Below are 144,179 nucleotides of genomic sequence, written 5' to 3' on the forward strand. Positions count from 1 at the left end.
GTTGTATTTTTGTGTATTGCAAACATATTTATTTTTACTCTATTCAAACAAACTCCTTAAAGGTAAGGACTGTTTTCTCAAATTTGTATCCATAGATCCTGAATACTTAAATGATCAATGGTCCAGAAGTCAAGTTTGAAACATGATCTCACTGCTTAACAAGTGAAACTAGGAAAATGTCTCAAAACTTTGCCTTTTCCCCCAAATGGAATGGCTGGAATTCAGTAGTATTTTGTGTATTGCAAACATATTTATTTTTACTCTATTCAAACAAACTCCTTAAAGGTAGGGACTGTTTTCTCAAATTTGTATTCATAGATCCTGAATACTTAAGTGATCCAGAAGTCAAGTTTGAAACATGATCTCACCACTCAACAAGTGAAATTAGGAAAATAATGTCTCAAAACTTTGCCTTTTTCCCCCAAATACAATGGCTAGAATTCATCGACATAGAAAAGGCTCAAGTCCCTCCCTCCCCAATCCCCCCAACCTTCCAATGGGATTATATTCAGATATGAGGATTATCCTTGGCAACATGTTGTCTTCTATACAAACTTACTACAAATACTCAAGTCTCTGGGGTTTTATGTTGACTTAGAAAACCACATTATATTACTACTTGTGAAGTGTTTCCAAATTACATTTTAATCTGGTTCAGACTGCACTCTGGAGTGTGATGGCCACTTGGAGTTGAGGGTTTTGACACCTGGGGCCCACACAAGCTGCAAAGAGGGTGATGATCCATTGCTAGAGGGAATTCCCTCACCTGGGAGCTCCACATACCAACGAAATCATGTAATTTTTTAAAAGGATGCACAAAGCACAATGATAGCTGACAAAGTTCTGACGTTCTCACAACCTCAAATCAGAATTGACATATTAACTCCCTCTAGATTAACTCATTAATCCTGGATTTCCCGGATTGGACTGGAACCAGTGTTTAACCTGTGGCTGGAGCCGAACAAAGCAGGCTACAAACAGGAGAATCAGTTTGCAAGGGTGGACACCTGCACCTAGTGGGGGTGACACTTTATTATATCTTAGGCTTATGCAATGAACTGCAGCCCTGACTAGGAGAGGTTTCCGATTCATTTTTTGAACAATCAAAAATTGAAACCCATCATCTCCACAGTGAATGCCAGGTACAGATCGCTGTTATGCTAAGTGCAGGACAAGGACTTCCCTGTATTAAGAGTAGAGAAAGAAGATGAAAGCAAAATTAGATTTGTTCTATGACCACTGAATAAAAACTTTATGAGGAATCAACAACTTCTAAGGAAGAGGAAACAAAATAACTATAGCCATGGTCAGTGCCCAGCAACTGTTCCCTTCCATCCCCAAAAAAACAAAAATTACTTTGACCCAAGAAGAGAAAAAGAAAAGGGGGGTGGGGGACATAGGAAGTCAGAAGGAAATATAGAGGTGGGAAACTAACTTAGACGGTTGCACATTTGGACATTGCACAATTTGGGAAAGCACAATGAACAAATTAATATAATAAATAAGGCAACTACCAAATGGTCATAGCATACCTTTATTTAACATATGCACTGCACTAAGGCAGTCAATACAATGCCAGCAGTCTTTTCTTGAGCACAGTCAAATCACTATCAATCAAGTTTTTTTTTGTTTTTTTTAAATACTTAATCACATTTCTAGGTGGAAGCAGCATTTGGTGCAAAGAATACAAATAAACACAAATCAGTTTTTCGTACTTGTTGATAGATATGGAATTGAGCTCATAACTATGTCCACATTTGCCTTTCATTGTTTAAAAAAAAATCTATATTGCCCTATATATAGTATGTTCCATTCAAAAGTTCCCTGTACAGAGGGAATTGAGCTTTAAATTTTACACTACAGCATTAAAAATAAATCTCAAATGACAGTGCTTCACTCTTTAAACATTTCTTCAGAATCTCTTCAGCAATAGCAAATAAAGTCACCAAGATTTTCAGTATTTGCATGCTATCCTTTTAAAGTAACTACAAAATATTTTCAAAACAACAAAGGTCATTCTTTCTCCACGCAAATAATGACAATAAGAAAATTATAGGTTGTGTGCATTATTAGTTTCACACAACACATGAATTTCCCTCCCCCCCCTTGTCCCAACCCTCCCTCTTATTTCCCTACCCACCCACCCCATATACCTTTGCAATGAATGTACCTTTCCAGGACCTGAATATACAAACCCACCACACACATTTCCGACTTGGGTGTTTTTGCAGCAGGACCTGTGTTTCCAACCTGATGGTTGGACATCCTGCTTCAGTCCACAAGCTGATCTGATCATCAGGTTTAAAGTTCAAGTTACAGCTGGATGCTGGTCATACCACATCCCCAGCACCACACAGGCAAGCACAATTATTTCAAGTTTCTTTTTGTGGGTGGTGGGTTTTTCAGTGAAGAAAAATGCTCCCTCTCATTGTTAGACTCAAATGGTATTTGAACATTAACAGCACCATTATACATTATGTGTGTATAATCTGTATGTGTGTGTATTCTATAATGTTCACATATAAACATATATGAACATTATACCCAGCCTTTGTTCTGCAAGCATTCTCAAAGACAAGCTTGTCCATTTTACAAAGGCTGTCAAAGACAAATCTAATTACATGTTTAACACAACAAAAACTATTTCATATCTAAAAAGACAGGTCCAGTTATGTTATGTTTTATCCTATATTACTTAATAAGGGGACCATTAACATCTCTTCTCTTTCCTCCCACTCAAATAAACCAAGCAGTTTAAAGAGAATTTGTTTCTTCTAAAATGCAGAATAAAATTTGGAATGCCACTATAAAAATTTCTCCCTTAAGCTTTATTTTTAAAAAATTATCTTTTTTTTCCCCTCCCTACAAGTGAATAGTATAGAATACATCGTTATAGTCTGCTTACAGCAAAGTTGCAATAAATGAATTGATCCAATCAAGTATCAACCAAATGAACTTTTCACAAAGAGATAGGTCAGAAGTGGCCAAAGGAATATATCTCAAATTAAATCTCAAATCTTAACTTCGAAATCTCAACAAATATAACCATCAGATATGAACTGTAATCTGTATGAATTGTTGAACTTGGAAAACTGATAGTTATGCTTCTTAGGATTCATCAGATCCCCCAACCCCCTTCCACCAAACCTTATCCTTTAATAATGTGAAAACTGTTGAGTTTTGGCTGATTAGTTCTCATGTATAAATCTAAGTTACTACAACTCTCTGAAATAAAAAAGTACTCCTATAAATTCATGGAACAGTGCCTCATTTCAATGTCTCACACCAAAGTGTGGCATGGGATATGGAAATATGCTTTTTGACTTTCAATTTGAGGGTATCAAAATTAGATTTACTGAGTTCAAGTTCACAAGAAAACAAATGTACATGTATAATGGGGATGGGAGGAAGACAAGGGAAAGATGTCTACAAGTTGGTAAATGAAATTATATATGCATTATGTGCACATAAACATATAAAAACAAGTACAATTACATCAGGGTAAGAATGTTTTATGGAAGTATTATTAAGAGTAAATTTTTTAATAAACACACACAAAATTACTTTTTATAATGGAAGCACTGTTATTCACTTTAAAGTTTCCTTTAACCCAATTTCCAAAACACAACCAACTTTTGGAAAAGGAAAAATATATATATTTTCAGATATCCCTTAACAATGAAGATTTAAAATGAAACTTAAAAAAAACAAACAAAAAAAAATACCCCATGCCCATTCATTTTCATTCTCTCAAACTCACTCCCTCTCTCATGTCTCTCCCTCTCCTCTCCTTTTTCACTCATACACTCGCACACTCTCTCACACGCACACATGCACAGACACACACACACAGTCTCTCTTACTAATGAAGCTCTATCATAAAAGCCTACATTAACAGAAAAATACAAGGATCACATTCTAAAAGGTTCAGTGCATTTAGCAGCAGAGCTGCCAATTCATCTTTTAAGTTGACTTTCAAAAAATAACACCCTAGAGCTCATCAAAATATACATTTTCCATTTGCTTTTTAAATTAAAATAATAATTAAAAAAACTTTTTAAGGAATTCACAATCAATAGAATGACTAATTTCAGGATCATCTAGAGCATATAATTTAAAAGATTCAAGATGGCAATATGCAGGCAAGAATAATCTTCAAAATTCAGTTTTCTTCCAAACAGTGTAAAACACCCACCTGAGAGAAGGGGAAATAAGGTCAAGGAATATAAACATTCAAAGAAAAATTCTTAAGTACCAGTTAATACCTCATACAATCAGTCCAGATGAAAATCTGATTTTTTTTTTTTTTTGGTACTAAGAATGACTAGGGTCCTTTGTACTATCTATGAAATGGCATGAATGAGGGTCTATGTTATATAATTAAGTTGGAGACCACCTCAGGAACCCTTCATATCAAATGATCTTTATCTACTGGACAATAATAAGAAAAGTAAACAAATAGAAAAGAAAAATCAAACAAAATAATGCACTGATGATTTCCAAAAATACATCTTGTTCTATAATACAATTTTAGAAGCCTCTGGAGAAAGAGAACCAGAAAAGGTTTTGAGAAATACAATTATGATTTAGTCATTTTTGAAATTTTCCATGATGGCCATAATTTAAACTGCACACCTGTAAAGGTAGGAGGGAGGTGAGAAATATGGTCAAGAAAATTTAGATGTCATGAGAAAAACTTCCAAACTATCTCACATACCTCAAAGTAGAATGAGCCTGCTTTTAGAAGGTAGGTAGCTCCCCATTACTGGAAACATTCAGAGGAGCTAAATGATATTTTGAGGAAATTGAAAACAGGACTCCTATTCAGTTTGGGTTGAGCTACATGGAGCTACAGGAAAAACTACCATTTGTATGGGGAGAATGATGGTCTTCTTTGTATTGATGGTGGTCTATTTTGTACTGATCTGTTATTAGTTTTTTCACATTTTGTGGCTTACTGCTATTGCAATTGTAGGTAATACAGGGTCATGTACAATTCCAATGGTTTTATGATGGAGAGAACCATCTGCTCCCAGAGAGAGGACTGGGGGAACTGAGTATGAATCACAACAAAGTATTCATTCATTTTTGCTGTTGTTTGCTTACTTTTTTTTTTTCCTTTCTCATTTTTTACCTTTATTGAATGTTGAAAACTATCTACACATGTATTTTGAAAATAAAAAGCTTAAAACAAAAAATAGGCCCATCTAGTCAAAAAATGATCTAGGTATAAAGAAAACAAATTTGGTCTCTAATCTTTCCAGGAGATCATTTGTACTTCCTTAATGCATAATAGGAATGGAGAAATTCCTTTTTTTTTCCCCCTGAGGCAATTGGGGGACAAATTTATTTTAACCACCATTCAATAATTTTTCTAGACCAAAAAAAAAAAATTTTCCCATCCTGTTCTCTAAAGAAAGGAATTCCAAAAGAAGTATCCAATGATACTACTTTAATTATAAGGTAAACTCAAAGTAGGAAAAGTACTACATAAACCCATAGAACTAAGTCACAACTCATAAACTTTTCTTACCATACTCACTATGTCTAAAGCAAACTGGCTCTACTTTTACTATTGCTATCATTAAAAATTCCCACTGAGAAACAATAAGTAAATAACTAAGAACTAAACTGTCTTCACATACAAAAACTGGCATGGCAATCTTGTTTACTCATATTCTAAGAATGAATGAGATGATTCTCAAATACATGAATTTTCCAAATGCCTAAATCTCACTCATTTCAAGTATTTTTCTAAAAGAATTAATGGAAATCTTTCTAAATTATTGATTTTCTCATCTTCTTAAATAATGTTAAACCTACAGAACTTTCAAACCTAATTTGTCTGGGAACTGAGGGTATCTGTGCACAGACACAACTGGCTATTCCTTTAACCCTGGCATTTGATAAAGAAAGAAAGACTGAATCAGGAAGAATTAAGTCAATGATGAATTCAAGACTAGAAATCTAGTTCTGGATTTGGGCCATTTCTACACTGGTGAGTAAATATTATTGGATAAGTTATCCCAGAGAGGAAAGTGAAGGGAACAGCAGAATAGTTAGATGCCACCAGCATAATGGCATGGGAAAATAGAATGACTGTAGGAAGATTACAGGCAAAAAGGAGGAAATGTATATTAGAACTGGAAGTAGTTTCACTCCTTAAAAAAAAAAAAGAAAAAAGAAATTGGGGATATTGTTAGAAACAGATGGGCATTTATTTGGTTTCCACAGTTATGAAAATTAAATTGGAGAAATGAAACTTAGAAAAATGAAACCCACCAGGCCACTGAGGAATAATCAAGGGTGACGGTTATCTTCCTCCAAAAGAATGTTAACTCCTTGGGGCAGGGCCCGACTTTTGTAATCAGGAAGGGGGTCCTGAGATTTGAAAAACATTTTTTCTTCTTTGCCCTTAGCCGCCCTCAGTTATCTTCCCCTTCTAGAATGTAAGCACCTTTGGAACAGGGACTGACTATGATAATGAGAGAGATTCATGTCATGTCATATCATTTCTGTAGCATCCAATTAATGGGCAATCTGAGGAGAGACGTGCTTCAGGATAGGAAATTTTGCAATTTCAAGTGCCCACCTAGGCACTCATTCCTGCAAGAATATAAATCTTTCCTGCATTTAAAATAATATAATAATAATAATGATAAATTTAACTAATTCCAAATCAAGAAATGGATAGTAGATATAGAGATTATCTTTCCTCCTTCTCAAATTCATAGGGCTGGGAGCTGGTAAAGTTGTCAAATAATCCAGCCCAAACCCTTTCACTTTACAGACTCAAATATTCCCGATACAAACTCAATTTTTTTTTTAAACCAGTGCTTAATACATCATAGATACTTAATTGCTGTGGCCAGCTTGCCTCTAGAAACCTCCCCCTTTTCTATCCCCATATACTACTCTACTTCCTTCCCCCTCTCCCTCCCACATACAATTTCTTGCTTCCAATTGTATGAGCTAGGTAAATAGGCTAAATCTTAATTTTTAAAGAGGCACCCCCAACCAAAAATTAAACTCGAAATACAAAAATTAAAAGGAGAAATCAATAAAATTGAAAGTAAAAAAACTATTGAATTAATAAATAAAACCAAGAGTTGGTTTTATGAAAAAGCCAATAAAATAGATAAACCTTTGGTAAATTTGATCAAAAAAAAGAAAGAGGAAAATCAAATTGATAGTCTTACAAATGAAAAGGGGGATCTTTCCACCAATGAAGAGGAAATTAGAGAAATAATAAGGAGTTACTTTGCCCAACTTTATACCAATAAATTTGATAACTTAAGTGAAATGGATGACTTCCTCCAAAAATATAGGCTCCCTAGATTAACAGAGGAGGAGATAAATTGCTTAAATAGTCCCATTTCAGAAAAAGAAATAGAACAAGCTATTAATCAACTCCCCAGGAAAAAATCCCCAGGGCCAGATGGATTCACATGTGAATTCTACCAAACATTTAAAGAACAATTAGCCCCAATGTTATATAAATTATTTGAAAAAATAGGGGATGAAGGAGTCCTACCAAATTCCTTTTATGACACAGACATGGTACTGATACCTAAACCTGGTAGATCGAAAACTGAGAAAGAAAATTATAGACCAATCTCCTTAATGAATATTGATGCTAAAATCTTAAATAAGATATTAGCAAAAAGACTTCAGAAAAATTTTTAAAGAGGCAATTCTAAGTAAGGCTCTGAGTGACCATCTTCCATAAAATAAATGAGCTTTTTAATACACAGGCTTAGTGAGTAAGGTTTTTTTGGTTTGCTTTTGAGTTCACAGTTTTTGTGAATTGTTAACATTATCAAAAAATCTCAAGAGTATTATATTTAACACTTAGTCCTGTCAGTCACAATAGAGAAAATAGACCAAAAGAAAAAGAAATTATTTATCTACAGATTTTAAGCAAAAGAGCCAAGATTTGAACCCAGGCCCTAAGTTATAAATCTAGTTCTCTTTCCACTAAATACTGCCCTAAATACATACTAAAAGTGCCTTCTAGTTAAATGGACCATTATTCTAAGTGAAATTTTGACAATGTTTTGAATAGCCCTAATTAGATTTGTCATTTGACAATTTTATTCTCTCTCATTTCTTTATATATATATATATATATATATATACACACACATATATATTTCCCCCCCCCCCTCCCTTTAAGGCTAAAATTCAGGAACAAGAACCTGAACCAAATGCTAATGTCTTCCCAAGGCATGGAAAAATGTTCTGAATATCCTAAAATACTGGTTGTTCAAGCATTGTCTGCAGACATTGTGGGGGACCCCAAGACCCATTCAAGAGAGCTTTAAAAATGTATTGATAATAAGATGTTAGTTGGTTCTTGCAACTACATCTATGAGGCCAGATTTTGTTCACATACTTAAAAAAAATCTTAAAACAATCTGAATATTGAAACAGCTGAGAATCCAGCTGTCATCTATAAAGCCACACTGTAAAGAAATTTGCAAAATATGTAAAACAGTGCCACTTTTTTTGGTTAAAACATTATGTATTTTTTCATTATTTTTTTAAATTATCAATTTTAATTTCTAATACAGTACATATAACAGATAAAAAGCTCTTTAAATTGCACATGTTTAACATATAATGGATTACTGTTGTCTAAGGTTGGGGGGCGTTGAAAGGAAGGGAAGGAGAAAAAAATTTGGAACACAAGGTTTTGCAAGGGTGAATGTTAAAAACTATGCATATATTTTGAAAAAAAAATTAAAAACAAAACAAAAAAGCTTTTTGGAATCCTCAATAATTAGGGGGGAGGGTGCAGCTAGGTGGGCAGTAGATAGAGCGCCAGCCATGAAGTCAGGAGGACCTGAGTTCAAATTTGATCTCAACATACTAGCTGTGTGACCCTGCGCAAGTCATTTAACCCCAAATGCTTTTCCTCCCCCCAAAAAAAAATTAGGTAAAAATAATGGGGTACAAAGGTAAAATTTGAGAAACACTAATTTAGAGAAGAGCTAGAAATTAATCATAAAGGAAATGTGAGCAAATGTATAGATGGGACTAAAACCCCAAATTTTTATGAATTAAGTTAGGAATCAATAAAGAACTAGAGGACAGAAGAATGAATTATAAATGTCTTGACAACTTTACTGGTGCATCCCTGTCGTAATAGGATTTCTGCCAGTTTCATTTAATCCAAGTTTCAGGTACCTTTCAGTTTAGCAGAGCAGCACAAATGTCCCTGGGCACCCAAGAAAGAAGTATTAGCAGTAAAATGCATTGTCCTTTTTTTAAAGGAGTAGTTTATACAAAAAATATTCACTAAAATTTTGCTGGTTGCTGTCTATATGGTTCCTTCTGTTTATTTACAATCCTTAACTTTCCACATCTTCATCTTCATCCTCACTCTACTCCCATCCCTACCATGAGAAAATATCCAAATCAGAGAAGACATAAAAGCTATATAAAAAGCATAAATAACTTAGGGAAATTCCAACAAAGTCTTAATATGGTCACAACTGGAGTTGTAAACTGAAAAGGTTTATATTGTTTTGACTCAGCAATACCCCTAACTAGGTTTGTATTCTAAAGAAATTAAAAAAAAAAAAAAAAAAAAAAAGGAAAAAGGACCTTTTCATACAAAAATCTTTATAGCAGCTCTTTTTAGGTAGAAATTGAGAAGATATCCATCAATTAGGGAATAGCTGAATAAGATACAACATATGATTATGATGGATTACCATTGTACTATAAGATAGTGAGCAGGATGCTTTCAGAAAAATCTGAAAAGCTGACATGAACTGATGAAAAGTAAAGCAAGAAAAATCAGGAGGATCCTGTAAAAAAAACTGTTTTTACATAAGAAAATAGTATATAAATTCCAAAAATTAATCTTACACACTACCTAAAATTTCTCATTTTTATTTCTTTAATATGACTGAAATTGATCAAAATAAAACTTTGGGGAGATACAGAGATTTAGTCAACAAGACACCTCTTGGTTCCTCCTTGGCTACCTTTAAGATTCAGCTCAAAGTTTCTTCAATAAGTTTAGCTTATTAGTAAGTAGTTTCCTAAATAACACCTACCTCTCCTAGGATTGTTGTAAAGACATAATGACATTTGCAAATCACTTAGCATATAGTAAGTAGATGCTATATAAAAGGTAGTTATAAAAACATGTATTATATGAATTATATTGACAATAAATTATAATTTTCTATTATCAGTTTCTATCTCACTGCAAATGTTTTCAAAATTCCCTAATTTGCCAAACTAGTATCTTTCACAGTTCTTCCTGTTATCCCACGTCCCTATTTTAATTTAGAACAAAAAATTGTAATAAAATCATGTACATGATAATTGATAAGTTAAAATATTATAATTATTAATAATAATAGTTGATGGAATCTAGGTTCTAAAAGATTAGGTCAGTAAGGGTAGATGAGAAGCAGCATAGTGTATTGCACAGAGAATGGCTTTTAGTCAGAAAGTTAGGAAGAGCTAGCAAAGGACAAGGTCCACCTCTGACCCACCTGGTGTCAGACTGACTGGTTCTGTGACCTTAGCGTGAAGACAATTTCTCAGGGCTCTTGGCTGTCTATTCTCTAAGACTAACAATTACAAAGGGGTGCCAGTCTGCATAAGTAGAGAGAGTTTTCTCCCTTGGAGTTCCTGATGCCAATGAAGTCATACGTCCAGTCACCATCCCAAGACTGAAATAGGTGTTCAGAGTGCCAAGTGAAAACGCCATGTGGGGTATGTAATGACTCCATTTAAGCAGCTGTGATGAAATGGATAAAAGACTGCTCTCAGCTCTCAGAATCTGGATGAGCCGGATTCAAGTGCCTGACCATGTCCTACAATAATGTTACCTAAGAGCTTACACTGAGACAATGCCACAGACAGACTCCAAGTTCTTCAATACCTGCTCTGTAAAGGGAGTCTACTCACTGGAAGTTCCCTATATCAGAAAACAATTCTGGTATAAAACAATCATTTAGTCTATGATCTGAATGTAAGCTGCTTAGTTAGATGAAAGGTTCTTGGGTATAACACAGATTTTATATCTCTTTTAAAAAGGATACAATTCCATGTATGAGGGAACACATACAATTTCCTTTGAGAATTCCACAGGACAATAAAGCCGGCTAAGTTGTTCTTCATAGAGATTCAAGGCTTCAGTCAAATTGATACAGTTCCCCTGAAAAACAAAAAGAAATATAGAAGTTCCTACTCACAGACCCCCAACAAAGTAAAGTTCAGGCTAAAGCTCCATAAATCTTTTTATTACCTTTTCTTTTTATACAGTCTAAAGTCTCTCCTCACTGGACGGGGAATGGAAAAAAACCTATCAGCATTACTTTTAAAATCTGAAATATATGTACCTAATGGCAAATATAAACCTAATGGTGTTTTAAAAGTAAAAAAAAAAAAAAAAGGTCCTATATACATATACATGGACCTCTTACCTCTACAAAGGAGAAGATGGGCAAAGGAGGGGAATTTCTTCTCTAGACCATGCACTTGTCCTCTATACATTTTGCAACGATTTTATGGATGCTGTTCTTTGTGTTTTCATTGTTATAGTCATTCTGTATGCTGTTCTTATCTGTTTACTTTGAACTAAATTATCTTTTCTTACTACTTTAACCTTATTTTATAAATATAAGACAGTAAATACTATTTCAATATTTTATTACAAATGGCATTAGATTCCATTCAAGAATCAGCTTCAAATTCTTCCACTTCACTCACCAACCCACTTCAAATGGTTACAACATAAATAATAAAGCAGCCTAGCCACAGATGCTTAAACTTCTCATTAGTAAAGGATTTATTACATCAATAACAATAACATTCATTTCATATACTTTGTTGTATATGCATTATGATTTTTCTATCAAACATAAAAGTGCTATAAAAGTATAATTTCTCTTATCTTCAAAAATATTTCAACTTCTATGGTTCTAGTTCATTGTTTTAGTCATCCTCCTACTTAAATGTTAAAAATAATTTTCTGCGTTATGGATTGGACCAGATGGCCTCCGAGGCCTTATTTAAAGCTTTAAAAAAAAATTTTTTTCACCAAACTATTAAGCTTAATGATACAAAAAAAGACTGAGAATTTGATCATTGAATTTGATGAGAATAACTGATTTTACTACTCTGTGTGAATCTATATATGCTTCATCTCTCTAGTTATTTTTAATTTATCTATATATAGAGATAAATTATAGATATCTTGCCAATATTTGTTGTTACTGGATGTGTTGACAGTGAATAAATCATTAATAATTTTTTAGCACCAGAAAAGGTATCTGGCTATTTTATTAGCATTATTATATCTACATTTCAGTACAGACCTATGGGTTGAATTTAACTTATCTGAAATTCCAGCCATAGAATGCTGCTTGAGGACACCCAGAGGCTAATTATCTTTAGACATGGTCACAGAACCACAGCATCAAGCTAAAACTTAAACCCAGAATTTCCAACTCTTTAGACCCACTCCATTAGTAATATGGAATACTCTTCAGAAAATTTTTCTATTGAAGTTTTGTTTTAGAACAAGCTACCTCCCCCAAAATTAAAGTTTCATAGGAGCCAATCATGATTTTATATGGTTCTCAGGAAGATTAATGCACTGAATAAACAAAGTGATATTTTAAATATGTTCAAATCTTTGAAATGGAAGTTCAATACAATTCTCATCTGTTCATTCCACATTTAAAGAAAACCCATCAAGAATACAAATAATTAAGAGAATCAAGGTTCCAACCATTCACTGGATAGAATCTGACTGACCACAAAGGAAATAAAACAGGATTTCCACCAAAAAGTCATTTAACTCTGATTGCTTCAGATAGATTAAAGAGACAATCTTAATTTAGAGAAAAAACAGTCTCTGGCTGTAATTCCTTATTTTAACCTTTCTATGTCCCAATGAAATTTCCATCTTTCAACTAAAGGATGTGGGAAAAAAAACTGAAAATGATCACTAAGGGTTTACACTTCAATAGGTCAGTTGTTGTTGCAAGCAGCTTGTCATGTGGGGAAATAAAACACTGGAAAAGCAGAAAGAACTCCAAATCTAATGTTTTCTCTACTATACACTGTATCTTTCATTTCTATAAGATTTTTAGTGAAAAGAGCTCTTTAAATGACACAATTACTTTCTTTATTTTCCATCATTATCTTCTAAGTCCTTCAGGAATTTCAAGGGAGGGGAAAAAAAACTTATTCTATTAAAAATGTTTATTTTTTTTTTTAAAAAGTCTTCAACACAACTCAAAATAGTTGAACTTACCCCTCTCACATTTTTTTTGGAGGGGTGGGGGAGTTAGAACTGTGATTTCATTCACAAGAACACTAACATGAAAAGCTTTTCCATGGTTTACTATTCAGTAAATAGAATTAAAATGTTCTTGGGACACCAAAAGTTCCCTTGCCAATGGCCAAATAGCCAAATGTATCAAGATGCTCACTTTTCTGCCAGTCCTCTAAATATGTGATTAGCCTTGGAAAAAATAAAAAATTAAAAAAAAAAAAAAATATATATATAAAGGTAGATATTGTTAGATTAAGTTCATTTAAAAATAAGCTTCTCACAGTCTTCCTAATATTTCAGGTCTTTAAAATATATCTGCAAATAGCTACAGTGGACAGACAAGAAAAGATTTCATCCTAAAGAAAAACTAAATGGTTTAATTTAGCCCAATCACACAAAATGACGTTATTTTTTAAGGTCTGTTTGTTTAGTAACCTATTATCATCTGGAAGGCTTCAGTGGGTATTTGGCTCAACTGCCCTTTGCTAAGCATATAATTTTATTTCAACATCAAGTTCACGGTGAGAGTACACAAACACCACATGTGTAATTTAAAATTCACAAATAGAAGATACTGCTGGGTAATTTTTAGAACATTTCACCACTGTGGAAGTCACATAATAGCAATACGACTAAGGTACAGTAATCTAGTCTCTAAAGACCTGTTCCTTGTCATCTTAAAATTCACAGTTTTTTGTAAAGGCCACATGGGAGTATCTCTTTGGAGAGACAATGTGGCAAGATACAGGAAGGAAATGGAAAAAGTTTTAGTGCTATTTTTTTTTTCACTTTGTCAAACATCCTAAAAAAACTTAAACCACTGTCACAAATCAAGGCCTACAAAAAAAGAAATAAGATGCACTTCTTTTCCAATCCATTAATTTTTCTCAGTACTATATCAAAATTAGAAATATTATACTTTTCCTAGATACTAGGAAAGGAATTGTGGTAGAGTATAAAAGGCAATGAATTAGGATTCAAGTTTTTTTAAAAAATATTATCAAACCTTTGCCACCTAATACCTGGCCAGCCAGTTCTACATCCTATTATCTATGAATGCTATTTCAATCAAAATAATCAATAAGGTCACGTTAGGCACAAGGGATGCAAAGAAAGGCAAAAGCTGACAGTCTAATGGGGGTGCAAAAGGGGGAAAGGAGGAAACAACATGTGAATGATTGTTATATGCAAACAAGATAAACAGAAAAAATGGGAAACAGAGGGAAGAGATTACCACATGATATTAGAAACAGGAAAGTCTTATATACAATAATTTATTCATTTCAATATTCTGTAAGAGCAAATAACTGATAATAACAAAGGTACCTATCAACTGGGAAATGGCTGGACAAATGTTATTATGATAGAATACATAGAAACATGGGAGGAGGGATAGCTAGGTGGTGCAATGGACAGAGCACCAGCCCTGAAGTCAGGAGTTCAAAAAGTCTCAGACAGTTAATACTTTCTAGCTGTGTGACCCTGGGCAAGTCACTTAATCCCAATTGCTTCAGCCAAAAAGAAAAAAAAGGATTTGTATAAAATGATGCATACTAAAATCAAGAAGAAAAAAACACACCTAAAAATGAATACTTAATGTTAAAAACATAATGTGAAATTGCAATAAACTTCTTTTTATGGTCCTCTCTGTTAAAAAAAAAATTAATAGTTATGAATATGGAATAAGACATATACTCTCAGTTGTGGCTCCTCTTGCTTGTAATACCAAGCAAGCTTTGTTTTTTTTAATTATAAAGAGGTTTCAGTGGGGAGGGCATAGGGGGAAATAACGATGATATAAAAACAAAAGGTAACAATTTTTTAAAAGATGCGAAAAAAAAATTTTAAAGATCTGATTTTAATCACGAGTAGTATTTTCAGGAAGGAGAAAAATACAGAACTACTTCAGTTTCCCATGACATTTTCCAAACTTGGCCAAAAAACAGGTTCAAGGGAGGAAAAGATGAGCATATACCCCCTTGGGATAAAAAAAAAAAAAAAAAAAAAAAAAAAGCCTATAAAAAAATTTTTTTTAGAATTAAAAGAATTTAAGTGAGTAAGTTCTAGGACTTCTTGGTCTCATGTTAAAAACATAACTTTACATGATTTCTCAAAGCAAAATTCACAACAAGATTGAAGGTAAAATTCAACTCATAGTAAAATTAAACTTCCTACCAGATAGCAGTCTACTTTACTTAAAACCACTTTAGGAACCAGGCCAGGGAACTTTTGAGGGTTCTGACAGCTTATCCATGTACTGAATGCTAAAACAAATAGATTCTAAGGGGAAGGGATGCTCCAAAACTTGGAGGGAGAGCAGGGAGAATGAAAGTAAGAATACTTAAGAATTATATAGAACAAAAAGGGATTTTAGATCTAGCCCAATCCTCCTCATTTTACAAAGGAGAATGTTAAGTGACCCATCCAAGGCCAAGAATTAAGTTGCATAACTAGAATTTCATTCTTGTCATGATTCCAAATCCAGTAATTCCTTTTACAGGTATTATGTTGCCTTCAAGACTCAGCTCAATTCTTATCAGCTCCACCCAAGCTGTCTCCTAATCAATGAGCTTAGTTCACTCAAATATACTATAAAAAGTTCAGCTTAAATTAATACTCTAAAACTTCCCAACTACAAAATAAAGGAAATAAGAAAAAGAAACTTACTTAGAAGAAAGGGAACATAATATAAAGAAGGAAGGGAAGGAGAAGTCAAAGGAGAGAGAAGGTAGACTTGGAAGACCAGATATCCAAGTCCTTACTTTAACATTTACTAATGTAATTTTTAGGCAAATCACCTTGAACTTGGAACTTGGAACACACACACACACACACACACACACACACACACACACACACACACACACACACACACACCTCCCTCATTTAGCACACCTCAATTTTCCCAATGCATTAATTTTTTTGGCTTCCACATTTTGTTCTAAGTTGGTTTGTACTGACCTTACAGCTCACAAATATTTCCAGATACTGTTTTTTCCATATTTTTTTTTACTGCTATCCTACCTATTCTCCCTATAGTGACAAGGCAGCTATTTTTTCCTTCATACTGCTAAACTTCTTCAAAAAAGTCTATTGGTGATGTTTTCATTTCCACCTGGTTTCTAATCCAGTTGGAACCCTTATGACTGATGGAAATATATTTAATCCTCAAAGAGGATTTATTTATTTTATTCAGCCCTATATTCTACTCTAACTTCCTTATGCTTAATGATAACCACATCTCCCAGTCACCTGAAACTGATAAGTTATATTTGAGGTGCCATCCACTTTTACTCACCAAAATCCTAGTTTGTGCCTCCTTTTGCCTTTCGCTCAACTTCAACCATATCAATTACCTAATTTTGTCTCTGATGTCAACAATACAAACATAATCCACTTTGTTATTCATTCATTTCAGTTATGTCCAACTCTTTATGGCCCAATTTGGAATTTTCTTGGCAAAAATGATGGAGGTTTTCTCCTAAACTACATACCAGTATCTTTCCTTAATTTCCTTAATATGGTTTCTACTAACAAAATCATACTAAATTATTGATGGGACCCAAAACTCTGATGATAAGAAGTTTCTTTTCTGGGTCTTCAGTTGCTATGGGAGCTGAAGATGTGGGGGTCCAAAAACACAATGGTCAAATTTTATCTTCTATAGTGTTGTCTCCTAGGATGAAGTCTAAAAAGCTGGGCTGGAAGCAGATCCATTCCTAGAGCTCATGTTTACCTCCTCAATGGCAGCAGTTGGTTGGTAATGATGGTGATGATAAAGATGACCTTAATCACAAGAAATAAGATTTTTTACTCCCCTCAAGAACAGCTGCGTAGGAAATGTTGTTGTTCCCAGGACTCTGGAGGTTCATATCCTAGCTGTTGAGAGTTCAAGATCTTAAACTGCTTTTTTCATTGTGGTCTGAGAGCAAGTGGTTGAGCCTGAATCACTTGTCACAAACTGTTAACCTAGACTAGTGCTTTCTGCTTTGTGCAAGGCAATTGTTGAGGATGCTGGTCCCTTCTCCACAGTAACTGTTTCCCAAATAGCTACAGAAACTGGGCTGGAAGCAGGATTCAGTAGTCTGGGGAGACTGGTATTACCAGGGTTCTTGGGCTTCCTTGCTTATCTATATGATGAGAGCAGGTGCTAAATCTTCCACAAGAAAATACTCTGCTTTGTTTAAATCTCTACAGTATTTGGAATTTTGTTCATCCAGGGTTGGTCTCTTCCCAAACATAACCTCATCCATTCTCCTAGCAGTTCAAAAGTTAAGCTTACTGCCCCATTATTTTCAATAGTGGTATCCTCTAGATATGGACATAGGAAATTCTCAATTCTTGACCAATGAAGGTCAAGAGCTACTAAAAACTAATAAAATCTAGCCATTTATGGAATTTTCATAAGAAATTACTTTTTTTTTCTTTTTCCAATTTGAGACTGACTGAAGGAACATCCTTCAATATGTGACAAACACAGCAGGCATATATACCTTCTGATTTGGGGAGAGGAAGGGAGTAGGGCAGGGGAAGGGAGAATGGGAGGAACAGTCATTTTTCCAATGAAAACCTTCAAGATACCCTAGATTCCTGGGCATTTTTTAAAAAAGACAAATGACATTAGTTAGGAATTCATTAGCTAAAGGCTCCTTTATCATGACTATAATTATATAAAAACTGAGAATGAATTTATTCAAAATCAAAGAATAAACTATCAAATTTTGCAAAACAAGAAGGGGAACAGGAAGGCAATTCCTTCACTTTCTTAAGTACTAAGGTTGCTGGAATACACAAGCAAGATTATTTTCAAAATATTTATTTTCTCCTTTCATTTTTTAGGTTTGTAAATATAGGATTTAAATCATCCTTTGCATCAGCTTTTTTAGCTCTACATTTCCAGAAAATTTTTTTTAGATTTGTCAGTTGTGCATGGGGAGGGTACAACTAAGTAGTTCTAATGATGAAAAGGATTTGTCTAGAGAAAAATCATGATCATTGTTCTCCATCTGGTGGTATAATATCATATTGCAACCAAGGCTCACTTTCCTGTTCAATGTCACTTTGGGAAGCTCTCAGGATCACTACCTTAGCCTATACCACCATTAATTTAGGATTTGATATCACATAATTTAGGCTTTGCTGACACCTACTGGCTATGTGACTTTTAGGCCCAGGACTTAATCAATGCTCTAGGCAACTCACACATATGTATGGTAGAGAAGATGCCTACCTCCATCGATAAAAAACCCTATACCAATGAAACAACAATGCCAGTTCCTGTTCTACTTCTTTGTGTATATTGTGGCCCCAGTGAGAAAAATACAATACCGTATCTCCTCAGGCTAGGAAGATGCAGTGGGGTTAGGTACTTAATACACACTTATTGAATTAAATTAATTTGGAATTTTTTCTTGTTTATGAAGGTTATGCAATCTTGCAAATAATTTCTGAAAAACCCCAGTGCCACAAAATATCAATTTGCCCAGATTATTTTCTGTGAATATATCCCCTCACTTACCAATCCCCTCTGATTCTAATTTTTCTAAATCCTATAATAAAAAGAACAACGAGCCTTCAAGGTTAAACCAGGTTTCAATGGCATAAGGAAAAATTGAATTCAATAATAGTCACAAGTGTTTTAGCACATAGCTGCATGGCTTAATGAGTTTTTATTTAATAACTGACTGAAGTGTTTGTAAATCGATGATAAAATGCAGATCAAAAAATAAAATGAAAAGTGCTAACATTTATTTATAAAGCTCTGTTTTGCAAAGTGCTAACTCACTTATTAAAACAACTTGGGCAGCTAGGTACCCCCCATCCCCAAAATAACAAAAACAAAAAAAAACCCACCAAGTTTATTGAGATACATATTATTATTATCCTCCTTTGACAGACAAGGAAAATAAGGCCCATGTTGAATAACTGGCCCAGGAGTTTCTTGCTAGGAAATGCCTAAGGCCATATTTTCAACTTATTAGTTGCAAGTCCTAGTCTCTATCCCATTTCACACTGGTTCAATGGACAGAATGCAAAGCTTGGAATAAGGAAAAATCTGGGTTCAAATTCAACCTGAGACAATAGCTGTGTGATCCCGGACAAATCACCTATTTGCCTCAGTTTTCTCATCTATAAAATGCTTTAACATCTACTTTTCATAGTTATTTTGAGGTGCAAATGAGGTAATAATTGTAAATAAGTATTTATTACAGTGTTTGGCACACAGTAAATAACATGTTAGTTATCATCACACTGGAATAAAAGGCTAGAAAAAATAAGTGAACTAAGAATTTAATTCTAATTTCTTAGAAAAACTGGGACTAGAAATTCCTAAGGTACTAAAAATGATACAGCATAAAGAACAAGAGAGCTAACTCTCACAAAACTGGACTAGATATGTATTATGCACATATATGCTACTGTTCTATCAGATAAAAGAGAAAACTTTTTCTTTATCAAATTTCCATGACTATTTCATGATTACATAATTCAATTCAGTGCCCTGAATCACAGTAGTACAAAGGTATCTGAAGCTGGATTTGAATTCAGGTCCTCCTGACTCCAGGGCCAGTGCTCTTTCTACTATACCAGCCAGCTTCTCCAATTAATTTTTAAATATATTAGATTCTAACCTGATGGGGGGAGAAGAGAATAAAATAAAAGCATACCTGTGTAAAGTATTTTCCATCGTGTTTCAAAACTTTCATTGAAAGATCAAGAATCAGTCTGAGAAATTCCCATGTAGAATCTAATGAAGAAAAGAGTTATATATAGCTTAATTTTTTTAGATTCTTATTAAATATGTTTCTTACTACCTAAAATCAACAAAAATCTTGAGTCTTACAAAATTCCAGTTAGAAAATACTTTCAAGTAAATGGTTTCAAGGTTTCTCAATCTATAGAAAGTCACAAAAAAAAAAAAAAAAAGAAAGAAAAAAAAAATCACCAACTCTAATTGGAACCACAAATGTAATAAGAAGCAGGGTCAGGAGCCAAATCTCATAGAAAGCCCCCAATCTTGCTCTTTTCACTACAGCATTCACTATAACTTTCTAGGACTAAATATATCACTACATACACAACTACTAACATGATTTTTCCTAAAGAAGAGATATGGACTACTCACAAGTCAGTGGCTGACTAATCTCAAGTTTAATATTCTCTTGATATTTTGATTTTTATTTTGATATGATTTTTAAATATTCTAATGATATTCTTTTGATACCAAAAACCTTTTACAATCTGACCGCACTTTCCCAATTTCTACCTTATTAAATATGTATTACTCTCCTTCATATACATCTTAGTTATAATGGATCTTCTTGCTGATCCTTACACCAAATATTTCATCTAAAGCCAGCACCTTTATACTGGCTGTGCCTCAGGCCTGTAACTCTCCCTCTCTTTCTCCTGGGACACCTGGTAGTGCTGATTTCCTTCAGGGCTTAGCTCAGGTGATCCTTTCTACAGATTTTCATAAATCCCTAGCATCCTTCCCTCCAGATCCAGACCTTGCTATCTGTTCCACAAATAAGAATTTCTTTAAGTCCTTATTATCTATCTTCCCACAAAAATATAAGTTTGTTGAGGGCATATTTTATTTTTGCCTTTGTATGGAAAGTGTCTAATGTAAACTATTTATAATATACAGCAAAAAATATTTACTACATAACATGTACTTTCTATGTATATATGTGTGTGTGTATATGTATAAAGAGAGTACATTGTGTGTGTCTACATGGGTAACTACAAATATACAAAATGTATTTGTTATATATATATATATATATATATATAAAGAAATATGCTTTTAGAACATGTGTAAAATGCTGTAAATGGATTTACAGATAAGATATAATAATAGTTACATATAGCACAATATATAATATACATTTCCTACATACATAAAAATTTATATCTATGGAACCTTGTGTCATGTTCTGGGTGAATATGTGTATTTATAAATATAGATATGTACACAGAGACATCGTATAATATAAAACATAATATATAATGTAGTTTTTCTATATATACATACACATATATATCATCTTTTATGTGCCAGGTGCTAAGTGCGTATATCCATTTAATTCTTATATGATACATGTCATTATAAATATCCACCAAGTCCAAGAAAATAAATGGCTAAAATACTAAACTTGTAGGATTTTAACTCATGATTAATCTGAGTCCTAGGTAACTTCAAATTTCAAAAGCCAGAAAATTAATGAATTTTTTTTGACGATGAAAACTAAATGTTAGAGTTGGAGGTTACAAACCACAAAGAAAACATTTCTAACAATTCTTCTATGGATCTTTGATCTCAACGACGTGCCCATATAGAGAACAACTAATTCCCATCTATTCCTGAGATAAATTAACCCTCTCTTTCCCAAAGTCTTCTATAAAACCCTGCACATAAGACCTTTCTTTCTTACTATTAAGGACTTTAACACTCTCCATCTGCCAGACTTTCTTTCCTTCTTATTCTTCTAATTAGCCATGTCTTCATATGCAGGTCATGGCTGGCAATATATTACAGCAAGATTCTGCAAACTAGCCCCACCACTTGCTTTTGTGTGGCTTACACTAGCTAAAAATGATTTGCAATAAAGCTTTTCATACAAAATTAGGCAACAAGCTGTGATTTGCTGATCCCTATACTATAGCAAATTTACACCAAGAATATAAACTCCTTCCATTAGTCTTTGGGCTGCTTCCATTGAAATGGGGATGCTTCCCAATTTGTAGCCACAAAGAACTATGGAGGAAATGCTAATATATAAAAGATGGATCTTTGGATCTTTGGTATGGGCAAAGTGGTGCAATTTCCTAAAGGTTATCTCACACTCTCTGTACAATTCTCTATCTAGAATGCTTGGCTTGAGATATTTGTAGTGATAAAGTCATTTAAGAGGCTGGTTTTGCCAACTACTCATCATGCTATGCTGAATTTACTATATGAGTAAGTATTACACTATTCTACGGCCTGATGAAATCAATGCAATATCAAGGTCATTGGATTTGGATAAACAAGTCTGAATTTAAGTTCTAGCTTTGCTACTTGATAATTATATGTCCTTGGGCTGGGGACACGGTCACTGGGGCTCACTATCCTCAGGTATAATATGAGGTAGTTGGTCTAGATTATCTCTAAGGTTCCTCCGAACTCCAAATTATTTTAGCAACAAACATTTGAAGAAACCATACTTTTAAAAGAAATTTATCTTTTGGATTTTCCCTGTGTTAGTTGTATTTTGTACTAGACAACTTAAATGAGCTTTATTTCCTGTTAATATTTATGAAAATTACTGAACAAAGCTATTTAAATACCTTAGGCTGACTTAAACACATACACATTAGAAAAATACTGAAAAGAAACACACCCAAAAATGATTATTTCACCTAGAATCTTTAGGCCAGAATAAAATTCTAGCAAAGATTCCAATAAGTTGTTTATACAAAAACAAAGCATTTTTGCCAAAAGAACAGCTTAATATGCCTAAATGGAGAATTTTAACAAGTACAATTCAAATACCAAGTTGAACAGAATCAGCCAATAACTCTTAGACGATTTCACTATTCTATCCAAAAACGTTAGATATAATTAACAAAGTTTTATAACAAAGCTCATTTTTATGTAAGAATTAGCAAAATTAGAATTTATTTGCCCTAAGAGACCAACTACAACCTTCTCAGCTACTTTAATTTTTCAGTGGTTGTATATTATGCCTATTTTTATTGTTTTATTATTAAAGTTTTTTTTATTTTCAAAACATATGCATGAATAATTTTTCAACACCAATCCTTCCAAAACCTTGTGTTCCAAATTTCTCCTCCCGTTCCTTTTCTCCCCTCCCCTACATGGTAAGTAATCCAATATATGTTAAAAAAGGTAAAAAAAAAAAAATTAATAAATGTTGAAAATCCAATGTATGTATATCTATTTACACAATTATGATATTGCACAAGAAAAATCTGATCATAAAAGGAAGAAAAATGAGAAAGAAAATAAAATTCAAGCAAACAACAATGTTGTGATCTACCCTCTGTTCCCATAGTCCTCTCTACATCATTGATTGATCTCTACATCAGATCATTGAAACTGGTATGATATTATGCTTATTTTAATAAAAATAGCACATTTCTCCAAACAGTATTGACGAACTACAAAATGTCACAGAATATAGTCATAAAATATAGAAAGACTTTTAGCAACAACAACAACAAAAAAAAAATAAAAAAAAAAATCAGTGGAATTCACCTTCTTCTGGAGATGTGGAGATTGGAACAGCTGTCAGATCATTAATCACATAATCAAACATTCTCCCTTCTTTGGCATACCTCTTCAATACTGGAATACAGTCTTCTATAAGAACCTGTAAAAGATTAAAAAAAAAAAACCTTTGGGTAAGCAAACACTTCTGTATTGCCACAATGCTGAATCAAAAACAAATATGACATTGACTGGATGGATTAGGAGGACTTGATTTCCAGTGCCAGCAAGAGGATGTGGACCCAACAACAGACAATATTTGCCTAAGAGCCAGCTGAACTAAGTTCAGAGAGGCTCACCATCTGCTTGGCTGCAGAGTAAATTAACTATGATAGACAGTTTCCCCAGATGTTTAAAAAGAGTGGGGGAAGGGGAGAGAGAGAAATCAGAGAGCTATATTGTTATAGGAAGTATCCAACAAAATTCTATGGATTTGAAGCACTCATGTGACCATAAATATTTCAGTTTGAAGTGTTTTCTTATCTGTAAAGTAGGAATATACTTAGATCAAGGATTTGTTTTGAATAAGGCATTAAGATCCTTTAGTTTACCAAGTGCTGTGTTATTGAACAGTCATGGTAAGCATCCAGATAATGTTTTATAATCTAAGAGATTGTGGGTCATACTAAATGGGAAAAAGAAAAAGGGAAAAAGAAAATGCCCTATCCCAAATTATTTTACCTGTTCTGCTTCCAGTATTTTTCACCACTCTTTTCTAGAAATGCTTCTATTAATACTGGCTATAAGGAAATTACCCTATAAGTGCTCTAGACTAATATGAGGGACACTAACTCCTTACTTTTGACACATACTAGCCATGTGATCCTGGGCAAGTCATTTAACTCTCTGCCTCGGTTTCCTCATCTGTAAAATGAGCTAGAGAAAGAAATGGCAAGCCAGTCTAATATCTTTTTTTGCCAGGAAAACCCAAATAGAGTCATGGAAGGGGCAGACATGACTAAATTTGGTGGAAAACAAATTTACATTAGAATTCCTATATATATATATATATATATTTACTGACCACATATTAATATTCTCTAAGTTTTATTTGTCTTGTTAGCTATTTTAATCTTTTAGCCCAAGCAGTTTATCAAGTTCTGATACCTCTCACCTAAAGCTTAAGACTTTAGATTGACTTCTGGTATCATGAAGGCAGAATGAAACTCCTCCCAAAATCCCCCTCCAAACTAGAGAACTACCTCAGAATTGACCTAGTTGCAGGAAAAGTCTGTATTATTGGAATGAGAAGGGGCAAGGTCTAAAAGCAGGAGCGGCCAGCCTCACAACAGGAGGCCTGCAGCAAGGCCTAGGGCATTCAGGTCTACCAGCAAAGCCCTACACTTCCTGTAAGGCAGCAGTCCCCTAGGCTAAGCAAGTAAGCAGTCTATGAAGGATAGCAATTTTACTTGAAAACCATGGTAGATGTAAAAAAAAAAAAAAAGGCAGGACAATATCTTTCAAACTATCCTGATATATTAGAACCAGAGGTTAAAACAGAAATTGAAAGAATCCAGTCACTAAGTGAAAAAGATGCCCAAATGAAAACTCCCAGGAACATCACAGTCAAATCCCAGAGCTCATGAAAAGAAACAATTTAAATATTGTTATCACATATAAGTTTGGCAGATTCCATGTTAAAAGAACCAGAGGGCTTGGAGCATACCAGAAGACAAAGGAATTGGGATTATAACCAAGAATCACCTACAGAGCAAAAATGAATGTAATCTTTCTGAGGGAGGGGGACAAATAGATATTTAAGCTGAATAAAAAAAATCTGACCTCCAAATACCAAGAATCAAGGGAAAAAACAGGAAAAGGGAAAAAAGAAACAAGGGAAAACATTCAATAAAGTTAAACTTTGTATTTCTATATGGCAAGATAATATTTAACACAATTAGAAATATCCCAAAGAGATTTTTAAAAGGGAAAGGGACCTGTATGTGCAAGAATGTTTGTGGCAGCTCTTTTTATAGTAGCTAGAAACTGGAAACTACGTGGATGCCCATCAATTGGAGAATGGCTGAATAAATTGTGGTATATGAATGTTATGGAATATTATTGTTCTGTAAGAAATGACCAGCAGGATGATTTCAGAAAGGCCTGGAGAGATTTACATGAACTGATGCTGAGTGAAATGAGCAGGACCAGGAGATCGTTGTATACTTCAACAACAATACTATATGATGATCAGTTCTGATGGACGTGGCCATGTTCAACAATGAGATACTAAATCAGCTCCAATAAAGCAGTAATGAACTGAACCAGCTACACCCGGTGAAAGAACTCTGGGAGATGACTATGAACCTCTACATAAAATTCCCAATCCCTCTATTTTTGTCCACCTGAATTTTGGATTTCCTTCACAGGCTAATTATACACTATTTCAAAGTCCGATTCTTTTTGTACAACAAAACAACTGTATGGACATGTATACATATATTGTATTTAATTTATACTTTAACATATTTAACATGTATTGGTCTAGCTGCCATCTGGGGGAAGGGATGGGGGGTAAGGAGGGAAAAAATTGAAATAAGAGGTTTTGCAATTGTCAATGTTGAAAAATTACCCATGCATATCTTGTAAATAAAAGGCTACAATAAAAAAAAAAGTCTATCTTGTCCTATAAAAAAGTTAAAGAGGAAAGGAAAACTAATAAAAGGGAGGGTATATTGGGATAGGCTGTGTCAGAAGGAAAACATAAAACAACATATTGTTCACTGAATATGAAAAATAATGAGTGACTATTCTCAGCAATACAATGATTCAAGATAATCCAAAGGACTAAAAATTAAGGATACTATCTACCTCCAAAGGAAGAATTGATATTGTTTGAATACAGATTGAAAAATTAAGAATTTCTCTTTCTAGTTTTGTTTTTGAGATTTTCTGTACAAAATGAATGTAAAAATATCTTATAATTTTACATTAAAAATGTTAAAAAAAAAAAAAAAAACTGGAAGAAAAATTTCCCAATTATAAAGATTATAAAAATGCTTAACTATATTGGTAGAAGGGATTTTCTCTCCTGAATTTCTTAAACCAATGAAATAAAATTCATTCCTTATTCCTTTTACTTTTTCCTAAGTATTAAGCAATTTCTTATTACACACTGCCTTTAATATACAATTTAATTATCTTCACAGTCTATTATTTATCTTTACTATTCTGTAATTTACTTTTAATTTTAATTATTTAATTAATAGAAATGTATTTTAACTCCTTATCAAAAGTCTTATGCAAAAACAACAGATTGAATCCTTACTTTTGTCAGAATAGCTAGCTATGATTAAATGGAACACAAATTTCAACAGGTAGGGCCAAATAAATCAAATTTCACATTCGTTATGTTCAAAAAAATGTCTCAACTTGCATTTTGAATCCTGTGTTTCTCTGTCAGAAGTTGGAAAGCATGCTTCATTCCGGCTCTAATGGAAGCATGGTTGGTGGTTGTTCAGAGGTCATCTCCCAAAGCCGTCTTTAAAACATTGTTACTCCACAAATTGTTCTGGTTCTGCTCATTTCATTCTGCCTCAATTCTAACAAATGTTCTCTCTGAAATCATTCCCTCCATCATTCTTATGGTACTACAGTATTTATTTTTTGATCCACTTTTGACAATGATGGGTTTGAAGTACAACATCAAAGTGGTTTTAATTTTCATTCCTTTTATTCTTAGTGATTTGGAACTTTTTAAGGTGCCTATATTTGGCTTGTAATTCTTCCTCTGATGAATTATCAATTGGAAAATACTTCCTGAAAATTGAAATCTCTATCTATATATATAGTCTTCATTCCCTTCCAAACTACATAACTGGAGATCATCTAAGAGAAAAAGCACTAAAGGAAGACTGGGAAAATTCAGAAGACAGGACTTTTTAATTCAGATTTAAAAACCCTAATACTATAAAGGTTATTATGTAAGCAATCCTTTTTAGCCAGTTTTTCTATGTTTATATTTCAAAATTGTGATTTACTTAAGCTCTTTATCTTTTCATAAAATCCATCTATTAAAGTTACATTTTTTGTGCCCTTTATTACTTTTCCATTGAAATATCATATTCCAAGCTCTGTCCACTTTAAAATAATGGCTAGATCTTGAGTGAGTTTGACAGTCTTTCTGGATTTTTGACTGGGGGAAAAAGGGGTGTGTATGAATTATTGCTATAATTTAACTGAGACTTTTCTTTTGGGGGTTTCTTTTAGGAAGTGATTGGCAGATTCTATTTTCATCCTGCCCTTGATCCTCTGGTTCAAATATCTGGAAAGGTTAGTTTTATGATTTCTGGGCTCTTTTATAATTTTTCAGAGCGTCCAATGATTTTTTTTCTGAGGCAATTAGAGCTAAGTGACTAGCCCAGAGTAACACAGGTAGGATGTGTCAGATTTGTTAGGTGTTAAGAGCCCAGATTTGAACTCAGGTTCTCCTGACTTCAAAGCTGATGCTCTATCTACTGTGCTACCCAATCCAATGGTTCTTAAATCATTTCTCCTTGACCTACTTTCTGTCAGCTGTTTTTGATAAAATGCCTCACATTTTCCATGATTATTTTTACTTTTATTGTTTTTTAATGTTTCCTGTTATTATTTTGCAGCAACATCATGAGATCCATTCTATTTTTCAACAAGTCTGGTGCCTGAATAAAGTTTTATACCTCATGTTAAATTGTTCATTCTAAGTTTTTTTTTTTATTTTTTGCCAATTCATTTTTTTTCTAGTGCATTTATTTCACTTGTGAAAATCATTTAAAACACATATTTCTTCTAGGAATTCTAGCTGAACTTGTGTCCAAGCTATTTATCTTTGGGGCTTTGCCTGTCAATGTTTTTTTCAAACTGTTGTTACACTAACAGTATAGCAACTCTTTACAGTGGGATTCCTCCACTTAAGTCCTCCTTTGGACTTTGCACTGGACTAGGCTCTGCATACTACTGAAGTAATGTATCTGACCTAATGCTTTTAGTCTTGTTTTCTCTTGGGTCCAACCAAGAATCTCAGGTTGGAGTTGTGCAATTTTTGGTATGTCTAAAATAGTTTGATGCAGGGCAAAGTCTGATCATGGACTTCCCAGCTCCTGACCTGTTCTGAGCAATACAAGTCTCACCCTTCATTCTGTGCCTAACAGAGCTTTGTACTGTAATTAAATAATCTCACTGTTTACTATGACAGGGTCTTGCCAAATGTATATAAAACACGAGGCTAACATTTTAAGCACTCTGTATTTAAGGTTTGTAGTTTATTGAATACTCATTCCATTCAACAGTTATTGATTAGTAATATTTAATAGGCATTAAGGAAAGATACAAAGAAAAGTTAGAAATACCTCCAGCCCCTAAACAATTTATTGTGTAATAGAGGCAAGGGTGGGTGGGTTTATAATCTCTACTTTGTAGAACAGAAAGAGCACAAAGTAATATATGAAATCTAACAACATTCTATGTTGGTCAAACTATCCTGGACTTGTATATTTTTATGTATGTGCTGTCTTCTCTAACACAATTTTGTTTGGAATGTTACTTTTTCCATTTTTGCTTCCTCACTACGTAAGTACTACAGTAAGTATGTTTACTGATGGCACAGCAATTTTTATAGTACTTTCTCCATGTGGACAAAAGTCATACAAATGACTTAATTTTATACCTCCTCCAGTGCCTACCACAGTGCAGTGTATACAGTTGACACTTATTGCTTACTAGTCACTATTGCCTGCATTGATTGTTAATAACTTTTTTTTTTTTTAAAGACTCTTCAGTGTCCAGAAAGTAGTAGTATCTTATTTCTCATTTATCAAGTACCAATTTGAAGAAACACTAATATTTGTATAGCTTTCCTGGGCATGTCTATAATTTATTTTTACCAATAATATTATACACTACTTAATGGGCAGTTATAAAACATTTGCGGCCTTAGCAGTCAAATCAACATCACAAATATAAACAACCCTAATACAGCTTCAGAAAGCTACATGGAAAGAATGGAAGATGTGTCCTCCTGAGTGCAAATAGGGTTTGACTCTTACTAGCTGTATGACCCTGACCAAGGCACTTAATCCTGTTTGTCTCAGTTTCTTCTTCTGAAAAGTGAGATGAAGAAGGAAATGGCCACCCATCACTCTAGTATTTTAGCCAAAAAAACCTTCAAATGGGGTCACAAAACATGAACATGACTAAAAGATAACTAATCAATAACAAACATTACTTTTAACAATTAAAGTGAACAGCAAAAGGATTACCTGATAGCATTCTCCTTTAAGATTGTCTAAGACATCTCCACATGTTTTACGCATATATTTCTTACACCCGTCAATCACCATTTGGTCAATGTTTGGAACTTGTTAAGGAGCATGAAAAGTCTTCTGGTTTTTTTTTTTTCTTCTTTTTGATTGATTTTTAAATAGTGAAACATTTGAAAGAAATTTTAAGATAAAGTTCTTATAAAGCACAAGTTTTAGTATCATGATCCAGATATATTTCAAAAACCTTATTTTTCCTTCCAGAAAAAGATTATTTGGGAGGGAAGAAAAAGAAGAGGAAAATTAGCTGCCAAGAGAGACAAAGCTTTTTATTTTGCACCAAGGACATTCAAAAGAACAAAGATTTCTTCCTGTAAATTCCCTATGGGCTCTGGCAGGCCATTACAATGATTACAGGAGACAAAGAGGCATCCTGCCAAAGACTGTTCATGTTTGCTGCCCTTGGGTAGATTATTCTTGACAATTTGAGAGACAGGGAGATAGCCTACTTGTTGGTTACTGCAACAACAAAAAACAAAGGAAAAGAAAAAAAAGGCTAATAGAATTAAACTACAATGTTAAGATGTCTTTATTAAAGTTTTATGTTTCATGGAAACACATCATATATTTGGCATTCTGGTAAAGCCAAATGACTGTTCAAATTAATGTTTTTAAATGCATAATATAGTGATTTGCAAAGAAACAAATTATACTGAAATAATTTTAAAAAATTTTTTTTTCCCAAGTTGTTAGAACATAGGTTAAAAACTCCTGCCTTAGTCAAAAGGAAAATGCATAGAGACATAAGGTTAAGAAAAAATAAAGGCACTATAACTTGACTCATTTAAAAAGGATATCTCTACCATAGTGACCATCTTTGGTTTCAACTTGACTATTTCATATAATATACCCCCATCTCCACCGCCCAGAATCAGCACTTCTTTGTCAGTATAATCTTCTTTCCCACTGCCCATTATGGCCTGTGTATATGCCAAGTCACTCTCTGCCAAATCTAGGAATCAGAAAATACAAACAGAAAGATGGTTAGGCACTTTGATCTTATCAAAATTCAGTTACAGCTTACCTACACTGAATGTTTTATACAAGCCTTGGAATCTATAAAAGCAAAACTATTTCATTTGCTTTCCTATCACTGTAATCCCCAAGACTTTATTTTCCCTTAATAATTATTTCTAAAAATATCAATTCATTCTGTAGATTGTCCAGAGAGGAAAGTTCATCTCTGCAGTTTAGCAATGATGATTCAAGTACAATCAGGCCAATGACATGTGGAGGTATAACGATATTAGTATTCATAAGCACTTAGTTTGTACTAAGGAGTGAAAAATAATGTAAATAAGAAAGTAAGACAATCAAAGGCGAAAATAAGACACACGAGAGAATTCTGCTGCCAAGTGAAATAAAGAGGCCTGTGGTTCTTAGTCAATCAGATATAATACACTTCTTTCAAGTCATTTCAATTAATAAAAAAAATTCTGCTACTGAACTATTTTGACAGTACAGGGACTTTGCTATCAGAAGAGTTCCAGATGCAAAACCATTAATTCAGCTCCCTCTTATTTATTCATCATTTCATTTAGTTAAAAGTAAATATTATTTTTAAAAAAATATGTCCGTGTTTGAAAACATGAAAGCATGACAGAAATGCTAGCTGTTACTCTACTATCATGCTACAAAAGAACAATAAATGAGGACTGACCAGAAAAACAGGAAATCTTTTATGAACTAAGAAAATAAATAACATCAAGATAAATGAGACAAGACAAAATAGATTAAAAACAGATTACTGACAATGGAACAAACTGACTTTTTGGCAAAAGGTGGTAGTTATACATTCTGTATATTGTAGCCAACATTACTGATTGATTTTGCCTACTTATTTTTTTTTTGTTATTCTCTTATAATAAGAGTGTCAATATATATAAAAAGGGCAAATTGTTGAGAGATTAATGTAATAAATCAAATGTAGAAAGTAAATGTAGGGGGCAGCAGTAGAGCACCAGCCCTGAAGTCATGAGAACTTGAGTTCAAATTTGGTCTCAGACACTTCCTAGCTGTGTGGTCCTGGGCAGGACTGATAAAAAGAAGATTAAAAGGCTTCCGTTCTAAAATACTAAAATATTTTAGTTAAATACATGAAAAGTCTTGTCACAATAGTATCATTCTGAACATGAAGGGACCATTTCTGCGAGTTTTGATTGAGGGGGAAATTACTTACTGACATCCCCACTGAGGATAAGGATATTTCCAAACTGCTTTGAATGCAGAATTTTAATGTTCTGATAAGGTGAATCTTCATCATACACAACTTCATCTATGTCATATTCCACCAGGCGTCCGTCAGCCGTAGGCCAATACTTATCGATCTTGCCGCCTCGTACAAGAGCTGGTAATCTGAAGAAACAAATATAATCCTTCAGTTTCTGTTTATAAGTCATGTTTGTTCCATCATCCCTTTCTACAACCAGGAAATGGTCAAGAGACTCCAAATAGCAAATGGCCACAACTAAATCTAATGATTATGAGATAATGACTAGGAGTAAACACACATACACACACACACACATAAAAATTAATTCCCAGAGGGACAGACAGAACTTATTCTCGAAAATACATGACAAAAGCAATGTTTACAAAAAAATTTTTTTTGGTACAGAAACTGCACTTTATGTGGAGCATCTTTCTATAAAAGCTATCTGCTCCAATACTTCACTACAGTCCTAGAATCATAGATTTAGGCGGATGACACCAAATCCTCAAAAAATTTTATCAATGGAACACATGCTCTAGTATATCCCATTCAAGCTAAAAAGATCTTCAATATGGCCCTTAAGTCATATAATGATAGATATAGGGCTGGAAGGAATCCCAGGAAGCCATCTAGTCTACTTCTCTCAGTTTATAGTAAAAAATAAATTAAATTCAAAAGAGAATGAAGTAAGCTACCCGGAATTACATGTCATCTGAGGAGCTTATTTAAAAATTCAAGGAAGTTCACACTAGAAATTTGGCCATGACTGCCCATAAATACTACATATGTTAAGATGTTTATGGGTAAAAATTGGAGCAGTACACATGCTCAAGTAATTTAGACATTAATATGTTTAACATGATCAAAAATCAAAATTTTGGGATTCAGATATTAAAATGATGAGTAACAGCTAAAACCTAAAATTCTAAATGCCACAAATACTATTAGAATTAGAAAAACTGATTGACTCTAAACTTAAGAACTTAAAAGCACCAAGCCTAGAGGAAGGAAGACTATAACCTCAGATATTTTACTCACTGTGTGACACTGGGCAAGTATTGTTGCTGTTGTTGAATCATGTGACTTATTACACCATTTAGGATTTTCTCATCAGATACTGGAATGCTTTACCATTTCTATCTCATTTTTAAAAATGAGGAAACTGAGGCAGGCAGCATCGTGACTTGCCCAAGGTCACAGCTAGTAAATGTCTGAAATTTGAACTCAGAAAGTTTGAGTTAGCCTTCCTGACTCCAGGCCCGTGATGTACTGCATCACCTACCTGCCTGTCTAAGGATGCTACAGAATTTCTACCTCCCTCAGTTTCAACTATATAACAAGAATAACTTCTACCTTTGAAGGCTGTGTGTGGACCAATGAAGCTAATAACTGTAAAGTGTTTGTCACAGTGCCTGGCAAACATTAGGACCTTAATAATTGCTGATTGTCCAGGGTCACAAAGTGAGTAAATATGTAAGGCAAAATTTGAACTCTTCCTGAATATTGTATAAGTCTTGACTTTCCATTGCTCCACCTAGGTGGTAGCATTTAACTTTCTGATAATTCAAAAGATGGAAGACATAGTTCAGTAGTTAGTCAGATGTCAAGGACTTTGTGAAATCTATTATTTCCTATTAGCACCTATTGAGGGACATCAGGATTTGTTTTTGCATTTAAGAGTATAAGCTTTCCAAAGCGATCTTCACAGACTATCAATTAATCCTAAAAATACAAGGGAGAAAAATGAAAATCTTTTAGAATATATGGAAAATTTTAGAAGGGGAAAAAGCCACAAAGAAGGGCTAAAAGTAAAGATAGGTTTTATTAGGTTCTGATTTCTTGTTTTGATAAAAGGATCTAGAGGCTAGAAAAGTGGTCAAGAAATAAACTCAGGCTGTTAATTGAACATTTAGTTATTTGGAAAGGAAGGTCACTGGAAAAGATAGAAAATTAAGCCAAGTAAAGATATGGTATCCTGGTCATAAAGTAGTAAAAATTTTGTTACTGCTCCTTACTTGTTATTTTTAAAATAACAAAACTTAATTTAAAATCAATAACTTTCTAGCTTTCTCATTGAATAGAAGTTTGAGAATGTTTAAAAATCTCCCTTCAAAAGCAAATGTATTTCTAACCCATTTTCTCCAAGCACTCCTCTAAAACACCCCAATTTTTTCTATTTCTTTTCAAGCTTTATTTTAAAAGACATGTTAATTCTTATGAACAACTCACATTTCTAACTTGTATAATTATGATTTGGATTTCTAATTCTGCCTCTTAGCTTTAGGAAAGAATAAGATAGTTTTTGACAAATGAACAAGGCTCTGAAGTATTCTTTCTTTTTTTAAAATGGCCTGACTTACCAAATAAATCATTTTGTGTAGACACAATAGCCAATGACTATAGTAATCTAGTATTTGATAAACCCAAAGACCCCAGCTTCTGAGATAAGAACTCAATAAAACAAGAACTTTTGACAAAAATTGCTGTGAAAAATAGTATGACAGAAACTAAGGCACTGACCAACACCGAACCTGTTTATCTAGATAAGGTCAAAATGGATTCATGATGTAGACATAAAAAGTGATGCTATAAGCAAATGAGAAGTACAAAGATTAGTCTACCTCTCAGATCTGTAGAGAAGGAAGAAATTTATAGCCAAAAAAGAACTGAAGTATATTATGAAATGCTTAGGATACTATTAAGTTAAATGATTATTATATACAAATTAAAATGGATAGTTTTTGTACTAACAAAACTAATGTAAACAAGATTATAAAGGGAACAGAAAACTGGGTAAAAAATCCAAGGGTTTTGATAAAAGCCTCATTTCTAAAATACACAGAGAATCTAAACAAAATCTCAATTCAAATCTAAAAGAATACAAGCCATTCTCCAATTGATAATATCTCCAAAAGATATGAACAATTTTCAGACAAACTAAAGCCATTTCTAGTCATATGAAAAAATGCTCTAAATCACTATTGGCTAAAGACCTGAAATGCAATAAGACCCCTCTGAGGTACCAATATGCATCTCTCAGATTGACTAAGATGACAGGAAAAAAATGATAAATATTAGAGGAGTGTGGGAAAACCAGGAGACTAATATATGGTTGATGGACTTGTGAGCTGATCCAACCATACTGGATAATAACATGGAACTATGCTCAACTGTGCATACCCTTTGATTCAACAGTGTTTCTACTGGACTTGTATCCCTAAGAGATCTTAAAGGAGGGAAAGGGACCCACATGTGCAAAAATGTTTGTGGCAGCCCTTTTCTTAATGACATGGAACTAGAATAGATACCCATTAGTTGGAGAATGGCTGAATAAGTTGCAGTATATGAATGTTATGGCATATTATTGTTCTTTGAGAAATGATCAACAGGATGATTTCAGAGAGACCTGGAGAGACTTACATCAACTGATGCTGAGTGAAATGAGCAGAACGAGGAGAACATTGTACATAGCAACAAGATTATGTGATGATCAACTGATGGACTTGGCTCTGTTTTCAATATCAAGGCGATTTCAGGCCAATTCCAATCAGAACTTGTGATTTGCATCAAAAAATAGGACTATGGGAACTGAATGGGGATCACAACATAGTATTTTCACCTTTTTTGTTGTTTGCTTGCTTTTTATTTTCTTTCTCATTTTTTTTTCCTTATTGATCTGATTTTCTTATGCAGCACAATAAATATGGAAATATGTAAAGAAGAATTGTGCATGTTTAATATATTGAATTACTTGCTGTCTAAGGGAGGGAGTGAGGAAAGGGAGAAAAATTCGGAACACAAGGTTTACAAGAGTGAAAGCTGAAAATTATCTTTGTATATATTTTGAAAATAAAAAGCTATTTTTTAAAAGTTAATTACTTTGGGAAGAGAAAAATTTTTTTTTAATATATACAAAGTCAGAGAAAATCTCTTTATAAATAATTAAAACAGAAACCCTTGAGTCTCTAATTGAAAAATCCATCAATGCCTTGATAGCAGCACTTGCAGATTAGAAACTCAATCATAAAGCTATAACAAGAGTCAATAGTAGAAATCTAGATCCTCTGATTACATAGTCAATGCTTCATAACTCCTGGCCTTAAGAAATTAAAAATCAAGTCAACAAACATTAAGCACCTACAATGTTCCAAGAATTCTGAGTTACATATGTTGCTTTAATAAATAAAATTATCTATATGATATATAAAACACAGACCTCAGAGAGATTGAATGCTACTTTAAGGTAAAACCTTTTTTTTTTTACTGAGACTTCTATTTAATCCAATTACAATATAAACTGGTTTTTCCTTCTTTTTTGTATTCCTACAGGCAGTGCCTGCTATATAGTAAACACTTAAACATAAATTCCTGGTAACATCCAAAAAGAAGGTCAAAACTAAAAACTAAGCTCTAGAACTTGCCTGATGATAAAACCAGGACCTCATAGCATCATCTAACATTTCCTGTCTACTTGAGCTTGAGTTTCTTTCTACACCTTGGGTAGATCATGTCTGGATATAATACAAAAAAGGATAAAACAATACTCAAACAGACTTAAGACTCACCGTTTTAACCTTCCAATACTGCCCTCACAGAGTTCTTTCATTCTTTCTTCTAATTTGTTTAATAGCTACAAAAAAGAAAAAAGGAACTTATTATACAGGCAGCTTGATATGTTGTCAACTGGTAAAAAGCTATCAAAATAGCTTTTATTTCCACAGCATGACAATAGACTTATCTGAGCTTATATGAAATCTGAATTAGGACAGATTTCCCCCTCCAACCAAAAAAAAAAAAAAAGTCCAAATACCTAGGCTTGTTGACAGAAATCTAAGTTAAAAATTCAGAAAGGGATTATGACTATTCAAAGACTAGAATCCTGAGTCAATTCAGCACCATGCCCAACCCAACCCAGTTCTCTCCAGAAACAGATTAAACTTCAGATAACTCCAGTCAGTGTTTGAGGAGAGAGAGGAAGATTAAAGGGAAAGAATATTCAGATTTTTAACTTTCCTTCTGTGTTCTCAAAAATCAAAGACCAAAAACAAAATATTAAAAAATAAATTTTACAGAGGGGAGGGAGGGTGGAAGAACAATCTGTCTATGTCCTAAATCACCACTGCCAGAAAACAATTTTCAGTAAACTACAGATGAATAGAAAATAAATTTTAACATGGGAGCTAGAAAATGGGGAAAGGGAAAAAAAAAAAAAAAAAGGGCAAAAAATTGAGGGCATTTAGGGTTAGGGTTAGGGTTATATTTGGATAAAAAGCAAGAAATACCTACATTGTCAATTTCTTCTCTTCCTTTCAAATCATTGTTGTAACTTTGTACGTCCATCAACACTAATCCATGTGGGTAAATTCTCAGACTGGCGAAACTAAGAGAAAAATTTCAGATTTTAATGTTTGGTATTTAAGAATGGCATAAAGTAGAAAGTTTGCAATTTCTGTGAAATGGACTTTTTTGCTTTTTAAAAAATTTTTCCTATCCAAATGCTATCAATTTAAGTGTTCTCTAAGCTAATCTTTTCCTTAAAATAAGAAATCTAATTTAAATTTCTCTTAAAGGATGGCTAAGATAGAGGTGGGGCTCTTCTATGAGTACTTTTAAGTCTTACCAAAAATTATAATCTTGTCATATTTAAGACTTAAGACAAGATTATCATTTTTGGTATGTACAGGAAGACCAATGGTGGGGAAAAACACTGAAAATTGTAATGGACAGACAAGACACATTACATTTAAATTTTCAAGGGTTTAACTATCTAAGTAGAACCAAAAGAACATTGTACACAGCAACAAGATTATGTGATGATCAACTGTTACATACTTGGCTCTTTTCAACAATGAGGTGATTGATTCAGGCCAATTTCAATACACTTGTGATGAAGAGAGCCATCTGCATCCAGAGACAAGACTATGGGGATTGAATGTGGATCATAAAGTATATTCACCTTTTTTTTGTTGTTTTGATTGTTTTTTTTCTCATTTTTTTTCTTTTTGATATGATTTTTCTTGTGTAGCATGATAAATGTGGAAATATATTTAGAAGAATTGCACTTGCTATCTAGGAGAGAGGAGAGGTGAGCAAAGAAGAAAAATACCGAACAAGGTTTTTCAAGAATGGTATATTTTGCATGTATTTTGAGAAATAAAAAGTTATTATTAAAAAAAGAAAAAGTTTTAAAAAAAAAAGCTTTAACTATCCATTTCAGGTAAGAAAGTTATAGAAGGAAAAGTTAGGAATGTGTAGTAGTAATTTAGGAGTACTTAAAAGATTTGGAGGGCACATTTAAGGCCTCTGCCTCACAAAGGGTTGGTAACAGGAAAGCAAAAACAGCCCCTGGGATGAAACTCAATAACTCTTGACAATATAAACAAACAAAAAAAAATATATATATATATATAAGCAAATATTATATGTAATAACAACTAATGAGCTTGAGTTTAAGAAATGTATTTCCCTACACATTGTCTGCCCAGGACAGGAAGATCATAGGCAAAAGGTTGGGATCAGTTAAGTATTAGTTAGTTTTGCTGATTTGCTGATTTTTTTTCTTCTCCCAAAAGGGATGACTCATTGGCTGGTGGTAGAATATCTAGAATATCTGATACTTGAGATAAAGGGAGAAGAAGATTCTTTTTTACTAATGCAAAATCTTTCTAATCTTTCCTTCAATAAAACTGATTTCAACAGTACATTTTCTTCATATTTCTTCTTCCACTATTCCCAGCAATCATTCACTTCCTTTTGTGCATCTTCAATTTCTTCTTCATGACTTGTAGAAGTACCAAATTAATAGTTTTCTTTGAAAAATCAGGGAAGGCTTCAAGGATCACATAATATTTGAATTGAATTTGAATGTAGAAACACCTCAAAAAAGGTTAGACATTTTAGTCACAGTCTCAGCAAGGGGAAGCAGAGAGAGCACAGGGTAATGTTCCAAGGAAAAAAAGTCTGAGTTTGGCTAGAGTATGTACAAAAGGGAGTGGCATGATATGGTTGGAATGGGAGACTGGTGCCAGCCTGTGAAAAGCCTTGACTGCCAAGCAAGGGAGAATGAATTTTTCTCAAGAAGCAAAAAAAAAATAATTCTCAGATCATAGATTCGGGGAAAAAAAAGTCCTTCAAGAAACTGAAACCCAGAGCCATTAAATGTCTTGCTCAAACTCACACAAAACAAGTCTAGGAAGACAAATCCCACTCACTATACCTTGCTACCTCTCATAAGTTAGAGAGATTTTTGGTTTTTTTGTTTTTGTAATTATTTTTCTTTAAAAATTTAAAAAATTTATTTTAATTTATTTCATTTTAATTTAAATTTTATTTTTTATTACAGCTTTTTATTTACCAGATATATGCATGGGTAATTTTTCAGCATTGACAACTGCAAAACCTTTTGTTCCAACTTTTCCCCTCCTTCTCCCCACCCTCTCCCCTAGATGGCAGGTTGACCAATACATGTTAAGTATGTTAACGTATAAGTTAAATACAATATATGTATACATGTCCAAACAGTTGTTTTGCTGTACAAAAAGAATCAGACTTTGAAATAGTGTACAATTAACCTGTGAGGGAAATCAAAATGCAGGCAGACAAAAATAGAGGGATTGGGAATTCTGTGTAGTGGTTCATAGTCGTCTCCCAGAGTTCTTTCGCTGGATGTAGCTGGTTCAGTTCATTACTGCTCTATTGGTGGCCACATCCATCAGAAGTGATCATCATACAGCATTGTTGTTGAAGTGTATAGCGATCTCCTGGTTCTGCTCGTTTCACTCAGCATCAGTTGATGTAAGTCTCCCCAAGCCTCTCTGTATTCCTCCTGCTGGTCATTTCTTACAGAGCAATAATATTCCATAACCTTCATATACCATAATTTACCCAACCATTCTCCAATTGATGGAGATCCACGTAGTTTCCAATTTCTAGCCACTACAATAGAGCTGCCACAAACATTTGGCACATACGGGTCCCTTTCCCTTCTTTAGTACTTCCTTGGGATATAAGCTCAGTAGTGACACTGCTGGATCAAAGGGTATGCACATTTTGATAACTTTTTGGGCATAGTTCCAGATTGCTCTCCAGAATGGCTGGATTCTTTCACAACTCCACCAACAATGCATCAGTGTCCCAGTTTTCCCATATCCCCTCCAACATTCATCATTATTTGTTCCTATCATCTTAGCCAATCTGACAGGTGTGTAGTGGTATCGCAGAGTTGTCTTAATTTGCATTTCTGTTAGAGATTTTTTAAAATGCATCAAACAAGGTAGTCTGGCAAAAGCATGAAGAATATATGTTAAGAGGAAGAAAAAAAAGGAAACAGATCTATCAGATCAATTGAGGTGGGTAGAAATCAAAGCCCACATCAGAGAGGAAAACAAAATTTAAGAACATCTTTCCTTTCTTGTGAACCTTGGAGTCTAACTGGCCCAGTCTCAAACACTGCAGGGTTTCTTCTCTGATTGAAAAAAAAAAAAATACATTATATTATTTTATGTCTTTTGGGAAAAAAATGTGCTGTTTTAAGGTATATTGGACTGCTTGCTGTCTTGGGGAAGAAGGGGAGAAGAAAAATTTGGAACAAAGATTTTGCAAATGTAAATGTTGAAAACTATAAAAAAATACATTATATTATTTTATGTCTTTTGGGGAAAAAATGTGCTGTTTTAAGGTATATTGGACTGCTTGCTGTCTTGGGGAAGAAGGGGAGAAGAAAAATTTGGAACAAAGATTTTGCAAATGTAAATGTTGAAAACTATATTTGCAGGTATTTGGGAAAATTTAAAAAAAGAAAAGAAAAGAAAAATTTTTGGACATGGCCATTATGTTAATTTGGCTTGATCATACTTCTGTGTTTCAGTGGGGTTTTTTCCTGTCAATTTTTAGAGGAAGAGATAAGGTGGCCAACAATGGTGACTGCTGCCCCAAAAGGAGAGACCATTGAAACTCTTAAATACCTAGAGAACACTTTAAAAAAGCACAAGCAAGTTATGTGTAGAATTTATTCTTTTCTCTAAAAACTTTTCTTCTAAAAAAAAGGAATTTATGATTACATACCACGGGCATACCCTTTAATCCTCAAGGGCAGGCAATAGTAGAGAGAAGAAACAGAGACATTAAGACACTCCTCCAAAAACAAAAGAAAGGGGGAGCCACGGGTAACCCTAGAGAACTTCTAAATTTAGTTCTCTATACCATTAATTTTTAATTTTTGACAAAGATGCCCTGGCTCCAGCAGACAGGTTTTATAACCCACTGGAAGGGCAGTGTGGGCAGTTCCACTCTCTTCAGATAATCGCCAGGTGATGTGGAGAGACCCAGAAAGTGGTGAATGGAAGTGACCAGATAGGTTAACTGCTTGGGGGAGAGGGTTTGCTTGTATCTCCACAGCTGGAGAAGGAATCAGATGGGTGCCAACGAGCTGTATTCACCTTGTCCATCAGAGAGAGACAGAGCAGACCCTTGAAATGAAGGAGAAGACCCAAGAAACATCCGGTGGTTCCGTTGCTGACTATGTCCACCACTGAAAGAACCTGGCAGTTATGGCGTTTGACCCATGGACATCAAAAATTCCTCAGGAATCATTGGATTCTCTGAGACATCATAAGACTGTTGCAGGACTTCAAAAACTTGTGGGGATAATTGGATTCCCTGACACGTGTACCCATGGAAGGTGTATGTGTGACTGATATTTACATGCCCTCCTTCTAAGACTTAATCTTTTACAAAACTGTGTTGATTTATATTGTTTGTTATATCACTACTTGCATGTACAATTCATGTTTGTTACACCACATCGAGTCTGCACTGACTATGGGGAGACTCATCACTAATAGCCTCTGCGTTATTGCTATGTGCTTGTGTAATACCTCCCATGTTGATGGGTTTGTGCATACTTGTCTCTAATAAGGCCTTTCAACCCAGAAACCCGCTAGCAAATCCCCACTTCTCTTTGGTGCTTTTCATCTCCCTTCCTGAGATGTTGGGGAGGGCGTGATTATCTCCTTTTAAGTGCTTTCATCTCCCCTCCTGAGAAGTCAGGGGGGGCGTGTTCACCTCCTTTTTGGGGTTCTCACCTCCCTGAAAAGTCAGGGATGATGTGACCACCTGTGGTCTAAAACAAAAGAAAGTGGGAGATGTAAAGGGCTAGAACTGAGCAAATGCACTTGGATAATGGAGCACATGAGACTAATTGCCAATTGAACTGTTCTCTATTAACTTGTTTGAAGGTTGACCCTCCCCAGCTGTTCTGTGCTGACTTGATTGGTGGGACAAAGAGGGGGAAGTGACGTGTGTAGAAGAGGAGGAGGAAGAGGAATTGAGACACAGAAGCGGACTCAGTCTCTCTGGGCGTTTGAGGGAAGGTTTGTGTGAGGTTGCTAGGCATAAGCCCCTGACCTTAACCGTAAAAGATCAAGAATAAAGACTTTTAGTGATCCTGACGCCAGATGATTTCTGGGAAGACAGAGTTCCAGCATTTTGGCGCCCAACGTGGGCGCCAATCTTGTGTTCTGCTGTGTTTAAGCCCAAAATATTTTTTAAAAAGATCTTACTTACCTGCCATTTTTGTTAATATAGGTTGCTAAATATCCATGTTCTTCCCAAGAATGAATTGTTTCTGTCATTGCTTGCTCTTCAAAAACAGATTGTAGACCTTTAAGAATGGCATCTCCATCAGCTGTAAGAAAAAAAAGGGGCAGGGGAAACAAGGTTAAAGAGAAAACAAAAAAAGGTCATGATCAACTAAGAAATTTTAATATTTCACTCATAACCTGCATTGAAAGGGGGACACTAATACCTGATAGATGAAGCTATGTATGAATTGAACCAACCAATCTAAAAACTCATTTATGCTGTGACACACATCCTTTTTGCCCCCAAAAACCTACCTATGGGCACATGAAATCAAAGACCGAAAGGACATTAATTTATATTTTATAACACTGATATGTATATTCAACAGTTTTACCCAAGATGTAAAGAATATAATGAATTACTTTCAAAATTTTGTAACTTTGAAATTTAATTTTGTTATGGAATTAAATTCACAGTAAAAACAGTATTTGAAGCAGTTCTTTTGTTGGAGCAGAGCTGGAAACAAAGTGGATGCAGTGATTAGGGAATAACTAAAATAGTAGCTCACAAATAATGGAAAATTACTAGGCTATAAGAATGAATAAAGAAGCAAGGGAGCAAATGTTTAGTGATTCAAAGGAAAGCACACAGAACCAGAAAAACCATACACATAAACAATACTATTACAATGAAAATGAAAAAACAACAAAGAAAACCTAATTACAATGACCAAGTCAGGCTCTATCTCCAGTCTTTTTCAGGAATGGGGAACCATGCACATACTATCTTACTTTATTGCCACCCTAAGGGCACACAAACCAGCCTAGCTGAAGCACCAGAAACACTCTGAAATAGAGATAAGAGATAGCATGCTAATTTAAAAACCACCTTGCCCAACCACCACTTTTCCTTAGGACCCAATTTTAAATGCATGAACTATGCAGAATCAAAAAGAAACCCAATTATATTGAAATAGTTATCAAAATAATTTATAAAACAAGTTAACAAACTCCAGATTGAGAACCCTGTTGTATAGATGCACAGAAAGAATAAAAAAGAAATTCGTGAAAATCCACACTTCTAAATTCAATGAGTATCAAAAGAACTAGCTCAAGAGATGAAGAAATTATATGGTATAAGACAGAAGAAAACCCTCAAGAATACAGGGGATTGGACAAGTTCAGAGAGCATACATAATGCTATTGGACAGCTAAGCAGAAAATAAGAGAAAATGACTTAAAAAGAAATAGATGATCTTTTTATGTGATTTTTGAGCTGCAGGAAAAAAAGCAAAACAAAACAAAACAAGACAAAACAAAACAAAACAAAACAAAACAAAACAAACAAAAAAAAAAAAAAAAACCAAAACCTGAAAATATATAGAGCTAAAGAAAGGATGGACAGTGATGAAATGGGGGAAGCATCTATTAACCACCTGTTTATGAACGTTTGCCAGTGAAAATAGAAAGAGAAACAGGAAAATGGTTCTTAAAATCTACAAATCTCACTTTTACCCGCTGGTGACCAAGAGCAAGTTTCAAATCTTTTTCAATCTTTGCAGTACAAAAAAAGATCAGAAAGAGGCTTATTTCAGTCAAGGGCTACAAAAATTGTCTTCCAAGAGAAAAATTAGTAAAATTTCTCTTCAAAAAGGCCTGACTTGGAATAATTTTAAAGGGAATGGACTGAATTGTACACATGTGGGGTTGCCATATAAAAGAGAAAAAAAATTTTAGACAAAAATATACACATATGCACACTTACATATAAACATATTGTTTTATATATATATATATATATATATATATATATATATATATATATATACACATACATATATATATGTATGTATGTATGTATATAAATACATGTATATGTATTTTTAAAAAATATTTATCTATATGTTCTGGATAGGATAAATGTCTTTTTCCTGAAAGGGATGCTGAGTGTCTTTCCAGATGAGATAGAAAGAACCAATTAGAATGTAATCTCCTTATAAGAAATGATTATTTATTGTATTTTTACAGCATGGAACACAGTTTAATAAATGCTTATTATGTGTCACATTGAGTGTTTCAGCTAGGAGCTTTTCTCATCTGAAAAGTAAGGATGTGTTTATTTGACCCTCAGCATCCTTTTAAATCTAATTCTATTCTAGTTTGGAATTCCTTCCTGGGCTTAAGGAACCAATCTACCCAAACTGCTTTTACTCTCAAAACTCCCAATCTTTCTAAATCATTCAAGAAGCATTTACTATAACAAAGAAAACAGCTGTTGTCAATTCCTGTCCTTAAAGCTTAGGCTCAACCCAATCAGTTTTTAGGGAAGGAAACAGGTCCAGAAGTTAAAAGTGACTTTTCTAGGTTCAGAGAAAGTAAAAAGTATTCAAAGTAGAATCTGAACTCAGGTTTTTAACTCTTAAGTCTGGCACAACCTCCAAACAATCCTGTTCCCTCATTACTGAATGCTCTTTACCCTGCTATCTTGTGTTTCTAATAGTCAAGTGTCATCAGTTGGGGAATGGCTGAATAAGTTCTAGTATATGAATGTTATGGAATATGGAAACAATCAGCAGGATGATTTTTAAAAGGCCTAGAGAAGCTTACACAAACTGATACTAAATGAAATGAGCAGAACCAGGAGATCATTATACAACAAGATGATTATGTGATGATCAACTGTGATGGACTTGGGTTGTCAACAATGAAGTGATTCAGGTTAATTCCAATGGACTTGAGATGGAGAGAGCCATCTGAATCCAGAAGGAGTACTACGGAGACTGAATGTGGATCACAGCACAGCATTTTCACTTTTTTGTGGTTGTTTGCTTGCTTGTTGTTTTCTTCTCATTTTTTTCCTTTTTGATCTGATTTTTCTTATGTAGCATGATAATTGTGGAAATATGTATAGACGAATTGCATATGTTTATCCTATATTGGATTACTTGCCATCTAAAAGGGGGTGGGGAGAAGGGAAGGAGATAAATTTGGAACACAAGGTTTTGCAAGAGTGAATGTTGAAAACTATCTTTGCATGTTTTGAAAATAAATTTATATATATATATATATATATATATATATATATATAAATATATAACATACCCAAATGACTGTAATCTATATCAAAACTAGTTCCTTGGGAAACCACAAGTCTAAAAACGCTTAGCTTAAGATTTTGTTCTAATTCTACTTTGCACTGCTCTGTCCAAATTCTTTTAAACATTCTCCTGAATGGCAAATCTTAAATCTCTAAAGATAGAATCCACTTTTTTAAAAAAGCACAAAGTCATATAAAACAAAATTTGGTGAGTAAGTTGTGAGATCAAGTTAGATATATAATATAGCTTTTTGAAAAATTAAAAAATGCTGTAAAAAAAATTAGTCTGGATCTGTCTTTAAAATAAAATTCTATCCTCCCAATAAGTATGGAACATGCTTGAAAACAATTCTGTAATGTATAGCCTGTCTTATTATATTTAATACAGTCAATATCATTTACAATTTTATGATGCTGGAATAGAAGGAAACAATATACCAAGGTATGCTGCAGGTCGTAGTTGCTCTGTATCCTGTGACTAAAGACTGGAGAATACAAAGGAAAATGATGGTCCCTATCTTCAAAGAGCTTACATTTTATTTTAGAAATATGCATATTATTGTGTTATTATGCTATTCATGCTAATATGTGTTTGGTTATCCTTTGTTCTCAAAGAAGACCATGACAGCAGGGATCATGACACACGCAAGCAAGTTGGATTGCAGTCTACAAATCAAAAAAAAAAAAAAAAAAAAAAAAAAAAAAATTCTATAAAAAGAGCATTTCTATATAATGACAAATCTAAGAGACAATAAATGGAAGGGAAATACTATTCAAAATAGCAACTAAAAGCATAATATATTGAAGGATCATTCCATCAAAGAACAAACTTGTATATCTCCAATTACCAAGTGATCCTTAAAAAAATATAGACCATCTAAAATGGCTGAAGGTAGACACCTAAGTTAAGCAAAAGCTATAGAGGGCTGGCCCTGGAGACAGGAGGACTTAAGTTCAACCTTGCTGCCCCACCCTAACAGAAGGTACTCAAAACAGGAATTCTGATGAGATCTAAGGAGAAATCCAAGCCCCCAGGAAGCAAGTCTTAACTTAACCAAAGTTAAGATTAAGACACTTATAAGCTGTATGATCTAGGAAAGCAAGATATTCTCCTAAAGTTTGCCTTAGTTCCTCATCTGTAATATGAGCTGCAGAGGGAAATGCTAAACCATTTCAGGATCTCTGCCAAAATGGCTATGTGACTATAATACTAAAGATCATACCATTGAGAAGTTAGCTGATCAGATAAAATTTACCTTTTCCCAAACATAGGTAGACATAGTTTTTATCAATAAAAGAATAAGCTGCATATAATCACATATTTTAATTACATGAAACTGAAGAATTTCTGCACAAATTAATGAACCTATGTAAGACCAAACAAAAAGTAATCAAATGGAATTAAAATCTTTTGATCAAACTTCTCAGCATTGATAAATGTGGAAATAAATGCACATGTTTAATGTACATTGGAATAACTTACTATCTAAGGAAGGAAAATGAGGGAAAGGAAAGAAAAATTTGGAGCACCAAGTTTTACAAGGGTAAATGTTGCAAACTATTTTTGCATGTATTCTGAAAATACAAGGCTATTATTAAAAAAAAAAAAAAAACTCAGATAAGGGGTTGATAAGAGATAAGGGTGATGGAGAGAGCCATTCATTCACATCCAAAGAAAAGAAGGATTACGGGGACTGAACGTGGATCATAACACAGTATTTTCACCTTTGTTGTTCCTGTTATTTACTTGTTTTTCTTTCTCGTTTTTTTCCCCTTTTAATGTGATTTTCCTTAAGCAGCATAATGTGGAAATATACTTAGAAAAATTACACATGTTTAATCTATACTGAATAACATGCTCTCTAGGGGAGTGGGAGGAGGGAGAAAAATGTGGAACACATGGTTTTGAGGGTGAATGTTGATCTTAGGGATGTGGCTCTTTTCAAGGATGAGGTGATTCAGGCCAGTTCCAATAGATTTGTGAATCATCTGTACCCAGAGAAAGGCCTCTGGGAACTGAATGTGGATCACAACATAGTATTTTCACCTTCTCTGTTGTCATTTGCTTGGTTTCCTTCTCATTTTTTTTTTCCTTTTTGAACTGATTTTTCTTATGCAGCACGATAAATGTGGAAATGTTTAACATAGATTATTTACTGTGTAGGGGAGGGGAGAGGGGGAAGGGAGAAAAATATGGATCACAAGGTTTTACAAGGGTAAATGTTGAAAACTCTTTGCATATTATTATGAAAATAGTTACTATTTAAAAAAATAAAAAAAAGAATGAATATTGAAAACGATTGCATGTATTCTGAAAAATAAAGCTATTATTATAAAAATTAATTAAACATAAAAATAAAAAATAGCCTGGAGGAGGCTACCTCCTACCTAAGGCCTTCCTGATATCCCTAGGTGTTAAGCATCTTATCCTGCTGCAAGTTTATATGAATGAATCTTCCCAGTAGAATATAAAAAGTTCTTTTCAGATTTCTTTCCCATATTTGTACCCACTACTTCAATTAGGAAATATCTTGGGGCAGCAGCTAGATGTTGCAGTGAACAGAGCACCAGCCCTGGACGCAGGAGGATCTGAGTTGAAATGTAGGCCACACACATTTAACACTAGCTGTGTGACTCTAGGCAAATCACTTAACTCCAATTGCCTCACACTCAAAAAAAAAAAAAAAAAAAAAAAAAAAAAAAAAAAAAAAAGGCAGGAAATGCCTTAACAAATGTTTGTGATAATGAATGTATAGATTTATTCTTTGAAGAATTATGGAATACTTCTTTTCTCCTTAGTTGCCCTTCAGCTATCCTCAGATCTCAGAATGTTCACATTTTCAGGTGCACAGCACTACAACTACACAAATCATCAGTGCTCAAAACTAAGAGGGGAGAGGGCTCAGTTGAATCATTTAAATTCTAGTTAATTATTCAGTATTTTAGAAACATATCTGGCATTTAAGTGGTATGGCAGGTAGAAAAGCTAACTTCTAACCACTTAAAAAAAAAAAAAAAAAACCCACCTGAAAGTGTTCTGCTAACTCTAAAGATCAAAGACTGCATAGAATGATGACTACACTTGGCAAAAGATGAAGAGATTTTTACTAAGCACAAGGACAAAGTATAAACATTAGCACAGTGGTGGAAAGATGCCCAACACTCTTTCAATCCAGTTCTGTGCTGCTTTTAAAAAGTTTTTTTTTTATCATTTTATTCATATTGAAGTATTAGTTTAATAGTGATAAGTGATTTTTGAACTTAAAAATATGTTCATGACCATAGTAATGGCAGAATTATTTTTAAGGCAAAAGCAAAAATTAAATTTAAATTGTCTTCTCTTCCTGATCACTAGGAACATACCCCCACATTCAGGCTAATACAGCTGATAATAATAATACAGCTGAGGCTCATCTTAATAGGAATTAAAATTTTCTTAAAAATCTTTGTGTTTTGAGTCTAGTATAAATATGCTCAGGTAAGTATTCCTTGTATTGGGACCTTGAAGTCCTGAACAACTCCAGTGTAGATTTTCTTATGTCATAATCATTAGATGGAGAAGTAAAGGGAGGAAATGAAAACATGCAGGAAGATGGTAACATTAATAGACATAAAGAAAGGACCTTAAACTTTGAAAAATATGGGATCAAAGTAATGAAAAACAGGATCCTAGAGGACTCATCATAAAACATGCTACCCAATACTTGAGATGGGAGTGTAGATGGAGACATTTTTCTTTTTGAACTTGATTTGATTTGAACATATCTGCAACAGAAGTTATTTGTTGTTGTTGTTGTTATGGGGAGAGAACATTTTATGGAAAAACAAAATGTATTAGAGTTTGGGGGTTTTTTAGGTGTTTCAATATAGCAAGATCTTAGCTCTTCTCAGCATTACAGAGATTTATTTAAGACAATGCCAACAGGCTTGGGATCCACATCCAGAGAAAGAACTATGAAACTGAATGTGGATTGAAACATATTTTCACCTTTTTTATTTTGTGTTGGGGCTTTTTTGGTGATTTTTTTCCCTTTTGTTCTGATTTTTCTTTCACAACATGATCAATATGGAAATGTTTAAAATAACTGTACATGAATATATAAAATCAGATTATTTGCTTCCTTGGGGAAGGGAGAAGGGAGGGAAAGAGAAAAAAACAAGTTACAAGACCTCATATCTAAAATAGATAATTGATTCGAATTTAAAAAACTACAAGCCACTCCCAAATGATAAATGGTCAAAGGATATGAACAATTTTCAGACAAAGAAATTAAAGCCATTTCTAGTCATGGTAAATCACTATTGATTAAAAGAAATGCAAATTAAGGCAACTCTTTGTCTTAGAAGGTACTTCACACCTCTAGATTGGCTAAGATGACAGGAAAATGATAATGATAAATGTTGGAGGGGATGAGGGAAAACTAGGACATTAATACATTATGGATGGAGTTGTGAACTGATCCAGCCATTCTGGAGAGCAATTTGGAACTATGCCCAAAGGGCTATCAAACTACCTTTGATTAAAGGAAGGAAAGTGACCTACACAAAAATGTTTGTAGCAATCCTTTTTGTAGTGGCAAGGAATTGTAAACTGAGTGGATACCCAATGGTTAGGGAATGGTAGATATTATAGGACAATATTATTGTCCTATAAAGAATGATCCTCAAGCTGATTTCAGAAAGGCCTGATTTCAGAGACTTATTATGAACTGATACTAAATGAAGTGAGTAGAACCAAGAGAACACTGAACACAGCAACAATAAGACTGTGATGATCAACTGTGATGGACTTGGCTCTTTTAACAATGAGGTGAATTGAGGCCATTTCCAGTAGATTTCTGGACAGAACTATCCACACATCGAGAGAAAGGACTATGTGGATCACAATATAACATTTTCACCTTTTTTTGTTTTTTTTCTTTCTTTTTTCCCCTTGAACTAATTTTTCTTGTGCAGCATGAATAATATGGAAAGAATTGTACATGTTTAACCTCTATTGGATTTCTTGCTATCTAGGGGAGGGGGGAAGGGAGAAAAATTTGGAACAAAAGGTTTTGCAAAGGTGAATGTTGAAAACTGTCTTTGCATGTATTTAGAAATTTTAAATGACATCATTTAAGCACCAAAAAACAAACAAAACAAAAATACCATTATTAACCTCATTTTATAGATGAAGAAACAGAAGTTCAGCTACTTGCCCAAAGTCCCATTGCTTTGAAGTTTCTGAGGCAAGTTTCGAAGTCAGATCCCCCGACTCCATCATACAGTCTCTAACCACTGAACTACTTGGCTACCATATGTTAAATGTCTAGAGAGAAATCTGTTTCCTGGTTCTAATAATGGAGAACTCACACTTGTTAAGGTGGTAGCATTTATACATTGGAAGATCACTGTTCTCAATTTCCTGATATGGAACTGAATGAAATCAGCCTTTTTGTCTGGCACATTGTTAAGCATTATGTTAGCTATTATGACGAGGAAGTGCTACATTCGGGTTCTGTCTCTTGAGGAAAAACAGAATGAGTAAGATCCTTTTACATGGCAGTTGGGTGGCTCAGTGAAACATTCTGCCTCAGAACTTCCTAAGTGTATGAGATGGAGCAAGTCCTTTATCCCAGTTTGCCTCAGTTTTGTCTATTGTAAATTAGGGATAATAACAATAATTACTTTTCAGAATTGCTCTAACAATAAGACATTTTTAAAGAATTTAGCACAGTGCCTGGCCCATAGTAGGAACAATTTAAATGCTTATTCACTCACTTTCTCTTTTCCTTTCTACTTAAGGGCCCTTTCAAATACTTGAAGGCAAAACTACTGTGACTTCATTTTGGTCATGTTGGTTTTGAGATGACATTCTATCAAACTGTCCACTAGACAGTCACTGATGGAAACTGGAGTTCAGGAGAGAAGCTAGGAGGTGTGAATGTTAAAATAGACTCAGGACACAGCCTTAGGGAATATTTACAAGTGAAGATCCAGCAAAAAATAGCACAAAATAACCATGAGGCAAAGTAAAAAGAACCAACAGTATCACAAAAACCCAGAAAAAGGAAAAGGGAAAAAAGTTAAAAAGGATGAAGACAAAGAAAAGAACATCTGATTTAGCAATTAAGAGGCTTCATTATAGTTCTGAGTCAGAAGTCAGATAGTAACAAGACTGAGGAAGATGGAGGGGTGAGAAGAGGGGGAATGTAGACACTCTTTAAGAAACTTAGAAGAGATGGGGAGAAAAATATGTTGGAAAACATTCCATGGGATAGTACTAAGAAGCTTGTTTTCTTTAATTTTGTTTTAAACATGGGGGGATGGGATGGGATATATTTCTAAGTAATAAGTTAAGAACCAGTGAATAAAGAATGAAAACAGAAACTAGCTGAAGATTTAAAAAAAAAAGGCTCAAAGATACAGAAGTGGTTACATTGGACAAGAAGGATCCTCAGGATTTTTATACATTACCAACACAATCCAACAGCAAGAGATACAAAGAGAAATTCCATTCAAAATAACAGTCGATAGTATCAAATATTTGGGAATATATCTACCAAAGGAGAGTCAGGAATTATATGAGCAAAATTACAAAACACTTGCCACAAAAATAAAGTCAGATTTAAATAATTGGAAAGACATTCAATGTTCTTGGATAGGCCGAGCGAATATAATAAAGATGACAATACTCCCCAAACTAATCTATTTATTTAGTGCTATACCAATCAGACTCCCAAGAAACTATTTTAATGACCTAGAAAAAATAACAACAAAATTCATATGGAAGAATAAAAGGTCGAGAATTGCAAGGGAACTAATGAAAAAAAAGTCAGAGGAAGGTGGTCTAAGTGTACCTGATTTAAAGCTATATTATAAAGCAACAGTCACCAAAACCATTTGGTATTGGCTAAGAAATAGACTAGTTGATCAGTGGCATAGGTTAGGTTCACAGGACAAGATAGTGAATAAAAATAGCAATCTAATCTTTGACAAACCCAAAGATCCCCAATTTTGGGATAAGAATTCATTATTTGACAAAAACTGCTGGGAAAACTGGAAATTAGTATGGCAGAAACTAGGCATGGACCCACATTTAACACCACATACTAAGATTAGATCAAAATGGGTCCAAGATTTAGGCATAAAGAACGAAATCATAAATAAATTGGAGGAACATGGGATGGTTTACCTCTCAGACTTGTGGAGGAGGAAGGAGTTTGTGTCCAAGGGAGAACTAGAGACCATTATTGATCACAAAATAGAACATTTTGATTACACCAAATTAAAAAGTTTCTGCACAAACAAAACTAATGCAAACAAGATTAGAAGGGAAGTAACAAATTGGGAAAAAAATTTTACAGTTAAAGGTTCTGATAAAGGCCTCATCTCCAAAATATACAGAGAATTGACTTTAATTTATAAGAAATCAAGCCATTCTCCAATTGATAAATGGTCAAAGGATATGAACAGACAATTTTCAGATGATGAAATTAAAACTATTTCCACTCATATGAAAGAGTGTTCCAAATCACTATTGATCAGAGAAATGCAAATTAAGACAACTCTGAGGTATCATTACACACCTGTCAGATTGGCTAAAATGACAGGAACAAATAACGATGAATGTTGGAGGGGCTGTGGGAAAACTGGGACACTGATGCATTGTTGGTGGAGTTGTGAAAGAATCCAACCATTCTGGAGAGCAATCTGGAATTATGCCCAAAAAGTTATCAAAATGTGCATACCCTTTGACCCAGCCATACTACTACTGGGCTTATACCCCAAGGAACTACTAGAGAAGGGAAAGGGTCCTGTATGTGCCAAAATGTTTGTGGCAGCCCTTTTCATAGTGGCTAGAAGCTGGAAGATGAATGGATGTCCATCAATTGGAGAATGGTTGGGTAAACTATGGTATATGAATGTTATGGAATATTACTGTTCTATAAGAAATGACCAACAGGAGAAATACAGAGAGGCTTGGAGAGACTTACATCAACTGATGCTGAGTGAAACGAGCAGAACCAGAAGATCATTATACACTTCAACAATGATACTGTACGAGGATGTATGCTGATGGAAGTGGATTTCTTCAACATAGAGAAGAGCTAATCCAATTCCAATTGATTAATGATGGACAGAACCAGCTACATCCAGAAAAGGACTGGGAAATGAATGTAAACTGTTATTTTTACCTTCTGAATCCAATTCTTCCTGTGCAACAAAAAAATTCGGTTCTACACACATATATTGTATCTAAATTATACTGTAATATATTTAACATATATAAGACTGCTTGCCATCAGGGGGAGGGGGTTGGGGGAGGAAGGGAAAAAATCTGAATAGAAGTAAGTGCAAGGGATAATGTTGTAAAAAATTACCCATGCATATGTACTGTCAAAAAATGTTATAATTATAAAATAAAATAAAAAATTAAAAAAAAAAAAAAAAAAAAAAAAAAAAAAAAAAAAAAACATTGGACAAGAAGGACAAGAAGCAGCCTTTTCAGAGACCGGGATGGGAGATGTGCTGGGGGGGTGGGGGGGAGGGTTTACATATGCATGTGCATGGAGGTGGTGTTATGAGAGGCTGAAAGAGGTTTGGAACTGCTGCTGTTCAGAGTATCAATGGACAATTCTAGCTTAATTGAGAGCACATAAAGGAAACAATCATAGCTTCACGACTTCCCCCAGGTCCATTCAACCACAGGAGTAGAAGTAGAAATAGGACTAGGACTAAGAATAGGAGTATAAGTAGGACTAGGACTAGGAGTAGAAATAGGACCAAGACTAGGAGCAGAAGTAAGACTAGGAACGAGACTAAGAGGAATAAGACTAAGAGTAGGAAGAAGAGGAAGAGGAGAAAGAGAGGAATAAGACAGCCTGGCATAGCAAATAGGGCACTAGGATTATAGACTTGTGGGATCTAGGCAAGTCAAGCTAGCAAATATTTATCAAGTGTTTACTATGTGCTGGAGGACAGTGTTAAATGCTTTTTCTCTTTGATTCTCACAACAAAATTGGGAGGTAGTGCTATTACTCCCATTTTACAAATGAAGAAAACTGAAGCAGACAGGTTAAGCAACTTGCTTACCCTGGTTAATCCTGGTCTGAGCCACTCTCAAGTTCAGCTCTTGGCCTTATTCAGGATTATTGCTGCTAGTCAAAACACTGGGGGGTTTAGGGTTGGGTTTGTTTGTTTTTTTTCTTTTTTAAGGGGGGAAGAGAGGCAGATAGTATAGTAACTAAGAGCTTGAGTCATTTTTACCTTTTACCTTATTCCAAGCTAAGATAAGGGAAAGAAAACAGCAGAAGTCCCAAACAATGAGGAAGTCATACTGTTCCTTAAAAGTCTAAGAAAATTCAAAACTACAAAGAAACAATGAAAAAGGGAACAAATGAAAGTGACTAAAATCAAGGAAAAAACTTGAATTAAAAAATACAGCTTTAAAAGAAGGAAATGTATGTTGAAGTTAAAAAAAAAACTAGTGTTTTTAATATACATATATATACATATATACACACACACATACATATATATACTTAAAAATAAACTGTACCAGACAATGACTCATTTCAAATCAGAACTGAAACCAATGAGACAATTAAGTTGACTGAAAGAAAAAATTTAGAGTAAAGCATTATTATGTAAGAGATATATGGATGTGGTTCAAATAAATATTGCTTTTGAAATTCAAGGGCTTTAGTGTTTCATAAACTGTGAAAATACAGTCTATTAACTGTAAATTATAAGAATTATAAAATAAGTCAGAAGTATATTAATAATTTTTTTTTGGCTGAGGCCATTGGGGTTAAAGTGACTTGCCCAGGGCCACACAGCTAGGAAATATTAAGTGTCTGAGACCAGATTTGAACTCAGGTCCTTCTGACTTCAGGGCTGGTGCTCTATCCACTGCACCATCTAGCTGCCCCCAATTCATTTTTTTAATTGAAAACTATTAGCAACCATTGAAAGAATGTTACAGATCACTAAAAATCGAATACTAACCATAATAAAATGACTAAGAGGGCCCCCAAAAATTGGAATAGCCAATTCTAGAGGTGTTGTCTGGTACTAAATGTATTGTCAGTGGAGCTGTAAATTTTACACTAGCCAATCTGGAAAACAATATAGAATTAGGCAAATAAACGATTAGTCTCTAAACCTTTGACCCAGATATCCTATTACTAGGCATATATTCCAGGAAAGTTGATGATCACAAGACCCATAAATAATAAAATATTTATAATAGCATTTTTTGTAGTAACAAAGTAGATTAGTCAACAAATTGTTTGACAAAGATGATGTGTACCAACAGGGATCCTTATGTACATATGGTGGCCAGAGCGTCTATTTAAATTTGCCAGCAAGGGTGAATGGAATGGTTAGAGAAAGCAAGTAAGAACTAATGGATAGCAGAGAACCAGAAAAACAACAACATTTAGAAAAACAATTTTGAAAGACTTAAAAAAAATCTGGTCAAACAATCATTATTCCAGAGAACTAATAAAGTTATGCTCTCCTGACAAGAGATACTCAAGATACAGAAGGGGACTTATTTTTGAACATGGCCAAATATAATACTTATTTCTATTTCATATCTTATGGGCCTTGGATTTGCAAATTTATTACTATGTAAAAGTGTTATTTCCACCCAGACTGCTTCTAGTGTTTTATATGCATGTTATGTACACATACACATAAATCCAAGGAATTTGATGGTGAGCACAAGAATTTAAAATACTAGAAGCAGTCTGGGTGAAAATAACATTTACATAATACAAATTCATGGCTGACAGTATTGAAGCTGGAATACATTTACTACTAGAGGACTGAGACTGACCTACAGTTAATTTTAAATGGCAATGGGTGGAGTCCTAAATCCCAGTATCTACATCAGGTAATTTATATTGCCACTTGTTTTCATCAGGTGATGACTAGGATTAAGGGAGATAATGGCTACAAAAAGTGATTTGTCAATAGTCAAAGTCTAGTAATCTAATGTTTGATAAACCCCAAGATTTCAGCTATTCTGGGATAAGAACTCACTATCTGACAAAATTGCTGGGAAAACTGACCAATATCTAATACCCTATTACCAAGATAAGGTCAAAATGGATCTATGACAAACATAAAGAGTGATACTAGAAGCAAAGAGAACAAGGGATATTTTCCCTCTCAGGTCTGTGGAGAAGGGAATTTGCATTATGGAATGCAAAATGGTTAATTTTGATCATATTAAATTAAAAAAGCTTTTGTACAAACAAAACCAATACGGCAAAGATTAGAAGGGAAGCAGAAAACTGGGGGAATTTTTTTTTTTTTGCATCCAGTGTTTCTGGATTTCTAAAATATATAGAGAGAATTAACTCAAATGTACAATGCAAAGTCATGCTCAAATTTTTATAAGGTCAAAGAATATGAATAAGCAATTATTAAATGAAGAAATTAAAGCCATTTCTAGTCATATTAAAAAAATGCTCTAAATCACTATTGATTAGAGAAATGCAAATTAAAGACAACTCTGAGGTAGCACCTCATACCTCTCAGATTGGTTAAAATGTTAGGAAAAGATGATAAATGTTGGAGGAGATGTGGGAAAACGGGGACAGTGACACACTGTTGGAGGAGTTGGGAACTGAACCAACCATTCTGGAGAACAACTTGGAATTATGTCCAAAGCACTAACAAATTCTGCAAACCTTTGAATCAGCAATTGTGTCTCTACTGGGTCTGTATTCCAAAGAGATCATAAAAAAGGGAAAAGGACCCACATGTGCAAAAATATATGTAGCAAATTTTGTAGTGGCAAGGAACTGAAAATTGGTCGGAAATTGGAACTGATGGATGCCCTCAGGTAGGAAATAGCTGAATAAGCTATATACATATATGTATATGAATATAATAGAACGTTATTGTTCCATGGGAATGATAAACAGACTGATTTCAGGAAAGCCTGGAAATCGTATGAAAACTTAGTATTTTCATCTCTTATTGTTTTCTTGAGTTTTGGGGTTTTTTCCCCTTTTGATCTGAATTTTCTTGCAACTTAGTATTTTCATCTCTTATTGTTTTCTTGGGTTTTGGGGTTTTTTCCCCTTTTGATCTGATTTTTCTTGCATTGCATGCAGAATATGGAAAGAATTGTACATGTTTAACCCCTATTGGATTGCTTGCTGTCTAGAGGGGGAAAATTTTAGAATACAAGACTTTGCAAAGTGAATGTTAAAAAACTATGCATGTATTTGGAAAAATAAAAAGCTATTTAAAAAAATACAAGTTACTACCAGCTACTTTTCCATACCACCACACTCCTCCTCCTCTTCCTCCTCTTCCTCCTCCTCCTCCTCCTCCTAGTAGATGAATGAATTTCCTGACAAAGACATCTTTTCATCCTGTGGGGTTTTGGCCTTATTCTAGTCAAAGTTCCTACCCAATAAACTGCAAAAGCTTCTTTTTGGATATGCTCCACCAGTGGCTTCCTGCTAAACTTTATCACATTGTCATAGTACAAATTTTTCAATCCCAGTTCTCACATATAGTCCAATCATTGGTTATATACCCAATTTTGGATTATATATATATATATATATATATATATATATACACACACACACACACACACCCAATTTTTCCCAACATGTGTTTATTCAATTTATTTGTAATTAAGTCAAGAAATTGTAAACTCTCATAAAAATCATTAGGAGACAATATTCCAAATGCAACAAAACCCAATTTCTTCCACCTTCATGGGACCTGAAAACTAACAATAACTTGTTATTTTACGTAATTTCTTTTGAAGTTAAGTATTTAATCTATCACCCTATATCAAAAAATTTTTTCAATAACAGCTGATAAATTATTTTAATGTTTACAAAGCACTTCACAAAGCACTTCACACAAATCACCTTCTTCAATTTTCAGAAGGGCATATTCTACAGGTTATCCCACCGGTTCTCAAATTGTGATCTGAAGACCCTTTGACCCTTTCAGGTGGTCTGAGACCAAAACTATCTTCCTAATACTTAACAGAATTATTTTCCTATTAAAAAAGCTTTCAACAACATATGTGTGGTCAGATCTTCATATACATCAACCAGATTGAATGTAGAAGCAAACAAAAACCCTATGGTCTTTTATGCTAGACATTAAAGAGATTTGCAAAAATATGTAAAATAATGGCACTTTTCAACTAATTTTTTTTAATTTAATAGTTTTTATTTACCAGATATATGCATGGGTAATTTTACAACATTGACAATTGCCAAACCTTTTGTTCTAATTTTTCCCCTCCTTCCCCTCCCCCCAGATGGCAGGTTGATCAATGTTAAATATGTTAGAGTATAAATTAAATACAATATATGTATACATGTCCAAACAGTTGTTTTGGTATACAAAAAGAATCGGACTTTGAAATAGTGTACAATTAGCCTGTGAAAGAAATCCAAAATGCAGGCAGACAAAAATAGAGGGATTGGGAATTCTATGTAGTGTTTCATAGTCATCTCCCAGAGTTCTTTCACTGGGTGTAGCTGGTTCAGTTCATTACTGCTCTATTGGAATTGATTTGGTTTATCTCATTGTTGACAATGGCCACATCCATCAGAATAGATCATCATATAGTACTATTGTTCAACTAAATTTTTTTAGAAAAGTTTTCATGAAAACTGTTTATTAACATGTTTTGTTACTAAATGAACAATTTTTTTAAACTTGCAGTTTGTGCATATTTTTTTTAGAATTTCATATTCCATCACTTTTATTTTTTCCTAATTTTTTTTGTTTAACTATTATAACATTTTATTTACAAAACATATACACAGGTAATTTTCCAACATTGACCCTTGCAAAACCTTCTGTTCCAACTTTTCCCCTCCTTTCCCCCACTCCCCTCCCCTAGATGGCAAGTAGTCCAATACCTGCTAAATATGTTAAAGTATATGTTAAATACAATATATGTATACATAATTATACAGTTATCTTGCTGTTGTGCATATCCTTTGACTCAGCAGTGCCATTACTGGGACTGTATCCCAAGGAAATCATAAATAAGGGAAAAGACTCACATGTGCAAAAAATGTTTACAGCAGCTCTTTTTGTGGTAGAATTGGAAAATGATTAGATGCTCATCAATTGGAAAATGGCTGAACCAGTTGTGGTTTATGAAGATAATGGAATATTACTATTCTCTAAAAAATGGGGAACAAGATGATTTGAGAAAGGCCTGAAAAGGAACTGATACTTTGTGAAACAAGCAGAATCAGGAATACTTTGTACACAATAATGGTAAGAATGTGCAATGATCAACCAAAAAAGACATGGTTCTTCTCAGAAGTTCTGGGATCCAAAGCAATCCCAATAGACAGAAAACACCATATGCATCCAGAAAAAGAACTATGATTTTTCCCTTTTGCTCTGATTTTTCTCTCCCAATATGTTTCATGAAGAATTGTAAAAATAATTTTTAAAAATAACATCCATTGTGGCTCTTCTCAACAATGAGATGATTGAGGCCAATTCTAATGATCTTGTGATTAAGAGAGTTATCTACACCCACACCCAGAGTATCTTTGGGAACTCAGTGTGGATCACAATATAGCACTTTCACTTCTTTTGTTGTTATTTATTGGAATCTTAATTTTCTTTCTCATTTTTTCCCCTTTTTGATCTTTCTTGTGCAGCAAGATAAATATGTATGCCTATATTGGATTTACATCCATGTTTAGCATATATTGGATTATTTGTCATCTAGAGGAAGGGTTGGGGGAAAGAGGGAGAGAAATTGAAACAGAAGGTTTTGCAAGAGTCAATGATGAAAAATTATCCTTGCATATGTTTTGAAAATAAAAAGTTTTAATAAATAGTAAAAAATAAAAGAATACTAATTTTAAAAATCCAAAAAAGAAAATGTCAGTTTTAATTTCTACTATCTCCAACTTGCAAATGGGATTTCTATTGCATACATGTGAAATAACAACCTATCACTAAATCAAGTAATTTATTAGGAAACTTTAAATCAGGCTTCTGACATATTAATTGTGCAACCCTAGGTAAACCTTCTAAGCTCCCTGGGAAAATAATACTGTAATTTCACAGTAGACTTGTTCATATGCATGAGGTTCCAGATTTAAAACAAAGAAAATAAATCAAAGTTGGGATCAGCAGTTTTCATTTTTTATGTAATGTCAGTAGATATCACCCTCTTTCTTTTTAAAAAAGGTTCTTTGGGAGCCCTCGATTTTTGAGAATCCTAAAGACTCAGGCCAAAAAGTTCCCAAATCACCACATTATGACATTTGACAACTCAGTCATGGACAGTATTGCCAAAGTTCACAGACACAATAATGCTATCTTTAAAAAAGAAGTCATACCTTTAGCAAGCTCTAAGTTCATATACATATAAAGTTGTTCTCTGCCCTATTATAGAGAAAAGATCAGCAACAACAATCTGGTGAGAGCTTCTAAACTTTTTTTTTTTTTTTTTTTTTTTTTTTTTTAATAAACTTGGCCTACACTAATATGGCCCTTTAAATAGTTTTTTCAATCTTCGAATAACATAACAACTCATTAATTTTACCTGTTCATTTGCCAATATAATTCTTTTATCTTAAACGAGACTAAAAATAGCATGGTATGATCTACCTTAATTTACAATACCTCATTATAATTGAGTATCTTTGTACACTGGCAAGATTCCATGTATCTTCCAAGGCATTCAGCCCAGAAAGTTTATTGAAATCATTGTTAAATATGTACATGCTATTTTTTTGTGGCTAAAAATACTTTGTTATTCTCTACAAACAACAGTGTGGGGGGCATTTTAATAACTTAAGAGTCTCTAATCTATCCTAAGGTCATGGTAATTTACAAAGAAACTCATAAAAACTTTAAATCAGGCTTTTGATATATATTAATTGTGCAATCCTAGTTAAGTCTTCTAACCTCTAAACACTAAGTAGTAAATAATACTATGTTGGGGAGAGGAGGGAAGGAGAAAAAAAAATCTGCAACTCAAAATCTTACAAAAAGTGAATGTTGAAAACTATTTTTCCATGCATTTTTGGGGAAAAACGCACAATCAAGTGAAAAACAATTTTAATTAATAAATACTGTAATTTCAGGTTCAAAAATTAAAAATTAAAAAAAATAGAAAAATAAAAAGTAGAATTGGGATCAAGCAACTGTATAAAATAAAATGGATATTTCTAAATAATGTATCTTAAAATAAGATCAGATTTAGAGTCGTAAGGGAACACAAATCGTCTGGTCCAATACATGCATTTACATAGAAGGAAATAGACCCAGAAAATATGATTTGCCTATGGTCACCAAGGTAAAGAACAACTAGAGTTGTGGTCTAACTCCAAGTGAATCAGGTGACACTTGGTTGGTCACTTGCTCCAAATCTATAAGTTTCAGTGATACCAGTGATTAACAAAGGCAAATCATTGTTCATTTACACACTGTCAAAGTGGCTTTTAAACAATTATCTAGCTGTATGATTTGATACCTTGCCAGTTAATCCTTTCATTACTTTACCCCCAAGATTGTTATCCCCAAGAAAACATTCTAGTTCAATTTAAAACTTTCTGGAGTCAATGATAATAGCAGCTGTCATGGAGATAGGACTTACTTCCATGCCAGATACAGTGTTTAAGTGTTTTACCATTATTATCAACCCTGAGAAGTAGATACTATTATCCCCATTTTACAGATAAGGAACGGAGTTGGCGATTTCTCCTTACCTAGCTAGGTCTGAGGAAGGGCATGTGACACTGGCTACAGTATTTTAGGACTGCTAATCATAAGAGATTCATAACTGCCCTTTGTCATGTCCTTATTATCAACATATAATCTGTTTATCTCCTAGAATAAGCTAATCAAATGGTCCTTAATTGGCCTACTTATTATTCGCAGGCTCACACCAGGAAGGTTTCCTATTCCCTCATGTCCCTTACACCCCTCTTCTAAATAGAGAAAGAAAAAGAAAACAACTTTTAAGGCTCAGATGTATTGTAAGGCTTGAGTATAGGACAAAAAAACCTCATTAATGAATTCTCCAAAATGGGCTCTAAAAAAGCAAAAAATTCTATAACTTTCCCCCACCACCCAAAAAAGACACCAAAATCCTTTTCCCCAGTATCACAACTTCTAGTCTGTTTCATGAAATCCACAAGAAAAATAAGGGGCGGCTAGATGGCACAATTAGATAAAAGCACTGACCCTGGAGTCAGGAGGACTGGAGTTCAAACCTCAGACACTACCCTTAGTAGTTGTGTAACCCAGGGTAAATTACTTTATCCCAATTGCCTTGCAAAAAAAAAAAAAAAAAAAAAAAAAAAGGAAGAAATTTATGATATTTGGGGGGGCAACTAAGTGGCACAATGGATAGAGCATTAGCCCTGGAGTCAGGAGGACATGAGTTCAAATCCAACCTCAGATACTTCACAATTCCTTATTGTGTGACCCTAGGCAAGTCACTTAACCCCAATTGCCTATCCCCCCCAAAATAAGAAAAATAAAAGGAGGGTCATTGAAGCATTTTTTTAAAAATGCACATAAGAATGGAATCAAGCAGCTTTGAAAACCATATGTTGAATTTATTACATACTTTTAAAAGTTCCGCATGACAATGTACTATACAACCTCTTCTATTCTACTCTAAAAATTGAAATGCTCATTTTATTGGGTCTCAAAAGTTCAAAATAAAAAACAGGATATGGATGGGAGGAGTCCATAATATGGCTAAGGATCTAAGTTCAAATCACATCTACATATATATATATATATATATACACACACACACACAAATCATATAATCTGTGCCTCAGTTTCCTTATTTGCAAATTAAGCTATATTTGACAGTATAGTCAAACTCTGAGGTATCCTTAGTATTGTTTTTTTCTTTGTCTATTTCTGTTTTGCTACAAAGTGTTAAGGAAGTAAGGAGAGATTTTTCAAAAAATAAAGGCAATGTAAAAAAAATAAATAAATAAATTAACTCAAATACAAATAATTCTTATGTTGAGATTCTCCCTAACAAAAACCTACAACTTTAAAAAAATTACTGATACTGTTTTAACATATATTGGATCACTTGCTATATAGAGGAGGGGGTGAGGAGGAGGAGGGAAAAAATTAGAACACAAGGTTTTGTAAGGGTGAATGTTGAAAATTATCCATGTATATATATTTTGAAAATAAAAAGTTTTAATTAAAAAAAATTACTGACACTTTTAACATCCAATTTCCTAAAACATTTGTTCTTTAATTGCAAACCCAAGTTTTTTACAAACTGCTTTGTTGTTATATAAAACATTTTCAAGGCAACAGTTCTATAATTAAGCGTAAATTTTAAAAATATAATCAGAATTGAGTAACCTTGTTCACATTCAAAAGTAAAAACTTTTTAGAAATTTTAGAAAATAAAACCTGAGACTTTCATACAATCTTCATGTTAAAAATCATAAAATGAATTTTTCACAGGGAATTAAAGGAGGAATTTACTGTTAAGTCCAATTAAGCTCTTGCTGTGGAATAATAAACATAATAAACTTAATAAACATAATAAAACATTTAATGCCAAACTTGGGAGGTTGCTTATAAGCTATACTAGTCATTCATTGCCTTTAACTATTTGACTCTCCAAATATCCAATTCATAAATCATCTAAATACATGCATACAAGTAATACTTTAATGTAAGGGAAGTTAGGTATCTCCCTGATTTATGCAACTATCAAGCAGTACCATAAAGATCTGATACAAGTGATCTGCTTGGAAAGTATTGCAGCATTTTTTAACCTAAATCAATGAAATTGTTTTTAAAAATATTCTGATCACTACCTTTCCTTTATAATTCTATGTATTTTATTATGTGCATTTTTGTGCACTTAAACAATTCCAAAAAGAGTATGTTATCTTCTTCAGAGAGCCAAAAGGGCCCATGACATCAAAATGGTTAAGAACCTCTGAACTAATAAAATCCTTAACTAATAAGTTATCTTTTCAGGACAGCTAGATGGCACAGTGGATAGAGCACCAGCCCTGAAGTCAGGAGGCCCTGAGTTCAACTCTGGTCTCAGACACTTAACACTTCCTAGCTGTGTGACCCTGAGCAAGTCACTTAACCCCAAATGCCACAGCAAAAGGGGAAAAAAAAGGTATCTTCAAGATTTTGGAAGCAGAAGTAGTAAAATAAGAGGGAGTTCACCTTCCTGGCATAATCCATCCTTCCCCAGTCAAGAAAGCTGAATCAAGGAGCACTTGGCAGATAGAGACTAAAGGAATTAAACTAAATAAATTTTAAAAAGGGGGAAAAAAGACACAACTAAAACTAACACTCTTATCCCTTTACAAATGATGAAAATTGCCCAAATTCTTAACTAAATTAAAGGTGAAGCCCCCATTAAAAACTAGGTCTCTCAATTCCCATTTCAACGTTCTGCACTTTGTGCAATCCACCATGTTGTTGGCCTTGTTTTATGCCATATTCCACACAACTATCCAAATAGGAAAAGATGAGGGATTCTAGTTCATGTCTATCAACTGAGCTAAATTGTTAAAATGAACTACATCCTTCAGATAAATGGAAATTTTAACACTAAAATGAAATGGAAAGAGCCCAGGACTAATTTAAGGCAATCTTGTTAGCAATGTGACCTTTGGTTAAACCCTAATCTCCCTTTATTCCCATTCTTTGGGCAGATAAGCAGTATCACATTTAAATTTTTCCCAAAGAAATTTCCTCTCAAGTTGAAGACCTGGGTAAAATTCTGTGGTCACTGCTATTTCCTATATCCTTTGAAGCCCCAATAAAATAACTATTTTTAGTATCTGCAAATGAGGAATGTTTAGGCAATTTAGCTAATTGGTCATAACAAGAACCAAAGCAAGGTCTTCAGATTTGAAGTACTCTTTCTAGTAAATCCACAGGCCACGTTTAACCTCCTGACCACAAATGGGAGAAGAGCTAATGACCAGTACAAGGAGAATCTTATGACTTGAAGATTTTATGCTACAGAGCAAATGAGATGTTTCAGAACACATAATGGATGGCCTGCCTAGAAATTAGGAAGACATGTATCCAAGTGCAGCAAGGATAACTAAAATCCACTTGCAGGAGTTGCTGATTCCTGGTTTCCTTTGGTTTAAGGAACCCTTTTGTTGTAATATTCCATCATATCCATCTCTTCATGACTCCCATTTGGCATTTTCTTGGCAAACACATTGGAGTAGGTTACCATTTCCTTCTCTGGCTCATTTTACACGTAAAGAAATTGAGACAGCAGATACAGTTAAGTGAACTGACATGGGTCACACAGCTAGTAAACCACTTAGTTTCCTAAGAGGTCACTGAACAGAAATATGTAGTAGTTTTGTGGTAACTAGCCATATGACACAGCCTCTCTATTTGTCTCCTCATCCGTCAAGTGAAGCCTTGGGATAAGATACTAAAGTCTCATAGCTAGTCTTCTATAATGTTATGGATATGGCAAGAGCCAATTAGCTGTCTGTAGACAATAAGTGAAGGCTAAAGCTGCAATGGACATTCATCTAGAGGCATTTTTAATTCACCAAAAAGGTTGACTGAACTATTATTCCCCCTTCTCTCCAAAAAAATACTACCTTGTTTGTTTATAAAAATGAATGCTATTCCATACATATTCCAAAACAAAGGAAGAAACAATTCAACAATTTTAACAATAAGGGAACTGAGGTAATTTAACAATTTATTAAGTTGAAATCGCTCAATGCTGATTTTATATAATTTACATAATGAGGAAACTAAGAACCAGTTTAAGTAATTTAACCAAGATCATTAAGTTCATGGCAAGGTAAAACACAGAATCTATGTTTCCTTATTCCAAGTCTTCGGGGTTCCATTTTGCATTTGTTCCAAACTATAGCAGGGTTTGTGGCTTGCTTTTTTAAGGAACATCAGTATGGGTAGGGTTTATGAATCTGGGGCACCTTGATTAAAGCCATTAAGATTCTAGAAGAGCCAAAAGACATTGATTAAATGCCTACTATGTGACAGATACTCTGTTAAATGTTAGTGCTACTCAAAAAAAGAATTAAAAAATAATAATTCCTGTTTTCCAGGAGAGCTCAACCTGAGGGAAAAAAAAAAAAAAAAAAAAAAAAAACAAATACAGTTATGGACAAACTCTATATGTGTAGAAAAAACTCAGAGAGAAGCCGTTAGCATTAAGACAACTTAAAAAGTTATATTCCCAGAGAAGCCAAAATGTTCCATGGGGTCATCATTATCATTGGGAGAAAACACTGCTTGTTCTATAAGGATGTCTTTACAACAATTATTATTGATATCTCAATTTCAATTATTCAAAACATAACTATTACTTTTATATAAACTATAAAACTAATTCACATATAACATATATAAAATTAATACACATAGATAATACGCACAGCACTGGGAAGGATACTAAAATGAAACAAAGGCCCAGATTCTCAAAATCCCACAGGATTTTACAGACTAATGGGAAGGAAAGTGAAGAGACAGAAGAATAGAACAGGTAAACAGATAAATATGGAGACAGCAGAAAATTAATGGAGCCAAAACTGAGAGCCACACAAACTGAGGGAACAAATAGGTCTCAGATTTGCTCATGGTGAGGACATCATGGTTAAAGCACTGGACCTGAAGTCAGGAAGACTCAAGTTCAAATACAGTCTTACCAATTACATAACTCTGGCTGGGCAAATATAAAACTTAACCAATCTACCTCAATTTCCTCATCTGCAAAATATGGATAATGGTACTTCCCTGGATTGTTGTGAAGATTAAATATTATAAACTGCTATATAAACAGATATTAGCTATTTTCTATTAGCTCAAATCTAATTGGGAAAATTTCAGGCAATGATTAGAAGCCACATGGAAACAAAAATTTTGTTTTCCTGAAGAAATCAAAATTTATCCTAACTACCCATGTTGTAGTAAAATTCCTCATCTAAGAAAATGCATTAATAAATTCTGGTATTCAACAACAAAAAAAGCCTTAGCCCTAAATGAGGCCTAAAAGTAATTAATCTTCTATCTTACAGGAAGAAGCTAATATTGTAATTTTCCTATAGTCCCACAGCTAATAGGTCATGAAAGTACTAATTGAGGTTCTTAGATATTCATGTAGCAATTTGCCACTTACAAATCTATTATCTCCACTTTTGTGTAAAGTCACTTAGGAGAGATGAAGTAACTGAGCCTCAGTTTCTCCACATGGAACATAACTGGCAAGAATGGATTAGAATGAATGTGTCCCATCCACTCTTTTTACATTTCTGAACTTGAAGATAGCTGGTTTCCAATGAGATAAACAAGATTCAAAAATACATTCTAAAATTCCATCTTCTTCAGAATTTCAGTGATTTTCCCTTTACTTTGTCTAGTTTAGTTCAGCTTATTATTCAAGAAGAATTTATTGAGCGCCTACTATATGCCAGGGACTGATATATAGTATGTGTAAACAAGAAACATACAGGATAAGTAGGAAATAATCATTGAGGCAAGGGATTGTTGGCATTAGGGAAGACTGGAAAGACTTTTGTAAAATAAATTGGCATTCCCAGAACACAAAAACTGGTCAGACCTGGGACGTCAAGGGAAGGCCATCCTCAAACTTCACTGCCCATAATCATTGATGTCTTTAAACAGAGTTGACAAGGACATTCTTTTTTTTCAGATACACACCACAGGAAAAAAATATAGTTAAGTACCAAGTTATTATATTTCAGTCAAGCACACCCTCCAGGAGGCTAAACTTTGTTTTGTTATAGGGGATTTACCCTATAAAGGCTTGTAATTCCACTCTCCATACTCACTCTGCCCTGAATCTGTTTTTTTCATCTTTCAAATTTTGTTCCTCTGGGCATGCCTTTATGGTATTTGGATAATACTTTCTAAATACTGCCAAGTTGAGATCTTATGACTCCTCACCTGGCTATTCCAAGTCCAAGGGCCTATATTTTCATTCAGTTTTTGGCAGTTGGACCAATAATAAATTAAATAACTCTCCTTTCACTTTGTTTCTTGTGGTTTTGGATAGTTTTAAGAAATAAAAAATATGTTCTTGCATTTTAAACCTAGATACTAGGAAAAAGAACATCTGGACTTTAGAAGTTAATTTTGTTTATGTTCTTCCACCTGCTGTAGGCATTTCTGGGAAACCTAACAATCACAATTAAACTTAGTATTTGAATTGTTGTAGGGAGTTGCTAATCTAAGGCCAAAACAAATTATAAAAATGATTCAAGTACTAGCCCTGTCTTGTATCTGTTCTGTGGAGAGCCTAAAATTTTTAAAAAGCAATATATATGGAAATGAGTTAGTTTTTAAAACAATGTATCCAAAAGTTTTTAAAATCTGAACATTTTATGAGCAAGCATTACTCAAGTATGAATCAAAAGTTCAACCATGTATGTCACTCTCCTACTCAATGGCTCCCTATTGCCTCCTGGATCAAGTACAAAATGCCCTGTATGGCATCATTGTCTAGTCCCCCAGTTTAGTCCTGTTTTCTTTGACCTAACTCCTGGAAATTGGCCTTTTGACTGTTCCACAAACAAATCAGTCTCTTTCTTATCTGTAAGCATAGTTTTGTCCCCTACCAAGCCAGAAATGCTCTCTGCCTCCCTCCTCTCTTCTACCTACTGCCTTCCCTGGTTCTTTGGGTCCCGACTAAAATTCCTTTTCTATAGGAAGATTATCCTGTGCCCTCTTATTACTGTGTCCAGTTTTCCATGATAATTGTGTATAGATTGCTTTGTATGTTTGTATATTTGTTTGAACAAGGTCTCCATCATTAGAATTTAAGCTCTTTGACAGTAGAGTTTGTCTTTGTCCTCTCTTTGCATCCCCAGTATTTAGCACAGAGACTGATAGATTAGATTAAATGTAAATGATTAGAATTGTTTAAAATTAATTGATCAATTGATTAATAGCTAGATGTCAAGATGGAAAGACAGGGAGAGTCAGGGATAACAATTCATGCCCAGCTTTACTTTCTAGCTTTATGACACTGAAAGTTAGGAAACTCTACTATTTTCAGTTTCTACTTCATAAAATGGGGATAAGAATAAAACCCACCTCCCGAAATGGTTGTGAAGATAAAATGAGGTTTTTATAATCTTGCTATCAAAAACAAATTTCTCTGAAAATCTCTTTAAGAAAGAATTTCCAACATAAACACAAGTACTTCCTTGAACTGAACCTTAAAGTTGGAGATTTAATCATTCTTCAAGTCCAATATACAACTCCTTTAATCTCTTATTAATAAATAATCTCTTCTTTATCTTAATAGTCTCACTTCCTTTTAGCTTCAGACCAAATAAATCCCAATACTATTTATAGCTTTAATTACTTAAGACTTCTTCCTGAACATCATAAATCTCCAAACTAGAAGGACCTGAACAATCTAACCCTAGGCTAATTTACAGTCAGTCCAATGAATTTGACCATTGATTATTCCTTCAAACTTAAAATTCTAAATCCTAAAAGGGGGGAGGGAGGGTGGAGAAGGGAAGAGGGAAAAAGTGGGCCTTAAACTGAGACTATAAAAATAGTGAAAAAGAGCTGGTTATAAATAAACTAAGGGAAAAGTCCTTCCATTTATCAACAATTTAGGGAAATCTGCTGACATGAAATGGAAGCAATTGAGCAAACTACCTGCAAGTAAGTCAGATGGGTCCCTCTCATTCCATCTCTTCTATGGGACTAAGGGTCTGTTCAAATCATATTATAATAATTAACATTTTTATCTGCCGCAGAAAATTTTAATACCAACTCTTTACTGAAAAGGACAACTTTCAAAAACATTTCATTAACTTTTTCTTTTTAGCCCTATGACTAAAGATCGCTGGAGGAAATGGGGGAGTGTTCTTAACTTAAAAAAAAAAAATTCAAGTTCTGTACATTTCCTACACCTCTTGGCAATAACTTTTGTCAAAGATGCACTGACTCTGATAATTACACTGATTGCAAATCCAATAAAAAACTAAGAGATGGGAAAGAAAACCGCGAACCTGTCTCCTAGAAGGGTAACTCACCTTCCAAGAGCATAATAAGGTCATGCATGCAGCAAAGACAATGTTAACAACCATTACACAAGCACCTTCCTGTACGGGGCAGCTCTGCACTTCCTCACTGCACTGGGTGTCTCCCCATACCCCAACCCTTCCACTCAGCGGAATCCCCGGGACGAGGTCTTCGGTAAAAGCTCACGGGGGAGAGGAGCCGGGGGTGGGGGAGAAAGCGGGAGGGGAGCGCCTCCAAAGGGAGGATGCAAGGCTGAGGTCACGGATGGAGGAAGGGTGATGCAGGAAAGGACTTCGGGAATGGGATGATGCACACGCGCGCGCACACATAGAGATACACACACACACACTCCCTCGTATATAAATGGGATGAGATAGGAGAGGGGTAGCGGTGAGAAAGACCTGTCAGGCCGGCAGAGAGAAAAAGCAATCAATGCAGCGGGAGAGGAAGGGAGGAGGGAACCCTAGCTTGCAAGCAAGCAAGCAAGCAAGCATGGGAGGGAGGGAGGGCGCAGCAAGAGCGAGGGCCCGGCTTTGCAAAACGAGAGCGAAAGAGCAAGCGCGGGGCAGAGAGGCGGTGGGGGAAGGCGGCCGCGGCGGCAGCGGCAACGTGAGCGTGGCCTCTGCAACGAGCACCCGGCTGCCGGCCTGCGCGGCCCCCTGGAGCTGGCCCTCCCCTGGGCTCCTACCAAACCCCCTCCCCTTGGGGGAAAAGAGTACCCGGGAAGAACAACTATCTAGTGGGGAGCAGGAAAAAGACGCCCAGATCTTGGGGCGAGAAAGAGGAAGGCGTCTTTGCCCTCTCCCAGGCAATCCTGTATTGTTCAATCTTTGCAACGCCTACCCCGGCAGACCCCCCCCCTAGTTCCTGGGAGGGTGGGAGACCAGGGCGGAGGGGTTAAGATGGGAGGCGCGGACGCGTGGAGATCGAGCGGCCCGGGGGGAAGCGCGTGTTACCTTTCGCACTGAGCTGGAAGTCGAGGGTGTTGTGTCGCGCGGCTGCCATAATGAGGTAGAGCCCAGTGCCATGCCTGGTGGAGGCGGCCGCTGCTGCTGCTGCTAGCTGCTCCTGCTGCTGCTGCTGCTGCGTGTGTAACCGCGTGTGCGCGTGTGTATGTGTGTGTTAGGCTGCGCCGGCGAGTGCGCTTCGCTATTTGAGGCCGGGGAGGGAGGGAGGGACGAGCCTTGAGGGGGGTGGGAGCGCGCGAGAGAGCCAGCCCCGCAGCTGCAGAGCGCAGGGCTGCACAGTCACATTGGAGGGAGGAGGGGCGAGGCGCGACCGTGCGCCCGCTCCGAGGGAGGGAAGCAGGGAATGAGGGAGGGAGAAAGGACTCCTCTGGAAAAAAAAAAAAAAAAAAAATATGTGAGCTTCGCTTAACCCCAAAGGGGGAAGTGTACTGAAGGGAAGGGAGGAGGCGGCTTGGGACGTGGGAGAAAAAGCGTGTCTGGCTGAGGAGGACTAGTGGTTGCTGGGCGCGCCAGCATCTCTTCCCAACTCCACATCTTGGGTGCAAAGCTGATGGTTGCAGCTCAGGAAGCTGTGCAGCAGCTACTCAACCTGATCGATTCTTTCCCGGGCCGGGTTATTTACAAAAGCAAAGCTTCTCCGCTCCCCGGGAGTGCAGAATTAGGCTTGAAGGGGAAAGGGGAGCTGGGGGTGGGGATAGCTGCAGAATGCAGTCCTCTCTTTAAACCAGTGCAAGAAAGTGAATGCACATTTTTCCCCAACTTTACCTCATCGAAAAAAAAGAAAAAAACAAGTGCGCCTTGCTGCCCTACACCCCTCCGTCACTGCGGCTTGAGTCACCAAGTGCTGCCTTTCTGTTTTCTCTTGCAGGTCCAGAATAGCACAGTAAGGTGCAGCAAAAACAAATTACTGCGGATCAAGCCCTTGAGAGGGGAATCGACCAATTTTAATGACAAAATAGTTGAGACAACATTGATTAGGGATCAGTAATTATCATCCTGCTATACTGGACGTAGAGAAGTTTAAATTAAATGTCTCTAGGTGAGAAATAATATGTAAAAGTGACTTTTTTTTTTTTTTTTTTTTTGCATAGACGGCAGAGCTTCCTACTTCCCTGAGGGTTGTTTAAAGGTCAAATCATTTTTTAATTGCTTGAACATGAGAAAAGTTCTTTGAAAAGGAATTCTAAATTATAAACCTTCCATAAAAGTCATCAGTTACAATGAAAGTAATTTCAAAGGCACAATTAAGAAATTTGCTACAACATAAAGAAGCAATTGGATAAATGGTATAAATAACTTCGTTGGATTTACCATAAGATCTTATGCCTGGACTATGAATTTTATATCTCCATTTTAAATTTGATTTTGTTGCTCATTTATCGTCCAATTATAATTCCATTGTCTTCATTTAGATGGAAAGTAAACATTTCCCCGTAATAATAGTAATCCTGGGTCGAATATCAAGTCTTTTGTTGTTCCTCTTTAAAGGGGACATCCTGTCACTTTAGAGGATCTTCCCTCTACCAAAAAAAAAAAAAAAAGTCGGGAAGAAAAACCAGATCGTAGATCTAAGTGCATTTAATCTTCGTGGCTTACTAAAAGTTTGTTTTTAAAAGCTTTTTTTTTTTTTTTTTTTAAGAATTACTGTAAGTTTAAATGATTCAAGATGAAAGGTACAACAGCAAAAAAAAAAAAAAAAAAAAAAAAAAAAAAAAAGTTCCATGCCTGAGGCATGAAAACTACACATGCTTATTCTAAACAATGTAAGGTTCTCCTCCCATTCTTGTTCCCAGCCTTTGTTTTATACAATAAAAACAAGTTCACGAGGAAGCATATGATTTAGTGCTTTAGTGTAATGGAGATTCAGAAGTTTTCCTGCTGCTCCCATAATTCACTTTCTGCTCTTGGGAAGGTCAAGATCTCTGCCTCAGTTTCCAAATGCAAACTGGAGATTCCAAAAATAATAATAACCTTATATTGTTTATTTGCTGTTTTTAAGGTGATCCAGACCCAGAAGGACGAAAAATTGAGTGCATAAAGTCATAAATACTTAGCTTGCTAAGTATCATAATAAAATATATAAAATATAAAAAAGATATGGTTCCCTGCTTACTTTCTAATTGAGGTAGCCTAAGCTAGGGGGAAGCTAGGTTCTGACAGGAAAGGCCTGAGGTGAACAGAACTATAGGGCAATTTACTGATATTCTTTCCAAAAGGTGTGTTAATGGTGATTTTATTATTATTATCTGAGTAAAAATTGGAAAAGGGAAATGAAGGAAATATTTGGTGTTTTTTTAAACTTTATTTGCAGATAGTTTTCAACTTTCACCTTGCAGAACCTTGTGTTCCAAATCTTTTTTCTCTCTCCCTTCCCCCTCATCCTCTACCTTACATGGCAAGTAATCCAATATGTGTTAAACTTGTGTAATTCTTCTATACGTATTTTCACATTTATGCTGCATAAGAAAAATCAGATTAAAAAGAAAAAAAAAATGAGAAAGAAAACAAAATGCAAAAAACAAAAAGAGAAAATACTATGTTGTGATCCATACTCAGTCCCCACAGTACTCTCTCTGGGTGCAGATGAATCTTCATCACAAGTCCACTGAAATTGACCTGAATCACCTTGATGTTGAAAAGAGCCATCTCCATCATTGCATAGTCTTCTTGTTTCTGTGTACAATGTTCTTTTGGTTTTACTCATTTCACTTATCATCAGTTCATGTAAGTCTCTCCAGGCCTCCCTGAAATCATCCTCTTGATCATTTTTTATAGAACAATAATACTCCATAACATTTATATACCATAATTTATTCAGCCATTCTCCAACTGATAGGCATCCATTCAGTTTCCAGTTTCTTGTCACTACAAAAGGACTGCTACAAACATTTTTGCACATGTAGCTCTTTTTCTTTTTTTTATGATCTTTTTGGGATACAGACCCAGTAGAGACACTGCTGTATCAAAGGATATGCACAATTTGATAGCCTTTTTAGGCATAGTTCTAGCCCTAGTAGACATAAATTCCTCTCTCACATTCTACAATCCAGTCAAACTGGCTTTCTGTTTTTCACCAAGTTTCCTTTGTCCTGAATATTACACATTCCTAAAGATACCACTTCCCTTTCTTCTCACATGCACACAGACACACATATACAAAATATATATGTATATGTATGTATAGATATATATACACACAGATATGTATGCATATATATGTCTATATTTACATATACAATTTTCTTATATTAGAATGCAGCTTCTTTCAAGTAGGAATTGGTTTATTCTATGTACTTGCATCCCCAGAGCCCAGTACATTGTATGGCCTATATACTTGTTAAGTGATTGGCTTTTCAGTTACTTTCTTTACCCTTACTTCAAACTTTTCTTTTCAGAATTTCATTCCTTATTACCTAAATTTTCCTTTTAAAGAAGTCATTTTTCCTTATTCCATTTTTCTCACCTGCTTGTCTTTTAAGAGTTTTGAAATGTCTGATTTTGGATATGTTAACATTATAATTACATATCCAAAATCAGATATTTCAAGACTCTTAAATGTTTACCAAAATGGTAAATCATATTCATTCTCCTTTCCTAGTATTAACTTGTTTAGCTAATTTCCATATTTGTTTCACCCTTTACACTATCATTTTGTATCACCAACTGAGTAGTCTTGGCTATAATTCTGCCAGTCCCAACATCTATAGATAGAATATAAACTAGAGAAACTCCTGATGTGATAACCCGTAGAGCTATCATTGACAGCCAAGTTTTTGTTCTTATTTTGTCTTTATCATTGTCAAGAATAAGCTCTACTTCAAGGACAAAGCAATACAACCTTTACTCCAACATCATAGCTTTCCCAGCACACTTGATTGACATAAAATACATACTCAAGTAAATACATTTAGCTTAAGTAGTATTAATTTCATAATAGACCTTATGACTGCTAGGAAGACAGCCTATTTTGGTGTAGCATGTTGCATTTTATGTTATGTCAGAATATGTCATTTATTGCTTTTGCATTCCATTTAGGAAACTTAGCCATGCAAGGAACTGAAAATTGAGTGGCTGCCTATCAGTTGGGGAATGGCTGAATAAGTTATGTTATATGAATGTAATGGAATATTATTGTTTTATTACAAACGATGAGCAGGCTGATTTCAGAAAAACCTTACTTGAATTTACTTGTACTTACATGTAAAGACTTATATGAACTGATACTAAGTGAAGTGAGCAGAATCAAGAGAATATTATACACAGCAACAGCAAGATTATGTGATGATACTGTGAGGGACTTGGCTTTTTCAACAATGAGGTGGTTCAGCCTAATTCCAATAGGCTTGTGATGGAAAAGTCATCTGCATCCCCAGAGAATAATAGAGACTGAATGTGAATCAAAGTATAGTATACTCACCTTTTTGTTTTTGTTTGCTTGCTTGTTTTATATTCCATTTGTTTTTTTTTTTCTTTCAACTTTTGATCTGACTTTTCTTGCACAATATGACAAATCTGGAAATATGGACTCTTGCATATCAAAAAGCCATTTCAACTTGAAACCAGAGAACGCCAAATTATTAATAGTTGCACTTTTTGTACAATTTAGAATTATAAACGAAGAAATTAAGAATTAGAAAGTTCACACAATCATGAACTAATGTATTCCTTAAACTCACTCAAGATCCCCTCCCTATTAGCCAACATGCTACTAATTGTGAAGCTATACTAGCTTAGCATAAATCTTGAAATAAAATGCATCTTCAGAATGGGGAGATTCAAGCTCTTACGTGCAGAAATTTGATGAGGCCTTGATAGCCAAAACCATGGTGGCATTGTATGTAGCAAAAGATTTCTTCAAGAGAGTAGAGGAACACAGAGGAATGTCTGGGATCGAAATAAAACTTCATTGAACACTCTGAGATTCTCAGAGACCCACACACCTAGCCCTATTCCTAGAGTTTCAGAAATCCAAATTCCAAGTGACAGAAATCATCTTTGGCTGCAATGGCACTAGCATGGCAGCACTCTGAACTGATGAACCAGAAAATTAAGGGACAGAGGAAACCAGTCAGGATACTGATTGGTAGAGGTTATACGGCATTCCATTAAACCTGAGGTAGCTGATACCAATTCTGTCCCTCATAAAACTCATTTGAGACAGAGACTTGGGTTGGTGACCTGAGAATTGCTCAGTATAGAAAGAGGCTAAGGTGCTTTAAGATCCAGTCCCTAAGGATTCCACCATCAATGGGGAGGAAGTCAAAGTCAGTGAGCAATATCAGGAAAAAGAGGTTTTTAAAAAAAAAAAAAAGCTGAAATTGCAATAAATCTCAAGAGAAAGAAAACTCAAAGATCTTAAACAGATAAATTAACAGAAAAAATATGGACTCTAGATATAGTAAATGCGTTCAGACATCTATGAATAAATATTACAAAAAGAAATGAAAACACTTGAGAAGACAGAGTGCTCTGTGAAATTTGAAGACAACAAAGAACCACAACACTGGTATAAAAGAAAAATGAGAATTTATGGCCTGCACAGCAAAAGCAATTGTCAGAAAAACTTGAATCTGTAATGGCAAGTCATCATAATGCAAGAAAAAATACAAGAAAACCACCTAGAACTTCTAAACACAGAAAATGAAACACTAATTGAAAGAACAAATAAATCAGTTTCAGAAAAACAAATAAGAAAAAAAAAAAAGCCAAGGTGACAAACTCTAAAACATATAGTGGTTGAATTTAACAATTCAATCCAGGAACAACAAATTTTCAAGCAACCAGGAAAAAGAAAATTGGAATAATACAAGATTATTTGAATAATACAAGATTACTTGAAAATGCAAGAATTATCAGATCCAATAAGCAAAGGATTTGGGATGCAGCCCAGGGTGACCCACACTGCAAATCTGACCTTAACATAAATCAAAAAGGTTCAGTATTCAACAATAAAAAGGCATTTAAACATTCTTAGTAGGCAAACTACACCTGAAGAACTCATTTGCTTCTCTAATACTCCAGATAACAGAAATGCAGTAGGAATGAACAAATATAGCAGCCAAGGACAGCAATAGAGAAAGCCCAAAGAGATCATCAAGTTTCTTTCTATCCATCTGCACCCAGAGAGAACTGTGGGGACTGAGTGTGGATCACAACATAGTTTTTTTCACTTTTTTTATTATTGCTTGCATTTTACTTTCTCATTTTTTTCCCTTTCTGATCTGATTTTTCTTGTGCAGTATGATAATTACAGAAATAGGTATAGAAGAATGTTTAGCATATATTGGATAACTTGCTGTTTAAGGAAGGGGGTTGGAAAAGAGAGGGGAAAAATTTTTGGAACACAAGATTTTGTAAGGATGAATAAAAAACTATGCATGGTTTGAAAATAAAAGGCTTTTTTGAAAAAGGAAATTTCTTTGTAGAAGTGCAGGAGACAGGGTAAAGGTGGAAACCAGGTAGAAGTAATAGTAGAGAGGCAGGCGTGGGCCATTATCAACAGTACTTAGGGACATCTCATTTACAGCTGAATCAATGTTTTAATTTGGGTCTTTATAAAATGAGAGGGTGCATGAGAAAAGGGGAGGAGAGAAGGAAGACAAAAGGAAGTGGGTTATTTGCCCAGATAATGAGAAGTTAGTCCCTTAAGGACCCTTACAGATTTAGACCTAGAAGTAAAAGAAAAAGAAAAGCATGAAAAAGGTTAAGCAGGTCCAACTTCTAGTCCAATCTGAAGCTTACAGAAAAGTGATTAAATCAAGAATCCCAGAGGAAAAGATAGCCTGTGGTTCTGTGCTCAGAACCAACAAAGATTCCCCAGCTTATCAGAGCTGGATTTAGCTAATCTCTCAGCAATAATTGATATACTCAGAAATCATTGTCAGGATTATGTAAGAATTAGCAGCCATCTATAAAAAAAGGGGAAAGTTTGGGATACAATAATCCAGAAAGCAAAAAATGTAACCTTACAACCAAGAATAATTTGGCCAAGAAAACTGAAAATAATCCCATCGGTAGAAAAAAATTGATTTTTAACGAAGTAGAAGACTTCTAAGCATTCTTGATGAAAAGACTTGGAAGTTCAAACACAGGAGCTAAGAGATACATCAAAATGTGAACATGAAATAACAATGATAAAGGAATAAAGAAGAATAAACTTTGAGTTACCATTAGAAGTGACAAAGAATGGGAATCTGCTTGGGTACCCATAAATTAGGGAATGGCTGAATAAAGTAGATAAATATGGTAGAATATTGTTGTGTTATAAAAAATGGTGAAAAGGATCATTTTAGAGAAACTCTGGAAGAGTTATATGAATACAAAATCAATCCATACAAATCATCAACATTTCTGTATGTTTCTAATGAAGCCCAGCAGCAAGAAATAGAAAGAGAAATTCATTTAAAATAATTGTAGTGCTATTACTGGGCCTGTAATTCCAAGGAAATTGTAAAGGAGGGGAAAAGGACCCATATGTACAAAAATATTTGTAGCAGCTTTTTTTGTGATGGCAAAGAAATGGAAAATGAGTAGATTCCCCTCAATCAGTTGGGGAATTGATGAATATGTTATGGCATATGAGAGTAATGGATTGTTATTGTTCTATAAAAAATGATGAACAAGAAAGGCCTGGAAAGATTTATACAAATTGATGCTGAATGAAACAAGGAGAACCAAATTAAATGATGATCAACTGCGAAAGACTTGGTTTTTCTTAGTGGTTCAGTCATCTAAGGTAATCCCAATAATTTTTTGCATAGAAAATGACATTACAAGTCTATTGGAATTGCCTTAAATTACCTCTTTTTAAAAAAAGCCAAATCCATCATAGCTGATCATCACATAATCTTGTTGCTGGGTACAGTGTTCCCTTGGTTCTGCTCAATTCACCTAATATCAGTTCATATAAGTCTTTCCAGGCTTTTCTGAGATCTGACTTTTTCTGAGTCATTTTTTTCACTATAGGTGGATTTAATTACATCATCTGAAAATTGTCTGTTTATATCCTTTTACCATTTGTCAGTTGAGGAAGACTTATATTGTAAATTTGACTCACTTTTTTATATAATAGAAATGAGGCTTTTATCAGAAACACTGGCTGTGAAAAAAATTTCCCCGATTTTTTGCAATCTAATATTTGCTGCTTAATTTGTACAGTTTTTTTTTTTTAATGTAATCAAAGTTGTCCATCTTGCATTTCACGATATTCTCTAGTTCTCCTTTGGCATAAATTCCTCTTTTCTATCCTTTACTCTCCTAATATGTTTATAGTATCACCCTTTAAGCCTGATTCATATACCCATTTTGACGTTTTGGTATGGAGTATGAGATATAGTTGTTTGCTGAATTTCTGACATTATTTTCCAAATTTCCCAGCAATTTTTTTCAAATAGTGAGTTCTTATCTCAGGAACTGGAGTTTGGGGAATTATCAAACAGTAGATTGTGATAATCATTGATTATTGTGTCATGTGTATCTATCCTATTCCACTGATCCATTACACTATTTCTTAGCCAATACCAATATCAATACCACTATTGGTAGGCTACCATCTTTTGCATTTTTTTTCATTCATTCCCTTACTATTCTTGCCCTTTTGTTCTTCCAGATGAATTTTGTTATTATTTTTTTCTAGCTCTATAAAATAATTTTTGGCAGTTTGATTGATATTCACTGAACAAGTAGACCAATTTAGACAGAATTGTCATTTTTGTTATATGTAGCTCAGCCTACCTAAGAGCACTGATGCTTTTCCAATTGTTTAGATCTGACTTTATTTGTGTAAACAATATTTTGTAATTATGTTCATAGAGTTCCTATATTTTTCTTAGCATGTAAACACCCAAATATTTTATTTTGTCTATAGCTATTTTTATTTTCATAATATTTTATTTTTCTCCTCAATTACAAGTAAAAAAAAAAACAATTTTTAACTTTTAAAAAAAAATTTTGAGTTCCAAACTCTTTTTCTCCCATCCTCCCTGAAACATCTATTGTTACTATATTTAAACATATGTTTTTGTATGTGTGCGCGCATTTATATATGTATATAAAGAAACATTTTTGCTTAAATGTAGCAAATTTGGAATTTTTCTTGGAATTTTTTTTCTTTCACAGCATGATGAATATAGAAATATATTTAGAAAAATTATACACGGTTAATCTATGCTGAATTATTTACTGATTATTTACTGTCTATGGGAGGGGGTAGGGGAAAAGATGGGAGAAAAATTTGGAACTCAAGATTTTGCAAAGGTGAATGTTGAAAACTATTTTTGCATGTATTTGAAAAAAAAATAAAAAGCTATTAAAAAAGAAAAAAGAAAAATGCTCTACCTCACTATTGATGAAAGAAATGCAAATTAAAACATCTCTAAAATACCACCTCATGCCTCTCATTTTGGCTAAGATGACAAGAAAGAGAATGATAAATATTTAGAGGGGATGTGGGAAAACTGGGACACTAATGCATTGTTGTTGTGTGAAATGATACAACTATTCTGGAGAACAATTTGGAACTATGGCAAAAGAACTATAAAACTGTAGATTCTTTGATCCAGCAGTACCAGCAAACCCCTTTGGGTTTGTATCCCAAAGAAAACATAAAAAAGTGAAGAGAACCCACATGTGTAAAAACGTTTATAGCAACTCTTTTTGTGATGGCAAATATTTGGAAAATGAATAGATGCCCATCAATTGGGGAATGGCTGAATAAGTTAAGGTATATGAAAGTAATGGAACATTATTATCCTATAAAAAATGATGAACAGAGTAATTTTAGAAAGACGTGGAAAGATTCATACTAACTGATGCTGAGCCAAACAAGCAGAATCAGGAAAACATTGTACATAGTAAAAGCAGGAGTGTACAATGATCAACTATGAAAGACTAAGTTCTTATCATCAGTTCAGTGATCCAAGGTAGTCCCTATAAACTTTGTATGGAAAACACCATCCACATCCAGAAAGATAATTATGGAGAGTGAATATAAATCAACACATGCTATGTTTACTTTTTTTTCTTTTTCTTGTATTTTTTTTTGGTCTCTCATGATTTTTACCTTTTGCCCTGATTTTATCTCTCCCAATACGATTCATAAGGAAATATGTTTTTAAAAAGTAAAAAAAAAAAAGTAAAAGAAAAGAATGAATAACAAAAAAAAAAGTTTTTATATATAACTGGGGAAAAAAATTTAAGTTATATGAACTTAGATTAAAGTAAACCAAACCACGAGAACATTTTACACAGTAACAACAATATGGTAAAGGCAAATAACTGAAAGAATTAGGCATTTTGATGATCAACTATGATTTTCAAAGACTAAGAATGGAAGGTGCTGTTTATTTCCTGATAGAAAGGCAAAGAAGTCAGAGTGCAGAATGAGATATATTTCTCTGGACACATCCAAGGCAGAAATTTGTTTTATTTGGCTATATATGTTGGGAACAGGGGTTTTGTTGTTCTTTCACTCTTAATTGGGGTGGAGTAAGGAAAGGAAGAAGTTTAGAATATAGAGAGAGAAGAGAAATTTTTATGATTGAAAAATGTAAAAAAAAATTGAGGTTCATAATATGCTTTTCATAACACTCTTTCTTCCATGTTTATATACTCTTCTGAAGTATTCCAATTATAAAAAGTAATAAATTCCTATCCTTCTTCATTATATCTTCTCTACTATATTTCTCTTTAAAAACCAACCTGAGTACAAAATCTCAGCAAGTCTCCATGTTTGTCTTCCTTAGGTATTTCTTTGACATTTGATGACAGTGAGATTTTGAAGAAATATTTGTCTTCTTTCCCCCTTTAGTATGTAAGCACTTCATCATCATTTAGGTTCTTCTTGTTACTCAAATCTATTTACTTTTCTAGGTTTTCTTGACTTTTTGTTTGCCTTTCAAAATTCTGGTCTTTTTTCTTCAGAAATATTTGAGAGTCTTCTATTTGATTAAAGATCCATTTTTCTCTGTAAGATTATATTCGTTTTTGCAGGGCAACTTATTCTTGGTGGTATGTCTTTATATTTTTGTCTTTTGGGACATTTCCAAGATTTTCTCTCCTTTAGCATATTTGTCCCATTATTTTGTATAATTCTGACTGTGGTTTTTTGATACTTGAACTCTTGTTTCTAGCTATCTAAAGAGTTTTTTCCTTTGACTTGAAAGTTCTAGATTTTGGCCATGACATTCCTATGGCTTAGTTTACTTTGTTCTTTGGTACTAAAAGCACTGAGTGGATTTGATGAAGTGCAAATGGTGAGGTGCTCTGGTCAGAGGTACAGGTCCTATAGGAAAGAACTTGAACACCTGAAATCTGTGTAGCAAAAAGCCATCTTGCTTCTATCTTAGACATCATGACCCTAGACCTTCCCTACTTATCAGAATGAATGGTGCCTCCCCCGACCCTATCAGAACTGCTTGATAGTCCATTCTCGCTCTCAGTGCTCTGACTTCCCCCCTGCCTCAATCTACCCGGTCACTTGGAGCCACATGTTTGTATATATGCTTCATGGGAAGCACATATTAGCTGCTGGATGCTGGATTCTTGGAGACTGGTCTCATTCAGCCCTGGGACCAAATCATGGATCCATTTGGTCCCAGTAAATCTCTCCTTTTCAAATAAAATATTAAAAACTCCCTAATCTCTAAATTGCCTCAATTCCTCCAGCATTACATCTTGATCAGAGTAGCTAAATATATCATAGTTGATCGTCTTTACAATATTTCTATGTGTACAACATTCTTCTGGTTTTGTTCACTTCACTTTCCATTAGTTCATATAAGTCTTTTCATGTTTTTCTGAAAGAATCTTGTTATTTCTCACAGCACAATAATATTCCAGGACAATCATATATCACTTGTTCAGAAATTCCTCAAGTGATGGAAATCCCTTCAATTTCCAATCTTAAATTATTTCTCTAAATTCATTGCCCATATCAGTTGTTTTTCATGGATATATTACATTTTTCCTATGTTTCTTTCAATTTAATTTTAACATTTATTTTTATCTTATGGAATAACTGAGTTCCAGTTTCTCCATTCTGTTTTTCAGGATGGACAAAATTTTACTTAGTCACAGTAGTTTTCTCCCTTCTGTTTCAATCAATTTAACCTCTTTTTAATTTTTCTCTCAGATTTCAAATTTCATGCAAATTAAGACAACTCTCAGATACCACTACATACCTGTCAGATTGGCTAAGATGACAGGAACAAATAACGATGAATGTTGGAGGGGCTGTGGGAAAACTGGGACACTGATGCATTGTTGGTGGAGTTGTGAAAGAATCCAACCATTCTGGAGAGCAATCTGGAATTATGCCCCAAAAGTTATCAAAATGTGCATACCCTTTGACCCAGCCATACTACTACTGGGCTTATATCCCAAGGAAATACTAAAGAAGGGAAAGGGACCTGTATGTACCAAAATGTTTGTGGCAGCCCTTTTTGTAGTGGCCAGAAACTGGAAGATGAATGGATGTCCATCAATTGGAGAATGGTTGGGTAAATTATGGTATATGAATGTTATGGAATATTATTGTTCTGTAAGAAATGACCAACAGGAGGAATACAGAGAGGCTTGGAGAGACTTACATCAACTGATGCTGAGTGAAACGAGCAGAACTAGGGGATCATTATACACTTCAACAATGATACTGTATGAGGATGTATTCTGATGGACGTGGATATCTTCAACAGAGAGAAGAGCTAATCCAATTCCAATTGATCAATGATGGACAGAATCAGCTACACCCAGAAAAGGAACACTGGGAAATTAGTGTAAACTGTGAGCATTTTTTGTTTTTCTCCCCAGATTATTTTTATCTTCCGAATCCAATTCTTCCTTTGCAACAACAACAACAAAACTCAGTTCTGCACACATATATTGTATCTAGGATATACTATAACATATTTAATATGTATGGGAATGCCTGCCATCTAGGGGAGGGGGTGGAGGGAAGGAGGGGAAAAATTCGGAACAGAAGGGAGTGCAAGGGATAATGTTGTAAAAAATTACCTATGCATATGTACTGTTAAAAATGTTATAATTATAAAATTAATAAAAAATAAAAAGATTTCAAATTTCATTTATAATCTCATTTTTTTTTATTTCTTGTTTCATTTCTTCTAGGAACGCATCATTTTTTTTCTCCTCTAGACCTTCTCTCAACTATTGTATTTCTTCATTGAAAGTGTTTGAAGTTTTCTTCTGTTTAATCATATTTCCAACCTCAGTTCTTTAGTTTTGACTTTGTGCTAGAATCAGGTTCTGTCTCCTCCAGCATTCTGGTCTTATGTAGAGTAAATCTTATTTGGTCCTACCCATTCTGTAGTCTGTATCCCATTGGTATTGTCATTCTAAACGTGGTGACTTGTATTAGATCCCATACTCTGCCTTAGTCACTGGCTCCTGTCCTGATGCTAGGATGCTAATTTAAGCCTGTTTCTTTCTCTTTCTGCTTACACACTCTCAAATCAGGAGTTAGTTCTGTCACCTTCTATGGTCCTTTCAGGCACCAATTCAATGTTGAAGATGCTCTAGTCTTTAGAGAGAGTAACTTCCAAGGCTTTGAAGAATATGTGTCTAGGTCCTGTCTGCCTGCACACAGACTTGCTCTGCTTTACTTTTGTTATAATACTCCAGAGTTCTGTCTGGCTTTTGGCTTGATGTTTTTCTAGCAACCTTATTTCTTTTCTTGTTCAGTCATGTTTAACTGTACCCAATACTTCGTGAGAGTTTTGGACATTTGGAGTTTTCTTGGCAAAGTTACTGGAGTGATTTGCCATTTCCTTCTCCAGTTCATTTTACACATGAGGAAACTGAGGCAAACATGTTTAAGTGACTTGCCCAGGATTACAAAGCTAGAAAGTATCTGAAGTCCGATACAAAGATGGAATCTTACTACTCCAGGCCTAGAATTCTATCCACTGCACCCCCTAACTGCTGTGTTCTTTTCTTAGAGCAACCCAAATTTTTAGGGTAAATATGACTGGAGACCCTTATGTTTTCTGATGGGGGAAGTAGGACTGCCTCACTGTAGGTGAGAAGATTATATTAATTGTTACAGGTTCCTCTGAGTCCTTTGTGGTTTTTTTTTTTTTGTTTTGTTTTGTTTTTGCTTTGTTTATGGGTTCCTTTGAATCCTGTGTAAGTCTGAATTTTCTGTGGAGTGAAATAAAAGTTGTGCATCGTTGTGTATCTAATATACATCGTTATCTTGTGTGTTTATACAGGAACTTAGAACCTTTTTACTCACTTTAGTGGAGTCCTAGATATGAGATAAATTCTGAGATTTCCAGGGAAATCTGGGTGTAGGTAAAACAAACCAAAGAAGAATTTTGCAGAAGCCTGCAAAATTGAACCCAGTCCATGAAGTAAAGAGTTCGTAGGTCACAGGCCAAATGAATACATGAAGATGTATGAAACACTAAGTGCTGACACATAGCCTTCATTCAGAGAAGGACAAATTCTAGAATAATATAAATCAGGAGGTTTGGGTCATTTTCATTTAATTTAGTTTTGTTTTGAGAGAATCCCCTAGTGATTCTTAAGTAGTAGCATTGTTCTACTCATACTTCCTTGTTTCTCCATTTGAAAAGATCTTGACACTTCCTTTTTTTCTCACTTTTGATTCTAAATATGTTAATACTTGGTAAAAAATGTTGTTACTAAAGCACTCAATTTTAGGGATATTGTAATTGTTAAAATGTTCCATCAACATATATTGTTGCTCTTGATGTAGTTCAAATTATAGTGGTCAGAAGCATCTTTTCTTTATTTCAGTTGCCTGACTGCCACTCACTACAAATGTTTTCTGTAAAAATCAGTTCTCACTTTTCTCAAAAAAGAACATTTGGGGTCATTTGCAATGCTTTCCTTCTTCATCAAAGTGTGAAGAACCAGTGATATTACAGGTTATGTTTACTTCAACAGTCTACCATTCAGAATGACATTTTCTGAACAGTATAATTGAAGAGTGTCCAGTACCTTATAGGTAACCCACAAATGATTTGGTACATGTGAAGAATTTGAGTGATTTCTCATTTGGCTGTAGTAGTTTTTCATCCATGGTAAGAAAACACTTCAAAGGAAAGAGCTTTTTTTTTTTTTTTTTTTTTAATAAAATTATTCTCCTAGAAAAACATGTTAGTTGAAAAAAATAGCTTACTCTTTTTACACAGAGACTTTGTTCTTAGGTGATAGTTAAGAATGCGATGTTGTTTTCTTTTAGAGCACATGGAATTTAGCCTAGAGAAAACCATTGAAGTGTTGATTTAAAACCACAGATTCATTACAACATAGGCAAAGGACTGTTCTGTTTAAAAAAAAAAAAATAGAACAGAGACAGATTACAATTTGGCTTAGAGGAAACAATACTGAATACCATCCTTTTCTCTGCTTCTGGGTCTCTTTACAGCTTTTTCAAAGAAAAAATAAATAAATGAAAGCTAGTCCTCTTCGCACATCATATTTTAAATCTTGCCTTGATAAATTTCCCATTTCTGCCACTTAGCACAAATATCCTTATGGTTTTGTTTTAATATTTTAATGTTTTTCTGTATTATCCAATAGATAGTAAATGTTAGGATCCAGGGAATTGTCCCTCCTTTCTAATAGAACCATAGGTCATTACTTGTTCTCTAGTGCATTTTGGCAGGCACATCACAAATATAATTCTACTAAACATTCATTAATCTCCTACTATGTGTCAGGTGCAGTGCTGGGTATATAATTAATAAAAAGAAAAGCAGTTCCTACCCTTAAAGACCTTGCAGTCTAATATTTGGAGATAATATTCAAAAGGAAGCAGGAGATCAGGTGCAGAATTGAAAGCAAGAGATGCAGAATAGGCTAAAAAGTCCAGTCTCAGGCCTATGCAAAAGAAGGCATTGAAAGGAGTTTGGTATACCACATTTCATCTGTCTTTCACTGTTAAAGTCTTAGTGGTACCTAGTAGTATATTTTAATATCATCAAATGTGTGCTCTACATTAGGACTTTTATCTCTCAATGAACTTAAACTGTTGTCCTGCTTTTTTCTTAAAGTGTATCACATATTGTAATATTCTGCATACCTGTGTGACATTACAACAGCTCCCAGAAACAGCTAAGTGGCATAGTGGATAGAACACCTGTCCTGGAGATAGGAAGTCCTGAGTTCAAATGCAGTTTCAGGCACTTGACACTTACTAGCACTGATAAAATTGTCCATCGTTTTAAACTTTCTCAGAGAAATGTACATTTTTTTTTTAACAAAGAATGTGAAATGTTCAAATTAATTCATGAAATAGTTAAACACATAACTAATAATAGTAATATCAAATAAAATAGAAAACTATTCTTCATTGTTCAATCATTTTTTAATTGTGTCTGACTCTTGGTGACCTCATTTGGGGTTTTTATGACAAAGAGACTGAAGTAGTTTGTCATTTCCTTCTTTAGAACATTTTACAGATGAAGCAACTAAGGCAAACAGGATTAAGTGAGTTGTTTGGGGTCACACATATATAAGAACTGAAACTAGATTAGAACTCAGGAAGATGAGCCTTCCTGATTCTGGACCCATCACTCTATTCACTGCACATCCTAGCTGTCCCTATAAACTATTATAATTCTCCATGATATAAAACATCTCCATAGACAAATTAAATTTTCTTTTATGTACTATGATACTTCGATACTTATTTAGTCTGGTAATTTCATCAATATAAGAAGTCCTTCCAGTGTTGCAGATCCCAATCTGACATTTTTGTCCACGTCCTTCAATAACTCTTCTATAGGAGGGGCCATCCACCCAATATGTTAGAGGCTTTCCCCTAAATTTCCTGGCATCCAATGCATTCACAAAGTCTTTCCTTCCATCTTCTTTCTTCCATGATTCCTTCTTTTCCTATCATATATTTCTTATTCATTAACTTTTATAGAGCTTCACGTTGTCATCCACCATTCATGGTAATATCTTTCTGCCTAATTCTATCTATATGGCAATATGGCATTTTTCCATTGCATTTTCACCTAAGTATCTAAAACTCTGCACTGAGGGGCAGGAAGACTGGGCCTGGATTCAAACTCAGCTTCTGATACTTACCAGCTATGTGACATTGGGCAAGTCAGGTAAGCCTGCTTCAGTTTCCTCAACTAGAAAATAGATAATAATAGCATCTATCTCACAGAGATATTCACAGATCAACAGATAATTGTTGTAGTAGGCAACTAGGGTTAAGTGACTTGCCCAGGATCACACAGTTAGGAAGTGTTTAGTGTCTGAGATCACATTTGAACTCAGGTCCTCCTGACTTCTGGGCTGGTGTTTTATCCACTGCACCACCTAGCTGTCCTCAGAGACAATATTTTTAAAGCACTTAATACATACTTATTCTTAATTTTAGTAAATAGGCATGGGACTGGTAAGAAAATTGGCCTTTTAAAAGAAAAAATGTTGTTGATTTTTTTGTCTTAACTTAAAGATGTCACTACTTCAAGACTAGATCAATCCCCTTTCTTTTTTGTTCTCCCTCCCCTTTCCCTAAATAAGTCCTCCCTCAGAACAAACAAGTACATTCAAGCAAAATAAACCAACACATTGTTGACCTGTTGCCTTGATTGAAATGAAGGAGCAGGTTAAGGTAACATTAATGGTGTGGAGCAGAAAACAATGTGCTCTTTGAAGAAAAGTACCACCCTCTGCTTTCTGTCTCTTATCAAAAAAAAAAAAAAAAAGGAGATGAAATGTTGGAGTGTAATAGTTTCTAAAAGGTGGGCAGCCCATAAGAGAGACTCCTAAAAATATTAAATTAGCAGACACATCTGAACACTACTATCAGAAAGATCATTAACAAGAATTTACTGAGTGCTTACTACTACAGAGTCTATCTTAGTTATTAGTGGGGAATACAAAAGACCCAGAAAATGTGTTTTCTGTTTACAAAAAGTTCACAATCTACAACTTAGAATTCCTTTGTTTTTTACCAACATGATGTAAGAAAACTTTGAAAAGTCAAGGGACCAAGGTTTAATAATATACATCTTGACTACCGGTCAATATATTCTAAAACAAATTATTTACTATTTACAATTAAGTACAATTTAATATTTAAAAATCATTTTTATTTTTAATTTATGAAATAAAAGAAGCACTTCCATAACATAGTATAATAAAAATATGTTTATATATGGAAGTACAAATCTTTATACACAATTTTCTATTTCTTTCCCTCCCTCCTTGCTATCATTAGACACAAATAGTTTACATATATATGTGTATATACATGTATATATAACACATGCATACCCATATGTAATTATTATACTTATATATGTATGCATACACAAATATCCATTATGTATATATTATATTAAAAATTTCTACAGGTACCTCTATCAGTTCTTTCTCTGGATGCAAATAGAATCTTTCTTTAGTCATCTTTATTTATATAATATTATAGCATACTATAATAATAATAAAATATAATTATAAATATAATATATTATAACAGTTTATATTAACATCAACAATAATAAATCTACTAATATCACAAATACCTACATAAGAGTGCAGAGGAATAGCTCATTTATTCAAAATCTGAATTAGTAGAACAGAAATTAGTCCTTGAAACAGACCTTGCAGATAGCCTATTGGGCTTAGAGTCAGGAAGATCTGAATTAAAATCCAGCTGACGGAGACACTTAACCTCTGCCTCAACTTGCTCAATTGTAAAAATGGCAATAATATTAACTCATACTTCTCAGAGTTTCTGGGAGGATCAAATGAAAATGCTTAGCAGTTCCTGACACATGATAAGTGTTTAATAAATGCTTGTTTCCATTATTTCTTTTATTATGACAGGTAGGTATGGATACAGGTAAGGGCCTATATCTAGAAGGAATAGTTGGTGACCTAGAGAACCTTCCTATTTAGTATTCTTTTTTAAAAAGAGACAATGTTCCCCTTTACTCTATTCCTTGCTTGAACATGTGTCATGAATCTTCCTGAGACTTATTGTAAAGGCAAAAGCTTCCTTTCCCAGGAGTAAGATTGATCTGTTTCTTTCATTTTTACATTTAAGTGTTCTGATAAAAGCCTCATTTCTAAAATATATAGAGTATTGACTCAAATTTATAAGAATTCAAGCCATTCTCCAATTGAAAAATGGTCAAAGGATATGAACAGACAATTCTCAGATGAAGAAATTGAAACTATTTCTAGTCATTTGAAAAGATGCTCCAAGTCATTATTAATCAGAGAAATGCAAATTAAGACAAATCTGAGGTACCACTACACACCTCTCAGATTAAGATGACAGGAAAAAATAATGACAAATGTTGGAGGGAATGTGGGAAAACTGGCACAAAACATGCCTGGTGGAACTGTGAATGGATCCAATCATTCTGGAGAACAATCTGGAACTATGCTCAAAAAATTATCAAACTGCATACCCTTTGATCCAGCAGTGTTACTACTGGGCTTATATCCCAAAGAAATACTAAAGAGGGGAAAGGGACCTGTGTGTGCAAGAATGTTTGTGGCAGCCCTCTTTGTAGTGGCCAGAAACTAGAAATTGAATGGATGCCCATCAATTGGAGAATGGTTGGGTAAATTATGGTATATGAATATTATGGATATTATTGTTCTGTAAGAAATGACCAGCAGGATGATTTCAGAAAAGCCTGGAGAAACTTACATGAACTGATGCTGAGTGAAATGAGCAGAACCAGGAGATCATTATATACAGCAACAACAAGATTATACAATGATCACTTCTGATGGCTGTGGCTCTTTCCAACAATGAGATGATTGAGGCCAGTTCCAATGATCTTGTGATAAAGAGAGCCATCTACACCCAGAGAGAGGCCTGTGGGAATTGAGTGTGGGTCACAACATAATATTTTCATTCTTTTTATTGTTGTTTGCTTACATCATAATGTTTTCTCTCTCTCTCTCTCTTTTTTTTTTTTTTTTTTTTTTTTTACTTTTTGATCTTATTTTTCTTGTGCAGCGAGATAATTGTATAAATATGTATGCCTATATTGGATTTAACATATATTTTTACCATGTTTAACATATATTGGATTACATGCCATCTAGGGGAGGGGGTGGGGGAAAGGGGGGAAATGGGAACACAAGTTTTTTCAAGGGTCAATGTTGAAAAATTATCCTTGCATATGTTTTGAAAATAAAAAATTTTAATAAAAAAATTGCAACACACACACATACACAAAAGTTTTTGTTTTTATTGGATGGTTGAACAAATAGCAATCCTGATAGTGATTTTTGGTAGTGGAGTTAATAAGCTCAGGTGTTCATGAGCTTTGGAAGCTCCTGGATTGGTTTACCAGAGTTGACTAACCCCAAGAGGAATTTTCTATAACTTCACTTCTTTGTAAAGATGATGGACCACCATTAGGAGGATGAGCCATGGTTCTCTTTGTCAGAATTGTTTAGACAGTACAGGATCAAAGCACCTATTCATTAGACCTATTTAGTGCTCTGTGTTTTAATGTTTTTATTTAGCATTTATTTTGTTAGAAGAAATAGCTGCTTTATATCTGATCTACTCTGTACCTTAAATAACTTTCTATTCTTTTGACAAAACACTCGTAGTTTTCCTAGTTGCTCCTGGTTGAGGGAGGACATCAACAAGAGCCTAATTCTGCTCTTTAGTGAGAAGCTCCTAAAAAGATTGCTTGAGGTCAGAACGAGGTAAAGAGAGACTCCAGAGCTCCTGAGCCCAGTAGTGGAGTTACCATTACATATTATTTGTAAGTTATAAATTATATTATACATAATATATCATAATGCAATGTAAATTATAAATTTATAAATTATGTTAATATATTACTATATTAATCTATTATATGTATTGTAAAGACATACAAATAGAAATTGAAAAGAATGAGATAAAGATCAAATAAGCAATATTTTAAAATAATTTTATTTTACAAATGGTACAAAACCTCTTTGCTCTCACTTGTATATTATTAACAATATAATTACACAATGAAGAAAAATAATAGTCGTAATATTAATAGCATTTAAATAACGTGACAATGCTTCAATATTTTAAGAAGCAATATTTTCTGATAATGACACAACTCAATATATGACAATAACTCAAAATTCAGTTTAAAAAAACACTTAGTTTTAGTGGCTGTCATGGCTAAAAAAAAAAAAAAAACCTCTTCAAAAGAAGTCAATAGAAATCAAAGACTATGCTTACTAAATCATGATACTCATTTTAAAACTTATCCACCAATTGTATAAAGATTTTTGTTGTAATTCAGTTAGCAAATTTCCAGATTCCCTGATGCCCATCAGTTATCCATGTAGACTATTTAGAAGGTATTGAATTTTTCTATTTTTGAAAAATGAATTCAAAACCCACTGAGATTTTTCATCTGAACATTATTTTGAAGTTTAAAAATTGTTTCCAAGTTGCAAGTGGGCAATTAGGAGTTTTAATAGGTGATATATGTTGTTTTTGCAATAAAAGCTTAGCTTTTAATTGTTTTGTTAATCAGTTTTGATAACCTTATCATTATCTAATATTTTAAGGTAAAATGCACACTTGGGGTGAAATCTATCAATAATGACCATACATAAATCCATATTTCAAATAATCTTGTTAATTTTTTTTGTCTCTCTCTCTCTGTGTCTCTCTCTGTCTCCTTTTTGAACCTAATTATACCATGTTGTTTTTTTTTCCCTTTTATACTGGCTGATGAAGAGCTTATATCAGAAGGAACAAAAATGTCTCTTTTGACATTTGCTTGTGGCTTTCTTGTCATCACACTATTAGTGATTCTCAACTGGTAGTGTCTCTATGATAAACTTTTAAAGCTATTTACCCATTTATGAAGGGGTTAATTTCAACTAAATAATACAATTCATAAATTCACTTAACCAAAAACACTTAATTGTAAGATTTTGTAATTTATCAAAAGCAAACTGGAAACATACTTTTCTCTTAAGGTATCCCATGTGACATGGAATTGTTTGGCATATGAGTGGAATCAGAGTACCAATGTAATTATCTCTATTAAATTTTATTAAAGCTTAATTTATTTTAAAGATGAAAAAACAAATAAAAATTCTAAAGTTTTCTGTACTCCAATGGATCATCCTGTGCTCCCCATTTTGAGGATCACTCCTCTAAATAATCAATCACATAAGCAAATTACTATAGTTTTTAACTAGGTATTAGTATTTTGACTTATGAAAGAATTATAAACAAGATGACTTATTCAAAGAGTTTAAAAATAATTGAGTAAAGACTCATGTGGACATATCTGGAGCAATCACTAGAAAAATTAGGAACTAAAGTAATTATGAAGTACTGTCTTACATTTGTAGTTGAAAGGTAGAGAGATCTACTATCAGGAACAGACATACACCTTAAGAATAAGGACATCTTAAGGATATTGAGCAGAAAAGTAAAAGAATTGGAACGTTCTGGTGATGTACAGTATATTAAGTACAGCAGGTAAGGCAACCTGGGAAGTTTTTGTAATCATGCCTGAAACTTTTTTGCCCATGGAGATGTATCTGAGGAACTGATGATAGGAAGCAATTCCTGGGAACCTCAGGCTTGAGCATGAGGATTTGCCTAAAAAGGTAGGGAACCAAAGGGTATTCCCACTGAGAGATGGACTGTCAGAATTAACTGCAAGCATTCCATTCCATCTATGAGTAAGACAGAGGTTGTATACCCTGTGATTTACAGACATTATAGGCTCAGAATTGGCATTTTCTGTGGAAGTGAACTCTGTCCCTCGAAGAACACTCTTGGGAAACTTGGGCTAGATTGCAAGAGTACACTTGGGACTCTCGAAGGCCCCCAAACCAAACAGAATGATGAGACAGAAAGCTAATTCAAGGGGACTGTAAAACAAAGCCAAATGATACTGGATACAAATGTATACACACTTTTAGTTGAAATAATGGGGTGGGAAGCACTGATCAGAAAATCCCTATTATAATTTTCTCTTTATCGCTGTGCAGCACAGTTGAATTCTTGCCATTTCCCCCCCTCTGAGACTCTGTTTTTACTCACTATTGAATTATTCTTTTCTTCTAGATTTATCTCTTGGCCTTTTAATAACCATTATATTTCTTCATTGAAAAATGTTCAGTGTTTTCTTCTGTTTGATCATAATTTCAATCTTAGTTCCTTAATTATTACTGTGTGCCAGAGCTCTGTCTTCTCCCAGCATTCTTACATAAAGTAGAGTAGGCCCTATTTGGTCTTGGCAAACCTATTGGGTAACTGTTTATAAAGTAGTCTCAGAGAATGGAGTACCACCTATTGCTGATAGGAGAGTTAATTGAACTTTGAACAAGCAGGTGGAGAGAATCTAAAGTAAAGGGTGAAGACAAGAGACCATCCACCAGCTGTACAAAGACTTTCTCACTCAAATATGGGCATTAATAGTGATTCACCCAGTAAAGAAAATTATGTTTACTATTAAAAGGTAGGAGAACTAAAGACAGAGACAATTCCTTTCCTGCCTAGAACTGATATAGAGTCTCCTAGGGTACAGATTCAACTTACAGAGCTCAAAAATACTGAAAAACAATCTAGTTGCCAACCTAGGTACAGACCCAAGTCTGTAATGATCTTGATGATTAGTCTATACTAACTATTAGCTCTGAGATAGTCAATGAAGGAGAACCAGACCTAGTGGACTAGTAACTATGCTATGATGTTAAAGGTAAACAGAAGATACAGATACATGGATACCTAAGTGATAGTATTAGAGATTATCCATGTAAAAAGTGCCTAGCAAGAAATTGCATGTTTGCTGTTGTACAGTTGGATTATTGGATGTTTGAGTATATATATATATATATATATATATATATATATATATATATATTTTTTTTTTTTTTTAATTTGATATATTGTTCTTTCTTTTTTTTTTTTTTTTTTTTTTGCTTTTCCCTTATACTCTAAGTGTCTGTTCATTATTTTGTATGTATGCTACTGGTTATAGTTAAATTATACTTAATATATGGAACTATTCATTAGTATTATTGATGCAGCTTGCTTTGTTAATTAACTATGCTTATTGCTATGTATTAATTGCTGGATACCATAGATACATATGTATTTTCCTCCTCCTCTCCTTTTAAGCCTCTGTTCAAGAGAGTCATACCCTGATGTGTCTCCTACTGCATCCTGAGCCATTGTTAATTATCTTGACTTATGTCTTGCCACTAGATTCTGGAGGAGACAATCAGCCTAACTTTGCACAGATCTGTCTCCCTTAAACCCAATTCACTCCCAAGTCAAGACATTATCCTTATGATGTCATTGATCCTCTTTGAGAATGAAGGACAAAGAACAACAACAATTCTAGTTTCATTAGTTTTGCTTCTACAAAAATCTTTGAATTTCTTGTATTCAAAACTACCCATTTTACATCCTGTGATGCCTTCTATCTTTTCTTTGCTCATAAACTCTTTCCTTATCCATTGATCTGACAGAGATATTTTTCCATGCTCTCCTAATTTATTTATATCACCCTTTGTGCCTGAATTATTTATCTATTTTTACTTTATCAAGATGTTGGTCTTTGCATAGTTTCTGCCAAACTTTTCCAGTTTTCCCAGTAATTTTTGTCAGATCTTAAGTTTTTACCCCCAAAGCTTAGATTTGGGGGTTTATCAAAATCTAGATTCCAATGATCATTTACTACTGTGTACTTATACCTTTCTGTTCTACTGATCCATCACTCTATTTCCTAGCCAGTATCAGATTTTTTTTACTATTACTGCATAAAGTTACTTTTAAAAAATACTTTGATAACATCATAGCAATATAATTGTCTTTGTAATCCTACGTATTTTATTATATATATTTGAAAACAGTATTCTGAGAAGGGATACATAGGTTTCATCAAACTACTACTAAAGGGAGCCCATGACACTCATGAAAAGCTAAAACCCCTGCTTTAGTTAATATCCATTAATTATCAATGCTACTGTTAACAATAAATAGTATATTTAATGTAATTATTAGACACCAAATAATGATAGTATGAATTTCACCCACTTGTTTGCTGGTATAATATTTCTAGTTATATGTTCTTCTGCTGTTATTATAAACTACAGATCCATAAATAAACACTGGTTTACAAAGTTGATCAGAAAAAATGTGTGAGCTAATGTGTTGAGGAGTTGGAAATAACTTTTTGGCTTTCCGACTGTTTTTTGATTCCTAAGATAGACATATAAGGCAAGTATTAACATAAAACTCTTGGCCTAAGACATTTAAAAAATCTTTCAATAGACATTTTGTATGTATTATGGAATGCTGAAGCCCCTTCTAGTCCATGCTTCACATTGTGATTCAGAGGGGAAAAAAAAGCTTTTTAGAGGTTGGGGGTGGAGATGGCAATACTCTTAGATGATTCAACAGGAAATGATTTTCAATGGATAAAATTTATGTTCAAATTTGGCACATATATAGCTTCTTCATTTGGGTGATGATCAACTTAAAATTCCTTTTCTCTAAAAATATGAAGTGTTTCATTTTTTCAAAAAAAGAATTTACATTACAAATAAAAAAGTTTAAAGCTTAAAAAATAAAAAACTCTTTTAAAAATATCTTGTTATTAATAATCTTCACAAATATGTTCTAAATAAAAGCAACATTTATCAAAATAATAAGAAAATGTGATTATTTATTCTATATCCTTTGTGATCTTATGTCTATCTGTATACTTAAAATTTTTATTGTATTTTTATTGGATTCATAGTTGAGGTAGTTGGTTTTTTCATTACTTATTATACCTTTCCATCATTCCTTATATTCTCCATATTTATTATTTATTATGGCACAATCACCTTCCTTTATATAAATGACACAATTTATATAACCATTTTTGAATCACTGATGTGTTCATCTATATTCAGTTTTTTATTATTTCAAATATAGTTATTAAGAATAATTAAATAAGTGTGTTTCCTCCTCTATTCCTCTCTAATAAAATTCAGAGCCTTAGATTCCTCATCTATAAAATGGGAGGAATGGACTCAATGTACTTGAAGGAAATTTAAATCTAGGATGCCATGATCTTAATTTTTTTCCCCTGAGGCAATTGGGCTTAAGTGACTTGCCCAGGGTCACATAATTAGGAAGTCACATAATTGTGTCTGAGATCCAATTTAAACTAAGGCCCTCCTGACTCCTGAGTGATGCTCTACCCACTCACTGCACCACCTAGTTGTCCTCATGATCTTGACTTTTCTCTGAGGTAAATATGCTGTTTATTTAATTTCTACTTTTTAAAATGATTTTTTAAAATGTTAACATAATTAATAGGATGGTATCTGGCACAACAATTTGGATTTATCTAATTTTCCCAATTGTTTTTATTTAGGAATGATTCTTTATCTGGCTGTTTTATAATCTTGAATTTACAAAATCATTGGTCCTTTCCTATACATTTGATTCTATTTTTTAGATTCTTCTTTTTGGCCCCATGACATATTTTTCTCTGTTTTATCCATTACAAAATAACATTTTCAGACATGATCAATAAAAGACAAGTTTGTTTTCTTTGATTTTGTTTCACTATATGTTTAAAGCAGGACTTTAATGAGGAGGAAATTATAGGAAGAATATTAAGAAGTAATAATATATATCCCCTCTCCAAAAAAAAAAAAAAAAAAAGAGAAGAGAAAAAAAAAAGAGCATTTATAAGCACTTATAAAATACACAGAAGACAGCAGAAGGAAACTTAGTATGGGACAGAGAAACAGGGAAATGTTGGTATTAACATTAAATTTAATATATTTTTGCAAAAATAATTTTATTGTAATAGATTCATGGTTTCAAAAACAATTATCTTCTGACTTTTGTATATATAAATGTATTCATTTGTTGATAATTTTCCAGTTCTTGATAAAAAATTTCAATGAATAAGATATGTAAAATTAATGTTGCTTTATCCTTGTTGTTTTATCCTAGATGATTGTCTTAGTGAACCCTTAGTCCTAGATTTAGGAGAAAAATATACCAAAGTTATAATTTATCATAAGATTTAGTCCCAAGGGAATTGTGAGAGATTTCTAGGACTCTTTATCCTTAAAAGGGAAGGAATAACTATTCCCTCACAGGTTGTAATATATTTATATTCTCAATCACATGAGAAACCATTATATCCATCAGCAGGCAAGACCTTTCCTGGCAAATATAAACTCTTCAACTTTATTCTAGGAATGGGAAAAAGGATTCAGAGATCATGTGGCCTGGTCCTTTGGACCTCTTCAGATCAACTTTCAACATAAACCTGAATATGATTCTCTGATATGGAGAAATTACATTAGGAGATGAAGTTCTGTGGGTTGAGATATTTCCTTGCCAAACTTTTGTTGGAAGGTAAGAGGATGTACCTGAGCTAAAAGGAGGGAAGAATGTGGACAAAATGTACCCTCATAAGGAGATTCTGATCTAACTGAAGTGCAAGAGTTGATAAACAGTTGAAGCTCAAGGGAGATTTCATTTTTGATTGGTAAAGTGGGAGCAGCTATAGATGATGGTGAGTCAGAAACAAGTGGTGAATAAAGTCAATGGTAATTGAAACCATGTCTGCAAGCCATGACCATATGGGACATATCCTGGGCCAACATGAGAGCCACATTTGAACTCCCACATCACTTTCAAAATAATTCATGTAAAATGATAATATTTTGCTTCTCTCTTCCCTTCATCTCCCTACACCCCTTTCCTTTCTCCTATTAGGAAAGCATATATAAAAAAAAATCCAAAATGTTCTCATTCCTTAAAGTTATATTTATAATTTCTATTTAATGTTTAGAATTTGCTTCCTTTGTAAATAGATTGATCATAACTGACCCACTTTTTTTTTTTATTCATTTTTCCAAATTATCCCCTCCCTCCCTCCCTCCACTCCCTCCCTCCCTCCACTCCCTCCCCCCCCATGACAGGTAATCCCATACATTTTACATGTGTTACAATATAACCTAGATACAATATATGTGTGTAAATACCATTTTCTTGTTGCACATTAAGTATTAGATTCCGAAGGTATAAGTAACCTGGGTAGAAAGACAGTAGTGCTAACAATTTACATTCACTTCCCAGTGTTCCTTCTCTGGGTGTAGTTATTTCTGTCCATCATTGATCAACTGGAAGTGAGTTGGTTTTTCTTTATGTTGAAGATTTCCACTTGCATCAGAATACATCCTCATACAGTGTTGTTGTTGAAGTGTATAGTGATCTTCTGGTTCTGCTCGTTTCACTCAGCATCAGTTGATGTAAGTCTCTCCAAGCCTCTCTGTATTCCTCCTGCTGGTCATTTCTTACAGAGCAATAATATTCCATAATCTTCATATACCACAATTTACCCAACCATTCTCCAACTGATGGACATCCATTCAACTTCCAGTTTCTAGCTACAACAAAAAGGGCTGCCACAAACATTTTGGCACATACAGGTCCCTTTCCACGCTTTAGTATTTCTTTGGGATATAATCCCAATAACAGCAATGCTGGGTCAAAGGGTATGCACAGTTTGATGACTTTTTGGGCATAGTTCCAAATTGCTCTCCAGAACGGCTGGATTCTTTCACAACTCCACCAACAATGCATCCGTGTCCCAGTTTTCCCACATCCCCTCCAACATTCATCATTATTTGTTCCTGTCAATCTGACAGGTGTAAGACAGAGTTGTCTTAATTTGCATTTCTCTGATCAGTAGTGATTTGGAACACTCTTTCGTATGAGTGTAACTGACCCACTTTTAAAATTTCCATTATTTGTGAAAGGAAGGCAGAGAAAATAGGGTGGCACAATGCCTGGCAAAGTAGAAGAGGTTTGGATCATCAGTCTAAATTTCCCAGATTCCATTCTGGCTGAGGGCTCCTGAATGAAATGAGAGAGAATTTTATGTATGACATGTAGTAAACTTCCTAAAGCCAGACAAAAGCTGAATCTTGGATTTTCCTTTGATAAAAGTCTAATCATGAAGAAGGAGATTTAAATAATGGAAAGAGGCTGGTAAATATTTCTTCTTTAAAAGGCTTTCTTCTCTTACCTACTCCTAAATGAGGAACCACGTGAAAGCATTTTGTTATACTTCAGTTGTTTCAGCTATATCTGACTTTTTAGATACTTTATTTGGTTTGCCCTTGGCAAAGATACTGAAATGGCTTGCCATTTCCTTCTCCAGCTTATTTTATATATTAGGAAACTGAGGCAAGGATTAAGTGACTTGTTCAGGGTCACACAGCTCTAACTGCCTGAGGCCAGATTTAAACTCATGATAACACTCCATCCACTCTGCCACCTAAGTAGGGAAAATCATGACCTGTGGCAAGGATGGTGGCTTAGAAGGGGAATTGGGAAAGAGTGCCTCTGCTCACTTAAAGATGGAGGCTAGTGAAGAGGGAACAAATAGTTTTCTTGTTAGACAAACCACCTCTAACTCCATATACTATTAAATCAACAAGAAGCACAATTCAGAGGGCAATACTGTTGTCATTCAGCATAACCATGTAAATATTTGTTATGTGCTAACCGACACGTGAAAATGAATTATGTCAAAAGGGAAAAAATGACTCTCTTCTCTCACCCCTACCTTTGGAATGTGGACAATGCAACAAGCAATAGCCACACCTTTTCTCCTCCCACGAGGCAGTTCCTATGCTTTAGTCATCACCCTCAGTCCTTACAGAGAACCCTTACAGAGAAGGGAAGGATGACTGAATTCACATGACCCAAAAGCCCAGCCTTGTCTCAGAATTAAAAATGGTTCTCTGACTCATTTTAACTTAAGGAGGAAAACCCTGGCGTAGTTTAGTTCTAACTATCGGGAAGTTTATCTAAAGCTAATAAATCAGCACCATAAGATTCCCCTTAATTTAATTCTACCCCAGCAAATTCCAAGTTAAACAAATAGCTCTAAGGAAGCAGAGCACTTTGGATTTTTTTTTTTTTTTTAACATATTCTCTCATCACAGTTAGTAGAAAGTCTGGTTCTCAAACCTTTAGCATTTCTTTATATTAAAACCAAATATCATCTGTGGCTTCCTGTTCACAATCAATGGATATACACAAATCAAAAGAATTTAAAATAGGTCAGATTTTTCTACATTGAGTCAACTGTTAAAAGTATGACAATACAACAGAAAATTCTGGATATCTTCATCCTTTTGGAAAAAAAAAGAGTGGAAAAGGGAAAGTTTATAATGCAGTTTTTTGATCTCATATTTTGGTCCCAGTCGTTCTGTCTGCACTGGAAGGAGGGTACCAGCCCTATGAGTCCTTTCTCCCACAGCTCCTCATCCCACATCACTGATTGCCATCACTACAGCTATTGCTCCATCATCTCCTAATAGTCAGCAGACATTCTCTATTCAGCAGCTAGCACAGCCAAAGTTTAACATCCCCACCCTGTCACAATACCATTCTGCCTAGAGACCTAGAATATCTAAATTCTATTTTTCATTGATAATTCCTGCCTCTTCTTACCATGACCTCACACTTGGACTTACCCCCATCAGAAACTTGGACTCCTCCCAAGGGTTTGCTGGAACAAACGCCAACTAGCTCAAAAGAACTAATTGTTAAATTTTCAGTGTAAGCATTTATGTCTCAGAAATTTACAAAAGTTACAAATCACATTTACCATATTCTAAATGTGGCACCTTTGACATCACTATTCTAAGATTCTTCCCATCCCCATTTCCCATAGGAGAGCTCTTTGCCTTATCCTGCCTCTCTGTCATGAGCCCTGGGGGGGGGGGGGTCTCTCTTCCTTTCCATCATCCCTTTATATATTATCTTTCTCCTCTCCATTAGAATGTAAGCTCCTTGAGGGCATGGACTATCTTATTTGCTTTTATTTGTATACCCAGCACTTAGCACAATGCCTGATACCTAGTAAGAGCTTAAAAAATATTTGATATGTATTATGCATACATGAATGCATGTATGTATCTCTTATCTATCTCTCCATATACCTGTTTCCTTCAGAATTTGGTCGCCCTCCATCTCAAAAGTCAGCTACTCAGAATATTTCTATAAAAATTACAGGCAGGACCTGGATTGACCCCACTGACCAGCCACCAAAGCACAAATTCCAGATGGCAAGAATGAAATAAAAGACTTCTCTTTTTTGAAATCCTGTGACTTGGAATTCAAATCACAAGTTGGCAAACGTACATAGAAACTGTGATGTTCTGTTTTAAACACAGTCTCTCTTAAGCTACAAATAGTCTCAACTCTTTGAGTCACAGCTGGATTTCCACTTCCTATGCCAACCAAGAAATTTCCTGCTGTGGATCATTCTGTATTCTCCTGTGAATTTCTATCTGTATTCCCAGGGAATTAAAATAAGCATTTCTATACATAAAATGAAACTAGAAGGAGAAAGTTCTCCGTTAAAATTATTTATCATGGTCTCATCTTTTGTAGAGACAGTGATTAAAGGCTGAATAACTTGTATTGTTATGTATTCTATTAGTGCCTTTAACTTCATGAGATGACGAGTTCCTGTCATCAGAGAGTTAAGTAGTTGTCAAGCTTTTATGGAAAGGATTCATGTTTCTAGTAAAAATTAAATTATATGTCCTCTGGAATCGCTTTCAACGCTTTAATTCTATCAAGGTAGTTAATTTTAATCTTATGTGATATTTCATTTTTTCATATAGAAATGGGTGCCCTCTTCAACTAAAATGTAAAGCACTGTAAGAGCAAGGATGGTGTTTAATATTATTTGGTGCTAGACCCCTGACAAGTCCTAGATTTGCTTGATGATTCTCAATATGTATTTATTGATTTGAATTGACTTTTCTTTAATGGGAATGGCATGATCATTGTTAGTACAAAATTTAAAAACACAAAATAAGCAAATTAGGAAAAAATATTAAAGAGCACAGGACTGACCAACTCTACGCCCATATTGTTAAAAACAAAAAACATGTATGTTTTTCAATACTCATATGGAAATTGATTCTTCCCCATCACCGCCACTCCCCTCTCGTCTCCTCTCTCAATCAAAAGGCAGAGTGGAAAATTTCAAAATAATTTACTTTGAATTAGAATTACCTAAAAATAACGGCTTAGGCAGCACACAAATTCCAACCTTGACTGGAATTCCCTGAACTTGGCTCAGAATACAAATTTTCTCCTAAGGAACTACTGAAGTAGTTAGGACATTGAGTCCAACTAGGAGCTTTCCAGTGTCCTCGTCACCTTAAGAACAGGCTAACTTACTTAGTGATTAAGATTTTTTTAGTTTGTTTCTTTTGGGGTTTGAAAGGCTTTCTGAGGGGAAGATACTAAGGAGATAACAGTTTATTCCTCTTGGTAGAACCCACTAAGTACAATGGTGAATGGAGAACCACCTCAATACCTATTAACACAAATAGGTGTTCGTTGGAGATGGGCAACAAGACTTTCCAAACGAGAAGCAAAAAGTTCTTGCTAGGGACACCCCTACATTGTGTCATAAAGGGTTTTTTTGTTTTTTTCCATGTGTGGAGCTACTATACTGCCTTAGAAAAATAATTGATCCTAAGTTCGAATCTGATCTCAGACACTTAATACTCCCTAGCTGTGTGGCCCTGAGCAAGTCACTTAACCCCAGCCTCAGGAAAAAAAAGAAAGAAAGAAAGAAAGAAAGAAAGAAAGAAAGAAAGAAAGAAAGAAAGAAAGAAAGAAAGAAAGAAAGAAAGAAAGAAAGAAAGAAAGAAAGAAAGAAAGAAAGAAAGAAAGAAAGAAAGAAAGAAAGAAAGAAAGAAAGAAAGAAAGAAAGAAAGAGAGAGAAAGAGAGAGAGAGAGAGAGAAAGAAAGAGAGAGAGAAAGAAAGAAAGAAAGAGAGAAAGAAAGAAAGAAAGAAAGAAAGAAAGAAGAGAAAGGAGAGAGAAAGAAAGAAAGAAAAAAGAAGGAAAGAAAGAGAAAGAAAGAGAGAGAGAGAAAGAAAGAAAGAAAAAAAGAAGGAAAGAAAGAGATAAATAATTGATATGATTTGGGGGTGCAATTGCTGGTTCTAAATGATGTGTTTAGGGTTTGCACCAAATGGTGAGATTGAGATTCAGGGATGAATGTTGGAGTTTGGTCATGTGAAGAATTCAGACTGGCCATTCTCTTTGGCAAAAGGAAGATTTATTTAGGAGAAGAGGTTATGGAGAAAATGGAGAGGTACAATAGAGAAATAGAGTTGAGAAGACACATAGCAAGGAAAGGGTTTTAACAATTAATGATGGAAAGGACAAGTTCCCCAGGGGTACTCACAATTAACCAGGAGAAAAGGAACACCACTATGAGGCTAGAGTATGCCCTTAGCACCTTAAAAGAGTTGGTTAGCTATAAAAACGGAGTAAGGATAGAGAGAGGCATGGTGGGGGATGAGAGGAGAGATGCCATGAGGAAGAGGGCCATGGTGGACTGACCCAAAATGGATTCAGCAAATATGGCATGATCCATGGAAAGATTCATAGGGGAAATTTAACCTCAGGAGTTTGACATATATCAGATTTCTGACTGGACATGGCAAGGCAAGGCTGCCTATGACCTCCACAGGGGGTGGGATTATGAGGTTAAACTGAGCACCATCAAAGATCTTCCCTGCCTACCCCAGCGAGCAATTTCATCAATACTCCAATCTTTCTCTGTCAACTGCACCCAGTTACTCAGGACCTCATCTATAACATCAATAACTCATGTTTATATGAAGCTTTTATTTGCTAATCCCTTTATATACCTGAAATTCTCTCCTTTAGTGCTGAGTTTCCTGGTTTCCTTCCTGTATCAGCTAAAATCCCACCATCCATAAGAAATTTTTCTTGACCCTCTTTCGGGTTAGTGCTTTTCCTCTCCTTTTTATTCTGTATCTCATTTATTCACTGTTGTTTGTTCACTTTCCAATTTGACTGCTTTTTACCTTCTTTGTATTAAACATATATGAACAAATAAGATACATAAAGAGTAAACTGAATTATTGTTCTGTAAGAAAAGATCAACAGGATGATTTTGAGAGACCTGGAAAGACTTACATGAACTGATGCTGAAGTGAGCAGAACCAGGAAATTATTGTACACAGCAACAAAATTATACAATGATCAATTCTGATGGACTTGGCTCTTTTCAACAATGAGAAGATTCAGGCCAGTTCCAATGATTTTGTGATGAAGAGATCCATCTACACCCAGAAAGAGGACTTGGGAACTAAGTGTGGATCACAACATAGTTTTTTACTCTTTGTTTTGTTGTTTGCTTGCATTTTTTTTTCTCATTTTTTTCCTATTTGATCTGATTTTTAATGAGCAGCATGATAATTGTAAAATATGTGGAGAAGAATTGCACATTTAACATATATTGGATTACCATCTAGGGGAGGGGGTTGGAGAAGGGAGGGAAATTTGAAACACAAGGTTTTGTAAGGGTCAGTATTGGAAAATTATCTATGCATATGGAAAATAAAAAAGCTTTAATAAAAAAAGAATAAATTGGAGGTAATCTCAGAGGAAAGGCATGAACACTAAGGGGAACTGAGAAAGGCTTCTTTCAGACTGTGAGCTGAGACTTGAAATCAGGTGGCAGAAGTGAGGAGGGAGAGCCTTCTAGGTATATAAGAGAAGCCAGTGAAAATGCACAAAGATGGAAAATGCAATGTCTCTTGTAGAAAAAAATGGGGTGGCCAGTGTCGTTGGATTGTAAAGTATGTGGAAAAGACTTGAGTGAAAAGACTGGAAAAGTAGCCAAGGGGTTAGGTTTTAAAGGACTTTAAAACCCAGAGATTTTATATTTGATCCTAGAGATAATGGGGAACTCTTGGAGTTTATTGAGTACAGGGCTGATGTGGTCAGATGTGCACTTTATAAAGATTACTTGACAGTTAACTGGAAGATGAACTGGGATGGCAATGAGCTTAATACAGGGAAATTAAGCAGTAGGCTATTTCAGTAGTCTAAGTGTGAGGTGTATATGTGTGTGTATGTGTGTGAGAGAGACAGACAGACAGAGACAGAGGGGCGGAAAAAAAGAGACAGAAACAGAGAAAAAGAGAGACAGAGGGTGAGAAAAAAGAGACAGACACAGAGAAACAGAAAGAGACAGAGAGAGACAGAAAGATAGACAGAGGGACGGAAAAAGAGACAGAGAAACAGAGAAAAAGAGAGAGACAGACAGAGGGACAGAAAAAAGAGACAGAGACACAGAGAAACAAAGAAAAAGAGAGAGAGAGAGGGACAGAAAAAAGAGACAGAGACACAGAGAAACAAAGAAAAAGAGAGAGAGAGACAGAGGGACAGAAAAAAGAGACAGAGACAAAGAAAAAGAGAGACAGAGGGACAGAAAAAAGAGACAGAGATACAGAGAAACAAAGAAAAAGAGAGAGAGAGACAGAGGGACAGAAAAAAAGAGACAGAGACAAAGAAAAAGAGAGAGAGAGACAGAGGGACAGAAAAAAGAGACAGAGACAAAGAAAAAGAGAGAGAGAGACAGAGGGACAGAAAAAAGAGACAGAGACACAGAGAAACAAAGAAAAAGAGAGAGAAAGAGACAGAGGGACAGAAAAAAGAGACAGAGATACAGAGAAAAAGAGAGAGACAGAGACAGAGGGACAGAAAAAAGAGGCAGAGACACAGAGAAACAAAGAAAAAGAGAGAGAGAGACAGAGGGACAGAAAAAAGAGGCAGAGACACAGAGAAACAAAGAAAAAGAGAGAGAGACACAGAGGGACAGAAAAAAGAGACAGAGACACAGAGAAACAAAGAAAAAGAGAGAGAAAGAGACAGAGGGACAGAAAAAAGAGACAGAGATACAGAGAAAAAGAGAGAGACAGAGACAGAGGGACAGAAAAAAGAGGCAGAGACACAGAGAAACAAAGAAAAAGAGAGAGAGAGACAGAGGGACAGAAAAAAGAGGCAGAGACACAGAGAAACAAAGAAAAAGAGAGAGAGAGACAGAGGGACAGAAAAAAGAGGCAGAGACACAGAGAAACAAAGAAAAAGAGAGAGAGAGACAGAGGGACAGAAAAAAGAGGCAGAGACACAGAGAAACAAAGAAAAAGAGAGAGAGAGAGACAGAGGGACAGAAAAAAGAGGCAGAGACACAGAGAAACAAAGAAAAAGAGAGAGAGATACAGAGGGACAGAAAAAAGAGACAGAGACACAGAGAAACAAAGAAAAAGAGAGAGAGAGACAGAGAGACAAAGACAGAGACACAGAGAAAGAGACACAGAGAAAGACAGTGAGACAGACAGGAACACAAAGAAAAGACAGAATCACACAGACAGAGATGAGAGAGTGTATCTTTTTTTGTCCTTCCCCCCAACTACTCTAGTTTACCTGCTTGTGTCTGACGCATGCTGGGTCAAGATGTATTCAGTTCCCATCATTAGGACAGCTCCTCCCCCACTTCCCAGTGCCCCAGGAGTCTTCTCAGTAGCTTGATCAGGTTACTTCCTGAATAGTTGTTGTCACGAGCACCAAGATTGGTAAAGGAATGGGGGGTTCTATGTTTCTGTGATAGGACTGCTTGAATGTCTCCATTTTTGTTTTGTTTTGTTTTCTAGGCTGAAATGCTAAATCATTCTAAGGTATTAAATTTCTCAAATGATTTTTTTCAAAACATTCTTTGCTATGGAACACAAACACTCTCTGATTGCCACTTTCTATGCTGAGTTTTCTTGATTAGACCTACGAGTTATTAAAGGATCTCTATGGCTTCTTTTTTGTGTGTGTTTTCAATAGCTAAACCACTGAAAGCTTGATATGGCAAGGTGCTTGTATTACATACCTTGATTTATAATAAAAGATTTCAGAGAATTTGAGCTTTTTAATCAGATGATACTATACTCCAGCTACAAATAAATCCCATAGTGAACCAATTCTCAAAGTAGACTTTGTTCTTATTACATTATTCTTTTTATTGCCAATTTCCCTCCAAGCAAGAGAATATTAATTTGATAGGTAGCATTATATATAACTATTTGTTTATATTTTTTCAGATGCTTTTTGTTGTTTCATTCCAATCAAGTAATAAATTAGTTTACATACGCACATTTGCTACATTCCTTAAAGTTATACCACATTTGACTAAGTCTTATTGATTACATAAAGTTCATCCCTTTAGAAAAATGATATGCCAGATCAAATTCTGCAGACCATAGTAGAGTAAATAACTTTAAAGATTAAAGGCAGTGATCAGACACTCTGACTTAATTTCACTAGACAAACCTGTTTAGTAAATGGCATCTTTAGACTTAATGAACTATATGACTTCAGATAATGGTCCCCAGAGAAAGATAATTTGCCAGAAATGAAACAGCTTGAAAAAGTCTGATTCCTATTGTAACGGATTCCTTTGTAACTTGACTCAGGTTATTGTTTTTGCTCCTTTGGTATCCTTTTCCTGATACCCTTCCTTACCTGACTGGGGCCTCTTCTACTAAGTCCCATCCTCTGGAAAAACTTTTTGAAATGATACAGCTTCTAGAAATATCCTGCCCTTTTTGGAGCCACCAACATTATTCAGGTTACCAGGTTCCTTTGCTCATGCCGAGCCAAAATGGTAAGTGTGAATTGTATTGAATGTTTCATTTTTGTCTCAATTTTTATCGAATTTTCCTTTTTATTGGTATGAACTCCACCAAAAAAAATAAAAACAATAATCATGAATAATTCTCTACACAAAGAAAAACAAAATTCAGAATTGCACATGAAACTCTCAATCCCTTCTTTGTGCATGTTAAAGTCTAATTCAAATGTAACATGGTATTTCTGACTCTGCCATGCTTTCTGTCTGTCCTCCTTTCTGGACTTCTTTCTTTCTTTTTTTGGTCTCTGTTTGTCTTTTTCTTTTAATAATAGCTTTTTTCTTTTCTTTTTTCCCACAAATTCTTTTTTAGTTAAAGTTTTTTATTTTCAAAACATATGGGTGGATAATTTTTCAACACTGACTCTTGCAAAACTTTCTGTTCCAAAAATTTTCCTCCTCCCCACACCCTTTCCTAGATGGCAGGTAGTACAATACATGTTAAATATATTAAAATATACATTAAATCCAATATATGTATACATATTTTATAGTGATCTTGCTGTACAAGAAAAATCAGATCAAAAAGGGAAAAAAAGATGAAGAAAATAAAATGTATAGCTTTTTTTATTTTCAAAATACAACCAAAGATAGTTTTCAGCATTCACCCTCGCAAAACTTAGTGTTCTAAATTTTTTCCCTCCCTTCCTTCCCTAGACAGCAAGTAACTCAATATATTAAACATGTGCAGTTCTTCTATACATATTTTAACATTTATCATGCTGCACAAGACACGCAGATCAAAAAGGAAAAAATTGATAAAGAAAAAAGCAAGCAAACAACAACAAAAAAGGTGAAAATGCCATGCTGTGATTCACACTCAGTCCACACAGACCTCTCTCCCGGTGTAGATAGATGGCTCTCTCCATCACAAGTCTATTGGAATTGGGCTGAATCACCTCATTGTTGAAAAGAGCATGTCTATCACAGTTAATCATCACATAGTCTTATTGTTGCTGTGAACAATGTTCTCTTGGTTCTACTCACTTCACTTGGCATCAATTCATATAAATCTCTCCAGGCTTTTCTGAAATCATCCTGCTGATTGTTTCTTACAGAACAATAATATTCCATAACATTCATATACCATAACTTATTCAGCCATTCTACAACTTATGGGCATCCATTCAGTTTTGTGGATTTCTTTCTTTTCTCCATATTAAAAAATATTTTTTCTTTTTTTTCATCCTTTTTAGAAACTATCTCCAATCTATCTGTCAAAGGTTCCTCCACATAAAATAAAGTAAAATAGAATAAAGGTTCTTCTTTGTTAAAAAAAAAAAAAAATATATATATATATATATATATATATATAGTCAAACAAAACAAATCCACTCATCAGACTTATAAAAAAATGCAATTCTTATTCTGGTTTTCTAGTTCATCATATTCCTGCCAAGATAAAGGAAGCATAAGCTATCACTAATGATCTGGAGTCATGATTATTGATTATATTAATCATAGACTTAAACTCTTTCAAAGTTGTTGTTTGTTACACCATTATAGTCATTAAATAAACGGTTTCCTCTTTAGTTCATACAAGTCTTCCCAGGTTTCTCTGAATTTGTCCTTGTTGCAATTTCATACAGCACAAGAATATTCCATTATATTCATATCCCATAATTTGTTCATTTATTTAACGGTAAAATATTTTGTTCAAAATTCTTTGCTATAACAAAAATTCTACTTTTGTACATATTGTAATTTATTTCTTTTTGGGGTCTCTTTGGGGATACATGTTCAATAATGCTCTTGTTAGGTCAAGGGATATTCAAAGATTAATGCTTTATAGAATTGTTGGGCCACTTAAACTATAGTTTAAATATAAACTAAATATAAATAAAAACTATAGTTCTTCTAATAATGTCCTAGTTCATTGTACTCTAGCCCTCCTTTAACAATTGTTCTTTTCTTTTTCCTTTTGCCATTTTTGACAATCTGGGCTTGAACTAAAAAAAAAAGTCAGAATTATTTTGATAGGGTTATTGATTGTCTTTCTTCCTTTGAGGTGCTCATTCCTATCCTTTGATTGTCTATTGGGACCCTACTTCTTATATAATTGGATCGATTATATATCTTGATGATTAGGTCTTTGTCAGAGAAATTTGCTGTAAAGTTTCCCTTCTTTCCTGTTAACTGTTCTTCTAATTCCAGTTGCATTAATTTTGGTTGTGCAAAAGTATTTCAATTTTATGTAATTAAAATTTCCCATTTAATATAATGTGAAAGTTTCAATCTCTTATTTGGTTAAGAACTCTCCCTCTATCTGAAATTGAGAAAGTCAATTCCTTCCTTATCCTTCTAATTTGTTTATGATATGACATTTTTCATCTAGATTATGCATACATTTGGGGCTTATTGTGGTATATGGTATGAGAAATTGCTTAGGCTTTCCAGAACTTTTTGTTAAATTAGTGGATCTTTATCACACTACTTGTAGTTTTTGGTTTTATTGAAAAACATGTTACTCTTTGTTCACTTTGTGTTTTTTGTAACTAATGTGTTTCACTGATAACTTTTTCTATTTTTTGACCAGCATCAAATAATATTGGTGATCACTGTTTTTCCACCATCTGACACAGACTCTTCTGGGTAAAGTGATCCCTTTAGCCAGAGTACTGCAGAACTCCTTCATTCTAGGACAAAGATCTTTAAGATTAGAAGATACTACTTTATTTTGACTTCCTCCAAGGAAAGCTCAGATCAAAGATTTTTTAGGGAGGAAAGGCTTGTTTCTCCTATAGATTAAGTTATTCTTGACTCAAAAGGTCTTTTTTTTTTTTTTCCTAACCCACCTTTTATTGCCTTAGGATAGGGATTCCTGATGTGTGTTATGCATCCTTTTGGCAGTCTGGTGAAGTGTGTGACTACTTTCCTTGAAAAATATTTTTAATGAATAAAATAATTACTTAGGATTACAAAGAAATCTGATAATATGGAAATTAGTTATAAAATATTTTTAAAAACAGATTCATAGACTTCAAGTTGAGAACTAGTTTCATTCAATCATTTTCACTGTCCAAATTCCTTCAGAAATCTTAATTAGATGAATGGCTAGAAATAAAGATGGGAATGTAAACCATACTTCAGAGGCACCTGTTGTTTTCTGGCTGGACTCCTTATAAGCAATTCAAGCACTCAGATCTCAGCCCTTTATCATAGTAATTTCTGTTTGGTACCTAAAAGCTTTCCCCTTTGCCTTTGAATATCTCAAAGTCTGTTTAGTTTTTGCAGGAATCTCACTGAGGCACACTTACTGATAGATACATATAGATAGATAGATAAATAGATAGACAGACAGACAGACAGATGGAAAGATAGATCTATAATATAATCTATAAATATAGATTGACATTTAGGTAGTCCAGTGAATAGAATGTCTAGCCTGGAAAATTCATTGTGAGTTCAAAACAGGATCTCAGACATTTATTAGCTGTGTGAGCCTAGACAAGTTACTTATCCATTTGCTTCATTTTCCTCATCTGTAAAATGATCTAGAGAAGGAAATAATATAAAAAAGGTTATTAGATTTAGCAGCTAAGAAAAAAAAAACATTATTAACTGTGGAGAGAGTAGTTTCATTTGAGAGATGAGGTCAAAATTTGGATTGAAAAGTCAAGTTAATAAACATTTACTAAACATTTAATATATGCCAACCACTGTGTTAAATGCTAAGGACATAGAGAAAGGCAAAAATTAGTGCTCACAAGTAGCTCATATTTTGATGGGAGAGACAACATGCAAATAATTTTTTTACATACAAAATTTATATAAAAGAGCAATAGCACTAAGGGAGATCAGGAAAGGCTTCTTGTAGAAGGTAATTGAATGGAAATTTGAAAGAAATCATGGGAAACAATAGGTGCAAATGAGAAGGGAGAGCATTTTAGGCATCAATGGGGATAGCCAACAAAAAGACATGGAATCAAGACAAAAATGCTGTATATGTAAGAAACAGCCACTGAAAGGCTTTAAAAATCAAATGGAGGATTTTATATTTCATCTTGGAGTTAATGGAGCCCCTAGAGTTAATTGAGGAGGAGGAGGATGTACTGTCCTTTGAGAAGATCACTTTGATTATTGAGTGGATAATATAATAGATTGAAGAGGAGAAAGACTTGAGGTAGAGAGACCAACTGGAAAGAAGGCTTTTTTTTTTTTAACAACCATATCCCAAGTTGCTTTTAATTTATCTAATGTGTATGTATATATATATACGTACATATGTATATATATATACATATGTATGTATATATGTATATACATACATATATATACACACATATAAATTAATATTTTATTTTCTTCCAATTACATATAAAGTAATTTTTAGCATTCAATTTTTAGAATTTGAATTATAAACTCTCTCCTTTGTTACCTTTTCTTCTCCTTTATTGAGAAGACAAGCAGATATAGATTTCATGTAAGAAGTCATGCAAAACATAATATTTCTATATTAGTCCAGATAAAATCCCAAGAAAAATAAAACACGGTTTTAAAAAAGTATTCTATAAGCTTGATTCAGACTCCATTAAGTTCTTCCTCTGGAAGTGATTTTGTTTTATTGTTTCTTGATGTACCATGGAGCCATTAGCTTCCATTTGCTCAATTCTAATTTTTAAGGAATTATTTTCCCCCTCTTTTTTGGAGGGGGGGATAGAGATGGTAATTGGGGTTAAGTGACTTCCCCAGGGTCACTTAGCTAGGAAGTATCTGAGACTGAATTTGAACTCAGGTGCCCTATCTATTGTGTCATTTAAGTGCCCCAGAATTATTTTCTTGAGTGAACTTTTGTGCCTCTTTTTCCATTTGGTAAATTTGACTTTTTAGGTTCTTTTCTTGTTCCTTTAAAATTTCTTGTTAATGTTTTAGATTACATTTTAAGTTCTAATCTGTCTCTCCATCCTTCCCCACCTTGCACTAGACACAGATTTATAAATATATGTAAAACCATTCTATGCATACTTCTATTTATCAAATTTTTTCTCTGGAGGTGGATAGCATCTTTTTTTCAAAAGTCCTTGTAGTTTGTTTGAGAATTTATACTGTTTTGGATAACTTGGTCATTAAAGTACTCTGAAAAATAATTGCTGTTACTTGAGACAATGTTTACTTGGTTCTGCTCATTTAATTTTTCATTACTTTATGCAAGTCCTTCCTTGTTTTTCTAAAATTAATCAGTTCAGCTATGTGATCCTGGGCAAGTCACTTATTCTCAAATCAGATAAATAAATATAATTAAATAAATAAAATCAGTTCATTGATTTCTTATAATATCATAACATTACATCACAATTATTTATGAGAAACTTTTTTTTAGTTATTCTTCAATTGATAGGCATTTCCTTAATTTTCAGTTCTTTGCCATCACAAAGAGAGTTTCTATAAATATTTTAGAAAATATAGGTTCTTTTCCTTTTTCCTGTTTCATCTTTAAAAACAGCTTTAATAGTGGTATTGCTTAGTCAATGAATATAAAAAATTTTATAACTCTTTGAGCATAATTTCATTATTTGCTCTTCTAAATGATTACATCAATTCATAGTTCCACCAAAAGTGTTAGTGTCCCAATTTTTCCACATTCCCTCAACATTTGTTGTTTTCTCTTTCTATCACTTTAGCCAATCTGATAGGTGTGAGGTGATATCTCAAAAATGTTTTAATTTGTATTTCTCTAATTAGTAATTATTCAGAGAAATTTCATATAAATACATGTAGTTTTGATTTCTTCCTTGGAAAACTTTGTGTTCATATCTTTTGACTATTTAACAATTAGGGAGTGACTTGTATTCTTATGAATTTGACATTTATTTTAAACATTTGAAATATGAAATCTTTATCTGAGAAATTGTTTACACTCCCCCCTCCTCTAATTTTCTGCTTTCTTTATAATCTTTATTACAATGGTTTTATTTATGCAAAACCTTTGAATTTTAATATTAGAATTGTCCATTTTATATCTCACAATGCTCTTGTTTATTCATATAGTCTTCTCCTATCCAGAAATGTGATAGGTAATATGTCCCATGTTTTTCTAATTTTCTTATATTATCTCCTCTTATATCTAGGCAATATATCCAATTTGATTTTATCTTGATAAATGGTATAAGATATTTGTCTATGCCATTTCTTTCGGACTGCTTTACATTTTTTCCAAACAACTTTTTAACCAAATAATGTATTTTTATTCCAGAAGCTTAAATTTTTACATAAGTCAAACACAAGTTTAGTATAATCATTAATTACTATGTTATTGCAAGTTTACTCTGTTCTACTGATCCACCTTATTGTTTTTCAGGCAGTACCAGACAATTTTGATAATTATTGCCTTATATGTATCTTAAGATCTGCTACTGCTGAACCTCTATCTTTTGCTTCTGTTTTTTCATTAATTACTTTGCTATTCTTGACCCTTGTTCTTCCAATGAAGTTTGCTATTTTTTTTAGTTCAATAAAATAATTTTTTGATAATTTAATTGGGATGGTGTTGAATAAGTAAATTAATTTAGGTAGAATTATCACTTTCATTATATTGGTTCTGCCCATCCATGGACAATTAATATTTCCCCAATTATTTAAATCTGATTTTATATGTTTAAAATGTGTTTTTTAAATTATTATCTTGTAATATAGGTTTATCTTGGCAAGTATACTCCAAATTATTTTATATTGTCTATGATTATTTTAAAGGGCGTATCTTTTACTGTTTCTTCTTACAAGGTTTTGTTGATGATAATAAAAATGCTGATGATTTATATGGGTGAAAATTATTCATATTTTCAACTGACTTTTTAGTTGAATATCTAGGATTTTCCTACTACGTCATCACATTGTCTGCAAAGAAACATAGTTTGATTAATTTTGTCAATAATTTTCCTTATGTTAAATCATCTCTGCATTCTTGGGACACAGAAAATCTTTGTGTTGTGTTGGTTTTAGCTAGTATTTTATTTAGAATGTTTACATCCATATTCATTAATGAAATTAGTCTATAATTTTCTTTTTCTGTTTTTGTTCTTCCTAGTTTAAATATCAAACTTTATCCAAATTTCCTTGCCTATTAATAGGCGAAGATCGAACTTCTTTGCCTATAATCCAAGTAATTCACTTATTATTAGAATTAGTTGATCTCTAAATGTTTGGTAAAATTTACTTGTAAATCCATCTGGTCCTGACAGTTTTTTCTTATAAAGCCCATTTATGTTCTGTTTAATTTTTTTTCTATCGTTGGATTCTGGTTTTTAATTCATTCTGCTATACTATAGCTCTCATGATTTTGATTGGGCAGAAATTTTGATTGAGTGGACTTCAGAGGAAGAATAGTTACTCAGTAATGGAAGTAAACAGAGTGTCTAAAAGTGAATACTAGGGACATGGAATATTCTAACTATTCTGTGTGACCATTGTGTATGTATGTATTTGGGGGCAATGTATGAGAGAAAGTACACTCAGGGTTGGGGATGATCAGCAAGGGATGCACTATTGTAGGAAAGAAATAAGTCTCAGAATGGACCAATATATGGAAAGAATGTGAGAGAAAATGGTACAGGATGAAGGGGAGTTTTTCACTATAGGATGGGAATTTCTAAGGTAGTGGAATGGTTGGGCAGAGTTGGATTGGGACATGGGTGAGATTGAGTTGTTCAAGATTGAGATGAAACAAGAGACATGGGAAAGTTTCTTCTAAATAGTGGGTAATAAATTATTACACAGATAGCTAAAGAAACAAGAGAAGCAAAAGGGCTAACAGAGAAGTTCACAGTACCAAGGGATGTTGCAGAGACAGCTGGGTCTGGTCTGTGTCTACTCCTTTACTTGGAGATTGATTGGAAAAGATTGGGGAAAGGATCCCTCAGCCAGTAATGGGTTTTGGTCAGCTAGGATTGGACCTAACTTTGGCCTAGTACCTAGTAGGCATAGACAATGTGTTGATTTGTCTTGTTTTACTTTACCTATTGGTGGGTGGGAAGAGGGGTGAGTAAGTTGTTGTGAAATGCCAATGTTATAAATAAAAAAGAGTATCAAAAAAATGACACAATGAAGTTTGTGGTAGATTCTGTCACTGAACAATGTTGACCAACTGGCTTTGTAGTTCCAATGAAATATTTCACAATTCTACCTATTACCTTAAAGGAAACACTGAGATGAGACAGAAAAAGAATAACAAACTAAAGATTAAGTTGAAATATATCTCTCAAGCACAACAAACAGAGAGAGTCCAAAACTTTTTTCTTTATTTGACCATCTCTAAATGTGTTAACCAGATTTTCTGGTTACAATGGAATTCTTAAGAAAAGCTTGTAGATTTGGGGCTAATATCCCTAAACCAGATTCAGAACTGCTGCTCCCAATAGGAATTCCAGGGAGAAAATGGAAAATAGTAAAGAAGGAAATGGTACACTACTCTAATATTCTTGCCAAGAAAACGCCAAACAGGAATAAGAAGAGTTGAATATGACTGAACAATCAAATGGCAAAGAGAACATGGAAAAATAATAGCAACACATTTCTATGAGGATTTAAGATTTACGAAATAGATTCTCCATAAAAACCTGGTGAGGTAATTAGTCAGTTAATTAATCAGTTATTCAACAAACATTTATAAAGTACTTATTGGGCAAGCACTGTACTAAACATTGAGGATGCAAAGTAAGGTAAAAACTAAGTTCATGACCTCAAGGAGTTCACATTCTAATGAGGAAGACAAAGATAACATAAAAACAATTACATATATGATATATAACTATACTATTTTTGCTAGTTATTTCAGTCATGTCTAACTCTTCTTGGTCCCCTCTGGCATTTTCTTGGCAAGGATATTGGAGTGGTTTGCCTTTTCCTTCTCTAGCTAATTTTATAGATGAGGAAATGGAGGCAAACAGGGTTAATTAAGTAGGGCTCCACAGCCCTAAGAGTTTTATATTATACATACAATGTAAATCAAGAATTGTTAACCTTTTTTTGTGAGTTGGACTACTTTTGCATTAATTTGGTAAAGCCAAATTCACCACTTTGCTGAAGTCAGTGGATAACTTCTGAGAATAATACTTTCAGTTTTTTTGAAAAATTACATTAAAATACAATAATCAAAATATCAAAATAACCAGTTTATAGACTTCAAGTTAAGAACTTCTATTTTCAAACAAAGGGTAAATTCATTGGCAAAAGAGATTAACATGAGAGAAAGACCTTCTTGAAGGTAGAATTTGAACTGACTTGAAGGAAGCCAGGGTGAATAAGAGCTGCAAGTGAGGAGGGAAAGCAGCCTAGCTGAGGAGGACCTCCAGCCAGGGTAAATTCCATGGGGCTGGAATGTCACACTTTTTCACTACTTAAGGGAGAGTGCTTTAAAAGACTACAGAGTGTACGAAGACCAAAGTATAAAGTGTAAGAAGATCAAAAAAACAAACAAACAAAAAAGCAGAAAGAAGCCGTGGGTGTGAAGGGTTTTATATGAAATATCTTATATTTTATTAAAAGATAATAGGGAGCTAGGTAATGGGGAGCCACGTGGAGTAGAAGATTCAGCTTAAAGTCAGGAAAATCCATCTTCCTTAGTTCAAATTTGGTCTCAGAAAAAAGGAAATGGCAAACTACATCAGTATCTATGTCAAGAAAATTAAATGGAGTCATAAAGTTGGACACAACTGAAAAACAAATGAACATAACTATAGAAAGTCACTAAAGTTTTTGAGTGTTAGGGTGAGGTGGTTAAACCTAGATTTTAGGAAAATCATATTGGTAGTTGAGAACTGGAAGGAGAAGGGATTAAAATTTTATGTAGTGCTTATTATGTGCCAGGCACTGTGCTAGGAACTTTTACATGTTTTACTGATTTGATCCTCACCACAAATCTGTGAAGTAGGTCCTATGAGTGTTTTCATTTTACAAATGAGAAAACTGAGGCTAAGAGGGAAAGGAATAAAGTAAGAAAGGAAGGAATGCCAAATAAAAGATTATTGCAATAGCAGATGGAAGGTATACAAAGTGCAATTACATTCATTTGATTTTCACAATGACCTTGTGAAATAAGTGTTATGATTATGTTCATTTTTTGTTATTGTTTAGTAGTTTTGACGAGGTACAAACAATGAGGTAAGGGTAGTTGTGATGAGGTGTGAGAATTGGGGTGGGAAATCTCCTCTGGCCAGAGGCGCCATCCTATATGAAAGAATTGGCAAACCCCAAATCTGTGTGGTAAAAAGGGATTTATTGGCACTGAGAAGCCAGCTTGCTAGGAAGACAGACTTCTACTGGGCAAAAGATCTTGTTAGGAAGATAGCAAAGGTTATCACTGAGAAGAGAATATCTTCACCAGTGAGCAAAAGTCCTGGCAAGACATCTTATTAAGAAGACAGTTTTCTTGGTAAGCATAATCCTATTTAGGACTTCTGCAAAGATATCTGGGCATGTAGCTGGAAATATATTGGGGCTTGCTTTGATCTTTGGCCTGGAGATGGGGGCCAACTCCTGAGAGACTAATTTTCAATTCAATTTAAAACTGAATGAGATTACTTAACTGGGAGTTTGAGCCACTGAGAGTTGTTTGTGGCAATTCAATGGAGGGTGATTGACCAAGATCTCCAATTGAATGACACCACTTAACTGGGAGTTTGCAGGCTTTTCCTAGGGCCTGGGAGCTCCCTGAAGGGCACACAGTTTATATGGGGGGGCCACAAAAAATCTCAGTTTATGTCATGAGGTCAGGAAGTCCCAGGAGGAAGTGATTTAGCTGCTAGGGTGCCATTGAGAGTCACAACAGAATATCCCACTTTTCTTTCCTCATTTTCAAGAAAGCTTGCCCATCTGTAAACCATTCACTATCTGGGTTGTCAAGAGGAATGTCATTTAAGTTAGGTGGCCTGGAGTAGACAGAATCTAAAACTTCCTTACAATTATGAATGATGTCTCCCAACTGGGTACTGTCAGGGAGCAGGATAGGAGGGAATAATAAGAAATGAGCATTTAAATGACAGGTCACCAAGTTGGCGAGGCAGAGGAGAGTTCTCAAGACCTTAATTTCCCCTGCAATTTTTCAGTCATGTCCAATTCTTTATGACCCCATTTGGGATTTTCTTGCTGAAGTGATTTACCATTTTCTTTTCCAGCTCATTTTACAGATGAGTAAACTGAGGCAAACGGGGTTAAGTGACTTGTCCAGGGTTATAAAGCTAGTAAATGTCTGAGGCTAGATTTGGCAATCTATTCATTATGCCCACACCTAGCCATGCCATCTTTATTTTATAGATGAAGAAACTGGGTTTAATGGGGTTAAATGCTTAATAAATAATTATATAACATTAATAATTAATAATAAGCTAATAAGTGTCTGAGCCAGGAATTGAACTGAAGTCTTCTTGATTCAAAAACTCACACTCTCTCCCCTTATGTACTTCGCTTGTACCTTGCTAGGACAAGCATGGTGGTAGTGTGAGTAGAGAGAAGGGATAGTATATGAAAAATGATAAGATTTGACAATGAATTAAATATGTGACATGAGAAAAAGTGTGAGAAGTCAAGGATGACACTAAGATTGTGAATCTGATTGACTGGGAGGATTGTGTTTCCCTTAACAACAACAAAAAAAAAAAAAATTGGGAAGAAGCTGGAATTTGGGGAGAAAATGAGTTCTGTTTTGGACAAGTTGAGTTTGAGGATGCCTGCAGGACATGCATTTTAAGATACCCAAAAGACAATTGGTAATTTAGTGTTGGAAATTTGGAGAGAAATCAGGGCTGGATATAAGAAATATTTAATTATCTCTCTAGAGATGATAATTGAACCATAGGAACTGGAACTGATGAGATTACTGAGATAGTTTAGAGGAAGAAGAGTGTACATAATAGAATTTTGATGCACACCCAAGATTAGTGGGGATGAAGATACAATAATGGACACTGAGACAAACAAATAGGAAAAGAAGGAGTATAGAGCACTATTGTGAAAACTAGAGAGGAGAGCATATTCAGGAAGACAAAATGAACCATGATGATAAAGAGGCCTAGAAAGATGAGAATTGAGAAAAAGATATCAAATGTGGCAATTAAGAAACAGGTGATTTTGGAGAAGGCAATTTCATTTAAATGATGCAGTTAGAAGTCACCTTACTTCTTACTTAGAAGTGAGTCAGAGTAAAGAAAGTAGAAAGTAGAGGCACATAGTATATATGACTTTCTCAAAGACTATAGCTAGAAAAGAGAAGAGATATAGAATAATAAATAGCAGAGATAGTTGAATCAAATGAGAATTTTTATGGACATAGACTTTTTAGTAAATAGCAAAAAAAAATAAAAATAGATTAAAAAGAGAGAGATAGAGAGAGACAGAGAGACAGTGACAGAGACAAAGACAAGGAGAGAGAAAGGGGAAAAAAAGAAAAAGAGAAGAAGAGAAAAGAAAAGAAGAAAAAGAAGACTCAATCTGTTAGAAGCAGTGGTAAGAGATAGAATTATGTAATGCAAGTATTTCTGTTTTACAAATGAGGAAACTGAGTCTTAGAGAAGTTAACTAAATTGTCCATGGTCAAAATTAGATTTGTGTGAGAGCCAGAATATAAACTAAGGTCTCAACTCCAAGTTGAACATATTTTCATCACATCACAATGCCTCTAGTATCTTAAGAGTTGGAATGAATTAATTTTTAAAATCATTCATTAAAAGAAAATAGGAACTTGATATCCATTATATTTTTGGACATCTCTGGCAATTTGACTATAGTAACATCTGCTCATACAATTTTTTCAAGTATCTGTGTTTTGAGAAATTTCCACTTCTTATAGGTGGAAGGATTAAATGTTAAATTCTATAGTTGTCAGAGGGTTCTCAACCTTGTGTCACTCAAATCCACCTCAATTTTGGAATCTCAACTATTTATTGTCGGACAGGGCAGGTGTGAATTTGTAGATTTATTCAATCAGAAACTAACTTTTGAGCCATTCGTGAATCCCTAAATCCTTCTTTGCTTTATTTTAGTGATCCATAGTCATGTCACATTGACATAATGAAGTTGACTCTCCAAGGAAGGAGATATACATGCTAAGATAGATACTATTTGCAGCATTTAAATTTTTTTATGACATGACACAGATCAGCCCAAATATCTCCTCATTTCCCACCTGAAAATTAAGGCAAAGGGGCAGCTAGGTGGTGCAGGGCATAGAGCACTAACCCTGAAGTCAAGAAGACCTGTGTTCAAATCTAAAGTTAGACATAACACTTTCTAGCTGTATGATCCTGGGCAAGTCACTAAAACCTTAGAAAAATTGCCTCAGAAAAAAAAAATTAAGGCAAATACTTTGATCTGACAATACCACAAATAGATGTGTATCCTAAAGAAACCATAGAAAGGGGAAAGGACCTATGTACAAAAATATTTATAGTAGCAGTTTTTGTGTTGGCAAAGAATTGGAAATTGAGGGAATGCCTATCAATTGGGGAATGGCTGAATTAGTTATGTAAGTGGAATGTTATTATGCTATAAGAAATGATGAGCAGGTAGATTTCAGAAAAAAACCAGAACGTGTTACATAAACTGATACTGAGTGAAGTGAGTAGAACCAGAACATTGTACACAGTAACAGCAACATTGTGCGATATAACCATGACTTAGCTCTTCTCATCAGTATAATTATCCAAGGCAATTCCAAAATTGCCTTATAATGGAAAATACTAGCCACATGCAGAAAAAGAACTGATGGAGTCTGGGTGCAGATTGAAACATACTATTTTTACTTTTTGGGGTGGGTAATTTTTCCCTTTTGTTTTGTTTTTTCTTTTACAATATGACTAATATGTAAATAAGTATTATATGATTGCACATACATAATCTATATCAAATTGCCTACTGTTTTAAGCAGGGGAAAGAAAAAGGAGGGAGGGAGAAAAATTTGAAATTCAAAATCTTAGGAAAATAAATGTTTGTTGTTATCACTGGGGATACAATTATAAAATATGAAAACCAGTTCCAACACTCAAAATTTTTATTTTCCTTCTATTTAAAAGCTTATATTTCACTGGAGAAGAATCTGACATATACATGAATGAGTCTAATAATACAGAGTCAGGGAATTATGGGGGCAAGGAAAAAATCCAGGCAGAATATTTTAGAAAAAGAACATTTCCTTTCTTTCTTTCTTTTTTTTGATTATAGCTTTTTATTTACAAAATGGGTAATTTTTCAACATTGACCTTGTAAAACTTTCTGTTCCAACTTTTCTCCTTCCCCCATCCCCTCCCCTAGATGGCAGGTAGTCTGATACATGTTAAATATGTTAAAGTATATGCTAAATCCAATATATGTATACATATTTATACAGTTACCTTGCAACACAAGAAAATCAGATCTATAAAGAAGTTAAAAAAAACCTGAGAAGGAAAACAAAAATGCAAGCAAACAATAACAGAAAGAGGGGAAATGCTATGTTGTGGTCCATACTCGTTTCCCATAGTTCTCTCTCTGGGTGTACATGATTCTCTTTATCATTGAACAATTGGAACTGGTTTGGATCATCTCATTGTCGAAGAGAGCCACGTCCATCAGAATTGATCATCATATATATAATGATCTCCTGGTTCTGCTCATTTCACTTAGCATCAGTTCAAGTAAGTCTCTCCAAGCTGAAAAAGAATATTTTCAAATGAGGGGTATCAAGAAGGCTATATTTAGGAGGTGACATTTAACCTGCCTTTATAAAAACATATGGTTTAATATGTATAATTTACTAAAATACAAAGGGGAAAAGAGCTTTATGTATGTGTAGAATTACAAAATATAAGCATTATTCTCTAGTTAAAAATTAGTTCTCTCTCATCCTAGCTAGGTGGTGCATGGATAAAGCACTTGAAGACCTGAGTTCAAATCTGGCCTCAGGTACTAGCTCTATGATCCTGTTTATTTGTGTTTTCATTTGTAAAATAAGCTGGAGAAAGAAATGACAGTATTTTTGTCAGGAAAATTCCAAGTAGAGTCATGAAGAATGAGACATGACTGAAAAGACTTAACAACAACTTATCCAAGACTTTTTTGGATTTATCTTTTGACTAGCTCTTCATTCATTGTTATTGTTGAATCCATCATAACCCATGTACCATAGCATCCACAGGATTTTCTTGTCAAAGAAATGAGAGTGCTATGCCATTTTCTTCTTCAGCAGATTAAGGCAAACAGGAATTAAGCTTGCACAAGGTCACATAGAGCTAGTAACTAAGGTTGGATTTGAATTAAGGTCTTCCTGATTCCAGACTCAATGTTCCATTGTAATGCTGAAGAAACTGAAGCAAGACAGAGATTAGAGGTTTTTAATATTTTAATAATGGAGAAGTTGGACTAGTGAAACCATACTAGCCAGATGGCTTGGATGGGACTCTTGACTCAAAGCATCCAGCAATGAGCAAGTAATTTCAGAGACTTTTATAAGACTCCAGCCATCAGGGAAACAAAGGCAAGAGGAGACAGAGCACTGGGTGAGTGAAAATTCCAGGAAGGACCATAATTTTGTTCTCGCAGGTTGGGGGTAAGGAGAAAGGATCACAAATTCTGATAAGTTGAGGGTGAAGAACAGGGTCAAGCAGGAGTCAGGAAGTCTGGGCCAGAAGATGCCCAAGTATTTGAGATAAACTATCTGGAGTTTTATGATTCTTTGGAATACCAGAGTGGTCAGAGCTTCACAGTTCTATTAATCTCAGGAAGAGGGGGGGGGAACCAGGGAAACTGAGGCAGAACAATTCAGGGCACTAGGCAGGAAAACTGAGGTATTTCACTTCAGGGAAACTGAGGCATTACACCATCTATTGAGACACTGTGCTGCAAGTACTTCACAAACAAGGACTTTTCAGTTTATCTTAGTGGTGCTCCCTTGCTACATACCATACAATCTTTTGTTTAAAAGCAATCTCTTTACTTTGTCTATTCTTGAATTGGTGGCACTACCAAGTTTCCCAAATTATAATTAAATGACGAGTGTTTATCTTTATTAAGGGCTACAGTTGAGACTTTTTGATTAAATTAAATCATGTAATTACATGATTAAATTAACATTAACATAACAGTACCATTACCAATGATCCTTCTTCTTGCACTAGAAGATGGCCCAATGGGCATTCTACTACTGAGCTCAATGTTCTAATTCTACTCCAGTTCTCCACTTGTTTTTAGGACTAGATCTCCTCCCTGAATTTTTGTCCCCACCTACCTTAGAGATAATAGTAAGATAAAAGGGGATAATAGATTTCAAAGTACCTTCATCTCTCTAGCTTTTTGTGATTTAGCTCTTTGGGAAGGCTGTCTACATATAGACACTTTCATTTTCTTTCCTCTCACCCTCTTCTTAACTCAGTACAATTTGTCTTCCCAGATAGCACATTTAACCACTTCTCCAAATAACCAATGATCTCTTAATTGCCATATCTAATAGACTTTTTTTCCATCCTCATCCTTTTTGATCTCTCTGTAGCCTATGACATTATTGATCACCCTCTTCTCTCTAGGTTTTGATGACACTATTCTCTCCTAGCTCTCCTATACATCTTGATTATTTCCTTCTCAGTCTCTTTGCTGGCTCTTAATCCAGGTCACAATTGCTAATATTGAGTGTCCCACAGGGCTCTGTCCTGGGCCTTTTTTTCTCTTCTATTATTTCACTAGATGACCTCATCTGCTCCTCTGATTGAATTATCATCCCTGTGCTGATGATTTTGAAATCTACTTATCCAGTCCCAACCTCTCTGGCTGCCTGCCAGTCTCACATCTTCACGTGCTTATCGGACATATTTGCCTGAATGACCTGCATACACATTAAACTCAATGTGTCCAAACTTAATTCATTGTTTTTTCCCCAAACCCTATCCCTTCCAAAATTCCCTATTGTTAATGGTACTATCTCCCCAGTTATCTAGGCTTATAACCTACATATTGTCTTTAACACCTCACTCTTGCCCCCTCCCCCATATCTAATTTGTTGATAAAATCTATCAATTGTACCATTGGGTGAAGTTATGAGTATGATGGAATTACTTCCTGAGGAAAGCAGGGAAGGGCACTGATGGGGATAAGTTTAACCTCATAGTTCCATCCTCTGGGGAGGTCATAGGCAGCCTCACCTTGCCATGTCTGGTGAAAAATCAGAGTTATGTCAAATGCCTGAGGTTAATCTGTTCATGACTCACACCATCTTTGCTGAACCCCTTTGGTTTATAGCCTGCCATGGCATTCTACCTGATGGTGTCTTTTTCCCCCTATCCCCATACCACAGGGTATATTTCCTCTTATTCCCCCACCATGCCTCTATTCTTCCTCCCTCTTAAAGCTAACTAACTCTTTTAAGGTGCTAAACTCCTTTATAGATTAAGCCTTCTGCTAAGGGTATACTCCAACCTCATGGGGTGCTCCCTTTTTCCTGGTTAAACGTGAATTGCATTAGGGAACTTGTCTTTTCCATCATTAATTGTTAAAACCCTTTTCTTTGCTAATTATATGCTCTCCCAACTCTATTTCATATTTATCCCTCCTGAAGTCTACAGTATCTCTTCATTTTGTCTGCAACCTCTTCTAAATATTATCTCTCTCTTTTTTTTTTTTTTTTTTTTTTGAGGCTTTTTTTTGAGACTTGCCCAGCGTCACACAGCTAGGAAGTGTTAAGTGTCTGAGATCAGATTTGAACTCAGTCCTCCTGAATTCTGGGCTAGTGCTCTATCCACTGCGCCACCTAGCTGCCCCTGCAACCTCTTCTAAATAAACCTACCTTTTGCCAAAGAGAATGGCCACTCTTCACATGACTGAACCCCAACATTTGTTGCCTATATTAATCTCAACATTTGATGCTGAACCCCAACACATTATTTGGGACTAGAAATTGCTATTCTAAATCACATCACTATCTAGATTTATTAATTATATCCCTTTCATATGTCTTCTTTTCTCGTTTTGACACTGCCACTACTATGGTACAAATGCTTATCATCTCATACCTAGACTATTCCAATAGTCTAGGTATTGGTTGGTCTGTCTGCTACAAGTCTCTCCCCACTCAGGTCAACTCTACATTCACTTGTCAAAGTGATATTTCTAAACTACAGCTCTGACCATATTACTCTGCCTATGCAATACACTCCAGTAGCTCTCTATCACTTCCAGGATCACATATAAAATCTTCCCTTCAGCTTTTAAATTCCTTCATAAACTTACTCTTACCCCTACTCCCAGGTTCTGATCTTTTTACAGTTTCCATTCCCTCAATCCAATAACAATAGTCTTTTTATTGTTTCTTGAATTCCATCTTTCAACTCTGGGCATTTTCACTGACTGTCTCCCATGCACACAGAGTTCTTTCCTTCATCTCTAACTCCTGGCTTTCTTAAAGTTCCAGGTAAAATTCCACCTTGTATGGGAAGGAAGCTTTTCCTGATCCCTTTTAATTGTAATATTTTTCTTTTGTTGATTTCCCAATTTATCTTGTATACAGCTTGTACTATATATTGTAGTTGTTTGTATGTATCTACCCTATTGTATTATGAGATTTTTAAGGGCAAGGGCCATCTTTTACTTTCTTTGTATCCACAGTGCATAGCAAAGTGCCTAACACATAGCAGGTGCTTATTAAATGCTTGTTGACTAATTAACAAAAAGAAAAAGAAGAAAGAAAGTAATAGTAACTTTTTGGCTATAGTGACACTTCAAAAATTACTTTCCAGTATCTTGGGAAAACTAAAAAATAATCATGATGGTCAAAGTGACTATCAAGGTCAAATTTTAGAGGCAGACTGAGGCCCTCCAGAATGGTGGAAGACCACTTCATTAATGAGCCTGAGACATGAACAAGTTTACATTTAGCTCCTTGGTGAGAGAAAAAAATTATTAAATAATCAATTGTTAATATTGGGAAGATTCATGATTCTATGCCTTCCTATTTTTTTCTCATTCTCTACTAGGTCAAATCAACTTCTGAAAAACAGAGCTCATAATGAGATTAGATTTAAAATTCTCCTCAATCTTGTTCAGACCCTATCCAAATGGGGAAACTTAGTTCTGATTAAAGAATAAACATAATTTAAATCTAAGAGAATTATGATATACTGTGTCCTACTAAGGCTTGGGTGGGGATAGATCTTTTGCCTAGATTTCTTAGGCTGGGATTGGTCTGGGAATAAGAATGACATAATCTAAGTCATTTCTTCTTGCTCCTCATTAGAATAGGTCTACTTCCTTATAATATTCGTTCTTTCATTAATTGTTAATCAATCAGAATTAATTGTCACCTTTATGAACATATACTCTTCCAAGGATATATGTGTCAACAGGCCTTCTTTGGCTTATAGGAGAAGACCAAATAAGCATACTTTTATTAATTATTCAACCCATAATTAATATAATGATTAATCATTTAGAAATTATGTCTCTTGAACTTTAAATTTTTATGTATCACATTAGTTAGTTTCTTCTGTATTCACTTCAAATAAGTATTAAGTAGTCAATACTTTTCTTCTAGAAGAAAACAGAGTAGAAGGAAGCAATTAAGCTAAGTTCCCATTCACAACCCCTCCAAAGTTCTATAAAATGTATCAAATGAATCCCAGTGGAGAAATCCAGAAAAAAAAAATCACTCTTCATCCTTTGTCTGGCCCAGGTTGGCATAGGGAGACAGACAAACAGGTTCGTAGATATTGAGGAGGGAGTTGGGGCATGAGCAGCTTGTATGTAGAGCACCCTCCCAAGAGCCATACTGGAGCACTATGAAAGGAAAAGCTGCCAACAAGTAGTTTTGTTGTTTGCTATCCAATATTGGGTCATAGATCCAAGGTTGAATGAGAAGGGGACCAATGCACTCTTTAGGGATAGGGAGATCTAGGATATTTATATCATCCTGGTAGAAAGAAAAGTTTCATTTCCTTCTAAAATGAGAAAGTTCAGAAGCCAGCTGCAGCAATGGTATGATTCACATTCTAAGCTCAACATCCAGCACAGTCCTAACATCAAGTCTGAAGTCAGAAAGTCGACAATGGACAAACCAAAAAAAGAATAGCCCTGTCATGAGTTGTAGTGCCAGGGATTCAGAAGAAGAAAAGCATCAGTCCAAAACATCTACAAGTTGTGTTTCAGACAATATCACAGCTTGGGCCTAAAGACAATTAAAATTCTTCCAGAGATGAAGCAAGAATTTTAAAAAATTAATAAATGGAATGAGAATGCTTGAGGAAAAAATTGGAAAAGAAACAAGAGCTATAGAAGAAAGAATTAGAAAGAAAAAGCACAAAAAGTACACAAAACCTTGGCCAAATAATAAACTCCCTGAAAATTCAAATGGACCAAATTAATGGTATGAGGCAACAATAACAACAACAAAAAATAAATCAAAATGTAGACAAAAGGCTGAAAAGATAGAAGAAAATGTAAAGTAGTTATGTCAAAAATAACTAAAATAATAATAAAAATCATTAAACTATTTGAAAATCATGACTTATAAAAGAGCCTAGATATTCTTTCAAGAATTCAAGAGTTCAAGAAATCTTGTAAGAAAATTGTCCATATCTCTTCCAACCAGAGGATAAAGTAGAATTAGAAAGAGTGCACTGTATATCACCTGAAAGAAACCCAGAAATGAAAACTCCCAGGAACATCAGAAGCCAGTTGCAGAACTTACAAGTGGAAGGGAAAATATTGTGAGTAGCCAGAAAGAAAAAATTCAAGCACTGAGGAGCCACAGTGAGGATCACCCATGATATAGTAGCTACTATGTAAAGTAACAGAGAACTTGCAATGTAATAAGATACTGCGTGACTCAGGACAAGTTTAACTCTCAGTTTCCTCATCTATAAAGAGATCTAAAGAAGAAAATGCCAAATTACTCCAGCATCTTTGCCAGGAAAACCCCAAAAAGGATCATAAAGAGTTGGAAACAATTGAAACACGTGAACAACAATAACATTTCAGAGAGCAAAGGTTAGGCTTACAGCCAAGAATAACTTATGGAAGAAAACTGACTAAAAATCTATAAGGGAAAATAGTTATTTTTTAATAGAAATAGTGTACAATTTCATTAAAGGCAATAACTAATATGAGACAACACACCTAAACCCCTGGGATGCAGCCAAAACAGTAATCAAGAGAGAAACTCTACCTCCAAATGCTTACATGAATAAAAGGAAGAAAGAACAGTTCAATTAATTGAGAATCCAACTGAAAAAAATTAATTTTTAATGAAATGGAGGATTTCATGATGAAAAGACTAGTAAACAGGTAGAAAGTTTAAGGTTCAACTGCAGGAGTAAAGGGAAGCATAAAAAAGTAAACAGGAATAAGTGATCATTAAGGACTAAACAAGGATAAACTGCTCACGTTTAAATATGGAAATATGATACATGTATCCTCTCTGACCCTTTCATTATTAGCATTCATAGAAGGAGTCCAACTAGACTAGGATTAAGAATAGTACTATTATGTCTTGATGATCTTAAGAGAAAGCAAAAAAAAAAAAAAAAAAAAGGGGAAGAGGAATACATTGTGGTAGCGAGGGTTGGGAGAAGGGAAAGGAAGTTAAGAAAAATTGTATCATATGATCAGAGTGTATAAGGAAATCAGTATACCAAAAAGGAGGGGATTGGTGTTTAAACTTCTCTCTTCTCTGAACTGGTCAAAAGAAGGAAAAATAATACTCACAAAAGTGGGTACAAAAATAGACTGTACTCACAGGAAAATAGGAGGGAAAGGGGAAAAATAGTACATAAAAATCTGAAGATGTACAAACACATTTATAGCTCTTTTAGAGGCATCAAAGAGAATTGCAGAAAGGATAAACAATTATGGTTCATAAATATGATGGAATACTAATGCTCATTATTGCCAGTCAAAATTCCAGAGGATTAATGATGAAACATGCTAACCACCTTCTGACAGAGAGGTAAAGGACTCAGAATGCACAACGAGATGAATTCTTTTTGGATATGGCCAATGTATATATTTGGTATGATTAAACATTCATGTTTGTAATAATTTATTTTTTAAATTTCACTTTGGGGAGAAAAGGTGGGAAGGAAAAAAGACAGATTTTAGTTAATTAAAATAAAATTTTAAAATATGTTCGCTGGTAAATCTGGATCACAAAAACAAGGTATCACAATAACTAAGAAGTTACCATTTTCTTTTTAAAAAATGAAAATAGTTTGAAATATTATTCCTCTTATATTTTACTGTTATCTCTGTGATAGATGGGGTTGTAAATATAATCTCCTTTTCATAGAAAGGGAACAATTAAAGGTTTTTTTCATAGTCTAAAACAAGGGTCCTTAACCTTTTTTGTATATCATGGATTCCTTTGGCAATTTGGTGACACCCAGGGGAACCCTTTTCAAAATAATGTTTTAAAATAATTAAAAATAATGCTAAATATCAGTTAGTGGGAATAAATACATATTTTTCCCTTACTCATGTTAAGAATTCTTGCTCTGAGAACTATTTAGGGAAAGCATAATGATGAACTTGAGCTCTATCATTCTACAATTACATTTAAAGATAGTAATGTCATTCATTATAAACACATTAGATAATATATGCTCTGACATTATCTAAGATATTTTATGTAGAATACCACATGCTTCAGTTTAATGATTTGTAGTTTACAAGGCATTGATTACTATTTGTTCCCTGAGAAGCTATATCTGAAATGTGGTGAGACTCCATTCTTTTTTTTTCCTTGTGTATTTTTAAAAATTAATTTTATAATTATAACTTTTTTTGATAGTACATATGCATGGGTAATTTTTTTACAATATTATCCCTTGCACTCACTTCTGTTCCGAATTTTCCCCTCCTTCCCTTCACCCCTGACCTTAGATGGCAGGCAATCCCATACATGTTAAATATGTTATAGTATATCCTAGATAAATATATGTGTACAGAACCGAATTTCTTGTTGCACAGGAAGAATTGGATTCAGAAGGGAAAGAAAAACAAAAATGCAAACAGTTTACATTCATTTCCTAGTGTTCCTTCTCTAGGTGTAGTTGATTCTGTCCATCATTGATCAATTGGAACTGAATTAAATCTTCTCTTTGTTGAGACCCCATTCTTAACAACTATTTCCTTTTCCCTCTGAAGGGAATTGATTGCTAATGAAGAATAATAATGTTACATTGTAAATATATTTTTATGTATTCATATAGCATATTTTACTTTAAATAGTCCTTATCTTGAGGAATCAATAATCACATGCATTAAAAAATAGATGGAAATATATTTGTGGCTAGGAGTATAACCCTTTACTATTTTCATATTAAGATATTTGTATTTTTTAAATCTTAAATCTTAAAGTTGACACCTTTTGAGAATTATTGTGAACACATATTTTAGGAAGAAAAGTAAAATGGAAACAATCTCTTAATAGAGCTAAGCAAAAAAATGTTCTAAATTGTAAAATTCTGATATAAGTATTCTATATAGATTATAGCCACATAAAAGCAAAATGAATACAGTTCTCTAGCCAAGCTCAGTGAAGAAACAATGACCTTCTTGTATAACTACAAGAGAACAGTAATATTTTATCAGTGTGACCAGGCTGTTTCATTAAATGAGATACAAGGTCAGACATCTGGGATTTTTAAAAAGTTAAAGAAAGAACTTGAAAGTTTCTTTGTTCATGTATTCTATGTACTAAAATTGAATAGTTGGATTCAACACAAATACAAAATGTAGTATTTATTCCTCCCCCCCCAACAAATCAGAATAATTTAAAACTCTGTTTTTTTCCTTTAAGATTGAATAGAAAACACATTTAAATACCCATCCTCAAGAAAACCCCCAAACGCTTAAGGTTTGTGTGCATGGTCAAAGCCAATTCCTTTCTTTGTTCCCCACTAAAAAGTGTTTTGGGCTATATTCCCAAAAGTATGTCAATAAGTTTTACATAAAAATTCTCTAGTTATGTTCCTTTATCTTTACTTCTCTATAAGTAAAATATACTTGAGAATATTACATATATGCTTGAGTTGAATAATCATAAAGTAGCAGAAAAATACTGAAAATACCATGTTCCTCTTGTCAATACATGAAGAATTAGATGAAGTATTTAGTATCTTTTCCTCCATGAATTTATTTTATTTTAATTGAAAGGTATAATTTTTTATTTCAATAGTATATTATTTTTCCATTACATGTAAAGACAGTTTTCAACATTTTTGTGAGATTTTGAGTTCCAATTGTTTTTCTTCTTCCCTGTCTTACCTTTCCCCTGCACAAGACATCAAGCAATTTGATATAGGTTATACATGTAAAATCATTTTTAACATTTTCCATATTAATCATGTTGTGAAAGAAAAATCAGAATAAAAAGAAAAAATCATGAGAAAGAAAAAGCAAACAAAAAAAAAGGAAAGGTGAGAACAGTATCTGCATTCAATCTCCATAATTCTCTTTCTGAGATGTGAATAGCATTGTCTACTAAGTCTATTGGAATTGCCTTGGATCAATGTATTGCTGAGAAGAGCTAAGTCTATCAGAGTTGATCTTCACATAATCTTGCTTTTACTATGTACAATGTTCTCCTAGTTTTGTTCACTTTACTCAGTATCAGTTTATGTGATTCTTTCCAGAATTTTCTGAAATCAGCTTGCTCATCGTTTCTATAAAAACAATAATATTCTATTACATTCATATACAATAACTTACTTATATAGTCATATCCCAATATGTGGGCTTCCACTTAATTTCTAGTTCTTTGCTGTTACAATGCTGCTATAAACATTTTTACACATGTGGGTCCTTTTCCTTCTTTTATTATCCCTTTGGGATCCAGACCCAGCAGTAATACCACTGGAAAAAAGGGTATATACAGTTTTATAGCCCCATAGGCATAATTCCAAATCGTTCTTTAGAATAGCTGTATCACCACTCCACCAACAATGTATTAGTGTTCCAGTTTTCCCACATCCCCTCCAATATTTATCATTACCTTTTCCTGTCATTTTAGCCAATCTGATAGGTGTAAGGTGGTACTGTTGAGGTTATAGAGTGCAGACTCTCCCCATATCAGGTCACTAAAATGATGGGGTTTTAGCTACCAAATTATAGGGCATAGTGTAATATTCTAAAAGTATATTGGGGTTATGCATCAGTGCCATGGATTGTCTCAAAAGAATCTGTAGGCTTAAATATCCTCCAAATCAGGGGGTAAAGATTTTATTATGCTGCTAAAAGCAGGCTAAATCCCTAAGGGTTTTAGCATGAAAAAGGGGGTAAAGCAAGTTTCCTAGCAGAAATGGCATTAAAGTATGGCAAGTTGAAGTTTACACCATTAATTGGCAGGCCAAACCTAAGGTCAAGATGATCTTATCAGTGTTCCTCTCTGCTTGCCTCATGCAACAGCTAGACTTCCAGATTGTATACAGTAATTCAGGTTTTCTTTGCCAATTTCCACCTAAGTATCTAGAACATCATTAGTACCTCAGAGTTGTTTGAATTTGTATTTCTCTAATAAATAATGATTTAGAATATTTTTTCATATGACTATAGATGCTTTAATTTTTTCATCTGAAAACTGTCTTCATATCTTTTGATTACTTATCATTTGGGGAATGACTTGTATTCTTATAAATTTGACTCAGTTCCTTATATATTTTAGAAATTAAGACTTTATCAGAAACACTACCTAAAAATTGTTTCTAAGCTTTCTGTTTACCTTGTAATGTTGGCTACATTAGTTTTGTTTGTGCAAAACATTTTTAATTTAATGTAATCAAATTTATCCATTTTGCATTCATAATGTTCTCTATTTCTTGTTTGGTTAAAAATTCCTCCCTTCTGATTATACATATTTAACCTATGTCAGATTGCTTATTGTCTTGGGGATGAGGGAGGCAAGGAAAATAAGGAGAAAAATTTAAAACACATCCTTTCTTGTATTTGGAAAAATAAAATACAACTGAAAAAAATTCTTCCTTTCTCCAAAGATCTGACAAATTTAGAAAATAAAAGTTTTTGTTTTATAACAAGAAGTCAATAAAGGCTTTAAGTTATTTGTTTAAAAATTAAGCAAGACAGGCAACTCCTCTTCTTTCCTCCCCCTTTCTCCCCCCACAAAAAGTGTTGGCAACTTGGTAAAATGAAAAGGATGTGGGTTTTCCTAACTCCAGTCCTAAGAACTGTCAGAGAACCCGAGTTCTAAATCTAACCTCTGCCACTTACTGGCTGTGAGGAAGCTTGGTGGCACAGTGGCCATAGTTAGGAAGAGATGAGTTTAAATTTAAGTCCAGTTTCAGATACTTAGTTGTATGACCCTGGACAAGTCACTTAACTGTTTGCCTCAGTTCACTCATCTTTACAATGAGTTGGAAAAGGAAATGGCAAATCATTCCAGCCAAGACCCCAAATTGGGTCACAAAAAATCTGAATGAAACAACTGAACAACTCATTAGCTGTATGACCTCGAGTATTTAAGCTCTCTTGAGAATTTCCTCATCTGCAAAATAAGGTTATGAACCTGGGATTAGATTAATGATCTTCAAAGCCCTTCCTAACTCTAAAGCTATCATTTTGAGAGAAAGGGAAAATGCATGGATATACCTGTATCCCAGGACAGGGGTATCAAACTCAAATAGAGAAGGACAGGCACTAAATTGTACATAAGGATTCCTGTAGTCTCACTCTGACTTAGAAACGTATTGCCACTATGTTTTACTCTATTTTTATTTATTTTATTAAATATTTCCCAATTATCTTTTAATCCAATTCAATCACTAGATGTAGTGGAAGTTTTGTAATCCTTATAATATCTAGTTAGCAGCACGAAAGCTCTGTACTAAGTGATTTACAAACTCTTAATTTCACCTTCACAGCAATACCATGAAGCATGTACTATTATTATCCTCATTTTACTGAGGAAACTGAGGCAGAGATTACATGGTCACAAAGCTCTTTGTCTTTTTGTCCCTGTCTTGATTTCTCTCTCTGTCTCTCTGTGTGTGTGTGTGTGTGTGTGTGTGTGTGTGTGTGTGTGTGTGTATGTATGAAGTGGGATTTGAATTCAGGTTTTCCTAACTCCAGTCCTAATTCTCTAAGTCTCAGGCTGGTGGTTTGATATCTCTGTCTTAGGGCACATAAACATGATTATCTCCATTTAAGACACTGGCCAGTGTTTCCCAGGTCATACAATTGATTCTAAACTACATAGAAGGCTACATAGATCTTCTGGAGTCTTGCTCTTTATATTACAAGTCTAGTATTGTTGAAAACCTCTACTAGGAGGCAGCTTCCAAACAGATGCTGGTCTCACAATCTTTCCCTGCATTAGACTCACTCACTATCTTCAAGCATTTCTCAGCTTCTCTCTGATACTCTCTGATACTTGTTTATTTGGCAAGGAGGAGGGAAAGGAAGTAGGAGGGAAGAGGGCAATCACTTTCCTGGCCTTTTCATCTCTATGGATTGATATCTTGTAGTGAAGCACTCATCACAGATCTCTGGTGTCATCTCCAGAGTAGCTCCCGGTTTCAAAGAATATTAATTTCATGTAGACCCAGCATAAACTTAATTAAAGAGGACTCCCCTGGCACATACACACACACAAAAAGTCAGAATCCTAGTCATTATATCAAAAGGTGCTCACTTCCTACAAGTCTCCTACTCATTCTCTGTCATGGGCCAGAACTCTGAACTTGAAACAAAGGACTCTTACAAGGTGTTAAGTCAGTGGAATTGATAGAGACAATAGGTATCTACTATGATTGATCTGATCCTACAAGGAGATGCTATGGACCAGAACTTGAAACAAGGCACTGAGTGCAATTGAGGAGACAATGGTTAAATCTAGTTTAGCATTGATTTAATCCTACAACAAATAATGGTTTCCTAGTGATATAATGATTGGTTTATACTCAATGTGGAGCATATAAGCAGGAAGCTCTCAGGGCCAGAAAAGATAAGTGCCCTAGAAGCTTTCCAAGGCTGAGACAAATTCATTCTATCATCCACCTTTGTGGTGGCTGCAGGCTGAAGCAAAACCTTTGGAGTTGGGGAGATTCAGAGGGCAGAGAAGGAGGCAGGAGCTCAAGCTCTTGGAACCAAGGAGAGAGATAGGTCTCCAGAAAAACTAGCTGAGCCCCAAGTGTAGGAGATAGTACTTTGAAGGAGACAATAAAGGATTTGGAGTTTAACACCTGGCTGCACATGTGGTGATTATTGAACTGAACGGAGGCTGCCTCCAAGTGACCCCAAGAAAACCTCAACAGAGAATATTACATTTTAAAGAGAACATTACAATTCTCAACTCACCTTGACCAGCTATCTTGCTTTCTATCTGTGTAACTTAATTCTGACCTTCTGACTCATCCCTCAAATTAGTTTTTCAGTCTAATCCTTACTAGTTTTTAGGACTTTTTGTCAACAACCTGTCCCTGTTTTCACACCTCTTTTCCTTATGCCTTTAACTTGCCTTTAAAAAAAAAGATAGCTTTTTATTTTCAAAATACAAAGATAATTTTCAACATTCACCCTCATAAAACCTTATGTTCCAAATTTTTCCCTCTCCTTTCCTTCTCCCCTTCCCTAGAGAGTTAGCAATCCTGCATATGTTAAGCACGTACAGTTCTTCTGAACATAATTTCACAAATATCATGCTGCACCACAAAAGTCAGATCAAAAAAGAAAAAAGTGAAAAAGAAAACAAAAACCAAGCAAATGATAACAAAAAAGGTGAAAATATTGTGATCCACATTAATTTCCCACAGTCCTCTCCCTGAATGCAGACTGCTCTCTACGTCACAAGTCTATTGGAATTGGCCTGAATCATTGTTGAAGAGCCATCTCCATCACAGTTGATCATGATGTAATCTTCTTGTCTGTGTACAAGGTTCTTTTGGTTCTACTCACTTCATTTAGTATCAGTTCATGTAAGTCTCTCCAGGTTTTTCTGAAATCATCCTTGTGATCATTTCTTATAAAATAATAATATTCCATAGCATTCATACACCGTAACTTGTTCAGCCATTCTCCAACTGATGGTCATCCACTCAGTTTCCAGTTCCTTGCTACTACAAAAAGGGCTGCCACAAACATTTTTGCACATGTGGGCCCTTTTCCCTCTTTTATGATCTCTATAGGATGCAGGCCCAGTAGAGACAAGGCTGAATGAAAATGCCTTTAACTTTCTCTCCTCTCTTCTGTCCAACTGTTATCTGCTTCATGGGATTGGTACCAACCCGTTTCTTCAACTTTGGCAAAGCCTTACCCTTTCAATTTTCCATCACAGCTAAGTCAGACCAGTATATTATCTGGTCATGGGAGGGAGAGGCCTCCATTTAATTTGTTTTTTTTTAATTTAGGGAGAGGCCTTTCTTGACCTCTACTGGCACTAATTAATCCCAAGGGCACTTGGCCTCTTGACTTAGCTGGGTTAACCAGCTCTGTTTAGTAGCGGCTTTTCAGCTGTCACAAATGACTCACTTTTAGGTAATAGATATATATCTATTCTCTTTTGACTTGCTTCACTGAGGAAGTGATATGAGACAATAGTGTTGGATTACTAGAGAGAACATATTAGAAATGGGAGGAGAGTTCCTTCTCTCACAAGTTCCAGTTGTATTAATGATTCTGATGGGGGTGAAATGCTGGAATTAACCCTAACTCACAAGCCTATGAGCATTTACACCTTGGGAAATCAGCAAATTCTACCAATCAGGGACTTGATTTATTTACTTTATTATTTAAACTTAAGAAAACGACGAAAAAATATTAATGTAGACTAAACCTAAAAAATATATTATGCTTATACCTCCCGTTCTTGTCAGAGCTTATTATTAAACATTTACTAATTTATCCCCAGGCTCTGCAGGATAAAGAAAGGGTATTTGAGGATAAGAAATAAGCATTTATTTAGAACCTATTATGATCCAGGCATTGAGCTATGTGCTTTACAAATGTAATCTCATTGGATTCTCATAACAATCCTGGAAGGTACATTTTGCCATTTATAGTGCATACCCATTTTACAGATGAGGAAACTGAAGTAGGAGTTAAGTGACTTGGCCAAGGTTGTACAAGTTATAGTAAATGGCCATTATCTATTTCCTCAGTGTGTCTAATCTCTGCTACTTCCTCAAGGGAAAAAAGTTTTATAAATTATTATTAGTCACTACACCTTAAATATGTACAATAGCTTTTTTTGTTATATTTTGAAAAAAAAATGTAGAAATCTTTTTTAACCACTAGGTGGTATTAATAGCCATTTCCTTGACTTTGCTCTAGTGCTGACATTCCATGCTCATTCTGGTAATCATCCGCATTGACTCCTTTGAAGACCAGTGTCAAGTTCTCAGGGGTTCTCAGGGAGTAGACAAAAATGATCTTGACTTTTAGCAGCACTGACTTATCACTTAGGGAATAAGAATTATTGTGGATCTGCTTAATTAGAATTCCAGCCCTTGTCTCTACCAATCCCACCTTTTCTCTGAATTTGCTTTATTTTATAGAGTTCAGTCCTTATGGGCATGTTTGGATATTTTATTTTTGGTCAGAATCAGTAACAATAATGGGAATGGGGAAAGATGAAGGGACATCTAGAGAGTGCCTACTAAGTGTGATAAGTGCTTTACAAATACTATTTTATTTGATTGTCACAACTATTTTGGAAGGCTGATGTTGTTATTAACCCCATTTTACAGTTGAAGAAACTGAGGGAAAAAGAGGTTTGCCTGGACTCATGCAGCTAGTAGGCATCTGAGGCCAGTTTTGAATTAAGTTCTTCCTGCCCAGGCTCAGCACTGCACCATCAAATTGCCAATAAATAAAAAAAAAATAAAACAATACATCTCAATTTTTTAAAAAACCCTAATAAAATGTCCTCCAAACAACTTCACTGTTATAGACTCTACTTGATGATAGCAGTTTCTAGACAATATATACGCTTCTTTGAAACCAAGAGTTCTGGAAAATGCCTATTTAAATTTCCATGAAATTAAAAGATACTTGCTCCTTGGCAATAAATGGCAAATTTGGACAGCATACTAAAAAGCAGAGACATCATCTTGCTGACAAAATTCCATAGAGTTAAAACTATGTGTTTTTTTTTTCAGACACAAAATCAGACACAACTGGAAAAAAGAGATTGGGAGAAGTGCCTCAGGACTGGAAAAGGGTAAAATTTCATAAAAGGGAACCTCTGTACAGAGGGCAGAATTGGCAAACTATAAGCCAGTGAGCTTGACTTGACTCTCCATTCTGGAATAGATCATTAAAGAAATAATTAATAGACATCTAGAAGAGAAAAGGTGATTTACTAAAGAGCCATTGCAGTTTTGCTAAGAACTGGTTATATCAGATCAACCTTATTTCCTTTCTCGACAATGTAACCAATGGTTGATCAGAGGAATGTTATGGCTACATTTATTCAGGTGAAAGCAGCTCATATTCTTCTTGTGGAAAAGATGAAGGGACATGGATTAAATGATACTGCAACTAAATGATTGGGAACTGGATTTCAAGGTTACTCATTATTGGTTTAATTTAAACTTTGTCCACTTTAACATTGTATTAGTGACTTAGATAAGAAAATATACAAGAAATGATCATCAAATTTACAAATGGCACAAAGCTTGAAGGGATAGCTGACAACAGACTAGAATCAAGTAAGATGAGATTCAATAAGGACAAACGTCAAGTCTTATACTTGGGTTTAAACAAATTAACTTCACAAGTACACAGGGGAGCTGTGGCTAAATAACGATTTATTAGAAAAAAACTTTGGAGGTTTTCATGGATTTTAGATTCAGTGTGAATAAGCAGTATACTATGGCTGTCCAGTTAACATAACTTGGGTTGCATTGAGAGGAACTTGGATTAAACTTGGATTGACTTGGATTGCATTGTTCTAGGGACAAGGTGGTAGCAATTCCTATGTACTCTGCCCTTGTAGTGGTGGTATTCCCCTGAGCCGACATAATTTGTTGTTTGCCTCCCAAACTGGACTTTCTGTAGCCTTGGGAGTCACGACAAGCACTAGTCAGCCTGTGCAGACTGAGAAATTGCTTGGATAGTTGGGAGCCTTGTAGATAAGCAGACCATTCTATCTTCATGATCTAACAGTTCCAAAGGGAAAATAATGCCACTTTTGCTGTCACCTTATTCTTCCCCTTCTGGATGAGTTTTCTCCTTTTTCTACCCTTATTGCTCCTGCTACTTCCTCTTAGAAGGTGATTTCTGATACCTCTCTTCTTCCTTTGTTGTAATATAAATATGTAAACTTCCCTAAAAATTGTGAACTCTGTTCTGGTTTTGGATTCCACATGCATGTTTATTTCTCTTGTAATAAATTTAGGTACAAGGCAATGTCTCATGGATTTGATATTATAAATGTTGGTTCATAAAGCCCAGCAATTTAACCATTATTCCATTTCTGATGAGTAGCCATCCAACCTTTGTCTGAAGATTTCAGGTCAGGGTAAGTATGTATAAATAGGTCAGGATAATCCAAGATTATCAAGACCTCCAAGGAGGAAGAATCTTTCCCATTTATTTATCCATTCCAATTCTAAATAGCTCTAATTTCTGGAATAAGCTTTTCTTTCCACAAAGTCTAGATTTGCCTCCTTGTACCCTCCATCCCATTGCCCTTTAGAGCCTCAAAGAACAAACTTAATATCTGTTCTATATCCCTTCTTTGACTGTCTCTCTCCTCTGCCTCCACTTCTTTCCATGGTTAAAGGCAGCTTAGATATTCCTCTTCTTTGGAGTAAATATGCAGAGATCCTTAAACAGAATCACTTAAAGTATGAATTCAAATTCCTTTACCATCCTGTTACTTTCTTCTAGATGGTCTCTAGTTTATCAAAAGTTTATCAAGTTTTCTTGTGAAAATATAGTACTGGTAATTGAACATAGTATGGCTAGGGGCCATAGTGAACAGAATGCTAGGAGCCAGGAAGACTCATCTTCATGGGTTTAAATCTGGCCTAAGATATCTTCTAGTTGTATGACACTGGGCAAGTTACTTCACCTTGTTTGTCACAATTTCCTCATCTGTAAAATGAGCTGGAGAAAGAAATGGCTAACCGCTCCAGTATCTCCAATATCTTTGCCAAGAAAAGTCCAAATGGGGTCACAACTTAAATGAATGAACCACAACATAAGTGAGCATAATAATCGAGTTGTTTGAATAGGGAAGTAAAATCCTATTTGTTAAGCTTAATGCTGCAGAGGAACATTATGAAAAATTTTCTGGGATAACTGCATTATTAAATTTTAACAATGATAAAGAAAAACTATCAAGAATTACAAGAATACAGCCTAATATTTTGTAAACACAGAATAAAGATTCAGTAATTCAAACATCTAACTCCCTATTTATACATACTTTTCCTAAATATAGGGCAAATTCCATTATAATTATAGAATGGCAGATTTAGATCTAGAGTTTAGAGGTCATCTATTTTCATTCCCTCATTTTGCAGATGAGGAAACTGAAGTACTTGTCCAAGGTTGTATAGGACACTAAGTAATAGAGGTTGGCTTTGAAATTTTATCATCTGACTCTAAATCCAGATCTGCCTTGAATCACAGATTTAAAGTTCAATGAGTACATTCATAAGAAATTTGTTAAAATAATAACATAAGTAATAGTAGTTTTCTGGGTAGAGGTATCTAACAACGTATGTAATATCTATATTCAAACCATGTTGTCTGTGAAGTAAATCTCCATTTATGGATATCTATTTCACTTTCCTGATTTCCATTTCTAAATGGGTTTATGACATGCACATTCCATTTTTAAGACCAGACAATAAGAAAATGGAAGCTCTCCAAGTCTCAACAGATAATTAGTGCAAATGTGTATGTTTTATGTATTATTGTGTATATATGCATAGGGAGATCTATTAAAGAAAGGCAAATTTATATTTATTATTTGTTTATGATCTACCCATATCTTTATTATGTCTGCCTACATAGTACTTAAAAGTTTCTCAAAGAGAGAATTGGAAGAACTTTTGTTTATGCTCTTGAAATATTGTACTTTGACATATACTTAATGCCCTCTGGAAATTATATTTAACTTTACTTTAGTCATTGAATCTCCTTTTGTATGTCAGCTACAAAATCCATATAAAAATAGTATGTGCTTTTCCATAACTTAAGGAGCATTTCAGCAAGTAATTCTTAAAATGGCTTCTTACACACCCAGATGACAGAGTGTAAGCCAAACTTTCCAGTCCTTCACTTTTTTCATTTAAAATGATGGAAATAGCATCTTTGATTAGTTCAGATACTTCACAGCCCACATTGCTAGCTCTTTAATTTCATCAACTTTTTTAACCGAAGGAAAATAATGTAGGGTTTTTCCTCCCCTTTCACAATACACTTCATCAACTCCCATTAGTAATGAAGAACTGATATGATGGTAATCAAGCTGGAGGGATTATATCCCCATAATTTGTGCTTTCAACCAAATGTAAATTTTAATATCAAGCACATAGGCTGTATGAGGCTTGGGGAGATGTTACTTTTTTTTTTTTTTTCCCCTGAGATAATTGGGGCTAAGTGACTTGCCCAGGGTCACACAGACAGGAAGTGTTAAGTGTCTGAGATCAGATTTGATCTCAGGTACTCCTGTCTTCAGGGATGGTGCTCTAATGTGCTACCTAGCTGCCCCAAGGGAAGATATTAGTTTAGGTACCAATCTTGGCTTCAATGAGTATAGAGTTAACCAAGGGAAAAGGTACCCTAAATACAGAGAGTTATAATTAATGTGATAATTAATGAGATTAACAATCAGCCAATCAGCAATTATAATGATAGGATTTATAAACACTTTAAGGCTTACAAAGTGTTTTACATATATTTTCTCACTTTATCCTCACAACAAAGCAAATG

General features: G+C 34.4%; 1 protein-coding gene across 1 annotated transcript; it reads right to left on the reverse strand.

Moving 5' to 3' along the window:
* Nucleotides 1-1,518: 1,518 nt before the first annotated feature.
* Nucleotides 1,519-72,054, reverse strand: SMS (spermine synthase). The gene is made up of 11 exons (XM_074300931.1): nucleotides 71,768-72,054; nucleotides 42,657-42,777; nucleotides 37,380-37,473; nucleotides 36,659-36,723; nucleotides 32,061-32,236; nucleotides 30,679-30,833; nucleotides 29,822-29,911; nucleotides 23,574-23,688; nucleotides 19,978-20,057; nucleotides 11,067-11,182; nucleotides 1,519-4,195 (listed from the first exon to the last, which is right to left on the reverse strand). Exons 1-11 carry the CDS (start codon nucleotides 71,814-71,816, stop codon nucleotides 4,156-4,158), a joined length of 1,101 nt encoding a protein of 366 aa, XP_074157032.1. The 5' UTR covers nucleotides 71,817-72,054; the 3' UTR covers nucleotides 1,519-4,155.
* Nucleotides 72,055-144,179: the final 72,125 nt, after the last annotated feature.

Source organism: Sminthopsis crassicaudata, chromosome 3 (genome assembly GCF_048593235.1).
Source record: "Sminthopsis crassicaudata isolate SCR6 chromosome 3, ASM4859323v1, whole genome shotgun sequence".
Taxonomy (NCBI): Eukaryota; Metazoa; Chordata; class Mammalia; order Dasyuromorphia; family Dasyuridae; genus Sminthopsis; species Sminthopsis crassicaudata.

What these genes read in the sequence shown, in the direction of transcription:
- SMS (XM_074300931.1), bottom strand. Translation starts at nt 71,816, where the DNA reads ATGGCAGCCGCGCGACACAACACCCTCGACTTCCAGCTCAGTGCGAAA. An exon ending in GAAGAGAAGAAATTGACAAT is followed by an intron (nt 36,724 to 37,379) that starts GTAGGTATTTCT and finishes TCTTTTTTGTAG; the next exon opens with CTATTAAACAAATTAGAAGA. An exon ending in CTCCACATCTCCAGAAGAAG is followed by an intron (nt 20,058 to 23,573) that starts GTGAATTCCACT and finishes TTTCTTCATTAG; the next exon opens with ATTCTACATGGGAATTTCTC.